Source organism: Durio zibethinus, chromosome 5 (genome assembly GCF_047325235.1).
Source record: "Durio zibethinus cultivar Kanyao isolate XHJ-2024 chromosome 5, ASM4732523v1, whole genome shotgun sequence".
NCBI lineage: Eukaryota > Viridiplantae > Streptophyta > Magnoliopsida > Malvales > Malvaceae > Durio > Durio zibethinus.
Window position 1 is genome coordinate 1,798,950 of NC_143166.1, and position 124,028 is coordinate 1,922,977.

The 124,028-nt window shown below is 29.8% G+C and overlaps 5 protein-coding genes and 4 pseudogenes across 6 annotated transcripts; all 9 read left to right on the top strand.

The window, feature by feature from the left end:
* Positions 1 to 11,338: 11,338 nt before the first annotated feature.
* Positions 11,339 to 13,543, top strand: LOC111281476 (cytochrome P450 CYP749A22-like). 2 transcript variants are annotated; one of them, XM_089761447.1, is made up of 5 exons: positions 11,339 to 11,624; positions 11,711 to 11,934; positions 12,021 to 12,253; positions 12,573 to 12,951; positions 13,034 to 13,543. In XM_089761447.1, exons 1-5 carry the CDS (start codon positions 11,339 to 11,341, stop codon positions 13,472 to 13,474), a joined length of 1,563 nt encoding a protein of 520 aa, XP_089617573.1. In that variant the 3' UTR covers positions 13,475 to 13,543. The 2 variants fall into 2 exon arrangements, with proteins under 2 accessions (XP_089617573.1, XP_089617574.1); XM_089761448.1 differs by lacking the exon at positions 11,339 to 11,624 and having other exon boundaries at positions 11,812 to 11,929; positions 12,017 to 12,253.
* Positions 13,544 to 16,763: 3,220 nt separating this feature from the next.
* On the top strand, positions 16,764 to 18,891 carry LOC149518646 (cytochrome P450 CYP749A22-like). Its single transcript, XM_089761449.1, has 4 exons — positions 16,764 to 16,885; positions 16,973 to 17,209; positions 17,530 to 17,908; positions 17,991 to 18,891. The coding sequence occupies exons 1-4, from the start codon at positions 16,836 to 16,838 to the stop codon at positions 18,429 to 18,431; spliced, it is 1,107 nt and encodes a 368-aa protein (XP_089617575.1). The 5' UTR covers positions 16,764 to 16,835; the 3' UTR covers positions 18,432 to 18,891.
* A 2,358-nt stretch (positions 18,892 to 21,249) lies between these two features.
* Positions 21,250 to 23,386, top strand: LOC149518647 (cytochrome P450 CYP749A22-like). The gene is made up of 5 exons (XM_089761450.1): positions 21,250 to 21,535; positions 21,622 to 21,845; positions 21,932 to 22,164; positions 22,485 to 22,863; positions 22,946 to 23,386. The coding sequence occupies exons 1-5, from the start codon at positions 21,250 to 21,252 to the stop codon at positions 23,384 to 23,386; spliced, it is 1,563 nt and encodes a 520-aa protein (XP_089617576.1).
* A 15,764-nt stretch (positions 23,387 to 39,150) lies between these two features.
* On the top strand, positions 39,151 to 90,233 carry LOC149518648 (receptor-like protein kinase FERONIA; annotated as a pseudogene).
* On the top strand, positions 52,434 to 58,357 carry LOC149518649 (cytochrome P450 CYP749A22-like; annotated as a pseudogene).
* Positions 58,588 to 59,984, top strand: LOC111281890 (cytochrome P450 CYP749A22-like). Its single transcript, XM_089761451.1, has 2 exons — positions 58,588 to 58,915; positions 58,956 to 59,984. Exons 1-2 carry the CDS (start codon positions 58,610 to 58,612, stop codon positions 59,394 to 59,396), a joined length of 747 nt encoding a protein of 248 aa, XP_089617577.1. The 5' UTR covers positions 58,588 to 58,609; the 3' UTR covers positions 59,397 to 59,984.
* Positions 90,234 to 98,078: 7,845 nt separating the features above from the next.
* LOC149518650 (cytochrome P450 CYP749A22-like) lies at positions 98,079 to 100,419 on the top strand (annotated as a pseudogene).
* A 10,700-nt stretch (positions 100,420 to 111,119) lies between these two features.
* Positions 111,120 to 112,259, top strand: LOC149518651 (receptor-like protein kinase FERONIA). The gene is made up of 3 exons (XM_089760361.1): positions 111,120 to 111,436; positions 111,525 to 111,771; positions 111,837 to 112,259. Exons 1-3 carry the CDS (start codon positions 111,120 to 111,122, stop codon positions 112,257 to 112,259), a joined length of 987 nt encoding a protein of 328 aa, XP_089616487.1.
* On the top strand, positions 112,009 to 113,465 carry LOC149518652 (receptor-like protein kinase FERONIA pseudogene; annotated as a pseudogene).
* The last annotated feature ends 10,563 nt before the right edge of the window (positions 113,466 to 124,028 follow it).

The window sequence follows — 124,028 nt, forward strand, 5'->3', positions numbered from 1 at the left end:
AATAATTGTGTTATTAATCATTGAAAACTTAAAAGTAAATCAATATAATTTAGCAGTAGTTAATCATCAATAATTTAATAGCTAATCAATAAAATAACTTAATAGTAAATTATAAATAATTTAATAAAAATAAGTTATAACTTGATAATGAATCATGGTTAATTTAGTAATAAAATCAATGACATTTTTTAGTAAATAATAAAAAAATTAAGTAGTAAATCAATGATAACATAATAGTAAATCACTAATAATTTAATGGTAAATATATGATAATTTAGTAGTGATAACGTCTAGATCCGAGGATCTATTGCTAGACACTAACTTTTAAGGAGTCGCCACCAATCTTTTTTATCTAAGTGTGATTGGTCACCTAAAGAATCTGTCCTTTCAGGGAATACCTAAGTTTAAGAGCCCCTAAAAGAATAGGTTCAGGTCTACTAACCAGAACAGAGTTCGGGAGTTCGGTTACGTGTGAGGAAGGTTATAGCACCCTCACAACGCCCATTAAAAGATGGTACCAGCATAATTTTGTGTTATCCGATAAGCCTTAAAATTTTATCAAGTAATTAACTATTGGAAATTATTCTCAATTGATTCTAATACTTTTAGCAGAAAATTGAGAAAATTCTCTCACCTTAGGAGTATGTAAGAAAACTACTGTTTCACTTGCAGAAGCTCCATCGTCAGATTATTTAAAGAAAAATCAAAATCAAAATCAAAATAAAAAGGAAGGAAAGAATGATTGTTTTTGTGCAGGAAAATTGATACTTTCAACTTTTTCCCAAAAATATTTTTTTGGAAACTTTTTTTTCAAGGAAAATTGATACTTTCAACTTTTCCTCAAAAATATTTTTTTGAAATTTTATTTTTAAGGAAAATTAATACTTTCAACTTTTTCCCAAAGATTTTTTTTTTATTTTTATTTAAAGAAAATAGAATAATAAAACAAAATAAAAATGAGAAATAAAAAATAAATAAATAAAGAAAAGTAAAACAAAAATAAAAATAAAATAAAGATAAAGAACATTAAATAAACCTAATTTAATAAATAAAAATAAATAAATAAATAAAATAAATTTAAAAAAAAAAAAAACCTGGAGCGGCTCGGAGTACGGCTTGGCTCGGAGTACAGCTTGGCTCGACTCGGCTCAAGAAAGAGAAACAACTTGGAAAAGTAACTTGGGACCTCGATTCAGCTCGGCTATCGGTTCAGATGGGGGAAGAGACGCGCAGGTCAGGAAGCGGGTCGACGCTCGGGTCGGATCAAATCTCTGTAAAATATGCGGATCCTCTGGGTCACTTAAAGTAAAAACGACATCGTTTTGGAAGGGTATATAAGGCTCTTCCCTCTGTTTTTTGATAGAAACCTTCTCCCCTCTCTCTCTCTTATTCCTTTTTCCTCTTGTTTCTCTCTAAACGGTTGAAGAACTCCGATTGAATGTTCATCGGATTTTGAAATTTTTCACCGAAATCTAGATTTTTTCATCGAAAGTTCATCGAAAAGTTGGTCGGTTTCTGGGATCCTTCGTCGAAAACTGGGCAGCTCGTCGAAACTTCGAAGTTAGCCGGAATCGTAGCTGAAAAATTCAACCTTCGTCGGAAAAATCACCGGAATCTGGAAATTTTCCAAAAATTTTCAAAAAAATTTTCGCCAAAAATCTCTAAAAAAATTATTTTCGATTCTCACAGCTATTCTAACACTTCTCAACCTTCTTTTAGCCTTCAAAAACTCTTTTATACACCTTTTTTCTCTCAAATCAGTAGCTTTTTGCTCACTATTTTTCTGTCTTCTGTTCTGTTCCAGAGGGTCCCTTTTATAAGGATTGATCAAAAGAATTTTTGATCAATCCCAATTTCTCTTTGGATCGGGATTCAATCATTGAATCCAACATGGACTCTTCTGATTGAATCCCAATCTAATTTTCAGCCAGATAAATAAAAAAAAAATAAAAAAAATCAAACGAAAACAAATCAGATAAATCAAAACAATTAACAGATAAATTAAAATTAAATAACAGATAATTACATAAATATTAACAAGAAAAAAAAGAATAAGAGAAAAAAAATAATAAAGATATATACATATTAATAAATACATAAATACCTAAGATAAAAAATAATAATAAAAGAAAAGAAAAAATATATATACATATATAAAATAATAATAATAAAAATAAAAATAAAATAAAAATGTAAAATAAAAAAAATAAAAAAGAAAATAAAATGAAGAAAAAAAATATATAGACTTACCCATTTGGACCAGGCCCAATTGATTCGGGCCTGGACCAAATTGGGTGTCTACAACTGCCCCTCTTTGTACATTTTCTGTGAAACAAAAATTGCGCAAAGACGTAGACACCCAATCAAGACTCAACTCGACCTTTCACTTTTTGTTTTTTTTTTTATTTTTGTTTTTGATCAAAGCTCCTCTAGGCAGAGGCTCAATGGCTTTGAGAAACATAAATGGCTCATCTAATCAGAGGCTCAACAACTTTGAAAAAAATAAATTGTTCCTCTAAACAGAGGCACCACGACTTTGAAAAGTAAATTGCTCCTCTAAACAGAGGCACCACGGCTTTTGAAAAGTAAATTATTCCTCTAAACAGAGGCACCACGACTTTTAAAAAGTAAATTGCTCCTCTAAACAGAGGCACCATGACTTTTGAAAAGTAAATTGCTCCTCTAAACAGAGGCACCATGACTTTTGAAAAGTAAATTGCTCCTCTAAATAGAAGCACCATGACTTTTAGAAAGTAAATTGCTCCTTTAAATAGAGGCACCATGACTTTTGGAAAAAGTAAATTGCTCCTTTAAACAGAGGCACCACGACTTTGAAAAGTAAATTGCTCCTCTAAACAGAGGCACCACGACTTTGGGAAAGTAAATTTCTCCTCTAAACAGAGGCACCAAGACTTTGGGAAAAGTAAATTGCTCTTCTAAACAGAGACACCACAACTTTGGAAAGTAAATTACTCTTTGACAATCATGTCCAAAGGAGTTGAAAGTTGTGTTTGAAGAAATTTCAAGAGATTATGCCCAAAGGTCTTATAAATCAACCTTGATATCGAAAGACATCCTATTTCAAGGATTAGGAACTTACCTGACAAGTTTATTTTTTCTCAATTTTGAAAATGTCTTCACATCTATCTTCTCTATGTGGGATCTTGAAACACCTCTGCTTTTTGAATTTATACACTATACTTTCCTAAAAGTAGTGTATGCTATGCAATGCATATGAATTTCAATACATGCTATGCAAATGTTTGGCCAATTAATTCCTATTCAATGTATGGTACTTAAGTTTCTCAAGCTTTTTTCTTGGGCATCAAGCCTTTTGATTCTTCAAAGATCCAATTACACTGCTCTTCTAAGATCGAACCAGTGTAGCTCTCAATTGTCTTTTCCACTCACATTATTCCTTGTTCAGTTTCTCAATACTTTGGAATAAGCTTCATCAATCGATCATCACTTGACCATCATTCAATGAATTTCTCAGCACTAACAAATTTCAAAACAAGTTTCATCCACCATCACTGGGTCATTACTTATAGGTGTCTCAACATTAACCATTCCAAAATAAACTTTGTCCACTGATTGTTCTTATCATTCAGTCATAACTTGCAAGTCATATCGACCAATTCATCCTTGTACTCATCACTTGGTTATACCACTTTTCAAGAATTGCCCCATTATATTCTCCATTTAATCACATCATATATCTTTCCAAATCATCTCTTTTAGGTTTCTACTATTTCTTCATTTTGTTACCACCATCATCTTAGATTTCTTTTCAAATGAATGCAAGATTCTTTTAAACACATATTCATTCATTCATTATCATTTCAAATCTTGACAAATACAATGCAATCAAGCATTTGCTCAATTCATTCTAGGGGTGTAACAATAAGAGAACACAAGGTGAATTATGGTAAAGATAATCAATGAAGATCTATTTTGGTACAAAACAAATGGGAAAGGAAATAAATTGGATACATGTCATTGGGATGGATGGTATGTCCAAATGATGAAGATTCAGACAATTCTCAACATTAATCTAGGATTTTTTTTTTCAAAAACTCATTCTATTTATTGTTAGAGTCATTTTGAACTTGGCGAACTTTACCCCAGTCTTTGAGGGATCTTCGGATGTCCTGGATCTTTTTCTACCAAAATCATCCTTTCAGGTTTTCAATTTGAATATCCTTTTTTTTCTCATTTTTTCATTCTTTCTTTTTTTTTTCATCATTTTTTTTCATCATCATTTTTTTTTCTCATTTTTCATCCATTGTTGATATCTTCCATACATCCAACTTTCGAGCAATGTAGCATGATTCCATTACTTCATCATGAGCATACCTTCGCTTAACATGTGATCATTCAAGTTGAGTATTCACACTTGATCCAAATGGACTTTTCAATATTGTAATGTAGGCCAAGGTGAGGGGTTATAAAAGAAATGGATATAATAGGCTCAAAACATGTATTAAAAAGGTTTAAAACCAAGGATCCTTTGATGTAACTTGACATTTTATCCCACATCATTTCACTACTTTTTTTCTCACACAAAGGATTCTCATTATTTTGCCCCAAATCATGCGTGGCATTTATGTGATTTTTTATTTTTTTTTGTTTTCTCACACAAACTTGTTTTTTTACCCCAAACAAAGGTTCACTCCTTTTGTGGTTTTTTGTTTTTTTTTTTCAAAAATTATCCTCTAGTGTAGAGGGTGATCCTTGGTTGGGGTTCTTCAGAAAAAGAAATCATAATAGGCTAAAATGGGGTAGCAATAAATGGCTTTTTGAATGGTAAAAGAAAGATGACCATTTTTCATCTCAATTGTGAATACTTTTCTTGAACATCATCTATTGAACAAAGCTCATGATCCTGTATAAAATATTACATATCTTCAAGACATATCTCTTTCACCTCTGGTAATGGCTTACTTTTTTTTTTTGCTCAAATCATCTCTTCATATTAATGTGGATGAGTTCTCAAAATTAAATCTCAGAATTATTGTTATCATTGTCTAAATATTCATCATCTGAAATTTAAGAATGGGAGTATAAAGTTATGAAAGGTAACAGAGCATGGAGTACTGGTCAAGTGAAAGAGAAAAATGTAATGAAATGCATTAATTTACCTTTATTAAGATGATAACAAGTGAAGTCATATTGCAAAAAAGAAATCTAACATTACTCAAAAAGAAATCTTAAAATGACAAAAAAAACTTTCAACCAGCCTTATCTCCATTCTTAAAAATTATCCCTCTATATGATCAGGTGAAGAATCTCTATTGATATCTTGCCCTTCAATTTATTGTGACTCTCCGAATCTTTTCTGTTCTTGACTTTCACTCAGAACGCTAACATTAGGTGTTGTTGCTTTTCCTTGATCAAAACTTACCATTCCATCATTGATCAACCGTTGTACCTTATGCTTTAAAGCAGTGCAATTTTTAGTAGAATGGCCAGTAATTCCATAGTGGTAGTCGCAGCGGACTGTAGGATCATACCACTTTGGATAGGGTGGTTTAAGTGGCTCCACATGACTAAGGGCAATCAAATGGCTATTATAGAGTTCTCGATATAACTTTGTATAAGTCATAGAGATTGGATCAAATACAAGTTTTTCTCGAGTAATCTGTTGTTCTCGTGAACCACTTGCTGGGTTAATAGGGCGAATTTGGGTTCTTACAGGAGCTTGAATGTTAAGGCTATATGTAAGATCTTGAGGGCTAAAAATTGATCGGTAGGTGGATGAATAAGGTGGTTGTGAGGGCTAGTTGGTATGGATAAGATGAAGCATTGTTCACAGTAAGATAGTATGGAGAGTAATCTGAGAGTAGATAGGGTTGATATCCCCTAAACTATCTGTCAAAGCCTACAGCTTGAGCTTTAGTCTGTTTCTTCTTGGGTGTCTTCTTGATTTCTTCTCCTTTCAGCTTGCCATTGTCTTCTTGATTTCTTCTCCTTTCAGCTTGCCATTCTCAATGATTTCGCCTGAGATTATCATGTCAGCAAAATTGTTTATGGCATTCCCTATCATCTCTTCATAATAGAGGGACTTCAAAGTATTGACAAACAATAAGGTGGTCTCATTTTCAGTCAAAGGAGGTTGCACTTGAGAAGCAATATCCTTTCACCGTTGGGCATATTTTTTGAATGATTCAATTGCTTTCTTATTCATATTCTGTAAAGAAAGATGATCAAGGGCCAAGTCTATTATATGCTGGTATCGACTAATGAAAGTATAAGCCATATCGCTCTCAGAACCAATACGATTCCTGTCTAACTGGACATACCACCTAGCAGTAGAGCCAGTGAGGCTATCTTAGAATGCATGCATCAAGAGCTTTTCATTATTGGCATGGCTAGTCATTTTTTGACAATACATAGTAATGTGAATTTTTAGACACTTTGTACCATCGTATTTTTTGAACTTCAGCACCTTGAATTTGGAAGAATAACCACATCAAGAACTAAACAGGGCCCAGCAGCATCAACTGAGCTATAAAAACTAACTCCCTCCACTGTTCGCAGCATTTTCTCTAACATGTTCATCTTCTATTCAACTTTTGAGGCTTCTAAAGTTCTCTTCTCCTTAGGCCTCAACTTTTCTTCTAGATCATCCAAATTAGGGATTGATATTGGTTCTACTACCTTTTCAGTAAAGATAAAAATTTTCTTTGATTCGAAGCTGATGGTATTCTGGGATATGTGTACCCTATAGGATAGGTGAACCGCTGTGGTGGTAAACCTTGTACAGATTAGGCTTGATGTGGCTCGAAACCAGGAGGGCACAATGGGTCATCCTCTTCCTATTGGCTAGCATTCTCCTCTATTGCCTTTCCTTTGGTTAGCTTGTTCAAAGCTTCTAATATCTTATTCAACTCTTCTTCTAACTTCTCTTGAGCTTTCTCTAATCTCTCAAAATGATTGAAATTTTCTTATTCCATTTGCCTGGCTTGAGCTCTTGTGTTGTATTGATGAGTGGAGTTGCTTGGTGGAGCTATCCTTGAACCTCTAGCACCACAATTATGATTAAAAAATGCTATGCTATGCTTTATGTATGATGCGTTGATGCACGAATGAAATGTATATTTTTCTGAATGAAATCTAATATGAAATGGATGCAAATGATTGTGTTAAAACATGATCATGAAAATAATACAGATGCATAAAATTAGACAGACAACATAGTTAGTTTCATGGATGAAATAAAAGTGATGCTGATGCATAATGTTACATATGATAATGAAAATGATGCACAAAGTGAGACAATCAAAATGATTAGATAAACATCATTTTTGTCTCTTAATTTCAGGGATATCTATCATTGGGTAGAAAGGGCTCTATCCTAGGTTTAGGCACTTTTAAGGCTCACTATATGTGGTTTAAGGTCAAAGTCTAAAGGTTCTCAAATTGCTCCTTACATCTTTGTCCATCACAGACTAGTAAGGCACCCTAATCCTCACCCATTACAGGCTACAAGTGAAAAAGATTCAATTTGAGTGGGAGTATTTCGCTAGCCACTACGGAGGCATTAGACCTCATGAAAGCAATAGGTACTTTACTCCTTCCTAGAGGGACAGAGCTCGGGTATAGAGCTCATGTTATGCACATGCATATGAATGACATAATTAACAAGGTAAATAAACATGAATGAATAATAACACATATATACAAACAGGTTCAATTTTATTAGGCTTTTGGATAACACAAATTATTTGCTAGCCTGACTCTCAAAGTCTCCAGCGGAGTCGCCAAGCTATCATAACGTCTAGATCCAGGGATCTATCGCTAGACATTGACTTTTAAGGAGTCGCTACCAATCTTTTTTATCTAAGTACGATTGGTCACCTAAAGAATTTATCCTTTCAGGGAACACCTAAGTTTAAGGGCCCCTAAAAGAATAGGTTCAGGTCTACTAACCAGAACAAAGTTCGGGAGTTCGGTTACGTGTGAGGAAGGTTATAGCACCCTCACAACGCCCATCAAAAGATGGTACCAGCATAATTTTGTGTTATCCGATAAGCCTTAAAATTTTATCAAGTAATTAACTATTAGAAATTATTCTCAATTGACTCTAATACTTTTAGCAAAAAATTGATAAAATTCCCTCACCTCAGAAGTATGCAAGAAAATTACTGTTTCACTTGCAGAGGCTCCATCGTCGGATTATTTAAAGAAAAATCAAAATCAAAATCAAAATAAAAAGGAAGGAAAGAATGATTGTTTTTGTGCAGGAAAATTGATACTTTCAACTTTTCCCAAAAAAAATATTCTTTTGAAACTTTAATTTCGAGGAAAATTGATACTTTCAACTTTTCCTCAAAAATTTATTTTTTTGAAAATTTATTTTTAAGGAAAATTGATACTTTCAACTTTTTCCCAAAAATATTTTTTTGGAAACTTTTTTTTTCAAGGAAAATTGATACTTTCAACTTTTCCTCAAAAATATTTTTTTGAAATTTTATTTTTAAGGAAAATTGATACTTTCAACTTTTTCCCAAATATATATTTTTTTATTTTTATTTAAAGAAAATAGAATAATAAAACAAAATAAAAATGAGAAATAAAAAATAAATAAATAAAGAAAAGTAAAACAAAAATAAAAATAAAATAAAGATAAAGAACATTAAATAAACCTAATCTAATAAATATAAATAAATAAATAAATAAAATAAATTTAAAAAAAAAAAACCTAGAGCGGCTCGGAGTACGGCTCGACTCAAGGAAGAGAAATAGCTCGGAGAAGCGGCTTGTGACCTCGGCTTAGCTTGGCTATCGGCTCGAAGGAGGGAAAACACGCGCGGGTCACGAAGCGGGTCAACACTCGGGTCGGGTCAGATCTTGGTAAAACGTACGGATCATCTGGGTCACTTAAGGTAAAAACGGCATCGTTTTGGAAGGGTATATAAGGCTCTTCCCTTTGTTTTTCGATAAAAACCTTCTCCTCTCTCTCTCTCTTCTTTCTTTTTTCTCTCGTTTCTCTCTAAACGGTCGAAGAATTTCGGTTGAATGTTCACCGGATTCTGAAAATTTTCATCGGAATCTGGATTTTTTCATCGGAAGTTCGTCAGAAAGTTGGTCGATTTCTGGGATCCTTCATCGAAAATTAGGTAGCTCATCGAAAACTTCAAAGTTGGCTGGAATCATCGCCAAAAAATTCAACCTTTGCCGAAAAAATCATCGAAATTTGGAAATTTTTCAGAAATTTCCAGAAAAATTTTCGCCAAAAATCTCTAAAAAACTTATTTATGATTCTCACAGCTATTCTAATACTTCTCAACCTTCTTTTAGCCTTCAAAAACTCTTCTATACACCTTTTTTCTCTCAAATCAGTAGCTTTTTGCACACTATTTTTCTGTCTTCTATTCTGTTCCAGAGGGTCCCTTTTATAGGGATTGATCAGAAGAATTTCTGATCAATCCCAATTCCTCTTTAGATCGGGATTCAATCATTGAATCCAACATGGACTCTTCTGATTGAATCCCAATCCAATTTCCAGCCAGATAAATAAAAAAAATAAAAGAAAAAATCAAACGAAAATAAATAAGATAAATCAAAAAAATTAACAGATAAATTAAAATTAAATAACAGATAATTCCATAAATATTAACAGGAAAAAAAAAGAAGAAGAGAAAAAAAATAATAAAGATATATACATATTAATAAATACATAAATGCCTAAGATAAAAAATAATAATAAAAGAAAAGAAAAAAATATATATACATATATAAAATAATAATAATAATAATAAAAATAAAATAAAAATGTAAAATACAAAAAATAAAAATAAAAATAAAATAAAGAAAATAAAATATATACTTACCCATTTGGACCAGGCCCAATTGATCTGGGCCTAGACCAAATTGGGTGTCTACAAGTAGTAAATTAATTAATCATTGATAATTTTATAGTAAATTATTGCTAAATTAATAGTAAATCAATTAAAATTTTATAACAAATCATCAGTAATTTAATAATAAATCATCAACAATTTAATATTAAACCAATTATAAATTAGTAGTAAACCAAATATTAATTTGTAATAAATCATTGATAATTTAGCTATATATCATTGATAGTAGTAAATCATTAATAATATAGTTATAAATCAATAATAACTATTATTAATAAATTTTTTATACTTGAAGTTGGCAGGAATTGACCTCAGTTACTAACAGAAGCGAAACTAGAAATTTCATTTTGGGAGGTTAAGATAAACCTACCATAAATCTATTTAATAAAAAATTTAATGAAAAAATTATAAATTTGAATTAAACAATAATGTTATTGTATAAAAAGAAAATTATCTTGTACTAGAACTAAACTCATACTTTCCTACTGTAATCTATTGTTAAATATATGATGATACATATTTTATAAATAATTACTAAAAGTATATCATAAGTTATCAGAAAATTACTAAAATTACATTAAGAGGTTACTAAAATTTTGTTGAAGATTATAAAAATTGTATCAATAGTTACCGATATCGTATCAATAGTTACCAAAATTATATCATAAGTTACCAAAATTGTATTAAAATTACCAAAAGTTTATCAAAGGTTATCAAATTTTACTTATATTAATCAAAATTAAAATTAAATTATTAGTATTTATTATTATTATTATTATTATTATTATTATTATTATTATTGTTATTATTATTTTAGTATAAAAAATTATTTATTGACATGAATTTCTAAAGATAAGAATTATTGGTGTAGTATGCATGTATCAACTTCTAAAATATAATCTAATTTATATAATTAGCTGACAAGATTCTAGAAATGACATCAAAAGTTTATTAAAATTTTGTTAAAAATTATAAAAAATGTATCAATGATTACCAAAATTATATCATAAGTTACCAAAATTGTATTGAAGTTAACAAAAATTTTGCAAAAGTTATCAAATTTTATTTATATTATATCAAAATTAAAATTAAATTATTAGTATTTATTATTATTATTATTATAATATAAAAAGTTATTTACTTACATAAATTTATAAAGATAAGAATAACACATGCATTATGAATGTATCAACCTCTAAAATATAATCTAATTTATAAAATCAGTTGACAAAATTCTAGAAATGACACTAATTAATAATGCAAGAAAATTTTGAGTTGTAATTTTATTTTATTTTCTTGTTTCCTTTGATTCCTTTCTGATTAAATTTTATTATACAAATCTATCAAAAAAATCCAAATGAAGTCAAAAGCGGGCTTCTAAATCATCAGTCTTCGGCCCATAAAAGCTTATATAAAATGGAAATTAATGTTTAGTACATAAAAACATCTGAATTCATTGTTAAGAGACGAAAATGAATTCCGCAGCAAAGCTTTTAATCCTTCTCACAAGTTTTTTGTGCCTGTTTCTTCTCATAACTCTTTTCAAATTCCTTCACAAATATTGGTGGATACCTTTACGCATACAGTACGCATTGAGTTTACAGGGAATCAAAGGACCTCCATACGAATTCATCCATGGAAACAACAAAGCATCTGTCCAATTCAGAAAAGAAGCATTAAACAAACCTATGGCTGCCTTGACTCATGATATATTTCCCAGGGTGCTGCCTCAGTTTTACTCCTGGACCAACATATATGGTAAGATGATTCCGATGTTTTTCACTTGCAATATGTTTCTAACTTCAAATAAAAAAAATGAACCCTTTTTTTGGTTCTTTTATAAGGGAAGAATTATCTTACCTGGGAAGGAACTCAAGCTCAACTGGTAATTTCAGAACCAGAACTAGTCAAAAAGGTTCTGAAAAATATCGAAGGATCTTTTCCGAAAAAGAAGGCCGAAGGCTTTATCTATAAGTTACTTGGGGACGGGCTTCTGACAACCGAAGGTGAAAAATGGGCCAGGCAAAGGAAGTTGGCAAATCATGCTTTTCATGGGGAGAGCTTAAAAGTAAAACTTCGAACAAAGTCTATTTCGTACTGACATTTAAGAATTATGAATTAGTTTCTTACAGAATGGATGGTTGTGTTTGGCAGAGCATGAATCCAGCAATAATTGCTGCCATTGAGACAATGCTAGAGAAGTGGAAAGGCCAAGAAGGGAAAGAGATCGAAGTGTTAGAACAATTCAGGTTACTGACTTCAGAAGTTATATCTAGAACAGCTTTTGGCAGCTGTTACTTGGAAGGGGAGAAGATTTTTCAAATGTTGACTAAATTATCAATACTTGCTACCAGAAATCTTTATAAATCTCGGATTCCTGGCATCAGGTAAGTTAGTAAGTTAATTTGTAACGTTCTAATCTCACGTCGAGGCATTATAAAGATCTGTTTAAATATATGCAAATATTAAATCCATACTGTTTTTTTGAGATAAAATCACCAAACTTTCGAGTCAAATTGAATAATATCTTGGTCTGGTGTGGTCTTCACATGATTAATCTAGACTCTGGAGTTTGCCCCTGATTTCCAAATAGAAAGGAAATACCTAGAAGTCACTTGAGTGCAAAATCTGAAATATGACCACAAAGGATTTAGTTTTTCTCCTTTTCTCCATGTATACGGCTTATACCTTTGTTTGCTTTTGCAGCAAGATTTGGAAAACTACTGATGAAATAGAATCAGACAAGCTTGCTAAAGGAATACATGAATGTGTGATGGAAATAATTAAGAAAAGGGAAGAGAAAATAGTGACTGGAGAAGCTGACAGTTTCAGCAGTGATTTTCTAGGATTACTTGTAAATGCTTTTCATGATTCGGATGACAAAAACAGGCTCTCCTTAGAAGACTTGGTAGATGAGTGCAAAACATTCTACTTTGTTGGACAAGAAATGACTAAGTCCTTGCTCACGTGGACAGTCCTGCTTTTATCAATCCATTCAGATTGGCAAGAGAAAGCAAGACGAGAGGTGATCGAGGTATTCGGTGACAAAAATCCTCATTCTGATGGCATTTCCAAACTAAAAACTGTAAGCAAAACCGCAATCTCTGACGATTTCAATAGCGTGCATTACCAGCATTTAATAAATTATAAATTTATTTTGCTCACAGATGAACTTGATCATCTATGAAACCCTGAGATTGTATCCTCCTGTATTTGCCATATCTAGAAAGGTTGCAAGAGATGTTCAATTGGGAAAGCTCATTATTCCTGTTAATATGGAGATTATGATCCCGATCATAGCACTTCACCATGACCCTCAACTATGGGGTGATGATGTGCATCTTTTCAAACCAGAGAGATTCGCAGAAGGTATTGCCAAGGCTACCAAATACAATACGGCTGCATTCAGTCCCTTCTCATTGGGACCTCGATCTTGCGTGGGTATGGGCTTTGCAACCACAGAAACAAAGATTGCTCTCTCAATGATCCTACAACGCTACACTATTACTCTCGCCCCAGCCTATATTCATGCGCCATTTCCTCAATTTATGCTTCAGCCACAACATGGACTTCAAGTAATGCTTCATTCTTTACAGAGTGATGCCTAAAGTTTTTAAAGCAATAGCTGCTTCTATTAGTGTCCAAAATGGTAAAATAGTTATAATAAGTGAGAAACAGTTGTAAATGATGGTGTGATCAATGTACAACACACAGTTCTTACCAGCCATTTTTGGCTCCTAATTATGTATCAATTCAAGTTTTTAAATTGGATGATCCTTGACATGCTGTCAGAGCCTTTCAGTTTTAAATAATTTCTTCCTCTTTTCCATATTTCTTGGCCACTTACTGGCGCAGGGAACCGGGAAACTGGTGGATTTGTCGACTACTGTATCCAGAATGCCAGTTGCATGGCAATTGCAGTAAGAAGGAAAAGCAAAAAACTTGGCGGTTATTTGATCACCACTAAGCTGCACAACGATATCTGGCTCTTGGCCTAAACTTTTATTTTGGAGCTAGGGTAAACATACCATGAATCTATTCAATAAAAAAATTAGTGAAAAAATTTCAAATTTGAATAAAATAATAATGTTATTATATAAAAAGAACATTATCTCATATATTATTAATGTATTTTTAAATTTCATATTTCATAGTTATAAACATATAACAATATATTAGTAAATTAATAATAGGTTAATAAAAAAAGTGATAACTTAGTAGTTAATAATTGATAACTTAATAATAAATTAATGATAACTTAATAGTAAATTAGTGATAATGTAATCACTACAAGGGGTTTGGTTTTTAATAGCATTTTTTTAACTGTTTAGGGACGTTTATTATCGCCACCATAAAGTTGCGGTGTTTGCGAAAAAACGTCACACAAAGTGTTGTCGCCTATACATTCGTCGCTATAAATAATGACATTTTCGAAAAAATACCTCAATATTAGCAGCGTTTGTTTGTGAAGCACAGTCATTTTAATGGCGTTTATATCTTAGAGGCGCGGCTATTTTAATGACGTTTTTATGAGAAAAACGTAATTTTGCTGTAGTTAATAGTTAATCAGTTTCAGTTTAATAGTAATTAATTAATAAACTTAGTAATAAATAATAAATAACTTAGTAATAAATCAATAATAATTGTGTTATTAATCATTGAAAACTTAAAAGTAAATCAATATAATTTAGTAGTTGCTGATCATCAATAATTTAATAGTTAATCAATAAAATAACTTAATAGTAAATTATGAATAATTTAATATAAATAAGTTATAACTTGATAATGAATCATGGTTAATTTAGTAATAAATCAATGACATTTTTTAGTAAATAATAAAAAAAAATTAAGTAGTAAATCAATGATAACATAATAGTAAATCATTAATAATTTAGTGGTAAATAAATGATGATTTAGAAGTAAATTAATTAATTATTGATAATTTTATAGTAAATTATTGATAAATTAATAGTAAATCAATTAAAATTTTATAACAAATCATCAGTTATTTAATAGTAAATAATTAATAATTTAATAGTAAACTAATTATAAATTAGTAGTAAATCAATATTAATTTGTAATAAATCATTGATAATTTAGCTGTATATCATTGATAGTAGTAAATCATTGATAATATAGTTATAAATCAATAATAACTTAATTATAAATTATTAATAAATTTTTTATACTTAAAGTTGGCAAGAATTGACCTCGGTTACTACAGAAGCGAAACTAGAAATTTCATCTTGGCAGGTTAAGATAAACCTACCATAAATCTATTTAATAAAAAATTTAATGAAAAAATTATAAATTTGAATTAAACAATAATGTTATTATATAAAAAGAAAATTATCTTATACTAGAACTAAACTCATACTTTCCTACTGTAATCTATTGTTAAATATATGATAACACATATTTTATAAATAATTACTAAAAGTATATCATAAGTTATCAGAAAATTACTAAAATTACATTAAGAGGTTACTAAAATTTTGTCGACGATTATAAAAATTGTATCAATGGTTACCGATATTGTATCAATAGTTACCAAAATTATATCATAAGTTACCAAAATTGTATTAAAATTACCAAAAGTTTATCAAAGGTTATCAAATTTTACTTATATTAATCAAAATTAAAATTAAATTATTAGTATTTATTATTATTATTATTATTTTAGTATAAAAAATTATTTATTGACATGAATTTCTAAAGATAGGAATTACTTGTGTAGTATGCATGTATCAACTTCTAAAATATAATCTAATTTATATAATTAGCTGACAATATTCTAGAAATGATATCAAAAGTTTATTAAAATTTTGTTAAAAATTATCAAAATTGTATCAAAAGTTATCAAAATTATATCATAAGTTACTAAAATTGTATTGAAGTTACCAAAAATTTATCAAAAGTTATAAAATGTTATTTATATTATATCAAAATTAAAATTAAATTATTAGTATTTATTATTATTATTATATAAAAAATTACTTATTGACATAAATTTATAAAGATAAGAATTACATGTGTATTATGAATATATCAACCTCTAAAATATAATCTAATTTATAATATCAGCTGACAAAATTCTAGAAATGACACTAATGCAAGAAAATTTTTAGTTGTAATTTCATTTTATTTTTACTAAAATATAATTTAATTTATAATATCAACTGACAAAATTCTAGAAATGACACTAATTAATAATGCAAGAAAATTTTGAGTTGTAATTTTATTTTATTTTCTTGTTTCCTTTGATTCCTTTATGATTAAATTTTATTATACAAATCTATCAAAAAAATCCAAATGAAGTCAAAAGCGGGCTTCTAAAGCATCAGTCTTCGGCCCATAAAAGCTTATATAAAATGGAAATTAATGTTTAGTACATAAAAACATCTGAATTCATTGTTAAGAGACGAAAATGAATTCCACAGCAAAGCTTTTAATCCTTCTCACAAGTTTTTTGTGCCTGTTTCTTCTCATAACTCTATTCAAATTCCTTCACAAATATTGGTGGATACCTTTACGCATACAGTACGCACTGAGTTTACAGGGAATCAAAGGACCTCCATATGAATTCATCCATGGAAACAACAAAGCATCTGTCCAATTCAGAAAAGAAGCATTAAACAAACCTATGGCTGCCTTAACTCACGATATATTTCCCAGGGTGCTGCCTCAGTTTTACTCCTGGACCAACATATATGGTAAGATGATTCCGATATTTTTCACTTGCAATATGTTTCTAACTTCAAATAAAAAAAATGAACCCCTTTTTTTTGTTCTTTTATTAGGGAAGAATTATCTTACCTGGGAAGGAACTCAAGCTCAACTGGTAATTTCAGAACCAGAACTAGTCAAAAAGGTTCTGAAAAATATCGAAGGATCTTTTCCGAAAAAGAAGGCTGAAGGCTTTATCTATAAGTTACTTGGGGACGGGCTTCTGACAACCGAAGGTGAAAAATGGGCCAGGCAAAGGAAGTTGGCAAATCATGCTTTTCATGGGGAGAGCTTAAAAGTAAAACTTCGAACAAAGTCTATTTCGTACTGACATTTAAGAATTATGAATTAGTTTCTTACAGAATGGATGGTTGTATTTGGCAGAGCATGAATCCAGCAATAATTGCTGCCGTTGAGACAATGCTAGAGAAGTGGAAAGGTCAAGAAGGGAAAGAGATCGAAGTGTTTGAACAATTCAGGTTACTGACTTCAGAAGTTATATCTAGAACAGCTTTTGGTAGCTGTTACTTGGAAGGGGAGAAGATTTTTCAAATGTTGACTAAATTATCAATACTTGCTACCAGAAATCTCTATAAATCTCGGATTCCTGGCATCAGGTAAGTTAGTAAGTTAATTTGTAACGTTCTAATCTCTCGTCGAGGCTTTATAAAGATCTGTTTAAATATATGCAAATATTAAATCCATAATGTTTTTGTGAGATAAAATCACCAAACTTTCAAGTAAAATTGAATAATATCTTGGTCTGGTGTGGTCTTCACATGATTAATCTAGACTCTGGAGTTTGCCCCTGATTTCCAAATAGAAAGGAAATACCTAGAAGTCACTTGAGTGCAAAATCTGAAATATGATCACAAAGGATTAAGTTTTTTCTCCTTTTCTCCATGTATACGGCTTATACCTTTGTTTGCTTTTGCAGCAAGATTCGGAAAACTACTGATGAAATAGAATCAGAAAAGCTTGCTAAAGGAATACATGAATGTGTGATGGAAATGATTAAGAAAAGGGAAGAGAAAATAGTGACTGGAGAAGCTGACTGTTTCGGCAATGATTTTCTAGGATTACTTGTAAATGCTTTTCATGATTCGGATGACAAAAACAGGCTCTCCTTAGAAGACTTGGTAGATGAGTGCAAAACATTCTACTTTGTTGGACAAGAAATGACCAAGTCCTTGCTCACATGGACAGTCCTGCTTTTATCAATCCATTCAGATTGGCAAGAGAAAGCAAGACGAGAGGTGATCGAGGTATTCGGTGACAAAAATCCTCATTCTGAAGGCATTTCCAAACTAAAAACTGTAAGCAAAACCGCAATCTCTGACGATTTCAATAGCGTGCATTACCAGCATTTAATAAATTATAAATTTATTTTGCTCACAGATGAACTTGATCATCTATGAAACCTTGAGATTGTATCCTCCTGTATTTGCCATATCTAGAAAGGTTGCAAGAGATGTTCAATTGGGAAAGCTCATTATTCCTGTTAATATGGAGATTATGATCCCGATCATAGCACTTCACCATGACCCTCAACTATGGGGTGATGATGTGAATCTTTTCAAACCAGAGAGATTCGCTGAAGGTATTGCCAAAGCTACCAAATACAATACGGCTGCATTCAGTCCCTTCTCATTGGGACCTCGATCTTGCGTGGGTATGGGCTTTGCAACCACAGAAACAAAGATTGCTCTCTCAATGATCCTACAACGCTACACTATTACTCTCTCCCCAGCCTATATTCATGCGCCATTTCCTCAATTTATGCTTCAGCCACAACATGGACTTCAAGTAATGCTTCATTCTTTACAGAGTGATTTGTAAAGTTTTTAAAGCAATAGCTGCTTCTATTAGTGTCCAAAATGGTAAAATAGTCATGATAAGTGAGAAACAGTTGTAAATAATGGTGTGATCAATGTACAACACACAGTTCTTACCAGCCATTTTTGGCTCCTAATTATGTATCAATTCAAGTTTTTAAATTGGGTGATCCTTGACATGCTGTCAGAGCCTTTCAGTTTTAAACAATTTCTTCCTCTTTTCCATATTTCTTGGCCACTTACGGGTGCAGGGAACCGGGTAACTGGTGGATTTGTCGACTACTGTATCCAGAATGCCAGTTGCATGGCAATTGCAGTAAGAAGGAAAAGCAAAAAACTTGGCGGTTATTTGATCACCACTAAGCTGCACAAGGATTTCTGGCTCTTGGCTTAAACTTTTATTTGGGAGTTAGGGTAAACACACCATGAATCTATTCAATAAAAAAATTAGTGAAAAAATTTCAAATTTGAATAAAATAATAATGTTATTATATAAAAAGAACATTATCTCATATATTATTAATGGATTTTTAAATTTCATATTTCATAGTTATAAACATATAACAATATATTAGTAAATTAATAATAGGTTAATAAAAAAAGTGATAACTTAGTAGTTAATAATTGATAACTTAATAATAAATTAATGATAATTTAATAGTAAATTAGTGATAATGTAATCACTACAGGGTTTGGTTTTTAATAGCATTTTTTTAACTGTTTAGCGACGTTTATTAACGCCACTATAAGGTTGCGACGTTTGCGAAAAAATGTCACACAGAGTGTCGCCTATACATTCGTCGCTATAAATAACGACATTTTCGAAAAAATGTCTCAATATTAGCGGCGTTTGTATGTGAAGCACCGCCATTTTAATGGCGTTTATATCTTAGAGGCGCAGCTATTTCAATGACGTTTTTATGAGCAAAACGCCATTTTGTTGTAGTTAATAGTTTTCAGTTTAATAGTAATTAATTAATAAACTTAGTAATAAATAATAAATAACTTAGTAATAAATCAATAATAATTGTGTTATTAATCATTGAAAACTTAAAAGTAAATCAATATAATTTAGTAGTTGCTGATCATCAATAATTTAATAGTTAATCAATAAAATAACTTAATAGTAAATTATGAATAATTTAATATAAATAAGTTATAACTTGATAATGAATCATGGTTAATTTAGTAATAAATCAATGACATTTTTTAGTAAATAATAAAAAAAAATTAAGTAGTAAATCAATGATAACATAATAGTAAATCATTAATAATTTAGTGGTAAATAAATGATGATTTAGAAGTAAATTAATTAATCATTGATAATTTTATAGTAAATTATTGATAAATTAATAGTAAATCAATTAAAATTTTATAACAAATCATCAGTTATTTAATAGTAAATCATCAATAATTTAATAGTAAACTAATTATAAATTAATAGTAAATCAATATTAATTTGTAATAAATCATTGATAATTTTGCTGTATATCATTGATAGTAGTAAATAATTGATAATATAGTTATAAATCAATAATAACTTAATTATAAATTATTAATAAATTTTTTATACTTGAAGTTGACAGGAATTGACCTCGGTTACTAACAGAAGTGAAACTAGAAATTTCATCTTGGCAGGTTAAGATAAACCTACCATAAATCTATTTAATAAAAAATTTAATGAAAAAATTATAAATTTGAATTAAACAATAATGTTATTATATAAAAAAAAAAATTATCTTATACTAGAACTAAACTCATACTTTCTTACTGTAATCTATTGTTAAATATATGATGACACATATTTTATAAATAATTACTAAAAGTATATCATAAGTTATCAGAAAATTACTAAAATTACATTAAGAGGTTACTAAAATTTTGTCGAAGATTATAAAAATTGTATCAATGGTTACCGATATTGTATCAATAGTTACCAAAATTATATCATAAGTTACCAAAATTGTATTAAAATTACCAAAAGTTTATCAAAGGTTATCAAATTTTACTTATATTAATCAAAATTAAAATTAAATTATTAGTATTTATTATTATTATTATTATTATTATTTTAGTATAAAAAATTATTTATTGACATTAATTTCTAAAGATAGGAATTACTTGTGTAGTATGCATGTATCAACTTTTAAAATATAATCTAATTTATATAATTAGCTGACAATATTCTAGAAATGATATCAAAAGTTTATTAAAATTTTGTTAAAAATTATCAAAATTGTATCAATAGTTATCAAAATTATATCATAAGTTACCAAAATTGTATTGAAGTTACCAAAAATTTATCAAAAGTTATAAAATGTTATTTATATTATATCAAAATTAAAATTAAATTATTAGTATTTATTATTATTATTATTATATAAAAAATTATTTATTGACATAAATTTATAAAGATAAGAATTACACGTGTATTATGAATGTATCAACCTCTAAAATATAATCCAATTTATAATATCAACTGACAAAATTTTAGAAATGACACTAATGCAAGAAAATTTTGAGTTGTAATTTCATTTTATTTTCTCTAAAATATAATCTAATTTATAATATCAATTGACAAAATTCTAGAAATGACACTAATTAATAATGCAAGAAAATTTTGAGTTGTAATTTTATTTTATTTTCTTGTTTCCTTTGATTCCTTTATGATTAAATTTTATTATACAAATCTATCAAAAAAATCCAAATGAAGTCAAAAGCGGGCTTCTAAAGCATCAGTCTTCGGCCCATAAAAGCTTATATAAAATGGAAATTAATGTTTAGTACATAAAAACATCTGAATTCATTGTTAAGAGACGAAAATGAATTCCACAGCAAAGCTTTTAATCCTTCTCACAAGTTTTTTGTGCCTGTCTCTTCTCATAACTCTATTCAAATTCCTTCACAAATATTGGTGGATACCTTTACGCATACAGTACGCATTGAGTTTACAGGGAATCAAAGGACCTCCATATGAATTCATCCATGGAAACAACAAAGCATCTGTCCAATTCAGAAAAGAAGCATTAAACAAACCTATGGCTGCCTTAACTCATGATATATTTCCCAGGGTGCTGCCTCAGTTTTACTCCTGGACCAACATATATGGTAAGATGATTCCGATGTTTTTCACTTGCAATATGTTTCTAACTTCAAATAAAAAAAATGAACCCTTTTTTTTGTTCTTTTATAAGGGAAGAATTATCTTACCTGGGAAGGAACTCAAGCTCAACTGGTAATTTCAGAACCAGAACTAGTCAAAAAGGTTCTGAAAAATATCGAAGGATCTTTTCCGAAAAAGAAGGCTGAAGGCTTTATCTATAAGTTACTTGGGGACGGGCTTCTGACAACCGAAGGTGAAAAATGGGCCAGGCAAAGGAAGTTGGCAAATCATGCTTTTCATGGGGAGAGCTTAAAAGTAAAACTTCGAACAAAGTCTATTTCGTACTGACATTTAAGAATTATGAATTAGTTTCTTACAGAATGGATGGTTGTATTTGGCAGAGCATGAATCCAGCAATAATTGCTGCCGTTGAGACAATGCTAGAGAAGTGGAAAGGCCAAGAAGGGAAAGAGATCGAAGTGTTTGAACAATTCAGGTTACTGACTTCAGAAGTTATATCTAGAACAGCTTTTGGTAGCTGTTACTTGGAAGGGGAGAAGATTTTTCAAATGTTGACTAAATTATCAATACTTGCTACCAGAAATCTCTATAAATCTCGGATTCCTGGCATCAGGTAAGTTAGTAAGTTAATTTGTAACGTTCTAATCTCTCGTCGAGGCTTTATAAAGATCTGTTTAAATATATGCAAATATTAAATCCATAATGTTTTTGTGAGATAAAATCACCAAACTTTCAAGTAAAATTGAATAATATCTTGGTCTGGTGTGGTCTTCACATGATTAATCTAGACTCTGGAGTTTGCCCCTGATTTCCAAATAGAAAGGAAATACCTAGAAGTCACTTGAGTGCAAAATCTGAAATATGATCACAAAGGATTAAGTTTTTTCTCCTTTTCTCCATGTATACGGCTTATACCTTTGTTTGCTTTTGCAGCAAGATTCGGAAAACTACTGATGAAATAGAATCAGAAAAGCTTGCTAAAGGAATACATGAATGTGTGATGGAAATGATTAAGAAAAGGGAAGAGAAAATAGTGACTGGAGAAGCTGAAAGTTTCGGCAATGATTTTCTAGGATTACTTGTAAGTGCTTTTCATGATTCGGATGACAAAAACAGGCTCTCCTTAGAAGACTTGGTAGATGAGTGCAAAACATTCTACTTTGTTGGACAAGAAATGACTAAGTCCTTGCTCACGTGGACAGTCCTGCTTTTATCAATCCATTCAGATTGGCAAGAGAAAGCAAGACGAGAGGTGATCGAGGTATTCGGTGACAAAAATCCTCATTCTGAAGGCATTTCCAAACTAAAAACTGTAAGCAAAACCGCAATCTCTGACGATTTCAATAGCGTGCATTACCAGCATTTAATAAATTATAAATTTATTTTGCTCACAGATGAACTTGATCATCTATGAAACCCTGAGATTGTATCCTCCTGTATTTGCCATATCTAGAAAGGTTGCAAGAGATGTTCAATTGGGAAAGCTCATTATTCCTGTTAATATGGAGATTATGATCCCGATCATAGCACTTCACCATGACCCTCAACTATGGGGTGATGATGTGCATCTTTTCAAACCAGAGAGATTCGCTGAAGGTATTGCCAAAGCTACCAAATACAATACGGCTGCATTCAGTCCCTTCTCATTGGGACCTCGATCTTGCGTGGGTATGGGCTTTGCAACCACAGAAACAAAGATTGCTCTCTCAATGATCCTACAACGCTACACTATTACTCTCTCCCCAGCCTATATTCATTCGCCATTTTCTCAATTTATGCTTCAGCCACAACATGGACTTCAAGTAATGCTTCATTCTTTACAGAGTGATGCGTAAAGTTTTAAAAGCGATAACTGCCTCTATTAGTGTCCAAAATGGTAAAATAGTCATAATAAGTGAGAAACAGTTGTAAATAATGGTGTGATTAATGTACAACACACAGTTCTTGTTGCACCTGAAGCAATAATCACAAAATACAGAAGCAATAGACAACAATCAATAATAAAAAACGCAAGAAAAATAAAGCACACCAAAATTTACGTGAAAAACCCTCCAGTGTAGAGGAAAAAAATCACGGACCACCAGAAAAATCTTTACTATCAAATAATAGATATACAAAGTTTTTCTCTAGCTAAAACTAGAGCTAATCAACAACTAGAGAAACAATTGGAGAAATCTCACCAAATAAGTGACTCAACAAAATACACCCTGGATTTATTCCTAGAGAGCTTCAAACCCGATCTTCACCGTTCAGAATGTAGAACTCTGAATCATAAACTTCCTGACAAGGTTTCAACTCAATCGAACCACGGATCGACTTCCGTTCAACCAACTCTCCCTTCTCTTTTTTCTCTCTGCTTTTTTTTACTTTTCTTCTTTCTCTACTTGGTTTTTAACACACCCTTAAAACAACCTCACCTTTTTTTTATTAAGTAGCTAGGGCTCTGTGTAAAATGAAAGATCAAGGCCCATGGCCTTTACTTGGTCCAAAACCACTTACATGAGGCTGGACCCCATTTTCCTAACAATCTCCCCCTTCAGCCCCATTATGAGGAGATTAATCACCATAGCAGTTTCATTTGGAACTTACCTTGGCTAGGAAACTCATTCCGACTAAGTTACTACAAAGCTCAAGTTTTTCCCTAGGAAGTATCTTAGTCAACATATCTGCTACATTCTTATCAGTATGAACTTTCTTCAATAGCATCTGTTGTTCTTCAATCACTGAACATAACCAATGATATCTAACATCAATGTGCTTTGTTCTAACCTGGTACATGGCATTCTTACTCAAATCTAAAGCACTTTGACTATCACAAAATACCACATACCCTTTCTGATTCAACCTCAATTCAAGAAGAAAACGTTTCATCCAAAGCATTTCTTTACATATTTCGGTTGCTGCAATGTACTCAGCCCTGTAGTTGACAAAGCAACACACTTCTGTAACTTAGATTGCCAAGATGTAGCTCCTCTTGCAAAAGTGAACAAATACCCTGAAGTAGATTTTCTACCATTAAGATCGCCTGTCATGTCAGCATCAGTAAACCCTTCTAGAACTGGTTGTGAAACTCCATAAGTCAAGCACATTTTTGAAGTACCCCTCAAATATCTAAAAATCAATTTCACTACTTTCCAGTGAATCTTCCCCGGATTAGAAAGAAATCTGCTCACTACACCAACTGCATGAGCAATGTCAGGCCTTGTACAAACCATAAGATACATTAAAGAACCGACTGCAGAAGAATAAGAAATACTAGACATAGCTAGTTGTTCTTTCTTAGACACTAGACAAGATTTCTTAGATGAAAATGGTTGGCAAATGGACTGCTAACTGATTTAGCATGTTACATGTTGAATCTACCAAGCACTCGTTCAACATACTTTTCTTATGACAATCACAGCTTTTCAACTCTCATATCTCGGATAATGTTCATACCAAGAATCTACTTTGTTGGACCTAAATCTTTCATATCAAAGGACTTAGATAATTGTTCTTTCAACCTACAAACCATACTAGCATCTTGTCCTACAATCAACATATCATCAACATATAATAATAGGATAGTGAAGTTACCATTAAGGAATTATTTAACATTCACACAAGAATTCGTTGCTGTTTTTTTATAGCTATGACTCACCATAAAAGAATCAAACTTCTTGTACCACTGTCGCGGAGCTTGTTTCAAGCCATACAAGCTTTTTTTCAATTTGTAAACTAAGTGTTCTTTCCCTTTCACTTCAAAACCCTCAGGCTGATTCATATAAATGTCCTCCCATAAATCACCATACAAAAAGTTGTTTTAACATTAAATTGCTCAAGCTCAAGATTCAAACTAGCTGCTAATCCAGTACCACTCGAATAGAACTCATCTTTATAACTGGAGCAAAAATCTCATCAAAATCGTGCTTGGTTTTTGAAAAAAACCATTTACTACCAATCGAGCTTTGTACCTCACTAGTTTATCACCATTCTTCTTCAACTTAAACGCTCATTTATTCTTTAATGGCCTCTTCCCTGTTGAAAGTTTAACAAGATCATAAGTACCATTCTTTCGTAATGACTCTATCTCTTTTTTCATTGCTTGTAACTAGTGCTCTCTATCTGAAGTAGCTTGCACATCTTAGAAGCTTTCTAACTCTCCTTCATTGGTAACTAAAATAAAATCTGAACTTGGATATCTGGTAGATGGCCTATGCTCTCTAGTAGATCTTCTGGGCTGAGACTCTATATCACTTAATGTCGAAGGTAACTTTCCCTGCTCAATACTCTCAGGTAGAGAGGATTGCTCCCCCTCCTCAAAACTAATTGCATCTGGCTCATCACCTACTATGGTTGGCTCATTCATATCCCCAAGTTCTGTTTCTTACTCATTTTCATCATCTGTGGCTCTTTCCTGTAGAATCTCTGTCGGTGTTGAAATATCACACTCAATAGTAATTCGTGTAGTCGTCTCATTTTTCTCAAGGTCCGTTATGATTTCTTTTTCATGAAAGATCACATCTTTGCTTCTGACTGTCTTTTTTTTTACTGGATCCCATACCCTGTAACCAAATTCTTTATCACCATATCCTACAAACACACACTATGTGGCTTTATTGTCAAGCTTTGATCTCTACTCTTTTGGCACATGCATGAATGCTTTACACCCAAAAACTTTTAAGTGAGAGTATGAAGTATCTTTCCCTGTCCATACTCTTTCTGGAATGTCAAAGCCCAAAGGAACTGATGGTGACTTGTTAAGTAAATAACAAGCTGTGTTGACTGCTTAATCCCAGAATGGCTTTGGTAATTTTGTCATCCTCAACATATATCTGACTTTTTTCATAATGGTGCGATTCATTCTTTCAACTATACCATTTATGCTGTGGTGTTTCAGGTTCTGTCATCTCATGCTTGATCCCATGCTTTGAACAATATTCTTCAAAGCCTTTAGATGTGCATTTCCCACCATTATCAGTTTAAAAACACTTTAAGGGTAATCCTGTCATCCTTTCAATCATGGCATGAAATTTTTAAAAATACTATAGTACTTGACTTTCGTATTTCAACATATACACCAAAGTCTTACGTAAAGCATCATCAATAAAAGTAACAAAATATCTGTTACAACCTAATGATTCAACCTCAATAGGATCACATACGTCAGAATAAATTAATTCCAATCTATTTTCTTTTCTCTGAGAACTTTTACAAAAAGAAACTCTATGATGCTTACCAAACAAACAATAATCACATGAATCGAGAGACATATCTTTGGTCAAGGGAATAAGGGACTGCCTTGCCAAAATCTGTAACCTTTTTTCACTCATGTGTGCCAGTCTTTTATGCTACAAGTTTGCTGAAACATCATTTTCAATGGCATTTACCTGGTTACCATTCAATTGCATCCATATATTATACATTTGCAGTATAGTTTTCCCCTTACAACTACCATAAATCCTTTGAGAAGCTTTCACTATCCATTCTTTTGTCGACTTTCATATCCCTCATTATCAAGGACATTAATAGCAAGTAAGTTCATTCTCATATCTGAAATGTGTCTGACATCTCTCAAAGTCAATATGCAACTTGTACTAGTTTGTACAATAATATCACCAATCCCAATAATCTGTGACACAATCTTATTTTTCATCTTGATACAACCAAAGTCTCCTGCTTTGTAAGTTGTAAACAACTCTCTCTTAGGAATACAATGATATGTCGCTCATGTGTCAACTATTCACTCAATATCGGGATCACTAACATGATTACAATCACCATGTGTACAAATCAAAGTAACTGAATCACTATCTGAATTCACTGCTACAACATTATCATTATCTGAACTCTTACTTTCTCATCTTTTCACTCTTGTTTTAAGATTTTACAGTTTCATTTTATATGACCTGCCTTACCACAATAGAAATAGTTCACTTTACCTCTAGACTTGGATCTATGTTTAGACTTACCACGACCTTTTGAGTTCTGACCTCTGTCGATATTTTTACCCGTATTCTCTGTGACCAGAGCTTGATTCCCAAGGTCTACATCTTTTCGCCTTACTTCTTCATTAAGCATATTGTCATTTATCATCTCCAATATCACCTTATAATCAAGAGCTAAATTAAAAATAGTCACAACTAGAGTATTTCAGCTGTCTGGCAATGAACCCAAAAGAAATAATGCCTTTATTTCATCATCCATCTTAAGCTCCATAATAGTTATCCGATTAAATATATCTTGAAAATCACTCAAGTGCTTTGTAACAGATCGTCCATCCCTGTACTATAAAGTTACAAGTTTTTTAACAAGCATAATTTTATTCATATATATTTTTCTCTCATACAATACTGTTAATTTTTTCTAAACAATGTGAGCATTTGACTCCTACGCTACAGGATAGAACACGCTAATATCAACCCATTTTCTGATTGTAGCCAGCATCTTTCTACTTAGCTTCTTTCAGCTTTCATCTTTTATATCTGTTGGTTTAGCCGAATCACTCAATCCTGACTCATACAAATCTTTGCAGTATAGATGATCCTCCATCATAGGCTTCCAAATTGAATAATTCGATGCTGTCAATTTTATCATGAAACCTGTATCACACTCCATGATCTCAAATAAAATTTGTTTCTATCCTAGTTGCTTCTGTATCGATGTCTCAAAATAACCCTCACTCTGATAGCACTTGTTGTGCCTGAAGTAATAATCACAACAATACAGAAGCAATAGATAACAATCAATAATAAAAAATACAAAAAAAATTAAAACACACCAAGATTTACGTGAAAAACCCTCCAGTGTAAAGGAAAAAAATCACGGACCATCAGAAAAATCTTCACTATCAAATAATAGGTATACAAAGTTCTTCTCTAGCTAAAACTAGAGCTAATCAACAACTAGAGAAACAATTAGAGAAATCTCACCAAATAAGTGACTCAACAAATACACCATGGATTTGTTCCTAGAGAGCTTCAAACCTGATCTTTACCGTTCAAAATGTAGAACTTTGAATCATAAACCTCCTGACAAGGTTCCAACTCAATCAGATCACGGATCGACTTTCGTTCAACCAACTCTCCCTTCTCTTTTTTCTCTCTACTTTTTTTGACTTTTCTTCTTTCTCTACTTGGTTTTTGACACACCCTTAAAACAACCCCACCTTTTTTTTATTAAGTAGCTAGGGCTCTATGTAAAATGAAATATCAAGGCCCATGGCCTTTACTTGGTCCAAAATCACTTACATGAGGCTGAACCCTATTTTCTTAACAGTTCTTACTAGCCATTTTTGGCTCCTAATTATGTATCAATTCAAGTTTTTAAATTGGGTGATCTTTGACATGCTGTCAGAGCCTTTCAGTTTTAAATAATTTCTTCCTCTTTTCCATATTTCTTAGCCACTTACTGGTGCAGGGAACCGGGTAACTGGTGGATTTGTCAACTATTGTATCCAGAATGCCAGTTGCATGGCAATTGCAATAAGAAGGAAAAGCAAAAAACTTGGCGGTTATTTGATCACCACTAAGCTGCACAAGGATTTCTGGCTCTTAGCTTAAACAAAACAGCATTATTTTTTTAATTAGCCATCAACTCTTTTCAACAAAGAGGATTCTAATCTTACTCCAAAATATATGTGATTTTCCTAGTGTTATTGTTTGTAAATAATAATATTACAGTAAAAAGAACAAGAGGGTTTCGTGTGTGAATGAAAAAGTTTGTGTTGTGTCATTATTGATGGCCCTGGATTATGGCTAAGGGAAAGACAATAGGGTCCCTTGACCCCTTTAGGATCTCTTTCGGATGCTACAATGGCCTAAAAGAAGCACATGGTTTTACAACTTTTGTTTTTTGGAACTCATACCTAAATCTGCAAAACTCCATAACTATATCTTGCATGGTTGTACTTGCAATAATTTGGCCTTTTGACAAGGTTTCAACTTGAATCTTGCAACTTTTTTTTATTAGTTGTTTTACAATATAAGTGCTTTCAATCTGATTAACTGGTAATTTTTGTGTGATATTGCCATGTTTGTAGACCAACTCATTCAAAAAGGCCATTTCAAAGTGGGGATATAATTGACCACCAAATCAACCTTGTATACTAGAATGTTCATGATATAAATGATAAAGATTTCTAGAAATCAAAATTCAAATTTTAGCATATTCAAATATCAAATATCAAATCTCATTTTTAAAAAATTATTGTTCAAGATCCTCTGTGATACTACATCAAATTTGCAAAATTAAAGTTCACATATTCTTTGATCTTTTCTACATTTCAAAAGAATAAACCATTTTGTTTTCAAACATTTAGAGTTTTTCTAATATTTTATAGTATTATTATTTTTTTTTATTTCTTTACATTGTGATGTTAGAAACTATTAAACACAATATTGAAAATTTTCTTAAAATTAAAATACAAATAGCCTATTTCATGTTAAATTAAATATGAATATTTGTTTTGTACTGAAAGAAGTGAAATGGTATAAAAAAAGGAGATATATATGCATCTGCATGAGAACTAAGTAAGAACATATAATTTTTTTCTTTTTCTTTTTCCTCTTCTCTGCCTTCTTAATAGTAAGAATGTAGAAAGAATTGAATTCACGAATTTTTGTGGCCAATCAATTCACTAATTCAAGCTATATTTAAATCTTTTATATACACAAGTAGCAGTAGGGGTGCATAGAAACAAGAGGCAAATTGTATATATTTCATGTGGTTCTATCAACTATAACATTGTCATTATATAAAATTTTCAAGTAGAAGATTAATTACCATAAAAGAACACTTAGGAACATTTAAGAATCAAAATTAGTTTTAAAAAAAATTTATTTAGGGATATTATGAAAATTTTTAAATTAAAGAAATACTTTCAAAACCTCAAACATAAAGATAGAATTTAAAAATAGTCTTTTTATTTAAGATTTATCATAATATTCCTTCTAAAATAATAAAATAACATTCTTTGTAAATGATAATTACTGATGACTCTCTAACATTTAGATAAAGTATTAATAATTATATTTCACAAGAATACTATTTTAATTTTATTTATTTAAAATTAAAAGATTTTAAGAAAACTTTTTTATGCAGTAAAAAAATGAATAATATAATTAATATTAAACATCAACAAACATATATATAAATTATGAATACACACATTATTCTAAAAAATTAGTTATTAAAATGAGTTTGGATTTTTGGTAGGTTTGGTCTAATTTTTCTAAAAAATAAATTTTTATATTTGTACATATTTTATATATATTTCTTCTCTTTTTTTTAAATTACTATTATTATTATTATTATGATGCATAAATTTAAAGTGTATGAAATATAAAATATACCAAATATAAATTAAAGTATGAAGGATTAAATTAAAATGAGCGTAGGAATCCAAATAATCAAAAAATTACCAATGTATAAAGTTAAACTAAAACATCATGAAAATATACATATAGGAATGATTGAATTTAAATATACATGACAATGAATCTTTATTAGGAACCATATAAAAAAAATCATTTAAAGAATTTAAACTAAAAACAGAAACTTGGACCTAACCTATTCGAGGGCAACAAAAGGATATGGTCTTCCTCCCCTACGTCTTAAAGCTTTCATTCAAAAAAACATCGAATAAAACTATGGCTTTGCCTTTTTTAATACCTTCATGCTTCAATCCTAGAGAAAGTAAGTCAACCGTGTAGTCCCCACTCATTTTAAACAAAGTTCTAATTTTGTCCTATCTTTGCTTTAGTAATTTTTCTATTCTTCCATCTTAAAAACAATGCAACCCGTAGCCGCACCCCCCCCCCCCCCCCCCCCCAATTCCGTTTAAACAAAGCTTTAGCTTTGTCCTATGGCTTTCTTTACCATGGACTCTTTTCTCCCTATAAACAATATATATATATAAACAATTTGAAGAAGTCCCAGGTTCTGGGCCAACAATTTCCTTTCACTCCCACAACTATCGCGCCAAGGTAACCAAAAACGCCTAAAAAACAAACATATACAGAGAAACAGTGGAAGAACACAATTGGACTTTAACCCAAAGTTAGCTTTGGAATCTTGAAACTCCATGCACAGTCCCTGTTTTATTATTACCACTCCTGTATAAGCAATATATATATATATAAACAACATAGAGGAGGTCCCATGATTTTTGTTTTGTAAAATACCTACCATTCTTAAACTCTTTGGACTTTAACAGAACCTATCTGCACTAGCTGCCATAAACCATAAAGCATGAATGAACTTTTAGAACTCCTTACAGTCTTCCCACAAAGAGATTTTAACCATAACCCAAAATACAATGAAAGCAAAGTCAACAACAGATAAAGCTTGGATTTTCAAGCTTCAAGAACGAACCAAAATAGCATACAAGCTTATATTCCATGCAAGAAACGAATCACAACAGTAAAGATGGCAACTTTGGACCCCTTTTATGCATAGTCCACATATGAAAAAGAAGTGAGTGGCTAAAAAGGCAAACAACTTATATGACTTTAATCCTCTGCAAGTCTTATGTAAGCTAGAAAAGAAAAGGACAATCTCTTAAAAACTTTACCTATGCGTTCACCCCTTTTTTATTCTGGAAGCCATTTCATTGTTTACAAATATATATATTTATTTACGAAGTCCATGGACTCTCTTTCTTTCATTTACAAGTAACTATTTAAAACCCAACTACATCTTTTACGTGGAGAAAGATGAACAACAAGGAAACACCTATTTTCTGCCTCAACTGGGACCGTATAAACAAAAGTAAACTTTATGGCAACCCCCAATGCATCAGAAGCAGGAGGAAACTATGCAACAAAAAAAAATGAAGTGAAGGACAGAAACAAGAAGCAGGCGTTCATAGGAAAAGATGCAGGGAGAGAGAATCACCTTTCTGTTGCGGTTCATAGCTTTGTTTCAAATAAAAAAAAAAAAAAAACTCTTTAGTTTTTCTGTCTACGGCTGATCACCAACCTCGTTCTCGCTTTCTGTTTCTTCTCTTTTTCTTTTTTTATATTTTTCTTTTCTCTTGGTCGCCACCTAGGAGGTTTCCTTTCTATTTCTGGTTTCCTCGAAAACTCTCTTCTTTTTTCGTGATTCTCCTTTTCTATCATCCTCCAGCTCTCTCTTTTTTCCTCTTTTGTTTTTTTGGACCCCTCTTTTTCCCAGACTCTCCTCCTCTTTTATGCTTGAAAGCCTTCCTTTCCAAGCTTTAGGATTTGTCTTCTTCCATGCTTCCCTAAGGCCCCTCTTTTGCAAGCCACTAACTCTATTTTTTTTGTCTGCTGCAGGTTGGGTTTGTACACGGGTCACCAGCTTCTGTTCAGGTGCATGTTCCACCTTTTCTTACATGCATTCACGTGACTAAGACGGGCCTTTGCTTGGGCTCCTTCCATAAGGGCTATATTTGGTCCATAAATAAAACAACTATAGGTGTACAAATGAGCCATATTCGGCTGTGAATTGGGCCGTGTAATAGGCTATCTTTGGGCTTTTATGGGTTGTAAATGGGCCCCAAAAATGGTTTACGTAATGATCCTAAATTAATGGTTTCGGTCCATGTTTGAAAATAGGTCCAAGTCAATTATATTAAAAAAATGTTTCGAATAAAATTCGGTGTTTATATGGATCTTGCTACTTTGAAACAAAAAAAAAGGACAATCAATTTTTTATTTTCATTTTGAAATGTTAATTATTTGGGATCAATTAGCTCTTATGAAACCTAAATAGACTATTGATGCATAATTATATTACCGATACAGAGAAGAAAGTTGTCTTGCATAATTCTTAATGGCACTTTAAGATGATTTTGAATCCATTCGTGCTTCTATTTTACATCGTGTCCCTTTTCTTTCTATTGATGCTATTTTGTCATAATTAATGGTCAAAGAAACTAGGAGGGGCATCCTCAATCAATCCAAAGGAGGGGATGATATTGTTTGAGTAGCTGCTGCATATCCAAAAAAATTTATCCCTAATTCATTTGGCTCATCTCAATGAAGGGATTCTTCTAAAATTGAATGTTACTACTATTACGAGTTGGGACATACAAAGTATAATTGTCTATAATTGAAAAAGAAATTTGGCTTGCATAAAATGAGGCGAGTTGTTGCTACGACATCGTTTACAGAAACTTTTAATGTTAACTCTCACTCTATTGCAATTCAAACTTAAGAGATTATTCGACAAATTATTTCTAGTATGAGTAATAATTTTATGGGTAATAATTCTTCTACATCTGCATTATCAACTACTACAGGTACTAATTCTAAGAATTGGATCATTGATTCTGGAGCTTTTAATCATATGACTTTTGATAATTCTATCTTTGACTTTTCAAGTCATATTACTTATTCACCTTCTATTCATACTGCTAATGGTTCAAATATGTCTGCTACTCATATTGGCTTTGTCTCATGTTCTCAAAATGTTTCTTTTGATAATGCTCTTTTGGTTCTATCATTTTTCATGAATTTGCTATCTATTGGTCAGTTATATGATCAAGGTTTTGATGTCATTTTTCACTCTCATGGTTATGTGCTGCAGGATTGCTTAACAAGAAAAATGGTTGGGATAGGTCATAAAATTGGAAGATTATTTGTTTTGAAAAACTTACATGTGTTATATCATCCTTTTGGTCAATTTGATCATCATTTTGTGTGAAAATCTTTATTAGTTTCTGGTGTTCAAACGCTTTCATCTTTTTTCCTCCAACATTGTAGGTTAGCACATGTTTCTTGTTATAGAGTTCAATATTTGGTATTTAGTGGCGAGTTAGGTTATGTTAAGTCAAAAATGTCTAATTGTTTCAGTTGCAAACTAGCAAAATAATCTACTTTACTTTCAATAAAAGTGAATCAGTTTTTTTATCTTCTTTTGATCTTGTTCATTTTGATGTATGGAGCTCACATCGTTGATCTAGTATAAGAGGTTATTGTTATTATGTTATTTTTATTGATGATTGTTTTAAGATACACTTGGATTTATTTGTTTCAGCATCATTTTGTATTTGCTTAAAATTTATCAAGATTTTTTTATCATGATCAAAACATAATTTTCTAAAACAATTAAACATTTTCGTGCTAATTCTACTTGAAGATATCAATTAGGTAATTTTAAAGAGTTTCTTGCTTCTTAAGGTACATTTCTTGAGTCATCTTATACTGATATACCACAGCAGAATGATGTTATTGAAAGAAAACATCGCTATATCATGGAAACCACTAGAGCCTTATTGTTATCTTCATTGGTTTTAAAGAAAATTTAAGAGGAAGCTACACTTACTTCAGTTTATGTTATTAATCATATTCTTTGTTCTATCATTAGTGAAATTTCTCTTTTTGAATGTTTGTATAACAATACTCTTAATTATTCTGAGCTTCGTTTTTTTGGTTTTACATGTTTTGTTTCACTTTCTAAAGTCCAATGTGATAAATTATTTTTAAAAACTGTCATTTGTGTGTTTTTGGGGTATGGTATTGGACAAAAAAGATATCATTGCTATGATTTTGTTGTACAAAAACTTCATGTTTCTCAACATGTTACTTTTTGAAAAAATATTTTGATGTGTTTATTACCTATTTTTTAGAAATCTACCAATGATCTTCATAAGTCTTTTGTCTTTTTTAAACCTTTCATTGATTTAAAGTACTCTAATCAATCTTCTTATGTGCCCTAAAGTTCTCTAACTCTTCGGCAAATTCATCCAAATAAAGCTTATATCATCACTGACTCTACCATAAATAATCATGCACCACCGTTGTCTAATTTGTTAGAGCCATTTGTCCCAAAACTTAAACTTTCAACACGTCAGCAAATTCCTTCAAAACATTATCATGATTTTCATTGTTTCTTATCTACAATTCTTTCTTTTTATGAACTTAAATCTTATCATGAAGCAAGTTTTAATCCTCTTTGGTAAGCAACTATGAAAGAATAATTAGATGCTTTAGAGAAAACTCATGCTTGGGATCATGTTGATTTACTTTTTGGAAAATCTGTAATGGATTGTAAGTGGGTGTACAAGGTAAAGACTAAATCAGATGGGTCAATTAAGAGATATAAAGTCATTTGGTTACTCAAGGATTTACACAAGAGTATAATATTGACTATGAAAAAACTTTTGCTCCTGTAGCTCGAATGACTTTTGTTCGAACTCTTATAGCTATTACTTCTATTCGAGGATGGGCTTTATCACAAATGGATGTAAAAAATTATTTCTTGAATGGAGATCTTCGTGAAGAAGTTTATACGAAACCTCATCTTGGATTGTTTTGCCAAACTAATCAAGTGTGCAAGCTTTAACGTGCTTAATATGATCTTAAACGAGCACCATATGCTTGGTTTGAGAAATTCAGCACTACTATTCTTGACTCTAAATTTATGTAGAGTCTTTATGATTCAACATTGTTTATTCATCGATTTGAAAGAGATATTGTATTTTTGCTTCTCTGTGTTGAAGATATGGTGATAATTGGAGATAATAACCTTGGCATTTAGAATATAAAAAATCATCTTAGCAAAACCTTTGAGATGAAGGATCTTGGTCCAATATGATATTTTTTGGGAATTGAAGTTGTTTGTTCCTCTCATGGATATGTCTTGTCTTAGGTGAATTATACTTCTGATCTTATTTCTAAAGCTGGCTTATCTGATAATAAAATTGTTGACACTCTTCTTGAAACTAATGTTAAAATGAAAGCTCCTAATGGAGAACTTCTTAATGATGCTACTTTGTATAGATAGTTGGTTGGTAGTTTTATATATTTGACAGTTACAAGACCTGATATTAGTCATGCAGTTCAAGTTGTAAGCCAATTTATGACAGCACTTCGGACAATTCACTTTGTTGCAGTTTTTAGGATATTGAGATATTTGCGAGGAATGCTACATAAAGGTTTTATTGTTCTCATCAATTTCTAAACTTGAACTTCATCTTTTTCTGATTCTGATAGGACTGGTGATGTTAAAGATCGACATTCTACAATTGGTTATTATATTTTTCTAGGTGATTCTTTGCTATCTTGAAAAAACAAAAAGCAGATAGATGTGGCATGTTCAAGTGTTGAAGCAAAGTATAGAGCTTTATCAGACACTACATTAGAAATTATATGGTTGTGTCAGTTACTTATGGATTTAGGTGTTGACATGCCTACTCTTATTCCACTCTTTTGTGATAGTAAGAGTGTAATTCAAATTGCTCACAATGATATTTTTCATGAATGGTTGAAACATATTAAAATAAATTATCATTTTATTATACAAGAGATACACAAAGGCACCATTGTGCTACCGCATATTTCTTCTGAATCATAAGTGATAGATCTTTTTACAAAATCTCTTTTAAGTTCATGTTTTTGTTATTTAGTTTCTAAACTCTAGATGTTTCATTTCAAATCATCTTCAGTTTGAGGGATTGTTAAAATGTATATTATATTTAGTTGACTTATAAGGTTAAGTTTTATTTTTGAATACATGGGCTTTAAACCCATTGATACATTTATATATATATATATATATATATATTTACACTGTTAGAAATAATATTGGTTTTTCACTCTCCCAGTTATCAGTTACAGGTAAAAAAAGACTTAATTAACAATTTTTAATGCTTTACTTAACTTGACCTAAGAAAAGAAAAAATTTTCGCAGTTGACTCCAATTATCCGATCCTTGCTAGATATATCTCTCTATAGCCATCCGGTCTATCTTTTATCCTTTAAAAGAATAAATTACAAATGTGGGGATTTGAATCAAAACCGTTAATTATATGGATAAATCGGAGCTGGAACAGATGCAACTTTGCTTTCCAAGAAAAAATAATAACCCATGAAGCAATCCTGTCACAGTCAACACAAATTAATTTACGGAACCTTCCAAGAATTGTAATGGTTTTCTAGAGAAGAAAAGTTTACCCAATTACTTTCTGTGGAAGACTAGAAAAAGACTTATTGTCAGTATTTAATTAATGAAACTGTGAAGCTAGTATTCTCAGTTGCAACAGAAAGATTCTTATAATTTCCCTGTTTTCATTTCTTTAATGGCTATGCTTTTATGTTATGACTGTTGAAATACAAGTTACTTTCCAAGTGCAATGAAGCAATTGGGACTTTTGAGGAATAATCAAAGAAACATCCGCGTGCTTTTGCATGGAACTATGCTTTCGACTTGATTCTCGTCAATTCGAAAATGAAAGGCCAAAGTTTCCAGGAGGACCCAGCCAATAGCTATGGATCAGACAAATTTGGAATGGGAACATCGGACCAACGACCCCTTTACATTTGATTACCAATTTAACAACCTAGTTATTGGATGTTTCGGCTACGCTTGCCTATCTATCTTCTTCTCTTCCTTGAGCAGCTGTTACAATCTTGCCTCTATGAAGAAAATTTCCAATTCCTACGCTTCATGGATATCACTTTTTTCTTTGCTTCACCTCAGCTTCTTGTTCAATTCCTGGAATTGTTTTTCCTCCTCGGACCAAGTAATTCTTGACGGCGGATATGCAGGAAACTCATCGTTTGATGGTAAACTTGGATTGGGGATGTAAATCTTTTCCCGGATTATTATGAAGAAACAAGGATCGGCCGTGTGATTTCAAATATAACCGGAAAGGTTCTGAGGAATCCATATGCAACTGCACGCTTCTTTCGTTCTTCTTTCACCTATAGTTTCCCTATCTGCCCCGGCCTCAAGTTTATTCGCCTTCATTTCTACCCTACTTCTTACACTGCCATGGACCAAATCTCCAGGGCTGAATTCTCTGTCACCTCTGGCAATTACACTTAAACAATTTTAGCCCTTCTGCAATGGCAAGCATTTTGAAATCAGCTTATTTCACTAAAGATTTCCTCCTTAACTTAAAGAAACAGTTTTTGAATGTCACCTTCGCTCCATCACCAAATATTTCAGACGCTTTTGCCTTTGTAAATGGGATAGAGATTTACTCAATGTCCCTCAAACTCTCTGATTATGAAGTGAAGAAAACTTCCAATGCTACCTCCAGTCAAGACGAACCTGCGCTTCAGATACTTCACAGAATCAACGCAGGTAGTGACAGTCTGAATCAGCCGTTCGGGATTGGGCTGGATGACCATCTACACATACAGGGTTCTAGAAATGGCACTCCTATTGAAGCATATGATGTCATATAGACTACAATAAAAGCTCTTGGACATTAAGTGAATATGGAGCACCCGGGGACCTGTACAGTACAGTCAGGACAATTGGTGGTAGTGATGAGGCTGACAATGTGGGGTACAATCTGACATGGACATTTCCCGTTGACTCAGGTTTCAAATACATTGTTAGGCTTCATTTCTGAGAGATTCAACTATATGTAACAGAAGTGAAAGAGAGAGTGTTCAACGTGTATATCAACAACAAGACAGTGGAAAGCTGCCTGGATATAGTTTCTATAGCTGGTGGTCCTTTGGTTGCAATGCATAAAGACTATATAATCACGGTTTCAGAAATGAAAGAAGGAAGAAATGATCTTTGGCTTGCCTAGCAGCCTAACACTGATTCAAAGCCACAACTTGCTGATGTAATACTGAATGGAGTTGAGATCTTGGAGTTGAGATCTTGAAGTTGAGCGATACTAGTAACAGTCTTGCAGCTCATGTTCAAGTAGATAATCGGGGCAAGACTACTCCATCTAATATCTTCCTTGGATTGGTTCTGGGTATGGTTTTTGGAATTTGTCTAGTCTCTCTAACAGTCTACCTGGTTTCTCATTGGATTTCGAAACATTACGAGAAAAACCTTGGTAAAACAGGCAGCCTAAATGTTAAATCTTCAGATCATTGCCATTCAATTTCCCTTGGAAGATATAAAAGCTGCCACTAATAATTTCAGTGAAGCTCTTGTGCTTGGTTGTGGCGGGTTCGGTCAGGTTTATGAGGGTCTACTGGAAGATGGGTTCACCAAAGTGGCAGTTAAGCGCAAAAATCCTGAGTCCCACCAAGAAGTCCAAGAGTTCAAAACTGAAATCGAATTGCTCTCCACTTTTCGTCACATGAACATTGTATCTTTGCTTGGATATTGTCAAGAGGACAATGAGTTGATCCTGATATATGATTACATGGCTCATGGCACTCTACGTGATCATCTCTACGGGACTCAAAATCCACCACTGTTATGGACTCAGAGGCTCAAGATTTGCATTGGTGCTGCTCGTGGATTACACTACTCCACACGGGCACAGAGCATTCCATCGTTCACCGGGACATCAAATCAACAAACATTCTCCTGGATCAATATTGGGTGGCCAAAGTCTCAGATTTTGGCCTGTCAAAAGTAGGCAAGACTGCGAGATCCTGTAGGAACCGAGTCAACTCAGGACCAAAGGGTACCTTTGGATATTTGGACCCTGAATATGGCAGAAACAGAACTTTAACTCGCAAATCAGATGTTTACTCTTCTGGTGTGGTTTTAATTTTGTATATATTGTATAAGTTTTTTTAAAGAAAATGAAAAATAAAAACAAATGTCAAACCTCTTATGCTCATTCAATACTTCAACAACAGACTGCAAGAGTTTTTCCACCGTTGCAGCGGCAACATCAAGTGATTCTTGTGTTTCAGCCTCAACTAAAACATGCAAGTTCCTATTCTTTGAAGGTTCGAGTGAAGGAGACCTAGCTCCCTCAAGTCTAACATCCAATGGCAATCCAGATGGCAACATTCTTTTAATCTCTAACAACCTACTATCCAAAGTTGGAATTTCAGGGTCAAATTGGATACCTCCAGTAAAATCTTTCATGAAATGAGGAAGGTGAATTACCGGCTTCGGCTCATCATCTGCCCACCGGGACTTTCTATTCTTGGTTCCACTGCCCAATCTCATCATTACCGCTTTGGTTGTTGTTTGAGTCGGAAGGCGGGTCCTACCTGCTCCTCCTTTGCCTTTGGCTGATGGTTTCCTCTAACGCTGTTTTAGAACTAAACCCACAACACCGATAGAAGCAACATTGAAAATGAACAGCCTAAAAAGAAGGCTTCTTTTTTCTTTCTTCATTTACGGAGATTCTAATTCAATAGCGCGTACCAACAGAGGTTAAGCGATCAGAACTTTGGTGAGCCATTGCCATAAATTACAGTGGTACAGAGTTGTTGATAGATTTATTTTGTTTGTTTAGTGTAGTGTTGTTGAGTTAAAAAAGAGTTAGAAAGAAGAGACTAGAGAGGAGGGGAGGCGTTGGGAGTGATGGAGGGAAAAGGAAAGGATTAAGAAAAGCAAAAGGGCGGGAATATCTGCCTGTAACGTAGAGTTGGCAAAACACCACCTGTCCAACTGCTGCTTCCCCCAACCTGAGCAGGTTTTCCCTAAAACATTTATAAAAAAATGGACACGTGGTGGTTTTAGAATCCTTCGAGATTCTGTATAGATTATAGTAGATTCTGAATACTACGCTAAGTTGATAAGATCCATGCACGTGTTCAAATTTGGTGAAAATGATTTAATTAATTAAATTAAATATTTAGTTGGTTAAAAATTTTAATTGAAGATTTATCACAGTTACTTAGATTAAGATAAAAGACACATAATTTGGTCAATTAAAGTTCAAAAACTCATAATCTAATCAATTAGAATTCACCTTTGAATCATTATTTATTTTATAACTAATTAAATTAAATTAATTTAAAAATAAAATCAAAGTAATTAATTTTTTTTTTAAAATTTTTTTACGTGACAAATTAAATCACATTTTATGGAAAACTATTCCAGTACAACTCGTTCCAACCCAATTTACCATTGCACATTTTTCATAATGTTATAGACATGTATCCTTGATAATTTTTTAAGTTAATTATTTTGTCCCTAGTTAATGACTTTTTATTAAATTAAAATATCGATTAGTTTTATTTATTTTTTTATTAACACTGAAGTTTTTAATTATTAAAATAAACTTTCCTTAATTAATTTTGTTTCTTAAATTAAAATATTAACTAATCATTTTATTTTCCTATTAAGTATTAATATTGAACTAAAGTAAATTATTGTGTTTGTTTAGAGGACCAATTTCAAATTAAATTGGTACCTTAATGCTTTGATTGGCCAAAAAATCCAATAATGAGATCTTCCCAATGTCATTTCATTATAGTCTTGCAATTTTTGGTTAGTGAGAATTTGAACAGATTTTGGTAAAAAAAAAAAAAACTAATAGGTTAAATTAAAACATAATAAAAAAAAATCAATCAGGCGAGTATTTTGCACCATTATTGTGCTATATTTTTATGCCTTTCCACAAAATGGATGGAACATTTACTCTTGCCATAATGATGCAAGCTGCAACAAGTTAAGGACTAGCAGTTCATTTGAGAGTCTGATAAGAAGATTTTCATTGCACCGCAACGTGCATTTTATGAATGGACCCTTAAAAATTCAAAATAAAAAGCAAGAAATGGATTGATGGTGATTACAAGATTATATTAAGGTTAAGTATGAATTGTCAATTGTTGGTTATTGTTTTTCTTATAACCTTTTGATACAGGACATTTTCCAGGTAATTGGAAGACATGACTATTTTTTTAATTTTCTTTTCTTGTTCCATGAATTGGGTATGATTATGATTTTTTTTTTGTAGGCAGATTTTAATTGATTATATCATTTATATAAAAAAATATAAATAAAAGTGTTAATAGTGATCGACTTAAATAGCTTTATAAATTTTAAAATTAATAAATTTATTCTTAAATATATATTATTAAATTATTTAAATTTAATTAAAATCAACTAAAATTAAAAATAGAGTTTACATGAAATTAAATTGCTTAAATTTTTAAAATTTTGATTCCAAAAGTGTTAAAAGTAATTGGATAAAATATCTTTACTAAATATTTTTATAAATTTTAATTTAAATGAATTAAACTAAAAAACTATTAAACGTGATTGACTAAAATATTATTAAGAAAATTAAATCCAAAAATATTAAAAGTAATTGATTAAACTATCATTAAAATTTTTTTTTATAAAATTTAATTTAAATGACTTTTTTATTATTATACTAATTTTATTAGTAGAATGATTTTGCGCATCAAATGAAAATACAACTTTTCTTAATTTATTTATGTTTAATTTAAATCAATTAAAATTAAAAATAGAGACTATTTAACATTTTAAAATTTTAATTCCAAAAGTGTTAAAGTGATTGGTTAAAATATATTTAGTAAATTTTTTTATAAATTTTAATTTAAATAATTTTTTTATTATTAGACTTTTTTTATAATTAGACTAAAAAGTGTTAAAGGTGATTGATTAAAATACCTTTAATAAAATTTTTGATGACTTGAATAGTGAAAAATCATATTATTTTTAGGGTTGTAAAATACACACATATATATACACACATGTATAAATGGGTTTAAAGCCCACGAGATATATCCAAAAATAAAGCCCAACCTTATAAGTCAACTAAACATAATATATATTTTAACAACCCCTCAAACTAAAGATGGTTCGAAATGAAACATTTGGATTTTGGAAACTAAATAACAAAAACGTGAACTTAAAATAGACTTTGTAAAAAGATCCGCTACTTGTAATTAAAAAAAAAATGCAATAGCATGATAGTGCCTTTGTGTATCTTTTGTCTGATAAAATGACAATCTATTCTAATATTTTTTGTCCATTCATGAAAATTATTATTATGAGCCAATTCAATTACACTTTTACTATCAAAAAAGAATGGAATAGAAGTAGGCATGTCAACACCTAAATCCATAAGTAATTGACACAACCACATAATTTCTGCTATAGCATCCAATAAAGCTCTATACTTTGCTTCAACATGTAAACGCACCATAATTATTTGTTTTTTGCTTTTCTAAGATATTAAAGAATCACCCAAAAAAATATAATAACCAGTTGTAGAATGTCTATCATTAACATCACTAACTCAGTTAGAATAAAAAAAAGCATGAAGTTTAAGTTTAAAAGTTGATAAGAACAACAAACCTTTATGTAGCATTCCTCGCAAATATCTCAATATCCTAAGAACTGCAGCAAAATGAATTATCTTAGGCGCTGTTATAAATTGGTTTACAACTCGAACTACATGACTAATATCAAGTCTTTAACTGTCGAATATATAAGACTACCAACCAACTATCTCTTCAAAGTAGCATCATTGAGAAGTTCTCCATTAGTAGCTTTCATTTTGACATTAGTTTTGAGAGGAGTGTCAAACGTTTTATTATCAGATACACCAGCTTTAAAAATAAGATTAGAAGCATATTTTACTTAAGACAAGACATATCCATGAGAGGAATAATCAACTTCAATTCTTAAAAAATATCATAATGGACCACAATATTTCATCTCAAAGGTTTTGCTAAGATGATTTTTTATATTCTAAATACCAAGGTTATCATTTCCAGTTATCACCATATCATCAACATAGAGAAGCAAAAATGCAATACATTTTCCAGATCGACGAATAAATAATTATCAATCATAAAGACTTTCCACAAATCCTGAGTCAAGCATAATAGTGTTGAATTCTTAAGCCAAGAACGCGATACTTGTTTAAGACCATATAAAGCTTGTCGAAGCTTGCACACTTGATTAGTTTGGCAAAACAATCCAAGAAGAGATTTTATATAAACTTTTTCACAAGTATCTCTATTCAAGAAAGCATTTTTTACATCCATTTGTGATAAAATCCATCATCGAATAGAAGCAACTGCTATAAAAGTTTGAACAGAAGTCATTCAAGCTATAAGAGCAATGGTTTCTTCATAGTCAATACCATACTTCTTAGTAAATCCTTTTGCAACCAACCTAGCTTTATATCTCTCGATAAACCCATCTAATTTAGTCTTTGCCTTGTACACCCATTTACAATCCATTATAGATTTTCAAAGAGGTAAATCAATAAGATTCCAAGTATGAGTTTTCTTTAAGGCATCTAATTCTTCTTTCATAGCTGCTTGCCAAAGAAGATTAGAACTTGCTTTACGATAATATTTAGGTTTACAAATAGAAAGAATGGTAGATAAGAAACAATGAAAATCATGATAACATTTTTAAAGAATTCGCTCACGTGTTGAACATCTAAGTTTTGAAACAAAACTGCTCTAATGAATTAGACAATGGTGGTGCATGATTACTTATGGTAGAGTCAGTAATGGGACAAGTTTTATTTAGATGAATCTACTGAGGAGTTGGAGAACTTTGGGACACATGGGAAGATTAATTAAAGTCATTTAAATCAACAAAAGGATAAAAAAAGATATGAAACTCATGAGGATCATTGGTAGATTTTTTAAAATGAGGAAATGAATACATCAAAATATTTTTTTAAAAAGTAACAACTGAGAAATACGAAGTTTTTGTGCAATAGGATCATAGCAACAATATTGTTTTTGTCCAATACCATACCTTAAAAACACATAAATAGCAATTTTTTTTAGATAATTTATCACACTGAACTTTAGGAAGCAAAACAAAATATGTAAAACCAAAAATATGAAGCTTAGAATAATTAGGAGTATTGTTATACAAGCATTCAAAAAGAGAAATTCCACCAATGACAGATGAAAAAATTCAATTAATAACATAAACTGAAGTAAGTGTAGCTTTTCCCCAAAATTTCTTAAGAACCAATGAAGATAACAAGAAGGCTTTAGTGGTTTCCATAATATGATAATACTTTCTTTCAGCAGTACCATTTTGCTGTGGTGTATTAATACAAGATGATTCAAAAAAAATATCTTGAGAAGCAAGAAACTCATTTAAATTACTTGATTGATACTCTCTAGCAGAATCAGCATGAAAATGTTTAATAGTTTTAAAGAGCGGTGTTTTGATCATGGCGAAAAAATCTTGATAAATTTTAAGTAAATTCAAACAATGCTGAAACAAATAAATCCAATTGTACCTCGAATAATCATTAATAAAAATAACATAATAATAATAACCCCCATAGTAAGTAAACAAGATGGGCCTCATATAGCAGAATGAACAAGATTAAAAGAAAATAAAGAAATTGATTCACTTTTATTGAAAAGTAAAATAAACTATTTTGCTTGTTTATAACTAATACTATTATTGGACGTTTATAACTTAACATAACCTAAGTTGCTACTAGATACCAAATATTGAAGTCTAAGACAAGAAACATGTCCTAACCTACAATGCCAGAGGGAAAAAGATGAAAGCTTTTGAATACCAGAAACTAATAAGGATTTTTGCATAAAATGATGATTATATTGACCAAAAGGATGATGTGACACATGTATGTTTTCCAAAAAAAATAATCTTCCAATTTTATGGCCTGTCCTAACCATTTTCCTTGTTAAGCAATCCTACACCACACGACCATAAGAGTAAAAAAATGACATCAAGAACTTGATCATATAATTGACCAATAGATAGCAAATTCATAGAAAGTGATGAAACCAAAAAAACATTATCAAAATAAACATTTTGAAAACATGAGATCGAGCCAATATGAGTAGTAGATATATTTGAATCATTAGTAGTATGAATAGAAGGTGAATAACTAATAGGACTTAAAGAGTCAAAGATAGAATTATTAAAAGTCATATGATTAAAAGCGCTAAAATCAGTGATCGAATCATTAAAATTAATACCTAGAGTAACTGATAATACAGATGTAGAAGAATTATTACTCATAGAGTTATTACTCATACTAGAAATAACTTGTTAAATAATCTCTTGAGTTTGATTTATAGTGGAGTGAGAGTTAACGTTAAAAGTTTCTATAGACAATGTTGCAGCAGCAACTCACCCCATTTTATGCAAGCCAATTTTTTTTTTCAATTATGGGCAATTATGCTTTGTATGTCCTAACTCATGATAGTAGTAATGTTTAATCATAGAAGAATCCATTCATTGAGATGAGCAAAATGAATTGGAGATAAAATTTTTTAAACGTGCAGCAATTACTAAAATAGTATCATCTCCTCATCTGGATTGATTGAGGATGCCTCTTCTAGTTTCTTTAGCTATCAATTCTGACAAAACAATGTCAACAAAAAGAGAAAGGACATGATGTAGAATAGATGCCCGAATAGACTCAAAATCATCTTGAAGTGCCATTATGAATTGTGTAAAATGACTTTCTTTCTGTGTCGTTAATATAATTCTACATCAACAATCCCTTTAGGTTTTATAAAAGCTAATTGATCCCAAATAATTGACATTTTAGAATGAAAATAAGAAATTGATTGTCCCTTTCTTTGTTTCAAAGTAGCAAGATCCATCTCAAGCTTATATCTTCTAGCAAAATCAATTTAAACATAACATTTGTCAAGAAAATCTCAAACTTCCTTAGCAGTGTCAAATTTCCCAAGTTGCATACTAATTAAAGGAGCAACAATATTAACAATCCAAGTAACAATTTTGCTATTATTAATCTCCCATTATTCATATTCAAACACAAAATTTTCCAATTTGTCAAGAGCTTTTGGACATTTTTTTATCACCTGTAACATATTTCCAAAGTCTTTTTCCTTTTAAAAAATTTCACATCAAATAAGACCAATGAGTGTAGTTTGTTCCATCTAATTTCACTGTAATAGGCTGTGATGATTCCAAGAGAGCCATAAGAGAAAAACAATTCAAAGCTAATACATTGATTAACCCATAACAAGCCAATAAATTGATCAATTCTTAACAAGTGAAACAGATAAGCCAATTACATAGGTGAACAATCCAAAACCAATAAAGTATTTAGTTAACCCGTAGCCAATGAATAAAAGTAGGAAAAAATTTTAGTAGCCTTTAATATGATTTTGGTAATCATTGATATAATTTCTTTAACTTATATTATAATTATAGTAATCATTTATATACTTTTGATAACTTTTATAAAATTTTGGTAATCTTGAATACAATTTTGGTAATCTTTGACAAGATTTTATTAATATATCGATACAAATTTAGTAAATTTTAATAAAATTTGGTAACTTATAATATAATTAATTAGTATTGCATGCGTAAATTAATGATGAATTAAAATAAATCAAACTAATAATTTATAAAAAAAAAGGGCTAAAAGTTATACAATATTAAAAAACTAAAACTATGAGCTTTAAAAACAAAAATGTAAGGATTGCATGAAATTAAATTATATGAATATCATATGCACAATATAAATAGTAATTGAATATTTTTAATAATATTTTATCAGCATGGAAAGAAATTGTTTTGACTAGAAAATGAAAGAGACATAATAATAAATGTCAACATACTTTGATTAGAAAGAAATATGCAAAATTTAAGGAGCTAAATATTTTTATGTTTAAAACAACCAAATTACGAATATAAATTACAAAAATAAAAGTGCTAACAACTCATTAAATTTATCATTCAATGAAAAAAATTAATTTTAAAAGCACCAAAATGGGAAAAATAGATATGAAAGATTAGTGAATTGGGATTTTAAAAGTAGAAGGGGGTAGACATGGCCAACAATACATTAAGAGTTAACTTAGTAGTAAACCTGTGATAGTAACTATAGACACCCAATTTGGTCCAGGCTCGAATCAATTTGGCCTGGTTCAAATGGATAAGCCCATTTGTATTTTTATTTTTATTTTTTTAATTTTTTATTACTATTATTATTTATTAATATATATATTTTAATTATTTATCTATTAACATATTTTATTATTTATCTATTAATATATATTTTTATTATTTATCTATTCATATATTATTATTTATCTATATATTTTTATCTATTATTATTGCTATTATTATTTTTTCTTGATTAATTTTCGGCTAGGATTAAGATTAGAAAAAATTGAAATTCTGTCGTGAATTTGGGATTCAATCAGAGTCTGGATTGGATTCAAATATTGAATCCCAATCCAAGATGGAATTGGGATTGATCAAAAACTCTTCTGATCAATCCCTATAAATAAGTCCATAAATCACACAGAAAACACACAGAAGAGAACAAAAAAAAACAGAGGCAAAAAAAATTTTGAAGGCAGCTCTAGAATTTTTAGAAAAATTTTTGGAGATTTTAGCATTTTTTTCTGGAAAATTTCTAGATTTCGATGAATTTTTCGACGAAGTTTCTGACAAACTTTGAAGTTTCCGACGTGTTTTTTCAGATTTTGGTAGAACATTCAACCAAAATCTGAAATTGTTTAGAGAAAAAGGGAGAAAAGAAGGGAAGAAAGAGAAAAAAAGAAGGAAAATCTGAAGGAAGATCGAGTTTTAACCTTATATACCCTCTCCAACACGACTTCATTTTTGCGTTAGTAAACCCAGAGGATCTGTGCATTTTGTCAAGATCCGACCCAACCCATAGTGCACCTGAACCGGTGACCCTTTTCTTCGTCTGGGTTCCAACCGAGCCTTTTCCTGCTAAGCCGCACATTTGAGCCGATTCTGTCTCTTAAGCCAAGCTAAGTCATTCCAAGGTTTTTTTTTTAATTTTATTTATTTAATTTTATTTTTATTATTATAATTATAATAATTATTATTATTAATTTAGAATTATTTGGTATTCCTTAATTTTAATTTTAATTTTTTCTTTTTCTTTTCAATAATTTTTTTTCTAAAAAAAATAAAAATTACAAAAAAAATATTTTTTTAAGAGAAAGTTGAAAGTATCAATTTTCTTGAAAAATAAAAGGTTTTAAAAAATATATATTTTTAGGGAAAAGTTGAAAGTATCAATTTTCTTCCAAATTAAAATTTCAAAAATAAAAAAAAAAAAATTGAGAAAAGTTGAAAGTATCAATTTTTCTTAAAAATAAAAATTATCATGAAAAGTATTTTAAGAAAAAGTTAAAAGTATCAATTTTTCTTAAAATAAAAACTCTAAATGCTTTAAGGAAAAGTTGAAAGTATCAATTTTTTTTGTACAAAAGCAATGAGTTTTTTTTAAAAAAAAAATTGAAAGAAAAAGGATTTGCATCAAAAATTGAATCATTATTCCTTTTTTTTTTTTATCTCATTTCTTCTTTTCTTGAAAATTTTTAATATTGAATAATCCGACGATAGAGCATCTGCAAATAAAATAGTAGTTTTCTTGCATACTCTTTAGGTGAAGAGATTTTTTTAATTTTTTGCTAAAAGTATTTGAGTTAATTAAGAATAATTTTTAATAATTAATTACTTGATAAAATTTTTAAGGCTTATTGAATAACATAAATTTAAGCTGGTACCATCTTTCGATGGGCATTGTGAGGATGCTATAACCTTCCTCATATATAACCAAACTCTTGAGCCCTATTCTGGTTAGTAGACCTGAACTTATTTTTTTAAGGACTCTTAGTCAAGCTTAGGTGTTCCTTGAAAGGATAAATTTCTAGGTGACCAATCGCACCTAAACAAAAAAGATTTGTAGCAACTTTTTAAGTCAATGTCAAGTGATAGATCCCCAGATCTAAACGTTATGACAATTTGGTGACTCCACTGGGGACGTCTGAGAGTCAGACCAGCAAATAAATTTATGTTATCCAAAAACATAATAAAATTGAACCTTTTTGTATAGATTTTTTATTCATTCATATTTATTTACTTTGTTAATTTTGTCATTCATATGCATATGCATAACATGAGCTCTATACCTGAGCTCCTTCCCTCTAGGAGGGAGTAAAGTACCTATTGCTTTCGTGAGGTTTAATGCTTCCACAGTGGCTAGCAAAATACTCCCATTCAAATTGAACTTTTTTCGCTTGTAACCTGTAATTGGTGAGGATTGAGGTGCCTTACTAGTCTGTAATAGGCAATGATGTAAGGAACAATTTGGGAACCTTTAGACTTTTAACCTTGAACCACATATAGTTAACTTTAAGAATGCCTAACCTATAGATAAAGCCATCTCCCTCCCTTTAGAATTGACCAAAAGCATAGGGTTCATTCCTTTTATTTTGTATGATGTTTTAATTTACTTAGTTATTTATTTTTTTCTCCTTATTTGGTATACTAACCTTTTTTTCTCATTCTTTTGCTTTGTTTCATGCTCATATCATAAAGTTGCATGAAGAACATTTGTTTGAAAGACGATATTCAACAAAAAGTGTTTCATGGACTTCACAGAATGATTAGTTTGCTCCTCATCTGTATTAGCTTCTTATGAGCCACCCAACGAAGTAAAGGTCCGGTCAGAAAAGACTTAACTAAAGAAAGAAGATTATCTACCAATTGGTTATGATTCCACTTTGACCTAAGAAACATCCATCCTCTTTAGACAAAATAATCTAGAAGATTTAGTTGATATATGGAAGAAGATGAGTCCGACTAGACAAGAAGAGTTTTACTAGAAGCATGGGCATATAGCACACCTCTTTGCAGTTAATGTCGACCATTAACTACTTAGAGTTGTAGTGCAATTCTGGGATCCTGCATACAAGTGTTTCATCTTCAATGAAGTTGACATGACATCCACCATTGAAGAATATTCGACTTTGTTAGGTTTACACCTCAAGGCTCCTGACAAGATATTTATTAAAAAACATAAATAAGGATTTCGTAAGAATTTGGCCCCTCTCATGGGGATAGACAAGGAGATTATAGATTCTCATATAAAGGAAAAACAAGATAGGTTTGCCAACCTTGAAAGTTCTTTCATGATTTTTTAGTGCAACATGTCGACGAAGAATGTGGGTTAGACATATTTGCCTTAGCCATATACGGAATGGTGATATTTCCAAAGGTGCTAGGTTATATTGAACTAGCAGTGATTGACTTCTTTGAAAGTATGATTAATGACTGTAATCCTTCAACGATAGTATTAACAGAGACTATCAGATCTTTGAGTTACTGTATTTGAAATAGAGGGCATTTTATAGGTTGTATACAGTTATTGTACCTATGGATGAAAGCCACTTCGAATGAAAAAAAGGTACTTTCTTGAAGCTTTATATCCATAATCGAGCTTTGATCAAGGAATTTTACGAAAGTAGATGGTCAGAAGAAAAGTCTAAGAAAGAGTGGGAAACTTTATTACAAAAACTGACAAGCACTAAAGTAAGATGGTTGGTCTCATGGATTAATCGTGAACCTATGCTATATCAATATGGAGATAACACTGTGGTTCCACTACTGGGTTTATGAGGAGTAACAAGTCATACACCACTTCTAGTGAAAAGGTAGTTTAGGGTAAAATAGTTCATTCCCATGACGTATGAGCTTTATCAATCAGATTTTTCTTACAGTGGGCCAAAAGCATTTCAGAGGATGAATGAGATGATTAAGGCATGGAAAAACCCTCGTAGAATGAGTCCTAGACCATTCATTGATAAAGTCACTCAAGGGTACTTAGTTTGGAGAGCGAGACGAAGATAAGAAATGGTATTCGCTTATGAAAGCTTTCAATCGCCAATAAAAGAAAAGTTTGAAGAGACACCATCAGAATTGGAGCTTGCGACAAAAGAATTTAAGTCTGAAAAAGATAAGTTAAAGTAAGAAATCCAAAAGCTTCGAGAGAAAAAAGATCAATGAAAAGATAAAGCTAAAAAACATTAAGTCAAAGTTTGCAAGATTGCTATGGAACGTGACATAGCTGTTAAAGACTTATCAGAGTTACATTATGAACATAAGAGGTTGTGTGTGAGGGTACAAGCCAAAGAGATAACAATTATTAAGTTGACTGAAGAGAATGCGTGATTGAAATAAAAATAAGCTAAATTGGAAGAAAAAAGCATCCAAGTACAGATAGAGAATAACATGTTGAACAACTACCTAAGTAGGTTGAGACAGCAGTTGAATGAATAAGAAGACTACATTGCATTGGTTAGAGAGCATAGAGAGTTATCATATCGAGTTTGGTGTGGTAAAAGAGAGAACTTAGGAAGATAAAAGTACATTGAGCACTTAACGACCCAAATTTGTAAAAGGGTATGTAAGGCAAGAGAGATGGTAGAATAGGCAGAGGCATTGAAGCAAGTGGTAGCTTAGTAAGAGAACATGGGCAACGTCTCCTAAACTTCATCGAGGAAGCTAGAGCCCAGTATAAACAGATCAAACAATTTTATGGTTATAACTCTAGGATGATAAACTCTATGTAAATGAAAGTTCTTTGAAATAAATGAAATCTTTTGGTTGAGCACTATCTTAAGGTAAATGTTCTTTGCACACATGCATTTTCATTCATTGCATCCTCATTCATTACATTTAACAAAGTAACCATGAGATAGTCATATAAACTTGCTAATTCTAAGATATGGTATTCAAGATTCAAGGATAGCTCTATCCAGCAAGAACCCCGTCCACTGATATAACACAAGAGTCAGAGCTAGACAAATGAAGCAAGAAAAATCTCATCGATTTGAAAAATTAGAAAAAGCATAGGAAAAGATTGAGAATGAGTTGAGCAAGATTCTGGATGCTCTCAATAAGCTAAACAAGTGAAAATGAAGAGAAAAAAAATAAGCCAACAAGGCCCCCCATCACAAGAAGTGACTGACCCTTTATATCTTTCAGGTTTTGATCCACAACAAGCCCAGTCCACACAGGATATACCACCACAGTAGTTCACATATCTTGTATACCCTTGAAATGCCATCAGTTTCAAGCCCAGCGCATTACCATAGCTATGTAAATCTTGTCTTTATTGAAAAGGTAATAGAATCGATCCATGTTCCTGACCTAGATGACTTGAGATATAGGGAGAAAGAAAAGGAAAATGTGGTGGAATCTTAGGAAGGTTCAAAAATTAGTATGTTTGAGCAAATGTTACGGGCTATAGAAAGAATTAGATTTTATGGTGCTATCAATGCTGCTAGGTTTTGCTTAGTCCCAGATGTAGTTATTCCACCAAAGTTCAATGTACCAAAATTTGAGAAGTATGATGGTATGAAGTGCCCAAAAACTCATATCACCATGTACTATCGGAAGATGGTAGCCCATGTCTATAATGAAAAGCTATTAATGCATGTTTTTCAAGATAGCCTTACAGGCTCTGCTACCAGGTGGTATGTCCAGCTGGACAAAACCCATATCCATTATTGGAGCGATATGGTCCATGACTTCATCAATCAATATCGACATATTATGGATTTGGCTCCTGATTGTTTGTCTTTATAGAACCTAGAGAAAAAAACAAATGAGTCTTTTAAAGAATACACCCAGAGATGAAGAGATATAGCTTCTCAGGTGTAACCTCTTCTGACTGATAAAGAGACTACAATGCTATTTGTTAGCACTTTGAAATCTTTCTATTATGAAAAGATGATAGAAAATGCAACCAAAAATTTCGTTGACATGGTGATTTCAAGAAAAATTATTGAGAGTGCCATCAAGAATGACAAGTTGAAAGGATTCGAAGCATCCAACAAAAGAGCCCCAAAGAAGAAAGAGACTAAAGTTCAAGCTGTGAGCTTTGATAGACAATAATTCAGAGGTTATTAACCCTACTCACTATAAGAATACCTTCCATATTACCCTTCTGTGAATAACACTTCCCCTTACTCATACCAACCAATCCTACAATCCTCTTATTCCCAAACATATTAACCTTTTTTTAGGCCTCAAAACACCATATACAGTCCTAACACTCAACTACCTTAAGACCTTAAACCCGGCTAGCTAGCCCAATAGGTGGTTCACCAGAGCAACGAACTACTCGTGAAAAGTCTGTATTTGACCCAATTCCCATGACTTATATAGAATTATGTCGTGAGCTTTACAACAGTCATCCAATTACTTCTAGCAAATTAAAGCCACTCAAAATGCCTTACCCTAAATGGTATGATCCCATAGCCCATTGTGACTATCACTATGAAATTATTGGTCATTCCACTGAAAGTTACACTGCCTTAAAACACACAGTGCAATGACTAATCAAGGATGGAATGATTAGCTTTGATACAAGAGGGGTAACTGTACCAAACGTTAGTGACAATCCTTTGCCTAATAATAACGTAATGCCTTGAATTATAAATAGAAGTGTCATGTGAAGAGAAAAGTTACAGATATTAAGACTCCTCCCAGTTAGCTGTTTGATGTTTTATGAAAAGCTAACATGATACAACCAGTAATTTCTGTTTCACAGAAAATGTGCAAATAGGGCAGTTGTAAACACCTAATTTGGTCCAAGCCCGAATCAATTGGGCCTGGTCCAAATAGGTAAGCCTATTTGTATTTGTATTTGTATTTTTTTAATTTTTTATTACTATTATTATTTATTAATATATATATTTTAATTATTTAACTATTAACATATTTTATTATTTATCTATTAATACATATATATTTATTATTTATCTATTCATATATTATTATTTATCTATTAATATATATTTTTATCTATTATTATTACTATTATTACTATTGTTATTATTATTTTTTCTTGACTTTATGTTTTTCTTGATTGATTTTCGACTGGAATTAGGATTAGAAAAAATTAGAATTTTACCGTGAATTTGGGATTCAATCAGAGTCTGGATTGGATTCAGAGATTGAATCCTAATCCAAGATGGAATTGGGATTGATCAGAAACTCTTCTGATCAATCCTAGTTTCTGATCAATCTCTATAAATAGGTCCATAAATCACACAGAAAACACACAGAAGAGAACATAAAGAAAACAGAGGCAAAAAAAAATTCGAAGGTAGCTCTAGAATTTTTAGGAAAATTTTTAGAGATTTTAGCATTTTTTTTTTGGAAAATTTCTAGAAAATTTCCAGATTTCGATGAATTTTTTGACAAAACTTAAATTTTTTGACGAAGTTTCTTATGATCTTTGAAGTTTTTGGCATATTTTTTTCAGATTTCGGTAGAATATTCAACTGAAATCTAGAATTGTTTGGAGAGAAAAAGGAGAAAAAAAGGGAACTGAGAGAAAAAGGGAAGGGAAATCTGAAAAAAAATCGAGTTTCAGCTTTATATACCCTCTCCAACACGACGTCATTTTTGCATTAGTAAACCTAGAGGATCGACGCGTTTTGCCAAGATCCGACCCGACCCATAGCGCACCCGAACCAATGACCCGCTTCTCCACCTGGGTTCCAATCGAGCCGAGCCGTTTCCTACTGAGATGCACATTTAAGCCGATTTTGTCTCTCAAGCCGAGCCGAATCCAAGTCCAGTCGAGCCGTTTCAAAGTTTTTTTAAAATTTTTATTTATTTATTTATTTATTTATTATAATTATTGTAATTATTATAATTATTATTAATTTAGAATTATTTGGTATTCCTTAATTTTAATATTATTTTTTTTCTCTTTTTTTTCAATAATTTTTTTCTAAAAAAATAGAAATTACAAAAAAATATTTTTTTAAGGGAAAGTTGAAAGTATCAATTTTCTTGAAAAATAAAAGGTTTTAAAAATATATTTTTTTTAAAAAAAGTTAAAAGTATCAATTTTTCTTAAAAATAAAATTTTCAAAAAAAAATATTTTAGGGAAATTTCCCATGAAAGTAAAATTTTCAAACATATTTTTGAGGAAAAGTTGAAAGTATCAATTTTTCTCAGAATTAGAATTTCAAAAATTTAAAAAAAAAATCATGTTTAGGAAAAGTTGGAGTACTAATTTTTTTAAAAAATAAAAATTATCAAGAAAAATGTTTTAAGGAAAAGTTGAAAGTATCAATTTTCCTTATACAAAAGCAATGAATTTTCTTTTTTTAAATAAAAGAAAAAGGATTTGCATCAAAAGTTGAATCATTATTCCTTTTTTTATCTCATTTCTTCTTTTCTTTTCTTGAAAATTTTAAATGTTAAATAATCCTACAATGGAGTATCTGAAAATGAAACAATAGTTTTATTGTATACTCTTGAGGTGAGAGGATTTTCTTAATTTTTTGTCAAAAGTATTGAAGTTAATTAAGAATAATTTTCAATAATTAATTACTTGGTAAAATTTTTAAGGTTTATTGGATAACACGAATTTAAGCTGGTACCATCTTTCGATGGGCATTGTGAGGATGCTATAAGCTTCCTCACACGTAACTGAACTCCCGAACTTTATTCTGGTTAGTAGACTTGAACCTATTCTTTTAAAGACCCTTAGTTAAGTTTAGGTGTTCCTTGAAAGGATAAATTTGTAGGTGACCAATCGCACCTAAACAAAAAAGATTGGTGGTGACTCCTTAAGTTAATGTCTAGTGATAGATCCTCAGATCTAAACGTTATGACAATAACAAATCAATATAAACTTAGTGGTAAACTATCAAGAACTCATTGCTAAATTAGTTATAATGTGAATGATAATAACAGAAATTAATGATAATTTAATATAAAATCAATATTAACTTAGAAGTAAATTTTCATTAATTTAGTAATAAATTATTGATAATTTAATAGTAAATTATTTATAATTTAATGGTAAATTAATGATAAGTGTTAACTTAATAGTAAATTATAGTTTATGAACTTAGTGGAAACTTCTAAATAGAAAAATCAACCTAGAAAAAAATTAGATATTTATTTTTATTAAACTTCATTTTAAAATTTGTGTTATATTTATTTACTTTAAAAAATAAATTTAAAATTTCAATTTAATTTAGTATTACGATGATTTTTTCAATTTCATTACTAAAAACAAATATTTAATTATTTAATTATATTATAATTATAATATCGTTAAGAATCACTTGCAAAGCACATGTCACGAAAACTAATACTTCCAAAATATAATCTAATTTATATAATCGGCTCACAAGATTCTATAAATGACAAGAAGAATGCAAGAAAATTTTGAGTTCTAACACTTTTTTCTGATTAAATTTTATTATAAAAAAATGCTCCAAATGAAGCCAAAAGCCGGCTTCTAAAGCATCAGTAAATCTTATATAAAAGAATGAATTAATGTTTAGTACATAAAAACATCTGAATTCATTGCTAAGAGACGAAAATGAATTCCACAGCAAAGCTTTTAATCCTTCTCACAAGTTTTCTGTGCCTGTTTCTCATCATAACTCTATTCAAAATCCTTCACAAATATTGGTGGATACCTTTCCGCATACAGTACGCACTGAGTTTACAGGGAATCAAAGGACCTCCTTGTGAATTCATCCATGGAAACAACAAAGCATCTGTCCAATTGAGAAAAGAAGCATTAAGCAAACCTATGGCTGCCTTGACTCATGATATATTTCCCAGGATGCTGCCTCAGTTTTAGTCCTGGATCAACATCTATGGTGAGATAATTCCGAAGTTTTTCACTTGGAATTTGTTTCTAACTTCAAATAAAAAATGAACCCTTTCTTTTGTTCTTTTTTTAGGGAAGAATCATCTTACCTGGGAGAGAAATCAGCTCAACTGGTAATTTCAGAACCAGAACTAGTCAAAGAGGTTCTTAAAAAAATTGAAGGATCTTTTCCGAAAAAGAAGGCTGAAAACTTTATCTATGAGATACTCGGGGACGGGCTTGTGTCAACCGAAGGTGAAAAATGGGCCAGGCAAAGGAAGTTGGCAAATCATGCTTTTCATGGGGAGAGCTTAAAAGTAAAACTTCGAAAGTCTATTTTGTACTGACATTAAGAGTTATGAATTAGTTTCTTACAAAATGGATGGTTGTGTTTGGCAGAACATAAATCCAGCAATAATTGCAGCCGTTGAGACAATGCTAGAGAAGTGGAAAGGCCAGGAAGGGAAAGAGATCGAAGTGTTTGAACAATTCGGGTTACTGACTTCAAAAGTTATATCTAGAACAGCTTTTGGTACCTGTTACTTGTAAGGGGAGAAGATTTTTCAAATGTTGATTAAATTATCAATACTTGCTAGCAGAAATTTTCATAAATCTCGGATTCCGGGCATCAGGTAAGTTAATTTGTAACCTTCTAATCTCACATAGACATTATAAAGATATGCTATGATATATGCATAGATTTAAATCCATAATGCTTTGTGAGATAGAATCACAGAATCTTCGAGTCAAATTGAATAATATCTCCCTTAGGTACCGTCTTTACATTATTAGTCTAGACTCAAGAGTTTGTCCCTGATTTCCAATAGAGAGGAAATACTAGAAGTCACTTGAGTGCAAAATCTGAAATATGATCCAAAAGGACTTATTTCCTCCTTTTCTCCATGTATATGGCTTATACCTTTGTTTGCTTTTGCAGCAAGATTTGGAAAACTACTGATGAAATAGAATCAGAAAAGCTTGCTAAAGGAATACATGAATGTGTGATGGAAAATGGTTAAGAAAAGGGAAGAGAAAATACTGACTGGCGCAGCTGACAGTTTCGGCAGTGATTTTCTAGGATCACTTGTAAATGCTTTCCATGATTCGGATGAGAAAAACAGGCTCTCCGTAGAAGACTTGGTAGATGAGTGCAAAACATTCTACTTTGCTGGACAAGAAACCACTAATTCCTTGCTTGCATGGACAGTCCTTCTTTTAGCAATCCGTACAGATTGTCAAGAGAAAGCAAGACGAGAAGTGATCCAGGTATTTGGTGACAAAAATCCTCATTCTGAAGGCATTTCCAAACTAAAAACTGTAAGCAAAACTGCAATCTCTGACCATTTCAATAGTGCAGATGAACATGATCATCAACGAAACCCTGAGGTTGTATCCTCCTGTATCTGCCATGTCTAGAAACGTTTCAAGAGACGTTCAATTGGGAAAGCTCATTATTCCTGTTAATATGGAGGTTATGGTCCCAATCACAGCACTTCACCATGACCCTCAACTATGGGGTGATGATGTGCATCTTTTCAAAGCAGAGAGATTCGCAGAAGGTATTGCGAAAGCTACCAAATACAATGCGGCTGCATTCATTCCCTTCTCATTGGGACCTCGATCTTGCGTGGGTATGGGCTTTGCAATCACAGAAACAAAGACTGCTCTCTCAATGATCCTACAACGCTACATCATTACTCTCTCCCCAGCCTATATTCATGCGCCATTTCCTCAACCTATGGTTCAGCCAAAACATGGACTTCAAGTAATGCTTCATTCTCTACAGAGTGATGCCTAAAGTTTTTAATGCAATAACTGCTTCTATTAGTGTCTAAGATGGTAAAATATTCATAGTAAGTGAGAAACAGTTTTAAATAATGGTGTGATCAATGTACAACACACAGTTCTTACCAGCCATTTTTGGCTCCTGATTGTGTATCAATTCAAGTTTTTAAATTGGGTGATCCTTGACTTGCTGTCAAAGCCTTTCAGCTTTAAATAATTTGTTTCTCTTTTCCATAGTTGTTGGCTGCTTACTGGTGCAGGGAACCGGGTAACTGGTGGATTTGTCGACTACTGTATCCAGAATGCCAGTTGCAGTAAGAAGGAAAAGCAAAAAACTTGGAGGTTATTTGATCACCACGAAGCTGCAAAAGGATTTCTGGCTCTTGGCTTAAACAAAACGGTATTATTTTTTTAATTAGCCTTCAACTCTTTTCAACAAAGGGGATTCTAATCTTACTCCAGAATAAATGTGATTTTCCTAGTGTTATGGTTTGTAAATAATACTTTTAAAGTAAAAGGAAAAAGTGGGTTTGGTGTGTGAATGAAAAAGTTTGCGTTGTGTCATTATTCATGGCCCTGGATTATGTCTAAGGAAAGACAATTGGGTCCCTTGACCCCTTTAGGATCTCTTCCGGATGCTACAGTGGCCTAAAAGAAGCACATGGTTTTACAACTTTTGTTTTTTTGGAACTCATACCTGAATCTGCAAAACTCCATAACTGTATCTTGCATGGTTGTACTTGCACTAATTTGGCCTTTTGACAAGGCTTCAGCTTGAATCTTGCACCTTTTTTTTTATCAGTTGTTTTACAATATAAGTGCTTTCAATCTGATTAACTGGTAATTTTTGTGTGATATTGCCATGTCTGTAGACCAACTCATTCAAAAAGGCCATTTCAAAGTGGGGATATAATTGATCACCAAATCAACCTTGTATACTAGAATGTTCATGATATAAATGATAAAGATTTCTAGAAATCTGAATTCAAATTTTAGCATATTCAAATATCAAAAAGAAAATCTCATTTAAAAAAAATTATTGATCAAGATCCTCTATGAAACTACATCAAATTTGCAAAATTAAAGTTCACATATTCTTTGATCTTTTCTACATTTCAAAAGAATAAGCCATTTTGTTTTCAAGCATTTAAAGTTTTTCTAATATTTTATAGTATTAATTTTTTTTTTTCTTTACATTGTGATGTTATAAACTATTAAACACAATATTGAAATATTTCTTAAAATTAAAGTACAAATAGCCTATTTCATGTTAAATTAAATATGAATATTTGTTTTGAAATGAAAGAACTGAAATAGTATAAAAAAAAAGGGAGATATATAAGCATCTGCATGAGAACTAAGTAAGAACATCTAATTCTTTTTCTTTTTCTTTTTCTTCTTCTCTGCCTTCTTAATAGTAAGAATGTAGAAAGAATTGAATTCACTAATTTTTTTGGCCAATCAATTCACTAATTCAAGCTATATTTACATTTTTTATATACACGACTAGCAGTAGGGGTGCAAGAAACAAGAGGCAAATTGTATATATTTCTTATGATTCTATCAGCTATAACATTGTCATTATTTAAAATTTTCAAGTAGAAGATTAATTACCATAAAAGAACATTTGCTTTAAATTTTGTAAGTAGGATAAATATTAATGTTCTATGAAAATGAATGAATGAATCAATGTGGTTTAGTCATCAATTACTTACACGTAAGGATTTAAATGAAATATATATCTTATCATGAAGTAATGGTTCATAATTTTTTTTTCAATATATTACTTAGGTAAGTTATGTTAAAAAATTTTATTTCCAAATTTAATTAAACTTGTCCCTTGTTTGCAACCCCTTACCCTCTTTCAAGCCACAACAAGAAAAAAAATTCTAAGAATTCGAAAAAAAAAATTCAAAAGAGACTTTAATCAATTTTCTATTCTTTGCCTAAGCTTTGGATTAAAAGAAAATGTTTGAACAACAATACAAATCATTTTCTATCAATTCATCCAAATTTTTATTTCATTGTCTTAGTATAAATTAAGTACAAAGCATTAAAATTTTCTTCAGTTATACATATTTTGCAATGTATGTTATAACAAATTTGATTTTTTCTAATTGTTAGTAAATAAGAAAAAAAGTAGGTTAAAATAAATAAATATGACAATATATAATTAAATAAGTAAATTAATTACTAAGAAATAGATGCCTACCTTTCAATATATTAAAATAAATATTTTTATCGTTTACTTAATTGTGATTAAGATGGGTACCTTTTATGTGAATTTTTTTAATCAAGTTATTTGATTAAAATGTATTTTAATTTAAACATTTTAAATATCTTGTTCTCTTACCACAATAATTCTATAATTCCAAATTGTTAAATATGTTCCTTTGCACCAGAATCTCTTATTAACTTCAGTTGTTTAGGGTAGGCCTAACAATCTCAAATACAATATGATGATACAATATGAAAATAACACGAATAAAAGATACGAAGTTGACATGATTTAAAATTTTAGCAAAAACCATAATAGGTTTAACAAAACAAAAATATATATATTTCATGTTTTTGTATCAATGCGAACTATAATATATAATTTTTGTATAAAACGTGATATAAATATATGAATTATCAGTATTTTAAATAATATGAATATACGAATTGTCAAATCTAGTTTAGCTGAATTTTTTATAATTGTTTTTAATCATAATTGCAATTAATATCAATTTTTTGCTAAATTAATATCAGTTTTTTTACAAAACTACGTTTTATTTAGTAATTTAACAAAATTTCAAAATTTTAATACGATTTCTAAAAATTGCAATCACAATAGTATATTTTACAACCCTAAAAATAATATTGGTTTTTCATTCTTCAAGTCATCATGGTATTACAGTTTTCGGTGACTGCTATTTCTGTTTTTTTCAAGTCACTTTAATTTGCTATTGTTTGAACTTTTTTTCCTTAATAAGTGGTTGTTGCATTTGGCTTTTTTTTTTTGTCATTTTATGGAATTGGTTTTCATGCCATTGATTATAGCTTGGGTTTTGTGAAATTAGAATTGCCTTTGCCTTTTCCTACTTTTATTCATTGGCTACAGGTTGACTAAATACTTTATTGATTCTGGATTACTCACCTGTGTAATTGACTTGTTTATTTCAGTTGTTGCGAATTGATTAGTTTATTGGCTTGTTATAGGTTGATTAGTGTATTGGCTTTGAATTGTTTTTTTTCATGGCTTTCTCAGAATCATCATAGCCTATTACAATAAAATTAGATGGAACAAACTACACTTATGGGTCTTATTTGATGCGAAACTTTTTTAAAGGAAAAAGACTTTGAAAATATGTTACAGGTGATAAAAAATGTCCGAGAGCTCTTGACAAATTAGAAAATTTTGTATCTAAATATGAACAATAGGAGATTAACAATAGCAAAATTGTTACTTGGATTGCTAATATTGTTGCTCCTTTAATTAGTATGCAACACGAGGAATTTGAAATTACTAAGGAAGTTTGGGATTTTCTTGAAAAACATGATATTCAAACTAATTTTGCTCGAAGATATAAACTTGAGATGGATCTTATTACTTTGAAACAGAGAAAAGGACAATCAATTTCTAATTTTTATTCTAAAATGTCGATTATTTAGGATCAATTAAATTTTATAGAACCTAAATGGACTATTGATGCATAATTATATTACTATATAAAGAAGGAAGTTATCTTGCATAATTCATAATGGCACCTTAAGATAATTTGAAGTCCATTCATGCTTCTATTCTACATTGTGTCCCTTCTTCTTTTGTTGATGTTGTTTTGTCAGAAATGGTGGCCAAAAAAACTAGGAAAGGGATCCTCAATCAATCCAAAGGAAAGGATGATACTGTTTTAGTAGTTGCTGTACGTCCAAAAAATTTTACCTTTAATTTAGTTGGCTGATTTCAACAAAAGGATTTTTCTAAAATTGAATGTTACTACCGTCATAAATTAGAACATACAAAGCATAATTACCCATAATTGAAAAAAAATTTTGGCTTGTATAAAATGGGGTGAGTTGCTATTGTGATGTCATCTATAGAAACTTTTAATGTTAACTTTCACTCCACTGTAGGTCAAACTCAAAAGAATATTCAATAGGTTTTTTCTAGTATGAGTAACAACTCTATGGATAATAATTCTTTTACATCTGCATTGTCAAGTACTATAAGTACTAATTCTAATGATTGGATCATTAATTCTAGAGATTTTAATCATATGATTTTTGATAATTCTATCTTTGACTCTTTAAGTCATATTACCTGTTCACCTTCTATTTATATTGCTAATGATTCAAATATTTTTAGTACTCACGTTAGCTCTGTTTCATGTTATCAAAATGTTTCTTTTGATATTGTTCTTTTGGTTCCATCACTTTCCATGATTTGCTATCTGTTGGTCAATTATGTGATCAAGGTCTTAATGTCATTTTTCACTCTTATGGTTGTGTGGTGCAAGATTCCTTGATAGGGAAATTGTTGGGACAGGGCATAAAATTGGAAGATTATTTGTTTTAGAAAACTTACATGTGTCATATCATCCTTTTAGTCAATTTGATCATTATTTTGTGTGAAAATCCTTATTAGTTTTTGGTGTTCAAAAGTTTTAATATTTTTCACTTTGGCATTGTAAATTAGGACATGTTTCTTGCTTTAAACTTCAATATTTGGTATCTAGTGGTAAGTTTGGTTAAGTTAAGTAAAAAAACGTCCAATAATTGTATCAGTTGTAAATAGCAAAATAGTTTGCTTTACCTTTCAATAAAAGTGAATCAATTTTTTTTATTTTTTTTTATCTCGTTCATTCTAATGTACAGGGCCTATCTCATTTACCTACTATGGGGGGTTCTTGATATTATGTTATTTTTATTGATGATTATTTGAGGTACACTTTGATTTATTTGTTTCAGCATTATTCATATTTACTTGAAATTTATCAAGATTTTTCTACCATGATCAAAATACAGCTTTCTAAAATAATTAAATGTTTTTATGCTGATTTTACTAGAGAATATCAATCAAGTAATTTAAAAAGTTTATTGTTTCTCAAGGTAGTCTTCTTAAGTCATCTTGTACTGATAAATCATAACAGAATGGTGTTGTTGAAAGAAAACATCATCATATCATGGAAACCACTAGAGCCTTGCTGTTATCTTCATTGATTCCTAAGAAATATTAAAAGGAAATTGCACTTACTTCAGTTTGTGTTAGAAAACGTATTCCTTCTTCTATCATTGGTGAATTTTCTACTTTTAAACGTTTATATAACAATACTCCTAATTATTTTGAGCTTCATTTGGTTCTACATATTTTGTTTCATTTCTTAAAGTTTAGTGTGATAAATTATCTTAAAAAACTACAATTTGTGTGTTTTTAGGGTATGGTATTGGACAAAAAGGATATTGTTGCTATGATCCTATTGCATGAAAGCTTAGTGTTTCTCAACATGTTACTTTTTGGGAAAATATTTTGATGTATTCATTGCCTCATTTTCAGATCTATTAATGATCTTCATGAGCCTTTTATCTTTTTTGATCTTTTTGTTGATTTAAATAACTTTAATCAATCTTCTCATATGTCCATAGTTCTCCAACTCCTCAGCAAATTCATCCAAATGAAGCTTGTCCCATCACAAGCTCTACCATAAGCAATCTTGCATTACTACTGTCAAATTCGTTAGAACCGTCTATCCCATAACTTAGACATTCAACATATGAGCGAATTCTTTCATAAAGTTATCATTATTTTCATTGTTTTCTATCTACAATTCTTTCTATTATTGAACCTAAATCTTATTGTGAAGTAAGTTCTAATCCTCTTTAGTAAGCAGCTATAAAGAAGAATTAGATGCCTTAGAGAAAACTCATACTTAGGATCTTATTGATTTACCTCTTGAAAAATCTATAGTGGGTTGTAAGTGGGTGTACAAGGTAAAGACTAAATCAGATAGGCATATCGAGAGATATAAAGCTAGGTTGGTTGCAAAATAATTTACACAAGAATATGGTATTGACTATGAAGAAACCTTTGCTCTTGTAGCTCGAATGACTTCTATTTGAACTCTTATAGCTATTGCTTCTATTTGAGGATGGGCTTTATCACAAATGGATGTAAAAAATGCTTTGTTGAATAGAGATCTTCGTGAAGAAGTTTATATGAATAGTTTTGGAAAGACTTGGAGTTCAATTTATTGAAAAGGAAAGATTACACAAAGAATAAATTTTGAAAAGAAATCCTAGATTCAATTGAATTAATTTCTCCCAAATTGAAGGGATTCAATTCCTGTATAAAAGACCTTAAATCTAAGATCAAAAAGGGAGCATTAAAGTAATTCACTTCAAGATCAAACAAAAATCATTGGCAAGAGAGAAAATTTAAGTAAAGTTTTAAACCAATAAGGAAGAAGCAATCAAGCAAAAAAATTTACAAGAAGGTCCAGTTTGAGTTTTTAGAAAGAAGACTAAGATTTATAGTATGAAGCATCAGTTTTTGAAAGGTGAAAAATTATTGAAACTTGTGATTCATTGAGGTAATATTTGCTTTCTTTGTTTTGTGATTTTTGCATAACTTTTATAATATTTAATTGCTTACTCTTATTTTTATATTTATTTGCATGGTTTATATATTTTTATTTGCTTGATTATATATTTAATTATATATTTATTTGCATAGTTTATATATTTTTATTTGTATGATTATATATTTAATTGCATGTTTATTTGTATAATTATTAATATTATTATTTGTATGATTATATATTTAATTATATGTTTATTTGCATGATTTACATTGTTAATTGCATGATTATTAATTTATTTATTTGTGTGATTATATGATTATTAATATATTTATTTCCATAGTTATTTGTTATTATTATTGTATGATTTTATATTTGTTGCATGATGTGATATTATATATATTATCGCAAGATTAATATTATATTTGAATGATATTTAATTGCATGTTTCTATATTTATTGTGTGCATAATTGCATGATTATACACAATTACTAATATATTTGTGTGATTATTTTTTATTACATGATTATATATTTGCTTGAATGGTTATTAATATATTTGTATGGTATTTTATATTATTGCATGATAATATATTTGTATGATATTATATATTTACATTATTGTTATTATTGCATGATAATTAACATATTTGCATGACATTCTTGCATGAATATTTTAGTATGATCTAGGCATGATATTATTACGTGATATTGGGTATGATTTATAATATATTTATATGATAATTTTTGCATGGTATGATTTAATATTTATTGCATGATTACTTGATATTTTTGATAGAATTTTTGTATCACCATGTTTGTAAATAAATAAAAAGATTGGAATTGTTTGATTTGTATGATAAAATCATCTTTGATTAAGGTTTAATTTAGATAGCACATAATTAATTTGGTACTAATTTTGAGTGTAAAAGGGTGCTAATACTTTCCTCGCACGTACCCGACTCTTGAACCTTAGTTTTATTGATGTAGACCAAAACCTATTCTTTTTATGGACCTTTAGCTTAGGCTTAGGATAACCTTAAAAAGGATAGATTCACATAGGTGGCCAATCACACCTAGGTAAAAACAGATCGGTAACGACTCCATGATTTTTGTGTCTAATTGGTAGTTTTCTCAAACTAAACATTATGACAGTTTGGTAACTCCACTAGAGACATTAGAGAGTCAAGCCATTAGTGTTGTCTTAAGCCTTACTTTGATAGTTTTTATTATGTAATTATTTATATGGACTAACTTATTTGTTTGTGAATTCTCATTTGTTTGTTTTGTAGATATTATCTTTTTATTCACACCTATTTATTTGATTATTCAGCATGTCCTTTTACACACTACACTTGCATTCATGCATAAGCTCTATACTTAGGCTTCATCCTTAATTAGGATGGAGCAAGTACCTACACTTTCTTGAGATAATAACCTTCATATGAACTAACAAAAACTCTCACTCAAATTAAACCATTTCCATTTTAGCCTATAATGATAGGCAAAGATTGGGATGTCTTACTAGTTTATAATGGATAATGATGTAGGGAACAGTTTGGTAGCCTTTAGATTGTTAAGTCTTTGAACTCAGCATGTACATGAACTCTAAGGATTCAAACCTAAGCTAAAGCCCTACCCTCTCTTTACTTAGAAAAAACATAAATATGACACATGATGGGACATTTATTATTCTTGTAAGTTTATGTTATTATTTGTATATATTTTTGCATACTAATCTTTTATGTTTTGTTATTATTTACATATATTATATTATGTTAACTAACCTTTTTTTTCTTCACTTTATTGTACATGCATAGATCATTAGATTTATATAAGGAGTGTTTGTCACAAAACAATCTTAACAAAAAGAATCTTAATTATATCCATAAAGAGCTTATCAAAGTTCCCTATGTGCCTGAGAATAAAGCCCAGGGAAGCTCAACTTAAAGGAGGTGATTATTTCCCAGCCAATTATGCAACTACTCTATTTGCCAAAATACATCTCAATCTTAAAAAAGTTAGTATTTGGAACCAATGGAGTGTTAATGCCAAAGAGACTTTCCAAAAGAAGTTTGGGGACCTTGCATTACTTCTTTCAATCCTTGTTGATGATCAGCTTATTAGGGTCATGGTTCAATTTTAGGAACCTTGATATCATTGCTTTATGTTGAATGAGGTTGACATGGTGCCAACTATTGAAGAATATTCAACTCTCATTCACTTGGATCTTTCCAATCCTAATAAGGTATATTGGAAAAATAAAAAGACTAGTTACCAAAAAAAGCTACTCAAATGATGGCCATAGATATCCAAACTGTTGATAATTGGGTAAAAGGAAAAAAGTGAAAGTGTTGGTATTCCTTGGTCTATTGTTAGTGACTTTATATCCAAATATTTAAGCATTGAAAGAGGAATGGATTTGATGGCATTGGCTTTATATAGGATGATGGTATTTCCAAAAGTAATTGGTTTTATTAATGTTGCAATGGTGGATTTCTTTGATCAATTTGGTTACCAAATCAACCATATTCCCTTAATTTTGGCTGACACTATTAGATCTTTAAATTATAGCTGCTGAAATGGAAAGGGTCATTTTACTCTATATGCCCAATTGTTAACCATTTGGATGAAAAATCATATAAAAAATAATGGTGGTAAATTTCACAGGCCCTATTTCACTTCAAGCACTCCTATTAAAGAATTTTGTGAAAATCTTACATAAAAGTCCAAGGAAGCATGGATCTTATTTTTATGTAAGCTCGTTAGCTAAAATGTGATATAGAGAGCTGTTTCGATGCCTTATAGACCAATGTTGCATGGTTGTGAAGATAAGCTTTGGGTTTCTCTCTTAGGCCTTTTGGGTGCAGTGAGTTATTCTCCCGTCATGGTACAAAGCTATCAACAATTTATCCTAGCCACTTCTAGACTTAGTAAAATGGAGCTCTCATATATTGAAACTGATGCCTTCATAAAGGTAGCCAAAATCTTGCAAACTTTGAATTTTGCCTCTAAAGGAAGATAGAAAGAGTTGCTTAAATGAAGTTACCCTTGAGTACTTTGTGTGGCACATTGCTTTCCTTAATGAAATGTAAAGCCAATATCAACAAATTAGAGATTTCTTTCCATAATAAATTTTAGACTTTTCATAGATGCAATATTAGATTTAGTTGGAAATAACTTTCAATTCAATAAAAATTTTCTTTGTTAAAAATTATTATGTGGAAAATCCTCTTTATTGCATTCATGCATTCATGCATTCATATATAAACATCTCTCCAAAGTGCATTATAATAAATTATCCCAATTCTTAAAAATTATGAAAAATCAAGATTCAAGTATAGCTCAATCTTCAAATAATCTAAGTGCTACAACACTAGATATCAAGCAATAATCATGGAAGAAGAATACACTCTTCAACTCCAAAAGCTAAAGAAAGCACAAGAAGAACTGAAAAGGCAGTTGGAAACTATTACCAAATTGTTGAAAAACATTAGCAAGATGAGGAAAGTGATGGAAGAGGTGGTAATACAAAATGAGACTAATCCATTATATCCTTTAATTTTGGCCTATATTCAGCACATATATCCTAAAGGGCCTAGCACCAAATGCCATTTACTACAAGTTATCTTTATATGTAGACTGAGATGATGACACCTGCTACTCATGCTCTCATTTCCCTTATTCTTAACGTCAAGACATCTAATCCTACACAAGATTCAAATCTTAATGATCTCAAGGAATAAGAAAACCTGAAGATAAGGTCTGTTGAATTAAAAAAAGTTCTGGTTCTCAAAAGATAGACCTCATAGAAAAAGGCTTAGAGCCATTAAAGAAATAGAATTTTATGGGCCAATAGATGCTGTAGACACCCAATTTGGTCCAGGCCTGGTCCAAATGGGTAAGTCTATATATATATTTTTTATTTTTATTTTTTGTATTTTACATTTTTATTTTATTTTATTTTTATTTTTTGTATTTTACATTTTTATTTTATTTTTATTTTTATTATTATTATTTTATATATGTATATATATTTTTTTCTTTTCTTTTATTATTTTTTTTATCTTAGGTATTTATGTATTTATTAATATGTATATATCTTTATTATTTTTTTTCTTTTTTTTGTTAATATTTATGTAATTATCTGTTATTTAATTTTAATTTATCTGTTAATTTTTTTATTTATCTGATTTATTTTTGTTTAATTTTTTTTATTTTTTTTATTTATCTGGCTGGAAATTGGATTGGGATTCAATCATAAGAGTCCAGATTGGATTCAAAAATTGAATCCCCGTCCAAAAAAGAATAGGGATTGATCAGAAACTCTTCAGATCAATCCCTATAAATAGATATAGAACACAGAAGCAAATGACACAGAAAAAAAAACAGTGAGCAAAGCTACTGATTTGAGAGAAAAGGGGCGTATAGAAGGCTAAGAAAATGTTTAGAAGTGTTCAATGAATTAGCAGAAATTTTTTGAAGATTTTTGGCGATTTTTTTTTCTGGGAATTTCTGGAAAATTTCAGATTTCGGTTGAATTTTCTAACAAAAGTTACATTTTTCGACGAAAATTCCAGCCAACTTTGAAGTTTTCGGTGAGCTGCCCAGTTTTCGATGAAGGATCCCAAAAACTAACCAACTTTTCGACCAACTTTCGACCAACTTTCGGTGAAAAACTCAGATTCCGATGAAATTTTCTAGAATTCGATGAATATTCAACCGAAGTTCTTCGACCGTTTAGAGAGAAACGAGAGAAAAAAAGAAAAAGAGAGAGAGAGGGGAGAAGCTTTCTGCCAAAAAACAGAGGGAAGAGTCTTATATACCCTCTCAAAACGACGTCGTTTTTGCCTTAAGTGACCCAGAGGATCTGTGCGTTTTACCGAGATCCGACCTGACCCGAGCGTCAACCTGCTTTCTGACCCGCGCGTGTCTCCCCCCTCCGAGCCGATAGTCGAGTTGAGCCGGGGTCCCAAGCTGCTTCTCCGAGCCGTTTCTCTTCCTTGAGCCGAGCTGAACTGAGCCGTACTCCGAGCTGCTTCAGGTTTTTTTTTTTGAATTTTTTTTATTTATTTGTTATTTGTTTATTTTTTTATTTATTAGATTAGGTTTATTAAATATTCTTTTTATCTTTATTTTATTTTTATTTTTGTTTTACTCTTCTTTATTTTTTTTATTTTTATTTATTTTCACTTTTATTAAAAATCAAAAAAATATTTTTAGGGAAGAGTTGAAAGTATCAATTTTTCTTAAAAATAAAATTTCAAAAAAAAGGGTTTTTGAGGAAAGGTTGAAAGTATCAATTTTCTTTAAAAATAAATTCCAAAAAATATTTTTGGGAAAAAGTTGAAAGTATCAATTTTCTTTGAAAATAAAATTTCAAAAAAAGGGTTTTTGTGGAAAAGTTGAAAGCATCAATTTTCCTTAAAAATAAATTCCAAAAAATATTTTTGGAGAAAAGTTGAAAGTATCAATTTTCCTTAAAAAATAAATTTCAAAAAATCAATTTTTGAGGAAAAGTTGAAAGTATCAATTTTCCTTAAAAATAAATCTTTAAAAAAATATTTTTGGGAAAAAGTTGAAAGTATCAATTTTCTCTGCACAAAAACAATCATTTTTTTTCTTTTTATTTAATGTTAAATAATCCGACGATGGAACCTCTGCAAGTGAAACAATAGTTTTCTTGCATACTCCTGAGGTGAGAGAATTTTCTCAATTTTTTGCTAAAAGTATTAGAGTCAATTGAGAATAATTTCCAATAATTAATTACTTGATAAAATTTTAAGGCTCATTGGATGACACAAATTTAAGCTGGTACCATCTCTTGATGGCGTTGTGAGGGTGCTATAACCTTCCTCACACGTAACCGAACTCCCGAACCCTATTATGGTTAGTAGATCTGAACCTATTATTTTAGGGACCCTTAAACTTAGGTGTTCCCTGAAAGGACAAATTCTTTAGGTGACCAATCGCACCTAGATAAAAAAATATTGATGGCGACTCCCTTAAGTCAATGTCTACCGATAGATCTCCGGATCTAGACGTTATGACAGCTTGGCGACTCCGCTGGGGACTTTGAGAGTCAGGCTAGCAAATAATCTGTGTTATCCAAAAGCCTAATAAAATTGAACCTTTTTGTATATATGTGTTATTATTCATTCATGTTTATTTACTTTGTTAATTATGTCATTCATATGCATGTGCATAACATGAGCTCTACACCCGAGCTCCATCCCTCTAGGAGGGAGTAAAGTACCTATTGCTTTCGTGAGGTCTAATGCCTCCGCAGTGGCTAGCGAAATACTGCCACTCAAATTGAACCTTTTCCGCTTGTAGCCTGTAATGGCTGAGGATTAAGGTGCCTTACTAGTCTGTGATGGACAAGGATGTAAGGAACAATTTGAAGACCTTTAGACTTTGACCTTAAAATCGCATATAGTGAACCTTAAGAGTGCCTAAACCTAGGATAGAGCCCTTTCTACCCAATGATAAATATACCCTGAAATTAAGACACAAAAAGGGTGTTTATCTAATCATTTTAATTGTTTAACTTTGTGTATCATTTTCATTATCATATGTAATATTATACATCAGCATCACTTTCATTTCATCCATAAAACTAACTATGTTGTTTGTCTGATTGTATGCATATGCATTATTTTCATGATCATGTTTTAACACAATCATTTGCATCTATTTCATACTAGATTTCATTCAGAAAAATATACATTTCATTCGTGCATCAAAGCATCATACATAAAGCATAGCATAACATTTCTAATCATAAGTATGGTACTCAAGGTCTAAGGATAGCTCCATCTAGCGAGAACCTTACCCATTGATACAACACAAGATTCAGAGCAAGACAAATGGAGCAGAAAAATTCTCATAGATTTGAAAAGATAGAAAAAGCACAAGAGAAGATTGAAAGTGAGCTCAGCAAGATTCTGAAGGCTCTTAATAACATGAATAAAGGAAAAATAGTTGAAAAAAATACAAGCCAACAAGTTCCCTCGCTGCAAGAAGTGGCTGACCCTTTATATCCTCTAAGTTTTGGCCCACCTCAAGCCCAGTCTGTTCAAGATGTTCCACCACAACACTTCGCATATCCAATATATCCTAGAATGCCATCAGCTTCTAACCCAGGGCAGTATAATAGCTACGTAAATCCTATCTTCACTGAAAAGGCAGCAGAACCAATTCCTGATCTAGATGATTTAAAGGAGAAGGAGAAAAAAAAGATAAGAGTGGAAGTTCAGGAAAGCTCCAAGATTAGTATGCTAAAGCAAATGCTATGGGCTGTGAAAGGATTTAGCTTTTATGGGTCAGTAGATGCTACTGGGCTCTGCCTAGTCTCTGATGTGGTTATTCCCCATAAGTTCAAAGTACCAAAATTTAAAAAATATGATGGTACAAAGTGTCCCAGAACTCACATCACCATGTATTGTCAGAAGATGGCAGCTTATGCTCATGATGAAAAACTCTTAATGCATGTCTTTTAAGATAGCCTTACAGGCTCAGTGGCCAGATAGTATGTTCAGCAGGACAAAACTAGTATTCGCTCTTGGAGCGATATGACACATGACTTCATCAGTCAATATCGACATATTATCGATTTGGCCCCTGATCGTTTGTCTTTACAGAATCTAGAGAAAAAGGTAAATGAGTTTTTTAAAGAGTATGCCCAGAGGTAGAGGGATGTTGCTTCTCAAGTACAACCTCCTCTGATTGAGAAAAAAACTACAGTGTTATTTGTCAGCACTTTAAAGTCTCCTTATTATGAAAAGATGATAGGGAATGCAACAAAGAATTTTGCTGACATGGTGATCTCTGGAAAAATTATTGAAAGTGCCATTAAAAATGGTAAGTTGAAAGAAAGAAAAACCAAGAAGGAATCAGAAAAGAAAGAAGCTCAAGTTCAAGCTGTGAGCTTTGATAGACAATAATTCAGGGGTTATCAACCCTATCCATCCCAAGGTTACTCTCCATACTATCCTGCTGTGAATAATGCCTCATCCTACCCATACCAGCTAGCTCCACAACCACCTTATTCATCCACATATCGATCAATTTTTAACCCTCAAGATCTTACATATAGCCTTAACATTCAAGCTCCTGTAAGAACCCAAATTTGCCCTATTAACCCAACAAGTGGTTCATGAGAACAACGGACTACTCGAGAAAAACCTGTATTTGATCCAATCCCTATGACTTATACAAACTTATATCGAGAACTTTATAATAGCCATTTGATTACCCCCAGCCATGTGGAACCGCTTAAACCATCCTATCCAAAGTGGTATGATCCTACAGCCCGCTGCGATTACCATTATGGAATTACTGGCTATTCTACTAAAAATTACACTACTTTAAAGCATAAGGTACAATGGTTGATCAATGATGGAATGGTAAGTTTTGATCAGGAAAAAGTACCAACACCTAATGTTAGCGTACTGAGTGAAAGTCAAGAACAGAAGGGATCCGGAGAGTCACAATGAATTGAGAGGCAAGATGTCAATAGAGATTCTTCACCTGATCATATAGGGGGATAATTTTTAAGAATGGAGATAAGGCTGGTTGAAGGTTTTTTTTTTGTCATTTTAAGATTTCTTTTCGAGTAATGTTAGATTTCTTTTTTTGCAATATGATTTCACTTGTTATCATCTTAATAAAGGCAAGTTAATGCATTTCATTACATTTTTCTCTTTCACTTGACCATTACTCCATGCTCTGTTACCTTTCATAACTTTATACTCCCATTTTTAAATTTCAGATGATGAATATTTAGACAATGATAACAATAATTTTGAGATTTAATTTTGAGAACTCATCCATATTAATATGAGGAGATGATTTGAGCAAAAAAAAAAGGGTAAGCCATTACCAAAGGTGAAAGATATGTAATCTTTTATACAGGATCATGAGCTTTGTTCAATAGATGATGTTTAAGAAAAGTATTCACAATTGAGATGAAAAATGGCCATCTTTCTTTTACCATTTGAAAAACCATTTATTGCTACCCCTTTGAGCCTATTATGATTTATTTTTCGGAGGAACCCCAATCAATGATCACCCTCTACACCTGGGGGCAATTTTTGAAAAAAATCACAAAAGGTCTCAAAAATAAAAAAAATAAAAAAAATAAATGCCACACATGACTTGGGGCAAGGTAATGAGAATTCTTTGTGTGAAAAAAGAAAAAGTAGTGAAACGATGTGGGGCAAAATGCCAAGTTATATCAAATGATCCTTTGGTTTTGAACCTTGTTAATACATGTTTTGAGCCTATTATATCCATTTTTTTTATGACCCTTCACATTGGCCTACATTACAACCTTGAAAAGTTCATTTGAATCAAGTGTGAATACTCAACTTGAATGATCATATGTTGAGCGAAGGTATACTCATGATAAAGCAATGGAATCATGCTACATTACTTTAAAGTTTGATGTATGAAAGATATTAACAATGGATGAAAAATGAGAAAAAATGATGAAAAAAAAAGAAAAAAAAAGAATGAATGAATGAAAAAATGAGAAAACTCAAATTGAAAACCTGAAAGGGTGATTTTGGTAGAGGAAGATCCAGGTCAAATGGTTCACATGAATGAAAGATCAAAGACATTTGAAGATCCCTCAAAGACTGGGGCAAAGTTCGCCAAGCTCAAGATAACTTTAACAGTAAATGGAATGAGTTTTTAAAAAAGGAATTCTAGATTAATGTTGAGAATTGTCTGAATATTCATCATTTGGACATACCATTCATCCCAATGACATGTATCTAATTTATTTCCTTTCCCATTTGTTTTGTACCGAAATAGATCTTCATTGATTATCTTTACCATAATTCACCTTGTGTTCTTTTATTGTTACACCCCTAGAATGAATTGAGAAAATACTTGATTGCATTGTATTTGTCAAGATTTGAAATGATAATGAATGAATGAATATGTGTTTTAAAGAGTCTTGCATTCATTTGAAAAGAAATCTAAGATGATGGTGGTAACAAAATGAAAAAATGGTAGAAACTTAAAAGAGATGATTTGAAAGGATATATGATGCCACCAAATGGAGAATATGATGAGGCAAATCTTGAAAAGTGGTATAACCAAGTGATGAGTACAAGGATGAATTGGTCGATATGACTTGCAAGTTATGATTGAATGATGAAAATAATCAGTGGACAAAGTTTGTTTTGGAATGGTTAATACTGATACACCCATGAGTAATGACCCAGTGATGGTGGATGAAACTTGTTTTAAAATTTGTTAGTGCTGAAAAATTCATTGAATGATGGTCAAGTGATGATCCATTGATGAAGCTTATTCCAAAGTATTGAGAAACTGAACAAGGAAGAATGTGAGTGGAAAAGATAATTGAGAGCTACACTGGTTCGATCTTAGAAGAACAGTGTAATTGGATCTCTGAAGAATCAAAAGGCTTGATGCCCAAGGAAAAAGCTTGAAAAACTTGAGTACCATACATTGAATAGGAATTAATTGGCCAACATTTGCATAACATGCATTGAAATTCATGCACATTGCATAGCATACACTATTGTCAAGAAAGTATAGTGTATAAATTCAAGAAGCAAGGGTGTTCCAACATCCCACATAAAGAAGATAGATATGAAGATATTTTTGAGAAGAAACTTGTCAGGTAAGTTCATAATCCTTGAAATAGGATCTTTTTTGGTATCAGGGTTGATTTATAAGACCTTTGGGCATAATCTCCTTAAATTCCTTCAAACACAACTTTTAACTCCTTTGGACATGAGATTCATGGAGCAATTTACTTTTTCAAAGTCATGGTGCCTCTGTTTAGAGGAGCAATTTACCTTTTCAAAGTCGTGGTGCCTCTGTTTAGAGGAGCAATTTATTTTTCAAAATTTCGTTGCCTCTGTTTAGAGGAGTAATTTACTTTCCTAAAGTCGTGGTGTCTCTGTTTAAAGGAGCAATTTACTTTTCAAAGTCATGATGCCTCTGTTTAGAGGAGCAATTTATTTTTCAAAGTTGTTGAGCTTCTGATTAGAGGAGCCATTTATGTTTTTCAAAGTCGTTGAGCCTCTGCTTAGAAGAGCTTTGGTCAAAAAAACAAAAAGCAAAAAAAAAAAAAACAAAAAAACAAAAACAAAAAAATAAAAAATGAAGATGTTGAGTTGAGTTGAGTCTTGATTGGGTGTCTACGTCTTTGCGTAATTTCTGTTTCACAGAAAATATAAAAAGAGGGGCAACTATAGACACCTAATTTGGTTCAGGCTCGGATCAATTGGGCCTGATCCAAATGGGTAAGTCTGTATATATATTTTTTATTTTTATTTTTTGTATTTTACATTTTTATTTTATCTTTATTTTTATTTTTATTATTTTATATATGTATATATATTTTCTTTTTTTCTTTTATTATTATTTTTATCTTAGGTATTTATGTATTTATTAATATGTATATATCTTTATTATTATTTTTTTTTCTTTTTTTTTGTTAATATTTATGTAATTATCTGTTATTTAATTTTAATTTATCTGTTAATTTTTTTTTATTTATCTGATTTATTTTTGTTTGATTTTTTCTTTTTTTTTTATTTATCTGACTGAAAATTGGATTGGAATTCAATCAGAAGAGTCCAGATTAGATTCAAAGATTGAATCCCCGTCCAAAAAAGAATAGGGATTGATCAGAAACTCTTCTGATTAATCCCTATAAATAGATACAGAACACAGAAGCAAAGGGCACAAAAAAAAAAAAAACAGTGAGCAAAGCTATTGATTTGAGAGAAAAGGGGCATATAGAAGGCTAAGAAAAGGTTTAGAAGTGTTCAGAGAATTAGCATAAATTTTTTGAAGATTTTTGGTGATTTTTTTTCTAGGAATTTTTGGAAAATTTCAGATTTCGGTTGAATTTTCTGGCAAAAGTTACATTTTTCGATGAAAATTTCGGCCAACTTTGAAGTTTTCAACGAGCTGCCCAGTTTTCGACGAATGATCCCAAAAACTAACCAACTTTCCAGCCAATTTTTGGCCAACTTCCGGCGAAAAACTCAAATTTTGGTGAAATTTTCCAGAATCTGATGAACATTCAACCGGAGTTCTTCGGCCTTTTAAAGAGAAGCGAGAGAAAAAAAGAAGAAGAGAGAGAGGGGAGAAGCTTTCTACTGAAAACAAAGGGAAGACCCTTTAGACCTTTCCAAAACGACGTCGTTTTTGCCTTAAGTGACCTAGAGGATCCGCGCGTTTTACCGAGATCCAACCCGACCCGAGCATCGACCCACTTCTTGACCCGTGAGTGTCTCCCCCCTCCGAGCCGATAACCGAGTCGAGTCGGGGTCCTAAACCGCTTTTTCGAGCCGTTTCTCTTCTTTGAGCCGAGCCGAGCTGTACTCCGAGCCGCTCTAGTTTTTTTTTAATTTTTTTTATTTATTTGTTTATTTATTAGATTATGTTTATTTAATATTCTTTTTATCTTTATTTTATTTTTATTTTTATTTTACACTTCTTTATTTTTTTTTATTTATTTTCACTTTTATTAAAAATCAAAAAAATATTTTTGGGAAATAGTTGAAAGTATCAATTTTCTTTAAAAATAAATTTCCAAAAAAAATTTTTGGGGAAAAGTTGAAAGTATTTTTTTTTTTAAAATAAAATTTCAAAAAAAAGGGTTTTTGAGGAAAAGTTAAAAGTATCAATTTTTCTTAAAAATAAATTCCAAAAAATATTTTTGGGGAAAAGTTGAAAGTATCAATTTTTCTTGAAAATAAAATTTCAAAAAAAGGGCTTTGAGGAAGAGTTGAAAGTATCAATTTTCCTTGAAAATCAAAGTTTCCAAAAAAATATTTTTGGGGAAAAGTTGAAAGTATCAATTTTCCTTAAAAATAAATTTCCAAAAAAAAAAATTTTGGGGAAAAGTTGAAAATATCAATTTTTCTTAAAAAAAAATTTCAAAAAATCAATTTTTGAGGAAAAGTTGAAAGTATCAATTTTCCTTAAAAATAAATTTCCAAAAAAAAATATTTTTGGGGAAAAGTTGAAAGTATCAATTTTTCCTGCACAAAAACAATCATTTTTTTCTTTTTTATTTAATGTTAAATAATCCGACGATAGAACCTCTGCAAGTGAAACAGTAGTTTTCTTGCATACTCTTGAGGTGAGGGAATTTTCTCAATTTTCTACTAAAAGTATTAGAGTCAATTGAGAATAATTTTCAATAATTAATTACTTGATAAAATTTTAAGGCTCATTGGATGACACAAATTTAAGCTGGTACCATCTCTTGATGGGCGTTGTGAGGGTGCTATAACATTCCTCACACGTAACCGAACTCTCGAACCCTGTTCTGGTTAGTAGACCTGAACCTATTATTTTAGGGACCCTTAAACTTAGGTGTTCCCTGAAAGGACAAATTCTTTAGGTGACCAATCGCACCTAGATAAAAAAGATTGACAGCGACTCCCTTAAGTCAATGTCTAGCGATAGATCCTCGGATCTAGATGTTATGACAGATGCTATTAGATTATGCTTGGTTCCTGGTGTCATGATTCCACCAAAGTTTAAAGTGCTTAAGTTTAAAAAGTTTGATGGGACCGAATGCCCTATTTCACATATTATGATGTATTATCGCAAGATGGTTACATATGCTCATAATAAAAAGTTGTTCATCCATGTTTTTCAAAACAGTCTTACTAGTTTATCTATTAAGTGGCATGGGCAACTACATAAATCTCACATTCATGGGTGGAGAAAACTTGTAAGGACTTTCATTACACAATACAAACACATTATAGATCTAACACTAAATCACATGTCTCTACAAAGAATGAAAAAGAAAGATACTGAAAGTTTCAAAGAATATGCCCAAAGATAAAGGGATATTGTTGTCCAAGTTCAACCACCATCATTGAAAATGAGATCACAATCTTATTTGTCAATACTTTCAAGACTCCCTACTATAAAATAAGGATTGAAAATGCTACTAAAAATTTCAATGATAAGGTAATTTCTGAAATATCATTGAAAATGCCATCAAGAATGAAAAACTTGAAGGTGGTGATGCAAATAAATGGGTAGTGCTAAAAAAGAAAGAAAGAGATGCTCAAGCTTTAATTCATGAGGGGCAACAAATTGGAGCCTTCACTCCATATTATCCTTACCTGATGTACAAACCTTACTACCCAACCATCAATAATGTTTCCCTAAGTCTTTATACTTGTGAACTAGTCATATAGTCATCTAACTCTTGGTCAGTTGCTTAACCTAAAAATCAGGTGAAAAGAGAAAAAGCTTTTATAGATCCAATTCCTATGACATACACTGAGCTACTCCCTTAACTCATTAAAAACTACTTAGTCATACCAATTTATGATGCTAATGAGTGGTATGATGCTAATGCTAATTGTAATTGCTGGCCATTCTATAGAAAATTACATAGCATTAAAATATAAAATGCAAAGTTTGGTAAAAAAATGAATTGGTGAATTTTGATCAAGAAGTAAAGACATGTGTTATCAAGAACCCTTTACTTAACCACAGTGGGGCATAATTTTGAAAGAGTTTTTATAAATGTCTATCACCTTAAGAGCTTTAAGAAATAATGTAATTTTGTAACATTTGACTATTTTATCTCAACCTTTTATTTATCTTTCATCGTTTCAATAAGTGATAGATGCATTTTCATTACATTTTTTTGTTGTTCCATTGCTTTTACATACATGCCTTTCATATTTCACCTATTCCTATCTTTTAAATAATGAATGTTCAAACAATCATGACAATAATTTAGGATTCGATTTTGAAATAATTATTCATATTGATGGAATTGATAAATTGAGACTTTTAATCTGTTGGGAGCATTAAAGTAAAAGAGAATAGGTTTCATGAAATGAAACTAGCATGAGATTTTGCTCATTTGTAGACTGAAGTGATGTGGTATGTGGTTTTCTTATGATGATTCACTCAAAGTTTGCTCTTAATCAATAAATGTTCTTCCTTGAGAGTATTTATATTTGAAATGAGAAATGACCATCTTTCTTCTACCCTTCACGCAAAGAGTAAAATTATCCATTTGTTATCTCATTTAAGCTTATTGAATTTTTTTTCAAAAAACCTTAACTAAAGATCACCCTCTACATTAGAGAGCAAAGTTTGAAAAGGTTTGATCATAAAGAAAAAAACAAAGAAAAAAGAATGTGAAGATCTTTATTAATTTCAAGGACAAAACAAAAAACCTCTTTGGTGCTCAGATCTTTCTTGAAAAAAGATGAAAAATGCAAATAAAAAAAATGTAAAGAAAAGAAAGAAAAAAGAAAAAGAGAGAACTAATGAAGAATGGGGCAAAAAACCAAGTTGCATCATATGATAAAAAATGATCCTTTTATTTATAACCTTTTGAACTAATTTTGGGCCTATTATATCTTTTTTTTTTATAATCCTCTCACCTTAGCCTATGTTACATCTCTTAAAAGTCCAATTGGATCGAATGTGAAAGGTCGAAGTAGAGTGTCATGAATTGAACTAAGATAAACTTATCATGGGATTGTTGGAAATTTTGATTGAGATGTCACTGCTAGATTAAAAGAAAAGGGAAAATGAGAAGGAAAAGATGTGATAGATGTGCAAAAAAAAAAAGCAAAAACAAAAAAACAAAGAAAAAAGGAAGACTTCAACTAAAATCCTAAAAGGGCAATTTAAGTAATGAAAAAGAAACTTAGGAAAATAGCCTTGATAAAGATCCTCAAGAAATAGGGATAATGCTTGAATTGATGAAATATTAAGAATATCAATGGAATGAGCTTTGGAAAAAAATTTAAAATTAATTTGTCTAGAATTGTCTGAATATTCATTATCTTAGATGTTATGTATCCTTGCTAGTGTTTATCTTGATGATTCATTCTGAAATGATTTCTTTGCCTATTTATTCTTTACCAGACTTATTCTTATAATGAATACCCTTTCTTTGATTTTTCTTGTTCTTCACCATTTATTTCTTCCCATGATGAATTAAAGAAATGTGTTGGGTTACATTTGGTATTGAATTGAAATAATGATGAATGAATAAAGAACTATTATGAAATATCCTTGCATTATTTTTAAGTGACTAAGGCATATTAAAAATGAAATGTGAAAAATGAAAGAAGTTTAAAATGATTTTAATCTTTGTTGCTTACAAATGAAAAGAAACATTTCAAATGTTGAAATCAAATGATAAAGCTAATGAAGAAGAATTTTGGATCACAAATTAGTTGATACAGTTGCTAGCCAATTTCAAAGAATTTGAAGAAAAACATGATGAAAAGCTGAAAAGAAGACATAAAAAAGAGTCTTGAGATCCCATTAAAATAAGAAAACTTTGGATTTAGATGATATAATGGATAAGACTACTTAATAATGCATAATAGCTCATGTTAAAAACCGTAAGTGTTGATGAGTTAAAATGAGTCAAAATATAAATCAAGAGTTTTGATAACTCCTGGATTTACCATAATTGAAAATGAATTGCATAGCATACATTGCATTCATCACATGCATTACATGCATGCATCATATTGAGAATATGACACTCATTTATGGCATTCATCATGCATATTTGGAAAAGAAACAAAAGTTTAAAGTTTGAAATTGCATAGGAATTTTCCATTCATGTGTTGTATTCACTACATTCATTACATGTTGCATATATCATCTTATTTATTGCACTTATGCACTTCATGTTTGGAAAAGAAAGATCAAAGTTTAAGCTATGAAATTAAGATGGAATTTTAAAAAATCTTTGGCTCATGCATTCATTGCATGCATACATTGTGTTTATCATATTCATCCCCTACATTATGCATGTTTAAAAGGAAGAAAAATTAAAGTTTGAATCTTGAAATTGAATTTGAGAATTGTAGAAAATCTTTTCATTCAAAACTTTAGTTGTGGTAGAATATTTTATTTTTCAAAGTTTCAAAGCCTCCGTTGTAAATGAGCATTTTATTTTTCAAAAGTTTAAAAACCTTAGTTGTGAGGAGCATTTTTCAAAAAAAAGAAAAAAAGTTTCAAACCTCTCAGGAGGAGCTTTTGCAATTTTTTTTTCAATTTTTCTTGACCCGAACAACATGGATGTCTTTTGTCTTTGTACAATTCCTATTTCACAGAAAATGTATAAAAAGGTATAACTGTTGACACCCTATTTTGTCTAGAGATTTTTTGAAATTCATTTGATTTCAATTTTTAATTTTGATTATGTAATTGAGCCTTAATTGGAAAAGTAAATTTTAGGCCCAAAGATTAAGCCCTAAATTTTATTTGTATTTTAATTTTTTTAGTTTAATTTTTGGTTTATTTTTTATTTTTTTAGTTAAAAAAGTCAAAGTCAATTAGTAAAAAAAAAATTTCAAAAGAATAAAAATAAAAAAAAAAGTGGGATTTTGCATAGAAAATCTTGGATTTAATTCAACTCTTGGAGTCAATTCAACTCTTGAATTCTATCTCAAATTTTAACTTTAATAGTTGAATAATTTTGGAAAGACTTGGGGCTTAATCTATTGAAAAAGGAAAGATTACACAAAGAATAAAATTTATAGTGAAATCCTAGATTCGGTTGAATTAATTTCTTCCAAATCGAAAGGGATTTAATCTTTATAGAAGGACCTTGAATCTAATATCAAAATGAGGGTCTCACAGCAATTCACTTTAAGATCAAACAAATATCATTGAAAAAGAGAAAAAATTTGGGCAAAGTTTTGAACCAACAAGGAAAAAGCAATCAAGAAAAAAATTTTGCAAGAAGATCTAGTTAGAGTTTTTAGAAGGAAAGCTAAAATTTATAGTAGGAAATATCAATTTTTGAAAAGCAAAAAATTGTTGGAACCTGTGATTTATTGAGGTAATATTTGCTTTCATTTTTTTTTTGTGATTTTTGCATAACTTTTATAATATTTATTGTTTACTCTTATTTTTCTTTTATTTATTTGCATGGTTTATATATTTCTAATTGCATGATTATATATTTAATTGCATGCTTATTTACATGATTATTAATTTATTTATTTGTGTGATTGCATGATTATATATTTAATTGTATGCTTATTTACATGATTATTAATTTATTTATTTGTGTGATTGCATGATTATATATTTAATTGTATGTTTATTTGCATGATTTACATTGTTAATTGCATGATTATATATTTAATTGCATGATTATTAATTTATTTATTTATGCGATTGTAGGATTATTAATATATTTGTTTGCATAGTTATTTATTATTATTATTGCATGATTTTATATTTATTGCATGATATAATATTTTATGTTATTGTATGATTAATATTATATTTGAATTATATTTAATTGCATGTTTCTATATTTATTGTGTGCATAATTGCATGATTATACATAATTACTAATATATATGTGTGATTATATTTGATGACATGATTATATATTTGCTTGAATGGTTATTAATATATCTATATGGTGTTTTATATTATTCCATGATATTATATATTTACATGATTGTTATTATTGCAAGATAATTAATATATTTGCATGACATTCTTGCAAGAATATTTTAGTATCATCTAGGCATGATATTATTACATGATGTTTAGTATGCTTTATAATATATTTGCATGATAATTTTTGCATGGTATGATTTAATATTTATTGCATAATTACTTGATATTTGTTATAGAATTTTTGTATCACCATGTTTTGTAAATAAATAAAAAGATTAGAATTGTTTGATTTGCATGATAAAATCATCTTTGGTTATGGTTTAATTTAGATAACACATAATTAATTTGGTACCAATTTTGGGTACAAAGGGGTGCTAATACTTTTCCTGCATGTAATTGACTCCCAAACTTTAGTTCAGTTGATGTAGACAAGAACCTATTCTTTTTAGGAACCTATAGTTTAGGCTTATGATAACTTACAAAGGATAGATTCATGTAGGTGGCAAATCACACTTAGGTAAAAAAGATTGATGCTGATTCCATAATTTTTGTGTCTAATAAGTAGTTTTTCTCAACCTAAACGTTATAACAAAAAAAAAAAAGAGCTGCATTGAAGATGTTTTATGTACTTGATCTAAATTTGGAACCAATTTCAAAATAAACTTTTAAAGATTCTGATGTTGTTAAGGCAACAAAAAGCAAACATGAATAAGATGAACGAGTCTGTCGAGGTTATATTTTGAATTCATTATCTGATCGTCTATATGACCTATATAGAAATATGAAAACACCAAAAGAGATATGGACTACTCTTGAACACAAATACATGAACAAAAAGAAAGGTAAGGATAAGTTTTTGGCTTTGAAATACTTTGAATTTTCAATAACTGATGACAAACCAATCATGGACCAAGTGCACTAGTGACAAATTTTGTTTTCTAAGTTAAGGGAGCTAGAAATAAAGGTTCCTGATTCACTTCAAGTCAGAGCTATTTTGTCAAAACTTCCTCCTTCTTGGAATGAATATAAGAAGAAAGTTCTGCATTCAATAGATATTTTCACTATTGAAGAATTTCAGACTCACATACAAATTAAAGCAAAAAATCGTGCAAGAGATGCACTATTTCTTAGAGGTTCCAACGTGAATTATATGAGTGGACAAAATTCTAAAAAACCCACAAGTCTTTTGATAAATTTCAAAACATTTTTAAAGTCAAGAAGAATGGATTTAAGAAATCCATAAGAATAAAATGTGTTTCAATTGTGAAAAGAAAGGACATTTGATTAAAGATTGCAGATTTAAAAATGTTGGAATTAAGATTGGTTCCAGTTTTGAAAGCAAGGCAAATCTACTTGAGCAAGAAATTAATAAACTTGTTGCAATAGTGACTGACATATAAATTGGAATGATCATTGAAGTTCATATGGCCACTACAAATAAGTCATCTAATTGGTGGCTAGATTTTGGTGCAACAATTCATGAAGAATAGTTCAAGACTTATGAAGAATGCAAGAGACCAGAAAACATCATTATAGGAAATCATGTTCCTACCAAAGTGATTGGAAAAGGAACAATTGAATTGAAATTCACCTTAAGACAAAAACTAACTTTACTTAATGTTTTTCATGTTCCTGAGATTAGAAAGAACTTTGTATCTGTAAATCTATTATGTAAGAAAGGCTTTAATATTGTAATAGAGTATGATAAAGTTATAGTGTCCAAAAATGGTGTATTCATTGGAAAAGGATATTCCAATGATGGTATGTTTAAACTAAGCATTAATGAAATAAATAATGTTTCTGCTTATATTGTTGAGCATTCTTCTTTTTTATGGCATACTAGTTAGGACATTTAAATTATAAAAATATGAATCATATGACTTAGGATAGTTATGTAACATACCAAAAAAATCATGACATTAGATGTGAAATCTGTGTCAAAGCAAAAATGACTAATAAACCTTTTCCTAAAACTGAAAGAAATATAGAATTATTAAAACTCATACATTTTGATATTTGTGAGTTAAATGGCTTATTAACAAGAGAAGGAAAAAAGTATTTTATAACATTTATAGATGATAGTTCTCATTATACTTTTGTGTATCTAATGAGAAGAAATGATGAAGCTTTTGATAAATTCAAATAATATAAATTAGTTGTTGAAAATCAAATTTCTTCAAATTGATAGGGGTGGTGAATATTTTTCGATTCATTTTCTCTTTTTTGTGAAGATAATGGAATAATTCATCAAAAGACAGTCCCTTATGCACCCCAACAAAATGGTTTTGCCGAAAGAAAAAATATAACCTTGGTTGATATTGTAAATAGTATCTTGTTAAATGCTAAATTACCTCTAAATCTTTGGGGAGAAGCACTTTTAGCAGCATGCCACATACATAATAGAATTCTTTCAAAGAAATTCTTAAAGACACCATATAAACTTTGGAATCATGGTAGAAAATCAAATTTGGATTATTTTAAAAGTGTGGGGTTGCATTGCCTTTTATAAAATACCTCTCCTCATAAATCAAAATTATGACCTAGAGATATTAAAAGTATTTTTATTGGTTATGCATAGAATTCAAAAGCATATAGACGATTTAAATATTAATGTTATTATCGAATCTATTCATGTAGAATTTTTTGAAAATAAGTTTATATGTGATATTGAAATTGATATGGAGAAACAAATTGAAATGACTATGACTAGAAATAAAAGAAAAGAAAGTAATGATTTTGTTGAACTTAGAAAGAGCAAAAGAACTAGAAAAGAGAATATTTTACCTTCTGATTTTGTTTCTCCAAATTCTATAGTATTTCTAGTAGAAGGAAATAGAACCAAAATGCTTAAGAAAACATGAATTCTACTAAATATAGATGAAGGCCCTAAAACATTTAATAAAGCTATGACTTCAAGAGATGTTGCTTTTTGGAAAAAAGCTATTAATGATGAAATGGACTCAATCATGTCCAATAATACATGGGTTTTGGTAGATTTACCTTCAGGTTTTAAACCGATAAGATGTAAATGGGTGTTTAGAAAGAAATATAATATAGATGGTTTTGTACAAACCTTTAAAGCAAGATTAGTTACAAAAGGTATCAAACAAAAGAAAGGCATAGATTATTTTGATACATATGTTCCAGTAGCTAGAATAACATCCATTAGAGTTCTTATATCTTTGGCTTCTATTTATAAATTACATGTGCATCAAATGGATGTTAAAACAATATTTTTAAATGGTGACCTAAATTAAAAAGTATACATGAAACAACTAAAAGGTTTTATTCTTCCAAGTAATGAGAATAAAGTTTGTAAATTAATTAAGTCTCTTTATGGGCTAAAGCAAGCTCCTAAACAATGGCATGAAAAGTTTGATTCAACCATAGTAGCCAATGGTTTTAAACATAATAGAGTGGATAAGTGTATTTACTTAAAATTTGCTAAAGAATATGGAGTTATAATATGTCTTTATGTGGATGATATGCTAATTTTTAGTACTAATATAATTGGCATAAATGAAACCAAAAGATATTTGATTTCTAACTTCAAAATGAAAGATTAAATGATGTTAATACCATTTTGGAAATTAAAGTTAAGAGATATAACAAGCATTTCGTACTTAATCAAAGTTATTATATTGAGAAACTACTTAATAAGTTTAAGTGTCTTAATATAAAAGAAGCCAATACTCCATATGATACAAGTATAAAATTAATAAAAAAATCAAGGTTATGTAATTGCACAACTTGAATATACTAGTGTTATTGGAAGTATTATGTATGCTATGCATTATACTAGGTCGATATAGCTTTTGCTATTTACAAGCTATCAAGATATAAAAGTAAGCCTAGTATAAGTCATTGGAAAACCATAGGAAAAGTTCTAGGTTATCCTAAAAGAACTAAAGATTTTGGCTTATTTTATTTCGGAGATCCAATTGGTTTGGAAGGATATTCATATGCAAGTTGGATCACTAGTATAAGTGACAATAAATCCACTTCAGGATGGATGTTTACCCTTGGAGATGGTGCAATTAGTTGGGCATCCAAGAAAAAAACTTGCATTTCACATTCAACTATGGAATCTAAATTTCTAGCTTTAGCTACAACAAGCAAAGAAGCTAAATGGCTAAAAAATTTATTAATGGATATAGAGTTGTGGCCACAACCAATGACAGCCATTTCCTTGTACTGTGATAGTGAAGCTACTATGTCTAGAGCTTATAGTGAAATTTATAATAGAAAATCTAGACATATTAGTTTAAAACATGATTATATCAAAGAATTATAAAAAATGAGATAATTAACATAATATATGTTAAATCTACTAACAACTTAGCAGATCCTCTTACCAAAGCACTACCTAGAAATTTGGTAAGAAGCACCACAATTGGAATGGGTTTAAAATTCCTTTTAGACACCAATAATGGGAACCTAACTTTGAATTAGTAACCTCTAATTGCAAAGTTTAATAGTTAACAACGAGTTTTTATTATGTGTTTGTAAACACTAGTCAACCCATTCTAAATATTTGAAATACTAGTATAAGCCATTGCATAAATGAAGGATGAGATTGAACTCTTAATGGAGTTTATAATTAAATGTCTATAGCAATAGAGACATAAATAAGAAACTTCTCCTACATAAACATAAAAGTGGTGCCGCTTCAACAAGAAAATTGGAAACTTTCTTGTAAATGTTTATAAATAAGGATAAGCACATGGCTATAATAGTGCTAAAGCGGTTATAAACCTCTGACAAAATATTAAATAAGTATTATATATGTTATATCTTCAATTTTAACACTAAGAGTTAAGGTTTAATCTGTGGATGCCATCAACTTTGTTAGAATTTTAAGGTATATATGCTAATTGAAGGTTTCAATTAAAAGATACTTTCTTGTATTCATAATATTTATTTGTGTGAAAGGTTAAAAATTAAGCACCTACATTCCAAACCAGTGGGGGATTGTTAGTAATTTAGAATGTAGTGTATCCCACATTGAGTAAAAAGATTATTTATATGTGGTTTAAAAGAGATTACTTATATTATTTAAGTAATTGAGCTAAATGTTGGAGTGGGCCAAGTCAGACAATTTTAAAAGTAAAAAATGGGCACTTGGGCACTTAGGGCACTTGGGTTTGTTTGGCAAATAGATTTAATTTTTAAATTTTTTAAATTTTATTTATTTCAAAATATTACTAATTTTGAATAAATATGTCTAAACAAGAAAACATGACTATTTAAATAAAGTTTATTTCAGCAAGAAAATATAACTATACAGAATATCATGACTTTTTTAAATGGCTTGATTAGTGACTGTTCATTTGTTATAAATAGATCTTTTTGCCTGACTAATTTCACTACTTCTGATTTAGAGAGTTTTTAAGGCTTTGTTGTATCCTATAGGTATAATTGCCTTTAAGATAGTGTTCTTTACGACTCAAAATCATATTTTATTCTTTCTTATTATTTCTATTTTCTTAAATTTTTTAACAAAAGTCTTGTGTGCAAGACCAACTGTTAATCCTGAGTCAGAAGAGGATGATCAGTCGAACGTAAGATTGGCTAGATGGGTTGTTCATTGCTATCGAAGTGAAAAAATTGATGTCTTGATTGAAACATACCTAAGAGGAAAGATCATGTCCGAGTGCCTTACCACATTAGTGGACATTACAGTAAGGTGCCTAGCCAGTAGGCCAATAGATCGACCATCAATAAGTGATGTGCTCTGTAAACTCGAACAAGCATTGCTGTTGCAGGAAAAGGCTGATGTTAATATCCAAATCAAAGATGCATGACCAAATAGTGATAGCAGTAGCAGAGCATTGATATTTGGGATACATATTGTACAAATTATAATAGAATCTGAATGCTACAATAAAATTGGTAAGATGCATGCACATGTCCAAATTCGGTGAAAATGTTTTAATCAATTAAATTAAATATTTAATTGGTTAAAAATTTTAATTGAAGATTTACTAAAATCACATAGATCAAGATCCAGTCAATCAGAATCCACTTATAAATAATCATTTTTTATATCTAATTAAATGAAAATAATTTTAAAATAAAATCAAAGTGATTAAATTCTTTTGAAATTCTCTAACATGCCAAGTGAGGTGATATTTTATAGGAAGTTTTTGTATAATAGCCTCCATTATCAATTATGCAGTTTACCAATAGCATATTTGCTATTTCCATCCTCTCAATTTTATCAAGCTGCTCCAATCCAACCCAACCCACTATTACACATTCTTCATAATGCTATAGACATATATGTCCTTGATAATTTGTTAAGCTAATTATTTTATCCTTAATTAATGATTTTTTATTAAATTAAAAAAATGATTAGTTTTATTTTTTATTAACACTAAAGTTTTTAATTATTAAAATAAACTTTCCTTAATTAATTTTCTTTCTTAAATTAAAATATTAACTAATTATTTTATTTTCTTATTAAGTATTAATGATGAACTAAAGTAAACTCTTTTTTTTGTTTGGAGGACCATTTTTCAAATAAAATTGGTACCTTGATTCTTTGATTGGCCAAAATAATCTAATGATGAGATGTCCTCAATATGTCATTTCATTATAGTCTTGCATTTTTTGGTTAGTGAAAATTTAAAAAGATTTTTGTAAAAAAAAAAAAACTAAAAGGATAAATTAAACATAATCGAAAACAATCAATTATGCAAGTATTTTGTATCATTATTATGCTACATTTTTATGCCTTTCCACAATATGGATGGAACATTATCCATGTCATAATGATGCAAGCTACAACAAGTCATGGGCTAACAGTTCATTTGGGAGTTCGATAAGCAGATTTTCATTACATTGCCATGATCGTTTTATCAATGGATCCTTAGAAACTCTAAATAAAAAGCAAGAATTGGATTGAAGGTGATTAGAAGATTATATTAAGGTTAAGTATGAATTGTCAAATGTTGGTTATTGTTTGTCTTATAACCTTTTGATGCAGGACATTTTCTAGGTGATTGGAAGATATGACTAATTTTTTACTTTCTTTTCTTGTTCAATGAATTGGGTATGATTACGATTTCTTCTGCAGATAGATTTTGGTTGATTATATCATCTATATATAAAAATATAAACTTTAAAAGTGTTAATAGTTGTTGACTTAAATATTTCTATAAATTTTTAAATTAACAAATTTATCTTTACATATATAAAGTTTTATCAATTTATTTAGGTTTAGTTTAAATCAACTAAAATTAAAAATAGATTTTATGTGAAATTAAATTACTTAAAATTTTAATTTCAAAAGTGTTAAAAGTGATTAGCTAAAATATCTTTAGTAAATGTTTTTATAAATTTTAATTTAAATGTATTTTTTATTATAAACTCTTTTTATTATTAGACTAAAAAGGTGTTAAAAATGATTGACTAACAATAATATATATAGATGATTTTAATTCTCAAAATATTAAAAGTGATTGATAACAATATCATTAGTAATTTTTTATAAATTTTAATTTAAATGACTTTTTTTAATTACCTCCTTTTTTTATAAGTATAATAATTTTTCACATTAAATAAAGATACAAATAGAATGAGATCAAAGTTTAACATGCATAAGAATAAAGCTATTATATGGAATTTGTAGTTTTACTTGTTGTCAAAATAATTCTATAGGTAGTTAATGTTGATAAATAAATTCATTAAAGATAATCATAATTAAGTCATTTAAGTATATTTATTTTTTTTATTTTTTGTCTTTCAAATTTTTTGTTTTAATATATTACTTATATATGTATGTTAATGATTTTGTTATTTATATGTTTTTTGAATTGATCATTTGATTATTGATAACATAATTAAATATTTTTAGTTCTTAAAAATAATTTTTTTAATATATTATTTTTACAGTTTAGTTTGACCCCTATAATTAATTTTTCTTTTTTTTTCTCTAGAATTTTGTAATTGTTATTCCCAAGAATAAAACTAATATTAAATTAAATGCAAATAAAATGTACCCCTCTATTAATAATTAGCAATATGTGATTCATTGAACTTTTTTATTGAACTTTTTACTTGTAAAATTAGATGATTCAGGAGGTGGTGGAATTGCAAGTAACTCAAGATTGGTTCCGTCAAATTGCTATAAGGATTATTTACTATGATCGAAATAATAATTAATTTAATTTTCTTTTAACTTTTATCTTAATATGCACATGTATGATTAATTTATATCTCAAGATTGATATCTAAAGATTATTTAAAATTTCTTAATTATATTAAATTACTCACTTTTTTTGTAATCTAGGTAATTGAACGACCTAATGTGAATTATTCTAAGTAAAAAAAATATCAAGTGAAGTAAAATTAATTATTTTTGGAGAATTATTTCAACAAAATTCATTGGAATTGGCTTTTGAATGTGTTTATGTCAAAGTTATATTCATTCATAAAAATTTATGTTGTTAATACTGACAATAAAATCATTATAAATTGTATAAGTAGTATATAATAAGTATGTATCTATGTTGTTAATATTAAAAATTATGTATTTTTAATATTTTTATTTAATAAAAATTTATGCATAATAAAATTTTTTAAATAAAAGAAAAATTAAGCTTTCAATTTATATAATGTACAATGACATTCAATTGATGGAAGCACCAATCCAAAATTATCCTAAGTAGAAAAATGAAATAAAAGATTAATTGATTATGCATAACTCTATCTTTTTCATATGACAAAGAAGATTAGTATTATATGATTAAATAAAAAATACACAAATGTATTAATTTCAAATTTCTTTAGGATTAATGTGAAACTCTTTTATTTAGAAAAACATTGTATACTCCTTTATTTTCTTTTTTATGTTAGTTGAAGAATATTCATTGTGATATACAAAATTTTAAGATTGTCATATTAGGTAATATTTGTTCAAAGAATTGAAATTCATCAAATTAATTATCACATTACATTTACTATAAAAATATTATTATAAATTAAAATTTAACTAAACATAAAAGTGATAAAAGAGCATTTATTAGTAAAATTCATTTGATAAATCTTTATTTAATTGTATATTTAGTACTTCAGTCATTTTGAATTTTTACTTTTCATTCTTTCAAGTTAGATTTTAGATATAGGATCAACAACCAATTGGGTTGAGTCAAGTTTTATTATATACTTTTATTCATAGAGTACTCAATTATTCATTTATGCAACTATGCAAATTTGACTTAATAATTGGTTTATACTTCAACTAATTCAACCACAAAAACAATAAAAATAAGACATTGAAGATGAATGGAAAAAGAAAAAAACTTAAATAAAGAACTTTTAAATTGTTACAAAAGATGAATAAGAAAAATTGGATTTTCATTGGGTTACTATATCAATTTGGATTATGGTTATGTTCAATCATTTTGGGTTTTAAATAAATATTAAGTTGTTACTTTTAAAAATCAATTGAAATTGAGTTAAATTAGTTCATTTTTATAATTACGTATATTATATTATTTTTAATTAAATTAAAATTTAAAATGAGTAAAAATTTATTTATACTCAATTTGAATTTTGAATTAATTAATTCATATTCTTTGAACTATACTTTTATGACATCGATAATAAATTTCAAAATAGAATGAAAGTACAATACAATAAAAATTTAATTAATTGCAAAAATGATGGAGATACTAAAAATAATTCAAGAAGAAAATTTTTATGTTCAAGTTTTACAGAGATTAAAAATATATTATCTTTTGAGAATTTTAAATTTATATTACAAAACTATTAATTTAAATCAATGAGTTTATAATTGCTTATTTGTTGATCAAGTTGTTGCTATATGAAATGAGGAAAACAATTCAAATATTTCATGTAAAAGAGATATCGTAATTCATACTTATTTAGGAAGACAACATAGATTTAAATATTAGTTAGATTGTTATGATCCCTTACAATATATTTTTAGTTTTTTCGAATAGAGAAGTTCATTAGTATCAAAATATTAAAAAAGTCATTTTGAATGATGGTAAGAGGAATGAAGTAATAATTAAAAATATATTATATTTTGTTTGTTAGAAGAAATTTTTTATGAAGAATGCGAAGATAATTATTGTTAATTGAATAGTTTAAAATTATTGTCAATTTAATTTTTATAAATTTTATTTAGTACGTTTGTTTTCATTACTTTTATCATATATTTAACAAAATTTTTAAATAAAATTATATATTTAAAAATAGAAACATAAGACAAAATTTATTATTTCCATTAGTGATAGAACATTTTAAAAGTTTTAATATTTTATATGTAATTATACTTCGTTAACAATTTAGAAAACACATACACTAATAATTTAATGAAATCATCAATAAAATTTATCTTAATGTGTACTATTTTATCACAAACTAAAAACCTTAAAGAATATTTTAAAAATATTGACTTAATATATATTTGTATATATTTATTTAATTTAGTTTTAATATTTGCATTAATATAAAAAAGTTATTATTTTAACTTATTATTATTTGCTAAATCATTGATAGTAAATTAAGAACATTTACTCATATTTTTTAAGTTATTTATACTTGAACTTTTTCTTCGTTCTTTCTTTCATTTACAAATTATATTTTCTAACATAAATTGTGATTACTTTTTTGGATATATACAAATAAATGATAATATAATAATAAATAATTAATAGCTTAGTAATTAATCATTAAAACTTAAATGTAATTAGTATAATTTAATAATAATTATTGATAACTTAGTAGTAAATTAGTGATAACTTAATAGTAGACGAATGATAATTTAATAGTCAATAATTGATAGCTTTTTAGCAAATTAATAATAATACAATAATAAAATGCGTAATACCTTGATGGTAAAGTAATTATAATAGAGTTGTAAATGTATAACAACATAGTACTACATCAATGATAACTTAATAAAAAATAAGTGATAACTTAATAGTTAATTATTGATAAGTTAATAATAAATTAGTGATAATTTAATAGTAAATTAGTGATAATTTAATAGTAAATCAATTTTAGTTTAATAGTAATTAATTTATTGTAGTAAATCATAAACAAATTACTAGTAAATCAATTATAAATTAGAAATAAATAATTGATAATTTAGTAGCTAACCATTGAAAATTTAAAAGTAAATTAGTATACCTTAATAGTAAATCGTTGATAACATAATAGATAATTAGTGATAACTTAATAGTAAATTATGCATAATTTAATATTAATAAATAATATTTTGGTAGTGAATCATTGATAATTTAATGGTAAATTGGTGATAATTTTGTAATAAATAATTAAAAATTTCGTAGTAAATTAATGATAACATAATACTAAATACAAAAAAATATAATAGTAAATTATTAATAATTTAATAGTAAATTGATAACTTAGTAGTAAATCATTAATAACATAATAGTAAATTAATAATAACTTAGTTATAAACTATTGATAATTATGTGGTAAATTAGTTAATCATTAATAACTTTTTAGTAAATAATCGGTAAATTAGCAGTAAATCACGGATAATTTAATGATAAACCATTTATAACTTAATAGCAAATCATTCATAAAGTAGTAGTAAATAATTGATAAGTTAATAGTAAATAATTGATAACTTAGTAGTAAATAGCTTTATAATTTTAATCATTAATAACTTTCTTTATTTTTAAACTTGCTAGAGAATAAACCCTTATTACTAGCAGAAATGAAATCAAAACTTTTATTTTGGAGTTAGGATAAACCTACTATGAATCTATTCAGAAAAAAAAAATAGTGCAAGATTTTAAAACTTGAACAAAATAATAATGTTATTATATAAAAAGAACATTATCTCATATATTATTAGTGGACTTTTAAATTTCATATTTCATAGTTATAAATATCTAACAACATATTAGTAAATTAATAATAGGTTAATAAAAAACAAGTGATAATTTGCTAGTTAATAATTGATAACTTAATAATCAATTAATGAAAACTTAATAGTAAATTGGTGATAATTAATAGTAAATCAGTTTCAGTTTAAAAGTAATTAATTAATAAACTTAGTAGTAAATAATAAATAACTTAGTAAGAAATCAATAATAATTGTGTTATTAATAATTGGAAACTTAAAATAAATTAATCTAATTTAGTAGTAGTTAATCATCAATAACTCAATAGTTAATCAATAATAACTTAATAGTAAATTATAGATAATTTAATATAAATTAGTTATAACTTGATAATAAATCATTGTTAATTTAGTAATAAATCTATGGTGATTTTTTAGTAAATAATAAAAAATTTAAGTAGTAAATCAATGATAACATAATAGTAAATTACTAATAATTTAGTTGTAAATCAATGATAATTTATAGTAAATTAATTAATAATTGGTAATTTTATCATAAATTATCGATAAATTAATAATAAATCAGTTATTATTTTATAACAAATTATCAATAATTTAATAATAAATCATTAATAATTTAATAGTAAATCAGTTATAAATTAGTAATAAATCATTCATAAATTAGTAGTAAATCAATATTAATTTAGTAATAAATCATTGATAATTTAGTTGTATATCATTGATAGCTTAATAGCAAATCATTAATAACATAGTAATAAATCAATAATAACTTAATTATCAATTACTAATAAATTTTTTATACTTAAAGTTGGCAAGAATTGACCTTTGATACTAATAGAAACGGAACTAAAAATTTCATCTTTGGAGGTTAAGATAAACTTACCATAAATTTATTTAATAAAAAAATTATAAATTTGAATAAAACAATAATGTTATTATATAAAAAGAAAATTATCTTATACTAGAACTAAACTCATACTTTCTTACTAGAATCTGTTGTTAAATATATGATGACACAAATTTTATCAATAATTACCAAAAATATATCATAAGTTCCCAAAAAATTACTAAAATTACATCAAGAGGTTATTAAAATATTGTCAAAGATTAGTAAAATTGTATCAATAGTTACCCAAATTATATCATAAATTACCAAAATTGTATTCAAGTTACCAAAAATTTATCAAAGGTTATCAAATTTTGCTTATATTATATCAAAATTAAAATTGAATTATTAGTATTTATTATTATTATTATAGTATAAAAAATTATTTATTGACATGAATTTCTAAAGATAAAAATTACTCATGCATTATACATGTATCACATTCTAAAATATAATCTAATTTATATAATCGGCTGACAAGATTCTAGAAATAACATCAAAAGGTTATTAAAATTTTTTCAAAAATTACCAAAATTATATCAATGATTATCAAAATTGTATCAATAATTACCAAAATTATATCATAAGTTACCAAAATTGTATTGAAGTATCAAAATTTACCTATATTATACCAAAATTGAAATTAAATAATTAGTATTTATTATTATTATAGTATATAAAAAATTATTTATTAACACAAATTTCTAAAGATAAGAATTACACGTGCATTATGTATGTATCAACTTCCAAAATATAATTTAATTTATAGAATCAGCTGACAAGATTCTAAAAATGACACCAACTAATAATGCAAGAAAATTTTGAGTTTAATTAATTTTCTTTTCTTGTTTCCTTCTGATTCCTTTCGTATTAAATTTGTTATGCAATTCTATCAAAAATATCCAAATGAAGCCAAAAGCGGGCTTCTAAAGCGTTAGTCTTCAGCTCATAAAAGCTTAATGTTTAGTACATAAAAACATCTGAATTCATTGTTAAGAGACGAAAATGAATTCCACAGCAAAGCTTTTAATCCTTCTCACAAGTTTTTTGTGCCTGTTTCTCCTCATAGCTCTATTCAAATTCCTTCACAAATATTGGTGGATACCTGTCCGCATACAGTACGCACTGAGTTTACAGGGAATCAAAGGACCTCCATATGAATTCATCAATGGAAACAACAAAGCAACTGTCCAATTCAGAAAAGAAGCATTAAGCAAACCTATGGCTGCCTTGACTCATGATACATTTCCCAGGGTGCTGCCTCAGTTTTGCTCCTGGATCAACATATATCGTGAGATGATTCGTATGTTTTTCACTTGGAATATGTTTATAACTACAAATAAAAAAATGAACCCTTTTTTTGTTCTTTTATTAGGGAAGAATTATCTTACCTGGGAAGGAACTCAAGCTCAACTGGTAATTTCAGAACCAGAAATAGTCAAAGAGTTTCTGAAAAATATCGAAGGATCTTTTCCAAAAAAGAAGGCTGAAAACTTTATCTATAAGATACTCGGGGACGGGCTTGTGACAACCGAAGGTGAAAAATGGGCCAGGAAAAGGTAGCTGGCAAATCGTGCTTTACATGGGGAGAGCTTAAAAGTAAAACTTCGAACAAAGTCTATTTTGTACTGACATTTAAGAGTTATGAATTAGTTTCTTACAGAATGGATGGTTGTGTTTGGCAGAGCATGAATCCAGCAATAATTGCTGCTGTTGAGACAATGCTAGAGAAGTGGAAAGGCCGAGAAGGGAAAGAGATTGAAGTGTTTGAACAATTCAGGTTACTGACTTCAGAAGTTAATCTAGAACAGCTTTTGGTAGCTGTTACTTGGAAGGGGAGAAGATTTTTCAAATGTTGACTAAATTATCAATACTTGCTACCAGAAATCTTCATAGATCTCGGATTCCTGGCAACAGGTAAGTTAATCTGGAATGTTCTAACCTCACGTTGAGACATTATAAAGATCTGCTATGATATATGCAAATATTTAAATTCATAAGTTTTTGTGAGATACAATCACCAAACTTTCGAGTCAAATTGAATAATATCTTGGTTAGGTGTGGTCTTCACTTGATTAATCTAGACTCTAGAGTTTGCCCCTGATTTCCAAATAGAAAGGAAATACCTAGAAGTCACTTGAGTGCAAAATCTGAAATATGTTCCGAAAGTATTAAGTTTTTCTCCTTTTTCCATGTATCGGGCTTATACCTTTGTTTGCTTTTGCAGCAAGATTTGGAAAACTACTGATGAAATAGAATCAGAAAAGCTTGCTAAAGGAATGCATGAATGCGTGATGGAAATGGTTAAGAAAAGGGAAGAGAAAATAGTGACTGGAGAAGCTGACAGTTTCGGCAGTGATTTTCTAGGATTACTTGTAAATGCTTTTCATGATTCGGATGAGAAAAACAGGCTCTCCGTAGAAGACTTGGTAGATGTGTTCAAAACATTCTAGTTTGCTGGGCAAGAAACCACTAATTCCTTGCTCGCATGGACAGTCCTGCTTTTATCAATCCATACAGATTGGCAAGAGAAAGCAAGACGAGAGGTGATCGAGGTATTTGGTGACAAAAATCCTCATTCTGAAGGCATTTCCAAGCTAAAAACTGTAAGCAAAACCGCAATGTCTGACCATTTCAATAGCGTGTATTACCAGCATTTAATAAATTATAAATTTATTTTGCTCGCAGATGATCATGATCATCAATGAAACCCTGAGATTGTATCCTCCTGTATCTGCCATGTCTAGAAATGTTGCAAGAGATGTTCAATTGGGAAGGCTCATTATTCCTTTTAATTTGGAGGTTATGTTCCCGATCATAGCACTTCACCATGACTCTCCACTATGAGGTGATGATGTGCATCTTTTCAAACCAGAGAGATTCGCAGAAGGCATTGCCAAAGCTACCAAATACAATGCGGCTGCATTTATTCCATTCTCATCGGGACCTCAATCTTGCGTGGGTATGAGCTTTGCAGCCACAGAAACAAAGACTGCTCTCTCAATGATCCTACAACGCTACACTATTACTCTGTCCCCAGCCTATATTCATGCGCCATTTCCTCAACTTATGCTTCAGCCACAACATGGACTTCAAGTAATGCTTCATTCTCTACAGAGTGATGCCTAAAGTTTTTAACGCAGTAGCTGTTTCTATTAGCGTCCAAGATGGTAAAATATTCATAATAAGTGAGAAACAGTTTTAAATAATGGTGTGATCAATGTACAACACACAGTTCTTACCAGCCATTTTTGGCTCCTAATTATGTATCAATTCAAGTTTTTAAATTGGGTGATCCTTGACATGCTGTCAGAGCCTTTCATTTTTAAACAATTTGTTTCTCTTTTCCATATTTCTTGGCTACTTACTGGTGCAGGGAACCGGGTAACTGGTGGATTTGTCGACTACTGTATCCAGAATGCCAGTTGCATGGTAGTTGCAGTAAGAAGGAAAAGCAAAAAACTTGGCGGTTATTTGATCACCACTAAGCTGCACAAGGATTTCTGGCTCTTGGCTTAAACAAAACAGCGTTACTTTTTTAATTAGCCTTCAACTCTTTTCAACAAAGGGAATTCTAATCTTACTTCAGTATATATGTGATTTTCCTAGTGTTATTGTTTGTAAATAAAACTATTAAAGTAAAAGGAAAACGATGGTTTGGTGTGTGAAAGAAAAAGTTTGTGTTGTGTCATTATTCATGGCCCTGGATTATGGCTAAGAGAAAGACAATTGGGTCCCTTGACCCCTTTAGTATCTCTTCCGGATGCCACATGGCCTAAAAGAAGCACATGATTTTACAACTTTTGTTTTTTTGGAACTCATACCTGAATCTGCAAAACTCCATAACTGTATCATGCATGGTTCTACTTGCAATAATTTGGCCTTTTGACCTGGTTTCTGCTTGAATCTTGCAACTTTTTTTATCAGTTGTTTTACAATATAAGTGCTTTCAATCTAATTAACTGGTAAATTTTGTGTGAGATTGCCATGTCTGTTGACCAACTCATTTGAAAAGGCCATTTCAAAGGGGGGATTGACCACCAACTCAACCTTGTATGCTAGAATGTTCATGATATAAATGATAAAGATGTCTAGGAATCAGAATTCGAATTTTAGCATATTGAAAGATCAAAATAAAATCTCATTTTTTTTTAAAAAAAATATTGATCAAGATCCTCTACAATACTACATTAATTTTAAAAAATTAAAGTTCATATGATCTTTGATTTTTCTACATTTCAAAAGAATAAACCATTTTCTTTTCAAACATTTAGAGTTTTTTTTTTCTAATATTTTATAGTATTAATTTTTTTATTTCTTTACATTATGATGTTATAAACTATTAAAATCAATATTGGAAATTTTCTTAAAATTAAAGTGCAAAAAGCCTATTTCATGTTAAATTAAATATGAATATTTGTTTTGAAATGAAAGAAGTGAAATAATATAAAAAAAGGGAGATATATAAGCATCTGCATGAGAACTAAGTGAGAACATATATTTCTTTTTCTTTTTCTTCTCCTCCAACTTAATAGTAAGAATGTAGAAAGAATTGACTTCACTAATTTTTTTGATATTAATTTTTATGAAAATGAATGAATGAATCAATGTGGTTTAGTCATCAATTACTTACACGTAATAATTTAAATGAAATATATATATGTTAACGTGAAGTAACGATTTCATAATTTTTTTTTCAATTATATTACTCAGGTAAGTCATGTTGAAAAATTTGATTTCCAAATTTAATTAAACTTGTCCCTTGTTTGTAACCCCTTACCCCCTTTCAGGCCACAACAAGAAAAAAAATTCTACGAACTGAAAAAAAAAAAATTCAAAAGAGGCTTCAAACAATTTTCTATTCTTTACCTAACCTGTGGATTAAAAGAAAATGTTTGAACAACAATACACATCATTTTCTATCAATTCATCCAAATTTTTATTTCATTGGCTTAGTATAAATTAAGTACATTGCATTAATTTTCTTTAGTTATACAAATTTTGCAATGTATGTTATAACAAATTTGATTTTTTCTAATTGTTAGTAAATAAGAAAAACAGTTGGTTAAAATAAATAAAATATGAGAATATATAGTTAAATAAGTAAATTAATTAGTGAGGCAGAAAATAGATGCCTACCTTTCAATATATTAAAATAAATATTTTTATCTTTTACGTAATTGTGATTAAGATAGGTACCTTTTATGTGAATTTTTTTAATCAAATTACTTGATTAAAATGTATTTTAATTTAAACATTTTAAATATTTCGTTCTCTTACCACAATAATTCCACAATGCCAAATTGTTAAATATGTGCTTTTACACCACAATCTCTTATTAACTTCATATGTGTAAGTTAAACCTAACAATCTCAAATACAATATGGTGATAAGATACAAAAATAATATGAATAAAATATATAAAATTAAGACGGTATAAAATTTTAACAAAAATCATAAATATGTTTAACATAACGAAAAAATATTTTTGATGTTTTCGTAACAATATGAATTGTGGCATGTAATTTGTAAACACCATTTTTTTAATTATAATAATAATAATTTTTTTTTCTTTTTCTCTTTCTTTTCTTCCCGTTTCTGTGTTTGTCTTCTTCTTTCTTTCTTTTTCCTTCTTCTTCATCCTTATCCGATTCAAATCTAGTGCATTAAATGCACAATCCATAAAGTCCAAAATCACTGCCGCTAGTCGTCAACGGCCGACCGACAAGCCGCCAATCACGAATGACAAGCGTGATTTTTTAGTTGAAAAATGAGATTCGAATCCCAGAATATCTAGGATTTGAATCCCAACAAGCTCTATAAATAGAGCTTGTTATTTGCAAACGGAGGATCGGAGGGAGAACCGAAAAAAAACGGCAAAAAAAAAATACAACAATCCCCTGGAACGGGGAACCTAGTGCCAGAAAGCCACCTAAAAAAAAAAAGAGATCAGTCGATTCAGTCCAAAAAAGAAAACAAGAAAAGGAAAGGAGATCGAAACTTTGAGCCCTGATCTACGTCGATCGGGGCTGTTTTCGGTAAAAAGGACATCGGATCTGGAAAGATCACGTCGAAGAGAACTTTCAGAAGAATTTTTACCTTTTTCGGTGACCAGAAACAATTGGCAATGACTGTCGGCTGCGACCCAGACACGGCCTGCACGGTGGTCCGACAACCGACTGACGAGCTCACCCCAGAGCTCTCTTCTCTTTTTTTTTTTTGAAAAATCGAAAGAATGAGCAAAAAAAAATTTCAGTTATTTATAGAAATCATTAAAAGCAAAATGACGTCGTTTTGAGCATAGGGTCAAAACGACGTCGTTTTGGCTAAGGAGGATCTGCGCGTCGACCCGTGACCTGACCTGGGGTCCGCACACCCGACCCGACGACCTGCTTTCTTAATCAACCTCTGACCGGTCTGACTGGATCGAAACCAAACTGTCCAGACCGTATCGAACTGGTACTGAACCACCCAGATCGATCCAAACCGTCGGGCGAACCGCTGAACTGAACTGCGCATTAATCGGACCGTTGACCGGTCTGGTTCAGGTAAAAAAAATTTTTTTTTGAATTTTTCTTATGTTTTATATATTATTTTATTAATATTTATGCATATTAAAATATTTATATTTGTTAGATTAAATGATGAAATTGTGGTTAAATTTTTTTTATATAATTATGTTAATTTTTAGAATAAACTTTAAAAACAATAATATAAAAATAAATTTAATAATAATACTAAAGTAATAAAAATGAAAGAAAAGAAAATTTTTATCCGACGATGAGATTCAAAGGTATTCCGAGTAGTGATGCCTACGAAATCTCTAGGTGAAAAGATTTTTTTAAAATACTACCAGTGTATTGGAGTATTTATAAAAAAATTTTCAATACAATAAAGATTTTCTTTTTTTTAAATAATAAATAAAAATTGGTTAATAAATTAAAAATATATGTAATAAAAATAGGAAGGAAAGAAATTTAATCCAATGATGGGATTCTAAAAGTATTCCGAATAGAGATGCTTTAAGAAATCTTTAGGTGAGAAGATTTTTTGTAAAATATTACCAGCGTATTGAAATATTTATAGAAAATCTTCAATATAATTAAATTCCTTTTTTTTTCAAAATTTTAATTAAAATAAAAAAAATTAATAAAACAATTAATAAAATTTTCGAAAAAGAATAAAATGTGTGCATCAACATGTTATTATTTGCATTGTATACATGACATAATTTTTTACGAAAAGTAAATTTAGACCTCCCAAAGATAAGATTCTAAAAGTATTCCGTGTAGAAATGCTTTAAGAAATCTCTAGGTGAGAAAGAGTTCTTTTAATGTTACCAATGTGCTGGAACATTTTAAGCATTATTTCAATAAAAAGATTTTAATTTATTTTTCTCGAGAATAAATTTTTTTAACATGACATTTTCTTACGAAAAATAAATTCGAGCCTCCAAAGATGAGATTCTAAAAGTATTCCAAGTAGAGATGCTTTAAGAAATCTTTAGGTGAGAAAGAGTTCTTTTAATGTTACCAACGTACTGGAACATTTTAAGAATTATTTCAATAAAAAGGTTTTGACTTATTTTTCTCGAGAATAATTTTTTTTTAATAAATAAAAAATCAAGGAAATTATTTTTCAAATACTGAAAATAAGACTGTTTTTATCAAAATCAAAGGATAACATGTTGTTAATTAGTACTGTTTTTAACGGGTGTTGTGGGGGTGCTAATCCTTCTCTACGCGTAACCGACTCCTGAAGCCAGACTGTTTCGCAGACCGTAAAATTATCTTTTTAATAAATTTTAATTAATTTTAAGATTTCATTAAAAGGATATGTTTTAATAGGTGGCCAATCACACCTAACCAAAAAAGATTGGTGACGACTCCGTTATTTTTTATTTTGTTTGTCGGGCGGACACAAAACCGTTACGACATAATTTTCGTATAAAATAGGGTACAAATACACAAATTATTGATATTTTATATGACATAAATACATAAATTGTTAGATCTAATTTAGGGTGAATTCTTGATAATTGTTTTTAATCATAATTGCAATTAATATCAATTTTTTTGCAAATTAATGTCAATTTTTTTACAAAACTACTTTTTATTTAGTAATTTAACAAAATTTCAGTTTTTTAGTAAGATTTCTAAAAATTGCAATCACAATAGTATAATATCTATATTGTCATTTTTGTTTTAATAAGACTTTTTTTTAATTTGTTGATTAGTATTACAATAAAATTGTATTTAATTCCATTTTTTATACTTTGAAATTCATTTGTAAAGTTTTGTCAACTTACATGTGATGCATAAGAATTAAAAAAAAGCATAAATTTAAAATATTTTATTTGTGACTATAAGTTATTAGATTTTTACTCTGAAACAAGTTCTTACTGTTAAAATGTATATTATGTTTAGTTGAATTATAAGGTTGAGCTTTATTTTTGGATATATCTCATAGGCTTTAAACTTATTTATACATTTGTATATATGTATTTTATAATTCTAGAAATAATAATGGCTTTTCACTCTTCAAGTCATCATAGTATCAAAGTTTTTGGTGTCTGTTATTTCTCTTTGTTTCAGATTACTTTGATTTGCTATTATTTGACCTTTTTTCTTTGATAAGTGGCTGTTGCATTTATATTTTTTTTGTTTTGTCATTTTGTGAAATTACGTGGAATTAGTTTTTGTGCCATTAACTACAGCTTGGATTTTGTGAAATTGGAATTGTCTTTGTCTTTTCCTATTTTTATTTATTGGCTATGGGTTGACTAAATACTTTATTCGTTCTGGATTGTTCACCTATGAAATTGGCTTGTCTATTTCAATTTTTATGAATTGATCAGTTTATTGGCTTGTTATGGGTTGATCAGTGTATTGACTTTGAATTGTTTTTTCTTATGGCTCTCTCAGAATTATTACAACCCATTACAATGAAATTAGATGGAACGAACTACACTAATTGGTCTTATTTGATATGAAACTTTGTAAAAGGAAAAAGACTTTGGAAATATGTTACAGGTGATAAAAAGTGTCTGAGAGCTTTTGACAGATTAGAAAATTTTGTGTTTGAATATGAACAATAAGAAATTAATAATAGCGAAATTGTTACTTCATTTGCTAATATTGTTGCTCCATCATTTAGTGTGCAACTTTAGAAATATGGCCTTACTAAGAAGTTTTAGGATTTTCCCGAATTACATTATGTTAAACTGATTTTGCTCAAAGATATAAACTTGATAATGATCTTGCTATTTTGAACCAGAGAAAGGGACAATCAATTTTTTATTTTTATTCTGAAATGTTGATTATTTAGGATCAATTAGCTCTTATGGAACCTAAATGGACCATTGACACAGAATTATATTATCGATACAGAGAAGAAAGTCATCTTGCACAATTCATAATGGCACTTCAAGATGATTTTGAGTCCATTTGTGCTTCTATTCTACATCATGACCCTTTTCCTTTTGTTAATGTTGTTTTGTTAGAATTGATGGTTGAAGAAACTAGGAGAGGCAACCTCAATCAATCTAAAGGAGGGGATGATATTGTTTTACTAGCTACTGCATGTTTGAAAAATTTTATCTCCAATTCATTTAGCTCATTTCAACAAAAAGATTCTTCTAAGATTGAATATTATTACTATCACGAGTTGGGACATACAAAGCATAATTTTTTAGAATTGAAAAAGAAATTTGGCTTGAATAAAATGGGCCGAGTTGCTACTGCAACGTCATCTACAAAAACTTTTAATGTTAACTTTCATTCCACTACAGATCAAACTTAAAAAATTATTCAATAGGTTATTTCTAGAATGAGTAACAACTTTATATGTAATAATTCTTCTACATATGCATTGTTAACTACTACATGTACTAATTTTAATGATTGGATCATTGATTTTTGAGCTTTTAATCATATGACTTTTGATAATTCTATCATTAACTCTTCAAGTCCTATTGCTTGTTCACTTTCTATTCATACTATTAATGGTTCAAATATGTCTGTTACTCATATTGGCTATGTCTCATGTTCTCAAAATGTTTTTTTTTATAATGTTCTTTTGGTTCCATCACTTTTCATGAATTTGCTATCTATTGGTCAATTATGTGATCAAGGTTTTAATGTCATTTTTCACTCTTGTGGTTGCGTGGTGTATGATTGCTTAACGGAGAAAGTGGATGGGACAAGCCGTAAAATTGGAAGATTATTTGTTTTAGAAAACTTCAAGTGTCACATCATCCTTTTAGTCAATTTGATCATCCTTTCGTGCAAAAATCCTTATTAGTTTATGTTGTTCAAAATCTTTGATCTTTTTTCCTTTGGCGCTATAAGTTAGGACATATTTTTTGTTCTAAAGTTCAATATTTGGTATCTAGTGGCAAGTTAGGTTATGTTAAGTCAGAAATGTCTAATAATTGTATCAATTGTAAACTAGCAAAATAGTTAGCTTTACCTTTCAATAAAAGTGAATTAGTTTCGTTATCTTCTTTTGATCTTGTTCATTGTGATGTGTAGGGCCCATCTCGTTTACCTACTATAAGGGGTTCTTATTATTATATTATTTTTATTAATAATTATTTGAGGTATACTTGGATTTATTTATTTCAACATTGTTTGGATTTGCTTAAAATTTATTAAGATTTTTCTACCATGATCAAAACATAGTTTTCTAAAACAATTAAACATTTTCGTGCTGGTTTACTTGAGAATATCACTCAAGTAATTTAAAATAGTTTTTTGCTTTTCAAGGTACTTGTCTTGAATCATCTTGTACTGATACACCATAGCAGAATGTTGTTGATGAAAGAAAACATCGTCATATCATGGAAACCACTAGAGCCTTGTTGTTATCTTCATTAGTTCTTAAGAAATTTTAGGGGAAAACTACACTTACTTTAGTTTATGTTATTAATTGTATTCCTTCTTCTGTCATTGGTGGAATTTCTCCTTTTGAACGTTTGTATAACAATACTCCTAATTATTTTGGGCTTCATATTTTTGGTTCTACATTTTTTGTTTCACTTCCTAAAGTTCAATGTGATAAATTATCTCAAAAAACTACCATTTGTGTGTTTTTAGGGTATGGTAGTGGACAAAAAGGATATCGTTGCTATGATCTTATTATACAAAAGCTTCATGTTTCTCGACATGTTACTTTTTGGGAAAATATTTTAATGTGTTCATTACCTCATTTTCAGAAATCTACTAATGATCCTCATGGGTCTTTTGTTTTTGTTTTTTTTTTTATCCTTTTGTTGATTTAAATGACCCTAATCAATCTTTTTATCTATCTCAAAGTTCTCTAACTCCTTAGCAAATTCATCCAAATGAAGCTTGTACCATTACTGACTCAACCATAAGCAATCTTACACCATCATTATCCAATTTGTTAAAGTCGTCTGTCCCATAACTTAAACGTTCAACATGTGAGCAAAAATGTTATCATCATTTTCATTGTTTCTTATCTACTATTCTGTTTGTTTATGAACCTAAATTTTATCATGAAGCAAAATCTAATCCTTTTTGCAGCTATGAAAGAATAATTAGATGCCTTAGAGAAAACTCATACTTGGGATCTTGTTGATTTACCTTTTGGAAAATCTATAGTGGATTGTAAGTGGGTGTACAAGGTAAAGACAAAATCAAATGGGTCTATCAAGAGATATAAAGTTAGGTTGATTGCAAAAAGATTTACACAGGAGTATGGTATTGACTATAAAGAAACCTTTGCTTTTGTAACTCGAATGACTTCTATTCGAACTCTTATAGCTATTGCTTCTATTTAAGGATGGGATTTATCACAATTGGATGTAAAAAGTGTTTTCTTAAATTGAGATCTTCATGAAGAAGTTTATACAAAACCTCTTTTTGGATTGTCTTGCCAAACTAATCAAGTGGGCAAGCTTCGACGAGCTTTATATGGTCTTAAACAAGCACCGCATGCTTGGTTTGAGAAATTCAGCATTGTTATGCTTGACTTCGAATTTGTGTAGAGTCCTTATGATTCAGCATTGTTTATTTGTCGATTTGAAAGAGGAATTGTAATTTTGCTTCTCTATATTGATGATATGGTGATAATTGAAAATGATAACCTTGTTATTCATAATATAAAAAATCATCCCAGGAAAACCTTTGAAATAAAGGATCTTGGTCCATTACGATATTTTTTAGGAATTAAAGTTGATTGTTCCTTTCATGGATTTGTCTTGTCTAAAGTGAAATATGCTTTTGATTTTATTTTTAAAGTAGGCTTATCTGATAATAAAATTATTGACACTCCTCTTGAAACTAATGTCAAAATGAAAGTTATTAATGGAGAACTTTTCAATGATGATACTTTGTATAGACAGTTGGTTGGTAGTCTTATATAATTTGACAGTTACAAAACCTGATATTAGTCATGCAATTCAAGTTGTAAGCTAATTTATGACAATACCTTGGACAATTCACTTTGCTATAGTTCTTAGGATATTAAGATATTTGTGAGGAATGATACATAAAGGTTTGTTGTTCTCATCAACTTCTAAACTTGAACTTTGTCTTTTTTTCATTTTGATTGGGTTGGTAATGTTAATGATCGACGTTTTACAACTGGTTATAATGTTTTTCAGGGTAATTCTTGGATATTTTGAAAAAAACAAAAAACAGACAGTTGTGGCACATTCAAGTGTTGAAGTAGAGTATAGAGCTTTATCAGACACTACAACAGAATTTATGTGGTTTTGTTGGTTACTTATGGATTTAGGTGTTGACACCTCTACTCCTATTATACTCTTTTGTAGTAGTAAAAGTGCAATTCAAATTGTTCACAATGATATTTTTCATGTATAGATGAAATATATTAAAATAGATTGTTATTTTATCAAATAAGAGATACACAAAGGCACCATCATGCTACCACATATTTCTTCTTAATCACAAGTGGCAGATCTTTTTACAAAGTCCCTTTCAAATTCATGTTTTTATTATTTAGATTTTAAACTTCAAATGTTTTATTTCGAACCATCTTCAATTTAAGGGGCTATTAAAATGTATGTTATGTTTAGTTGACTTATAAGGTTGTGCTTTATTTTTGGATATATGTTATGAGCTTTAAACCCATTTATATATTTATATATATGTATTTTACAACCTTAGAAATAATATTGGTTTTTCACTCTTCAAATCATCACTTACAAAGGTAAAAAGAGACTTAATTAACAATTTTTAATTCTTTACTTAACTTGACCTAAGTATAGAAAAAAATTTTTAAGTTTGACTCCAATTATACGATTCTTGCTAGATATTTCTCTCTATAGCCATCCGTTCTATCCTTTATCCTTAAAAGAATAAATTACAAATGTGGGGATTTGAATCAAAACCGTTAATTTTATGAATAAATCGGAGCTGGAACAGATGCAACTTTGCTTTTAAAGAAAAAATAATAACCCATGAAGCAATCCTCCCAGTCAACACAAATTAATTTACGGAACCTTCCAAGAATTTTAATGGTTTTCTAGAGAAGAAAAGTTTACCCAATTAGCCTCAGTGGAAGACTAGAGAAAGACTTATTGTCAGTATTTAAGTAATGAAACTGTGAAGCTAGTATTCTCAGTTGCAACAGAAAGATTCTTATAATTTCCTTGTTTTCATTTCTTTAATGGCTATGCTTTTATGTTATGACTGTTGAAATTCAAGTTACTTTCCCAGTGCAATGAAGCAATTGGGACTTTTGAGGAATGATCAAAGAAACACCCGCGTGCTTTTGGATGGAACTATATTCTCGACTTGATTCTCATCAATTCGAAAATGAAAGGCCAAAGTTTCCAGGAGGACCAAGACATTAGCTCTGGATCAGACAAATTTGGAATGGAAACATCGGACCAACGACCCCTTTACATTTGATTACCAATTTAACAACCTAGTTATTGGATGCTTCGGCTACGCTTGCCTACCTATCTTCTTCTCTTCCTTGAGCAGCTGTTACAATATTGCCTCTATGAAGAAAATTCCCAATCCCTACGCCTCATGGATATCACTTGTTTCTCTGCTTCACCTCAGCTTCTTGTTCAATTTCTGGAATTGTTTTTCCTCCTCGGACCAAATAATTCTTGACTGCGGAAATGCGGGAAACTCATCGTTTAATGGTAAAACTTGGATTGGGGATGTAAATCTTTTCCCGGATTATTATGAAGAAACATGGATCGGCCCTGTGATCTCGATTATAACCGGAAAGGTTCCGGCGAATCCATATGCAACTGCACGCTTCTTTCGTTCTTCTTTCACCTATAGTTTCCCCATGTCCCCTGGCCTCAAGTTTATTCGCCTTCATTTCTACCCTACTTCTTACACTGGCCGAATTCTCTGTCACCTCTGGCAATTACACTTTTTTAAACAATTTTAGCCCTTCTGTAATGGCAAGCATTTTGAAATCACCTTATTTCACTAAAGATTTCCTCCTTAACTTAAAGAAACAGTCCTTGAATATCATCTTCGCTCCATCACTACATGCTTCAGACGCTTTTGCTTTTGTAAATGGGATAGAGATTTACTCAATGTCCCTCAAACTCTCTGATTATGGAGTGAAGGAAACTTCCAATGCTACGTCCATTCAAGACGAACCTGAGCTTGAGATACTTCACAGAATCAACGTAGGTATAGTAACAGTCTGAATAAGCCGTTCAGGGTTGGGCTGGATGACCAACTATACAGACAGGGTTCTAAAAATGGCACTCCTATTGAAGCATATGATGTTCATATAGACTACAATACAAGCTCTTGGGCATTAAGTGAATATGGAGCACCGGGGGACCTGTACAATACAGCCAGGACAATTGGTGGTAGTGATGAGGCTGCCAATGTGGGGTACAATCTGACATGGACATTTCCTGTTGACTCAGGTTTCAAATACATTGTTAGGTTTCATTTCTGCGAGATTCAACTATATGTAACAGAAGTGAAGCAGAGAGTGTTCAACGTGTATGCCAACAACAAGACAGTGGAAAGCAGCCTGGATATAGTTGCTATGGCTGGAAGTCCTTTGGTTGCAATGCATAAGGACTATATAATCACAGTTTCAGAAGTGAAAGAAGAAAGAAATGATCTTTGGCTTGCCTTGCAGCCTAACACTGATTCATAGCCACAACTTGCTGATGTAATACTGAATGGAGTTGAGATCTTGAAGTTGACTGATACCAGTAACAATCTTGCAGCTCATGTTCAACTAGACAATCCGGGCAAGACTACTCCATCTAATATCTTCCTGGGATTGGTTCTGAGTATGGTTTTTGGAATTTGTCTAGTCTCTTCAATAGTCTACCTGGTTTCTCATTGGATTTCGAAACGTTACGAAGAGAAACCTTGGGAAAACAAGCAGCCTAAATGTTAAATCTTCAGATCATTACCGTCAATTTCCCTTGGAAGAGATAAGAGCTGCCACTAACAATTTCAGTGAAGCTCTTGTGCTTGGTTGTGGCGGGTTCGGTAAGGTTTATGAGGGTTAGCTGGAAGATGGGTTCACCAAAGTGGCAGTTAAGCCCAAAAATCCTGAGTCCCACCAAGCAGTCCAAGAGTTCAAAACTGAAATCGAATTGCTCTCCACTTTTCGTCACATGAACATTGTATCTTTGCTTGGATATTGTCAAGAGGACAATAAATTGATCCTGATACATGATTTCTTGGCTCATGGCACTCTTCGTGATCATCTCTACGGGACTCAAAATCCACCACTGTCATGGACTCAGAGGCTCAAGATTTGCGTTGGCGCTGCTCGTGGATTACACAACCTCCACACGGGCACAGAGCATTCCATCATTCACCGGGACATCAAATCAACAAACATACTCCTGGATCAAGATTGGATGGCCAAAGTCTCAGATTTTGGCCTGTCAAAAGTAGGCAAGACTGCGAGATCCTTTAGGAACCTAGTCGGCTCTGGACCAAAGGGTACCTTTGGATATTTGGATCCTGAATATGGCCGAAACAGAACTTTAACTCGCAAATCAGATGTTTACTCTTTTGTTGTGGTTTTATTTGAAGTCTTATGTGCAAGACCAGCTCTTAATCGTGAGCCAAACGAGGATGATCAGACGAACGTAAGATTGGCTAAATGGGCTGTTCATTGCTATCGAAGTGAAAAAATTGATATCCTGATTGAACCATACCTAAGAGGAAAGATCATGTCCGAGTGCCTTACCACATTTGTGGACAATGCAGTAAGGTGCCTGGCCAGTAGGCAAATAGACCGGCCATCAATAAGTGATATGCTCTGTAAACTCGAACAAGCATTGCTGTTGCAGGAGAAGCCTGATGTTAATATCCAAATCAAAGACGCATGACAAAACAGTGATAGCAGTAGCAGAGCATTGATATTTCGGATACATATTGTACAAATTATAATAGAATCTGAACGCTACAATAAATTCGTAAGATGCATGCACGTGTCTAAATTTGGTGAAAATTTTTTAATCAATTAAATTAAATATTTAATTGGTTAAAAATTTTAATTGAAGATTTACCAAAGTTACGTAGATCAAGATCCAGTCAATCAGAATTCACCAATAAATCATCATTTTTTATATCTAATTAAATTAAAATAATTTTAAAATAAAATCAAAGTGATTAAATTCTTTTGAAATTCTCTAACATGCAAGTGAGGTGACATTTTATAGGAAGCTTTTGTCTTATAACCTTTGGATGCAGGACATTTTCTAGGTGATTGGAAGATATGACTAATTTTTTTTCGTTCTTTTCTTCTTCCATGAACTGGGTATGATTGTGACTTCTTTTGCGGATAGATTTTGGTTGATTATATTATTTATATATAAAAATATTAATTTCAAAAGTATTAATAATGATTGATCTAAATATTTTTATAAAATTTTAAATTAACAAATTTATCTTTAAATATATAGTTTTTATTAATTTATTTTAGTTTAAATCAACTGAAATTAAAAATGGAGTTTATGTGAAATTAAACTACTTAAAATTTTAATTTAAAAAGTGTTAAAAGTGATTAGCTAAAATATCTTTAGTAAATGTTTTCATAAATTTTAATTTAAATGTATTTTTTTATTATAAACTCTTTTTATTAGTAAACTAAAAAAGTGTTAAAAATGATTGACTAACAATAATTATATAGATGATTTAATTCTAAAAATATTAAAAGTGATTGATAACAATATCATTAGTAATTTTTTTATAAAATTTAATTTAAATGATTTTTTTAAATTATTTGACTCTTTTTTTATAAATATAATTAATAATTTTTCTCATTAAATAAAGATACAAATAGAATGAGATTAAAATTTAATATGCATAGGAATAAAACAATTATATGGATTTTGCTTATTTACTTGTTGTCAAAATAATTCTATAGGTAGTTTATGTTGATAAATAAATTCATTAAAGATAATCATAATTAAGTTATTTCAGTATATAAATATATATATTTTGCCTTTCAATTTTTTGTTTTAATATATTAATTATATATGTGTGTTAATGATTTTATTATTTATATGTTTTATGAATTGATTATTTGATCACTGATAGTATAATTAAATCTTTTTAATCTTTTAAAATAATTTTTTAACATATCATTCTTACAATTTAGTTTGACTTCTAGAGTTAATTTTTCTTTTTTTTTCTTTAGAAATTTGTAATTGTTATTCCCAAGAAGAAAACTAATATTAAATTAAATGCAAATAAATTTTGCCCCTCCACCAATCATTAGCAATATGTGATTCATTGAACTTTTTTATTGAACTTTCTACCTACAAAATTAGATGATTATGGAGGTGATGAATTAAAAGTAGCTTAGGATTGGGTTTCGTCAAATTCTCATAAGAATTATTCATCTTAATCAAAATAATAATTAATTTAATTTTTTCTCAACTTTTATCTTAATATGCATATATATGATTAATTTATATCTCAAGACTGATATTTCAAGATTACTTAATCTTTTTTAATTATATTAAATTACTAGCTTTTTTTTTTTTTTATCATCCAAGTGATTGAATGATCTAACGTGAATTATTTTAAGTAAAAAAATTATCAAGTGAAGTAAAAGTAATTATTTTTGGTGAATTATTTTGACAAAATTCATTGGAATTAGCTTTTGAATGTATTTATGCTAAAGTTTCATTTATTCACAAAAACTTATGCTGTTAATACTAAAAATGAAATCATTATAAATTGTATAAGTATTATGTAATAAGTTTGTATTTATGTTGTTAATTTTAAAAATTATGTATTTTAATATTTTTATATAATAAAAATGTATGCAAAATAAAATTTTTTAAATAAAAGAAAAATTAAGCTTCTAATTGATATAACATATAATTACATTTAATTAACGGAAACACCAATCCAAAAATTTTCTAAGTAGAAAAATGAAATGAAAGAATGATTGGTTATGCATAACTCTATTTTTTCCATATGATAAAGAAAGTTAGCGCTATATAATGTTTCAATGAAAAATACACAAGTGTATTGTTTTCAAATTTCTTTAGAATTAATGTGAAACTCTTTTACTTAGAAAGACATTGCATACTCCTTTATTTTCTCCTTTATGTTAATTGAAGAATATTCACTGTGATATCAAAAGTTTTAAAGTTGTCATATTAGATAATATTTGTTCAAAAGAATTGAAATTAATCAAATTAATTATCACATGACATTTAACTTTAAAATACTATTATAAATTGAATTTTAACTAAATATAAAAATGATATAAGTGCATTTATTAATAAAATTCATTGGATAAATATTTATTTAATTGTGTATCTAGTACCTCAATTATTTTAAATTTTGACTTTTCATACTTTCAAGTTAGATTTTAGATATAAAATCAATGACCAATTGGGTTGAGTCAAGTTTCGTTATATACTTTTATTCATAGAGTACTCAATTATTCATTTGTGCAGCTGTGCATACTTTAACCAATTCAACCACATAAACAATAAAAATAAGACATTGAAGATGAATGAAAAAAAAAACTTAAATAAATAACTTTTAAATTGTTACAAAAGATGAATAAGAAATATTGAATTTTTATTGGGTTACTATATCAATTGAGATTGTAGTAAAGTTCAATTATTTTTGGGTTTTAAATAACTATTAAGTTATTAAAATCAATTGAAATTGAGTTTAATTAGTTCATTTCTATAACTATGTATATTATATTATTTTTAATTAAATTAAAATTTAAAATAAGTAAAAAATTTTATACCCAATTTGAATTTTGAATTATTTGAAGTTTGAATTGATTAATTCATGTTCTTTTAACTATAGTTTTATGACATCGATAATAAATTTCAAAATAGAATGAGAGTACAATATAATAAAAATTTAAGTGCCAAAATGATGGAGATACTAATAATAATTCTAGAAAATATATTTTATGTTCAAGTCTTATAGAGATTAAAAATATATCTTCTTTTGAGGATTTGAAATTCGTATTGCAAAAATATTAATCCAAATCAAAGAGATTATAATTGCTTATTTGTTAATCGAGTTCTAGCTATATGGATCGAGGAAAACAATTCATACATTTGAAAGAGATATCGTAATTCATACTTATTTAGGAAGACAATATAGAGTTAAATATTATTTATATTATTATGACCTTTTATAATATTTCTTAGTCTTTCCAAATAGAGAAGTTCATTAATATCAAAATATTAAAAAGTTATTTTAAATTATGGTAATAAGAATGAAGTAATAATTAAAAATATGCTATTTTTTGTTTATTAGAAGAAATTTTTTTATGAAGAATGTGTAGGTAATTATTGTGAATTGAATATTTTAAAATTATTTTCTATTTAATTTTTATAAATTTTATTTAGTAAATTTGTTTTCATTATTTTTATCATATATATAACAAAATTTTTGCATAAAATTATATATTTAAAGATAGAAACATAGGGCAAAATTTATTACTTCCATTAGTGACAGAATATTTCAAATATTTTAATATTTTTTATGCAATTGTATTTCACTAGCAGTTTTGAAAACACATACACTAATAATTCAATGAAATCATCAATAAAACTTATCTTAATGTGTACTACTTTACCACAAACTAGAACATTTAAAGAATATTTTAAAAATATTGACTTAATATATATATATATACATATTTGTATATATTTATTTAATTTAGTTTTAATATTTGCATTAGAATAAAAATTTATTATTTTAACTTATTATTACTTACTAAATCATTGATAGTAAATTAAGAACATTTACTCATATTTTTTAAGTTATTTATATTTGAACATTTTCTTCTTTCTTTCTTTCTTTTACAAATTACATTTTCTAACATATATTGTGATTACTTTCTTTTTGGATATACACAAATTAGTGATAATATAGTAATAAATAATTATTAGCTTAGTAATTAATCATTGAAAATTTAATTGTATTAAATATAACTTAATAATAATTATCGATAACTTAGCAGTAAATTAATGATAACTTAATAGTAGATTAATGATAATTTAGTAGTCAATAATTGATAACCTTTTAGTAAATGAGTAATAATACAATAATAAATGCATAATACCTTAATAGTAAATTAATTATAATATAGTTGTAAATGCATAACAATATAGTACTAAATCAAGGATAACTTAATAAAAAATAAATGATAATTTAGTAGTTAATTATTGACAAGTTAGTAATAAATCAATGATAACTTAATAGTAAATCAATTTCAGTTTAATAGTAATTAATTTATAGTAGTAAATCATAAATAAATTAGTAGTAAATCAATTATAAATTAAAAGTAAATAATTGATAATTTAGTAGTTAACCATTGAAAATTTAAAAGTAAATACTATAATTTAATAGTAAATCATTAATAATATAATAGGTAATTAGTGATAACTTAATAGTAAATCATTTATAATTTAAAATTAATCAATAATAATTTGGTAGTAAATCATTGATAATTTAATGGTAAATTGGTGATAATTTTATAATAAATAATTAAAAATTAAGTAGTAAATTAATGATAACATAATACTAAATACATAAAACTATAATAGTAATCATTGATAATTTAGTAGTAAATTGATAATGTAGACACTTAATTTAGTCCAGGCTCGGATCAATTGGGCTTGGTCCAAATAGGTAGACCCATTTTTATTTTTATTTTTTATTTTGTATTTTATATTTTTTTCTTTTTTCTTTGTATCTTATGTATTTATTATTTATTTATTTATTATTACTATTTATTAATATTTATTTATTTATTTTTATTATTTATCTGTTAGTATATATATGTATTTATTATTATTTATCTATTTATATATTATTATTTATCTATTATTATTATTATTTATCTATTAATATTTTTATTTATTTAATTATTTTCTTTTAATTATCTATTAACATTTTTTATTTGATTTGATTTTCTTTTTCTTTTTATTCGACTGAGATTGGGATGGAAATTTGGGAATCCTACAGTGAATTTGGGATTCAATCAGAGTCCATATTGGATTCAACGATTGAATCCCAATCCAAAGAGGAGTTGGGATTGATCAGAAACTCTTCTGATCAATCCCTATAAATAGATCCATGAATCAAAGGACCAGAACACAAAAACATAGACACTGACTGAGAGAGAGTGAAAAGAGAAAGAAAAAGGCATCCAAAAGGGTCAGAGGCAATTTCAGGATTTTTTAAAAATTTTGGCGAATTTTTTTCTGGAAATTTTTGGAAAATTTTCAAATTCTGGTTGAATTTTTTGGTCAAATTTGAATTTTTCAGCCAGCTACCCAGTTTCTGATGACTATTTCCAAAAATTGATCAACTTTCCGGTGAGCTTGAGAAGAAAAACCCAGATTTTGATGAAAATTTTCAGAATCCGACAAGATTCAATGAGAGTTCTTCATCTATTTAGAGAGAGGGGAGAGGAAAAGAAGGGAAGAGAGAGAAGAGTAGAAGGGAATTCTGAAAAAAACTGACCTTCAGCCTTATATACCATCCCCAAAACGACGTCGTTTTTGCGTTAGTAAACCCACAGGATCCGCGCGTTTTGCCAAGATCCAACCCGACCCAAGCACTAACCCTCGTGCGACCAGCGTGTGACCTGAGTGTGAAGCCAAGCCGAGTTGCCTACACTTGAGCCTCGTCTTCGAGCCGTCCTTTCTTTCTCAAGTCGAGCCGAGCTGAACCGGTAAGCCGAGCCGTTCTCAAGTTTTTTTTTCTTTTCATTTCATTTATTTATTATTATTATTATTTATTGATTAGATTATAATTGTTTAATACTTTTTATTTTATTTTTCTTTATTTTTATTTTCAATTTTTATTTTATTTATTTTATTTTATTTTCTTTAAAGTTTTTCAAAAAAAATTTTTTTTAAGGAAAAGTTGAAAGTATCAATTTTCTTTGAAAATAAGATTTCTAAAAAAAATTTTGAGGAAAAGTTGAAAGTATCAAGTTTCCTTGAAAATAAGCTTTCAAAAAAAATATTTTTGAGGAAAAGTTGAAAGTATCAATTTTCCTTGAAAATAAGTTTTTCAAAAAAAATATTTTTGAAAAAAAGTTAAAAGTATCAATTTTCCTTGAAAATAAGCTTTCTAAAAAATATTTTTGAGGAAAACTTGAAAGTATCAATTTTTCTTAAAAATAAGTTTCTAAAAAATATTTTGGAAAAAAGTTAAAAGTATAAATTTTTCTTGTAACAAAAGCGATGAATTTTTGAAAAGGAAAGGATTTATATTTAAAGCAATCATGTTTTTTTTTCTTTTTCCTTTTTTTTTTCTTGGATTTTCTTTAATGTTAAATAATTCGACGATGGAGCCTCTACAAGTGAAATAGTAGTTTCCTTGCATACTCTTGAGGTGAGGGAATTTTCTCAATTTTTTGCTAAAAGTATTAGAGTCAATTGAGAATAATTTTCAATAATTAATTACTTGATAAAATTTTAAGGCTTATTGGATAACACAAAATTAAGCTGGTACCATCTTTCGATGAGCGTCGTGAGGGTGCTATAACCTTCCTCACACGTAACCGTACTTCCAAACCCTGTTCTGGTCAACAGACCCGAACCTATTCTTTTAAAGACCCTTAAACTTAGGTGTTCCCTAAAAGGATAGATTCCTTAGGTGGTAATTGCACCTAGATAAAAAAAAATTGGTGGCAACTCCTTCAAGTCAATGTCTAGCAATAGATCCTCGGATCTAGACATTATGACAGCTTGGTGACTCCGTTGAGGACCTCTGAGAGTCAGGCCAGTAAATAAATTTATGTTATCCAAAAGCCCAATAAAATTGAACCTTTTGTATAGATTTCTTTTATTCATTCATGTTTATTTACTTTATTAATTATGTCATTCATATGCATATGTATAACATGAGCTCTATACCCGAGCTCCGTCCCTCTAGGAGGGAGTAAAGTACCTATTGCTTTCGTGAGGTTTAATGCCTCCGTAGTGGTTGGCGAAATACTCCCACTCAAATTGAACATTTTTCGCTTGTAGCTTGTAATGGGTGAAAATTAGGGTGCCTTACTAGTCTGTGATGGACAATGATGTAAGGAGCAATTTAGGAACCTTTAGACTTTAACCTTAAACCACATATAGTGAACCTTAAAAGTGCCTAACTTATAGATAGAGCTATCACTCTTCCCTTTTAGAATTGACCAAAAGCATAAGATTCATTCCTTTTATTCTGTGTGATGTTTTAATTTACTTAGTTATTTATTTATTTCTTTTTTCTGGGCATATTAACCTTTTCTCTCATTCTTTTGCCTTGGTTCATGCTTATATCATAAAGTTGCATAAAGAACATTTGCTTAAAAGACGATCTTCAACAAAAATTTTTCATGGACTCCACAGAACGACCGGTTTGTTATTCATCTGTATTAGCATCTTATGAGTCACCCAACGAAGTAAAGGTCAAGTCAGAAAAGATTTAACCAAAGATGGAGGATTGTTTACTAATCGGATATAATTCTACCTTGTCTCAAAAAATATCTATCCTCTTCAAACAAAATAATCTAGAGAATTTGGTTGATATATGGAAGAAGATGAATCCGTCAAGACAAGAGCAGTTTTGCTAGAGACACCGATATATAACACACTTTTTAGCAGTAGTTGTCGATGATTAACTAATCAAAGCTGCAGCATAATTTTGGGATCTTGCATACAAGTGTTTCATCTTCAATGAAGTTGATATGACACCAACTATCGAAGAATATTTGATTTTATTGGGTTTGCACCTCAAGGCTCCCAATAAGATATATGTCAAAAAACACAAGTCAAGATTTCGTAAGGGTTTGGCTCAACTCATAAGGACAAACAAAGAAGTTATGGATTCTTATGCAAAGAAGAAACAAGAACAGGTTTGCCTACCATAAAAGTTCTTTCATGAGTGTCTATTGCAACATGCCAATGAAGAACGAGGGTTAGATGTATTTGCCTTAGCTATATATGAAATAGTAATTTTTTTAAAAGTTTTGGGTTATATTGAGATAGCGGTGATTGACTTCTTTTAGAGTATGATCAACGGCTGTAATCTTTCAATGATAATATTAGCAGAGACTACCAGATCTTTGAGTTACTGTAGTCAGAATGGAGGGCATTTTATAGGCTGCATACAATTATTGTACTTATGGATGAAAAACCATTTCGAATGGAGAAAATGTGCTTTCTCGAAGCTTTATGTCCGTAATCAAGCTCTGATCAAGGAATTCTATGAATGCGGGTGGTCAGAACGAAAATCTAAAAAGGAATGGATAACTTTTCTATAAAAATTGACCAATGCCGAAGTAAGATGGTTGGCTCCGTGGATGAATCATGAGCCTATGTTGTATCAATGTGGAGATAATACAGTGGTTCCACTTTTAGGTTTATAGGGAGTGACAAATTATGCACCACTCCTAGTGAGAAAGCGATTTGGTGCAGAACAGTTCATTCCTATGACGCATGGTCTTCATCAGTTAGATTTCTTTTACAGTGAGCCAAAAGCATTTCAGAGGATGAATGAGATGATTAAAGCATAGAAAAATCCCCGTAGAGTGAGTCCTAAATCGTTTACTGATAAAGTCACTCTAGGGTATTTGGTTTGGAAAGCAAAACGAAAACAAGAAATGGTATTCACTTATGAAAGCTTTCAACCACCAACAAGAGGAAAGCTTGAAGAAACATAATCAGAATTAGAGCTTGCGATAAAAAAATTTGAGTCTAAAAAAGGTAAGTTAAAACAAAAAATCCAGAAGCTTCAAGAAGAAAAAGACCAGTGGAAAAATAGAGCTGAAAGACATGAAGCTAAAGTTTGTAAGATTGTTAGAAAGACGTGATACGACTGTTGAAGACCTAATAGAGCTACACCAAGAACATAAGAGATTATATGTGAGAGAAAAGGCCAAAGAGATAATTATTGTTGAGTTGACTGAAAAGAATGTAAGACTGAAACAAGAATATACTGAATTGGAAGAAGAAAGTACCCAAGTATAGACAGAGAATAACATGTTGAATAATTATCTAAGTAGGCTGAGACAAAAGTTGAATGAATAAGAAGATCATATTGCTGCGTTGGTTAGGGAGCATAGAGAGTTATCATACTAAGTCTGGTGTGGTAAAAGAGAGAACTTAAAAAGACAGAAATACATTGAGCACCTAACGATCCAAATTTGTAAAGGGGTATGTAAGATAAGAGAGATGGTGGAAGAGACAGAGGCATTGAAACAAATGGTAACCCTAGTAGGAGAACATGGGCAGCGTCTATTAAACTTCATCGAAGAAGCCAAGGCCCAGTATGAACAGATCAAACAATTTTATGGTTATAATTCTAGGATGATAAACTCAATGTAAATAAAAGTTTTTTGGAATAAATGAAATCTTTTAGTTAAATACCATCTTTAAGGCAAATGTTCTTTGCATACATGCATTCTCATTCATTGTATTCTCACTCATTACACTTAACAAAGTAACCATGAGATAGTTATGCAAATTTGCTAATTCTAAGATATGGTACTTAAGGTTTAATGATAGCTCCATCTAGCGAGAACCCTGTTTATCGATACAACACAAGAGCTAGAGCCAGACAAATGGAGCAGAAAAACTTTCACAGATTTGAAAAGCTAGAAAAAGTATAAGAAAAGATTAAAAATGAGTTGAACAAGATTTTAGATGCTTTCAATAAGCTGAACAAGGGAAAAGTAGTAGAAGAAAATATAAGCCAACAAGTTCCCCCATTACAAGAAGTGGCTGACCCTTTGTATCCTTCAAGTTTTAGTCCACCTCAAGCCCAATCTACACAAGAGGTTCCACCACAACACTTTGCATATCCTACATATCCTGGAATGCCATCAGCCTCAAATTCAGGACATTACCATAGCTATGTAAATCTTGTCTTTATTAAAAAGGTAGTAGAACCGATTCCTGATCTAGATGACTTGAAAAATAAAGAGAAAGCAAAAGCGATAGAGTTTCAGGAAGATACAAAGATTAGTATGTTGGAACAAAGGTTACGGGCTATAGAAGAGATTGGATTTTATGGTTCTGTTGATGCTGCTGGGTTGTGCTTAGTCCCGAATATAGTCATTCTACCAAAGTTCAAAGTACCAAAATTTGAGAAATATGATGGCATAAAGTGTCCTAAAACTCATATCACCATGTATTGCACGAATATGGCAGCCCATGCCCATAATGTAAAACTATTGATGTATGTTTTTCAAGATAGCCTTACAAGCTCTACTGCTAGGTGATATATTCAGCTGGACAGAACCCGCATTCGCTCTTAGAGCAATATGACTCATGATTTCATCAGTCAATATCAACATATTATAGATTTAGCTCCTGATCGTTTGTCTTTATAGAACCTAAAAAAAAAGGTAAATGAGTCTTTTAAAGAATACGCCCAAAGATGGAAAGATGTAGCTTCTCAGGTACAACCT

Bases quoted from the DNA above. Each gene is read 5' to 3' on its own strand.
- LOC111281476 (XM_089761447.1), top strand. From the start codon at position 11,339: ATGAATTCCGCAGCAAAGCTTTTAATCCTTCTCACAAGTTTTTTGTGC. The intron at 11,625-11,710 runs GTAAGATGATTC...TTCTTTTATAAG, and splicing joins CTCCTGGACCAACATATATG to GGAAGAATTATCTTACCTGG. The intron at 11,935-12,020 runs GTAAAACTTCGA...TGTGTTTGGCAG, and splicing joins TTCATGGGGAGAGCTTAAAA to AGCATGAATCCAGCAATAAT.
- LOC149518646 (XM_089761449.1), top strand. From the start codon at position 16,836: ATGGGCCAGGCAAAGGAAGTTGGCAAATCATGCTTTTCATGGGGAGAG. The intron at 17,210-17,529 runs GTAAGTTAGTAA...TTGCTTTTGCAG, and splicing joins TCTCGGATTCCTGGCATCAG to CAAGATTCGGAAAACTACTG. The intron at 17,909-17,990 runs GTAAGCAAAACC...TTTTGCTCACAG, and splicing joins GCATTTCCAAACTAAAAACT to ATGAACTTGATCATCTATGA.
- LOC149518647 (XM_089761450.1), top strand. From the start codon at position 21,250: ATGAATTCCACAGCAAAGCTTTTAATCCTTCTCACAAGTTTTTTGTGC. The intron at 22,165-22,484 runs GTAAGTTAGTAA...TTGCTTTTGCAG, and splicing joins TCTCGGATTCCTGGCATCAG to CAAGATTCGGAAAACTACTG. The intron at 22,864-22,945 runs GTAAGCAAAACC...TTTTGCTCACAG, and splicing joins GCATTTCCAAACTAAAAACT to ATGAACTTGATCATCTATGA.
- LOC111281890 (XM_089761451.1), top strand. From the start codon at position 58,610: ATGGTTAAGAAAAGGGAAGAGAAAATACTGACTGGCGCAGCTGACAGT. The intron at 58,916-58,955 runs GTAAGCAAAACT...TCAATAGTGCAG, and splicing joins GCATTTCCAAACTAAAAACT to ATGAACATGATCATCAACGA.
- LOC149518651 (XM_089760361.1), top strand. From the start codon at position 111,120: ATGAAGAAAATTCCCAATCCCTACGCCTCATGGATATCACTTGTTTCT. The intron at 111,437-111,524 runs GTTTATTCGCCT...AAACAATTTTAG, and splicing joins CCCATGTCCCCTGGCCTCAA to CCCTTCTGTAATGGCAAGCA. The intron at 111,772-111,836 runs GTAGGTATAGTA...CTATACAGACAG, and splicing joins AGATACTTCACAGAATCAAC to GGTTCTAAAAATGGCACTCC.